At 54.7% G+C, this 139075-nt stretch overlaps 5 protein-coding genes across 11 annotated transcripts in view; 3 read left to right on the forward strand and 2 right to left on the reverse strand.

The window, feature by feature from the left end:
* The window catches only part of SLC45A3 (solute carrier family 45 member 3), a 20840-nt gene extending 18272 nt beyond the window's left edge, over positions 1 to 2568 (forward strand). For all 3 annotated transcript variants that reach the window (XM_079760576.1, XM_079760577.1, XM_079760578.1), the window contains exon 5: positions 844 to 2568. In XM_079760576.1, coding sequence (XP_079616702.1) covers positions 844 to 1281 — 438 coding nt within the window. In that variant the 3' untranslated portion in view covers positions 1282 to 2568. The remainder of the gene's footprint in view (positions 1 to 843) is intronic.
* A 10050-nt stretch (positions 2569 to 12618) lies between these two features.
* On the forward strand, positions 12619 to 13035 carry LOC307093792 (small ribosomal subunit protein eS24-like; the record flags this gene model as incomplete). The annotated part of the gene is made up of 1 exon (XM_079762072.1): positions 12619 to 13035. One exon carries the CDS (start codon positions 12619 to 12621, stop codon positions 13033 to 13035), a length of 417 nt encoding a protein of 138 aa, XP_079618198.1.
* Positions 13036 to 18269: 5234 nt separating this feature from the next.
* ELK4 (ETS transcription factor ELK4) lies at positions 18270 to 42940 on the forward strand. The gene is made up of 5 exons (XM_079762194.1): positions 18270 to 18404; positions 27982 to 28197; positions 31639 to 32478; positions 33175 to 33291; positions 35146 to 42940. Exons 2-5 carry the CDS (start codon positions 27991 to 27993, stop codon positions 35242 to 35244), a joined length of 1263 nt encoding a protein of 420 aa, XP_079618320.1. The 5' UTR covers positions 18270 to 18404; positions 27982 to 27990; the 3' UTR covers positions 35245 to 42940.
* Positions 42941 to 43096: 156 nt separating this feature from the next.
* On the reverse strand, positions 43097 to 73706 carry MFSD4A (major facilitator superfamily domain containing 4A). Of its 2 annotated transcripts, XM_079762193.1 has the most exons (10): positions 73458 to 73706; positions 63968 to 64166; positions 63141 to 63401; positions 59869 to 60037; positions 59332 to 59447; positions 58207 to 58380; positions 53376 to 53523; positions 49788 to 49858; positions 48512 to 48632; positions 43097 to 47375 (listed from the first exon to the last, which is right to left on the reverse strand). In XM_079762193.1, exons 1-10 carry the CDS (start codon positions 73685 to 73687, stop codon positions 47320 to 47322), a joined length of 1545 nt encoding a protein of 514 aa, XP_079618319.1. In that variant the 5' UTR covers positions 73688 to 73706; the 3' UTR covers positions 43097 to 47319. The 2 variants fall into 2 exon arrangements, with proteins under 2 accessions (XP_079618319.1, XP_079618318.1); XM_079762192.1 differs by having other exon boundaries at positions 43097 to 48632.
* Positions 73707 to 97724: 24018 nt separating this feature from the next.
* Positions 97725 to 119933, reverse strand: CDK18 (cyclin dependent kinase 18). 4 transcript variants are annotated; one of them, XM_079761311.1, is made up of 16 exons: positions 119786 to 119933; positions 105253 to 105402; positions 104954 to 105093; positions 104243 to 104368; positions 103437 to 103493; positions 102518 to 102632; positions 102279 to 102373; positions 101967 to 102029; positions 101217 to 101340; positions 100992 to 101112; positions 100216 to 100313; positions 99880 to 99985; positions 99720 to 99762; positions 98923 to 99013; positions 98511 to 98588; positions 97725 to 97860 (listed from the first exon to the last, which is right to left on the reverse strand). In XM_079761311.1, exons 2-16 carry the CDS (start codon positions 105374 to 105376, stop codon positions 97826 to 97828), a joined length of 1416 nt encoding a protein of 471 aa, XP_079617437.1. In that variant the 5' UTR covers positions 105377 to 105402; positions 119786 to 119933; the 3' UTR covers positions 97725 to 97825. The 4 variants fall into 4 exon arrangements, with proteins under 4 accessions (XP_079617437.1, XP_079617438.1, XP_079617436.1 ...); XM_079761312.1 differs by having other exon boundaries at positions 104954 to 105030; positions 105253 to 105479; XM_079761310.1 differs by having other exon boundaries at positions 105253 to 105479.
* Positions 119934 to 139075: the final 19142 nt, after the last annotated feature.

Consider the following 139075-nt stretch of genomic DNA (forward strand, 5'->3'; position numbering starts at 1 on the left):
TCTCCTCCGCTGGCCCCGCTGAGCTACAGTCCTGGGCGCAGACGGGCAAGAAGCTGGGGTGTCCCCAGGGAGGAGATGCAGGTGTGTCCTCAGAGCTTCCAGACTTGGGGAGACGTGTGTCTATGCCCTTGTAGGACATGAGTGGGTTGCAGAAAAGCAGCAAACTGAAGGCTGGTGAGCCGAATCGGTAGCTGCCGGGGTGGAAGGGATGGAGGGAGGGGCCAGGGTTCTGGTTGGGGGAACCTGGTTCCTGAGACCCCTGTCCGCACACCGATAACCTTCATCAGCCTCCACGCCTCTGCTGCCCTGGCTGCGGGCTTGGGGCTGATGCCCCGAGGCCAGGCTTGGGCACGTGCACTGGTGCCAGAGAACATCCAGGGGCCGGTCCTCCCCATGGACCGAGGAGCAATTCTATCTCCAGGGGCCTCTCTAGGCTCCAGCCTCACTGGTCTTTCCTGGGGTAGCAGGCAGGGAGGGGAGGGCTTGGGAGGCCCATTCCAGCCGTCGCTGATGGCACACCTGGGCCTGTGCATCGCCTGCACCTGTCTTTGCCCACTTCCGTGAGTGGTGGGCTCCCCGGGGGGCAGGGGTGAGCTCTGCTATGGATCTCAGACCTAATGCAGCCAACTAGACTTCTAGCTTCAGATTTGTCCTGTCCCTGCCCCCTGCCCGTCTCCCACTCCTGAAGAGGGTTCTGACTCGACCCAGACCAAGCTCAGGTTTCTGACCCGCTGCCTGGTTTTCACTAAGGCCCGTGGACTGGTTTGTTCTCATCGCTGGGGGACTCCCACGCCTGGATACACACCTGTCCTCGTCCCCTTGTCCTTCCTTCTGTTCCCCCAGGTATTTCTTCCCAAGTACCGAGGAGATGCTGGAGGGGGTGCCACCGAAGACAGCCTGATGACCAGCTTCCCGCCCGGCCCCAAGGCCACGGCCCCCTTCCCCAACGGACACGTGGGTGCTGGAGGCAGCGGCCTGCTCCCCTCCGCGCCCGCGCTCTGCGGGGCCTCCGCCTGCGACGTCTCCATGCGTGTGGTGGTGGGCGAGCCGCCTGAGGCCAGGGCCGTCCCAGGCAGGGGCATCTGCCTGGACCTCGCCATCCTGGACAGTGCCTTCCTGTTGTCCCAGGTGGCCCCGTCCCTGTTCATGGGCTCCATCGTCCAGCTCAGCCAGTCGGTCACTGCCTATATGGTGTCGGCCGCAGGCCTGGGTCTGGTTGCCATTTACTTTGCTACGCGGGTAGTATTTGACAAGAGTGACTTAGCCAAATACTCGGTGTAGAGCACTTCCCACCCACTGTGCGGGGGGCCTGCCTCCCTGGGTCCCAGCTCCCCCCTCTTCCAGGCTCCATAGGGCTGTGGGGCTGGCCTCCCGGTTCCTATTGCTGCCCAAGTGGTGTGGCTCTCTGCTGCCACCCCATGGCGGTAAGGTGCGTAGCTGCACAGATAGGGCACTGTGGCTTCCCCATCTCTCCAATCGTTAGGGCTGTGGCTGAGTCCACATGGGCCTAAGTCTGGACTTGCAGGGAGAGAAGGTCAGGGCATTTGACTAGCACCGTGCACTGGAATTCAGGACTCTCGCGGGATTACCCAGGCTCAGGGGTAACAGCTAGCGCCCTGATCAAGACATACCAAGAGAAGGTACTTGGGGAGCTGAGTAAACTCAGCCACCAGGTCTCCTCTCTCCAAGCCCCCCTATCCTGTAGGTTCCCCCAATGTTGCTCTAGTGTGAAACTCTCCCCCCCAGGATTTGAAAGTATGAAAGTTACTTGGGGGGGCAGGTGTCTGAGGGGAGTGGGGACAATGCCTTTCCACAGATTCCCCCAGCCCTGTTTCATCAGGGCGTGGCTTGTGGGCCCCTGTGTCTCCATCATAGGGACACAGGCCTTTAAACACTTAACTTATTTATTTAGATAGAGGGGAACCGATTCCCAGCTCTGTGTTGTCGGTGTCTGGGAGGTGACATCCTGAACGACGGTCCCCTGAGATGGCTGGCTATTGGGCTAAGCATGGCCAGAATCCCCTTTTTCCTGGAGTGATTGGTCTGGCCCCAAAACTTTCTCACCCAGGAGCTTGGGAGCTCTGCTCGCCCCAGCTGATCCCAACTCCTCTCACCCAAGGCTGGTCAAGGCGGAGGAGGGCTGGGCTTCAGGTCTGAGCAGCCTCCCTGGACTGCCCTCCTCTCTTGGCCCAGCGTGCCCCGCCCGACTCCCCTCTGCTTCCTCTAGGACTGGGCTGATGAAGGAGCTGCCCACCCCCGACCTTTCTCCACTGGCTTCACAGCCGCTCTTTGGGGCTGTTTCGGGACCAGAAGCACTCAGGGTGGCTCCTCGAACCTTTATCCGTCTCGGCCCCCAGGGCATATCTGTGCTTGGGGACACTCGCACAGAATCTCAGGAGCACCCCCTGCCTAGGCTAAGGAGGGCATATCTCTGGGGGGTTTTAAGTGCCGTTTGCAATAACGTCATGTCTTATTTATTTAGCGGAGTAAATATTTTATACTGTATGTGAGCAATCAGAATATAATGTTTATGGTGATGAAATTAAAGGTTTCTTATATGTTTAATTGGCCTGTATTTATCTGCTCTGCTGGGAAGGACCAGATTTCTCTGATCCCTTTTCATTGGAGTTGGGTTTTTGTGGAGGGGGGTTGAGGGGGCGGGCAGCTTCAGTTCTCAGCGTCACCAGCAGGTGGAGCCATAGACCAATACTCCGGTCCTTTGGTGCTTGGGTGTGGCTGTGCTACCCCCTGGATTGAGGGGTTCCTTTGGGAATGTGGGGGAGATGAAGGGTTGGGAGAGTAGGGGGTGAAGGGGAGTGGGGGCATTTTCCTTCTCCAAGGGCTCATCGTATGTCCAAGGAGATGGAGCAAGCACCCATTATCAACTACAGCAGTACGACCTCGCCTGATGTGCAGGTGAGGGTTTTGACCTCCCTGTGCCTTGGTCCTGCCCTTTCTCATCTCCTTCATCCTTCCTGCCAGGCTCAGGTCAAGTTCAGAGGCTTCTCTGCCTTGTCACCTCCCTCAACTTGACGGGTCTTCCTGTCCTTTTAAGTAGTTACTAGCAAAAACTAGTTTTATTCATTTTTTAAAATGTTCTATATTTTATTTAACTTTTTATTATGGAAATTTCAAACATACATGAGTAATGAACCTGGTATAATGAGTCCAAGTTCAACAATTATTAATGTTCTGACATTTTTGTTTCATATCCTGCACCCTAACTCCTGCCTTTTTTTTTGGTGTGTGTGTGAGAGAGATATATATATATTAACAAAGAGCTTTTTATTTTATTTTTATTTTTCAAAATATTTTGCCTATCAAGTTAGCAATGACTTATTTATTTATTTATTTATATAAATAAATAAATATATATATATTGATTTTAGACAGGAAGGGAGAGGGAGAGAGAGATAGAAACATCAATGATGAGAGGGAATCATTGATTGGCTGCCTCCTGCACGCCCTCTACTGGAGATCAAGCCCACAACCCAGGCATGTGCCCTTGACCGGAATCAAACCTGTGATTCTTCAGTCTGCAGGCTGACACTCTATCCACTGAGCCAAACTGGCTAGGGCTATTTTTATTTTTTTCTTATTGGAGAGAGAAAGGGAGAGAGAGAAACATCAATGTGAGCAAGAAATATCAATCAATTGCATCCTGTACACACCGTGACCGGGGATCAAACCAGCAACCTTTTGGTGCACGGGACAACACCCAACCAACTGAGCCACACTGCCAGAATCTATTTTTAAAAGATAAGGACTTATTTAAAAAACCACATAGCTACATTACTAGTATAAAAAAAATTCCTTATTGTAATCAAATATCCAGTCAGTGTTCACATTTTCATCTCAAATTATTTTGTGAAGATTTTGTTCAAATTAGAACAAAATAAGTTCCACATATTGCAATTGATTGGTATGTCTTTTAAATTCTTATAATCTATAGGCATCTCCTCAATTTTCATTTATTTTTTTACTTTAAATATATTTTTATTGATTTCAGAGAAGAAGGGTGATGGAGAGAGAGAAACATCAATGATGAGAATCATTGATCGGCTGCCTCCTGCACGCCCCACACTGGGGATTGAGCCCGCAAACCCAAGCATGTGCCTTGAGTGGGAATCGAACCATGACCTCCTGGTTCATAGGTCAACACTCAACCACTGAGCCACGCACGGGCTGGGCGAATGTGTTTATTCTTTCTCCCTCGGACGGGTCCTCATCCCCCCGGTGCCAGCTGCTTCAGAGTACACAAAGGAGATTGCAAATCCTGAGGGAAGAAGAGGCTCGGGCTCAGAGGGCTTTTCTGGCAGGTTTTCAATATTTGGGACCAGATAAACCAGCTCACAGGCAATTGGAGCCTTCTGTTGGTGGTCCTCAAGTTTTAAAATACGTTTCTCGCAGAAACATCAGCTTGCTAACAAGTACAGCAAGGGAGGCGTGAAGCAGGAAGAAAGAGGACTCCGGACAGGAGGACCCGGTGAGTGGCCAGCCTCCAGGACCTCACGACTAAGTCTGCTGAGTCCTCTCCACGGGGGTCCGGGACAAGTGCAATGTGGCTCACGCCCTTAAGGAACAAGCGTGTCTGAATCAAATGTACGTACATGTGTCGGGCAGGATGTACGTGGGGAATGCAGAACATGAACCCAAGATACTAATAGAGTTTAGGGGGCGGGAAAAATACGATTTTTTTGTGAGGGAGAAAGGGTCAGGCTAACTCACTGCCCTCTCCACCCCCATCATGCTGGATCCTGCCCAGCTCCCGGTGCAGCAGGGGGGTGGGAGGGGGGTTAGGGGGTGGAGCCCAGGGTCCTGGGCTGGAGTCATTCATGGATCTTCCTTTCTGGCCTGGGGTGCCCTCCCTGCAGAGCCAGTGACAGTGGGATGGGGGAGCAGAGAGAGGAGGGGTGGGGAACATGGCCTGGGCAGCCTGGGTCTCGGGTTACTTCTCGTGCTGTTGGGGAAAAACCCTCGGTTTCCAGGGTCAGATTTGGTGGCAGCAGCCTGGCAGCTCTGTCACTGTTGGCCGGAGGGCTGCTCAGAGCTGGGGCTTCCTGACACCCAACACTGTCACTACATCTCCACACACACGAGGAGGCAGCTTGTCACTTGACCCCAGTCTGCCTCTTGCTAGCATTTGACCTTCGACATGCCATTCTACTGTGGGTACAGTGAGGGGTTAATAGACAGAGTAGACACAGCTCTAGAATTCCATGACTTCATGGTTCGCAGCCGCTCCCCCCCCCCCCCCCCAATAAGCCATTTACAGCCCCCGTTAATGCTCCTTCCTTTCCATCAGATAATATCTGTCTGCCTTCTGCATGCCGGACCTATGTTGGCCCTGGGGCTGTGGCAACACAAGACACCCTCCCTCCCTGCAGCTCAGATGGGCTGAGAGGAGGCCGCTGGGAGCCGCCCCGGGCCGGCTTAGGGATCCAGGTTCTGGGGGAAGCGGCTCCAGGGAGAGCCAGGCGTGGGTCAGCCAGCGAGAAGCAGGCTGTGGCGGGGGGGTCGGGGCGGGGGTGGCGGCCCTGACACAGAGGGCACCCCACTGGCTGGCCTTTCTCCGTGACTTCATTACGGTGACGTGGGGATAGCATGTGGCAGGCAGGCACTCACCCTGTCACCGGTGACAAACAGGCCTGCGAAGATGCCGCCATTGGTCCAGGCGAACTGCCTCCGGCTCTGCTTGTTCTACCGTCACACGCTTCACAGGTGGAGGAGGTGAGGGGCATCTAGGAGGCCTCTGCATTGTCTCCACAGCTTTCCTGTGAATCTAACATCCTACCTAATAAAATGGTAATATGTAAATTACCATCTCTCCGCTACGCCCACGATTGGGCCAGAGAGAGGCGCAGGGGGCGGGACTCGGGGTGGCCGGGGTAGCCGATTGGGCCGGCAGGATGCTGAGCCATGGCTGTGCTGCGGCACAGAAGGGGCCTTTGGGGCAGCGAGCTCACGTCCCACCGCGGACCATCAAAAGCGGGGGAGCTGGGTGCCTGTCTGCTCCGGCACCAGGCCTTTCAGAAGCTTCCACCGTGCTGGAGGCTTCTGAAAGGCCTGGTGCACCAGCAGACAGGCACCCAGCTCCACCGCAATCAAAAGCGAAAGCGTGTAGGGGACCCTACACGTGCATGATTCAATCATGCACTGGGCCTCTAGTCTTATATAATAAAAGCCTAGTATGCAAATTGTCCCCTCGTCCTGGAGTTGTCCGGGAGTTCGACCAGGAGGCAGGGCCGGCCGGGGGAAGGGAGGGAGGCCCTGGCCGGCAGCCGGAAGCCGCTAGGGAGAGAGGCGCAGGGGGCAGGACTCGGGGTGGCCGGGGTAGCCGATTGGGCACTGGGCCTCTAGTTCCAACATAAAAGGGTGACTTCTTAATTTGGAGGACTTTTGATCTGTGCCGTGCTCTTCTGATAAGCACCAACCGATCAATTGTCAACCATTAGCGTTGACTGGGTACCCGAGAGGGAAGGGCACCCGCGGGTATGGAGGTGTGGGCAGTCCTTGCTCTCTGAGCTCTCAGATTTCCCTGGGAAAGAGGCTGTGTCCAGCAAAAAGTTATTTCTAACAGGACGAGGCAGTGTGATGAGCGCCAGCAACACAGGGCAGTGCAGAGGGCGCTGGCGGGAGAAACCACCACTGGGAGCATGTTTTTAAAATGGGGACAAAGACTATCTCCTTCCACAGAACAAGCTCACGGCGTTTATGACTCCATGAGCACTCCCCGAATCCATGAGCACTTCCATCGATCGGACGTACATTTCCCCAGTCTTCATGCATTAGTCATAAAGAAACCCACCCAGGCATATTGATTGTGCATCCTAAACACCCCTGCCATCGATCGCCTCCTTGCTAACTAGCCCTCGCCGCCGCTGTCATGTCATCTCTGTCTGGGACTAATACATTAACCTCATCGATCCCCAGCTCACCTCCACGGCTGGCCGTTAAGTCCCTGCCTGCCCTGCAGCCTGGTCTTCCCAAGGCACCGAGCGGACTCACCTTGGGAGACTCACCTGCATGCGACAACGGCAACCAAGCTCCGTCCAGCTCTGTGTCCCCTGGGCCCGCCACGCTCCTGTTCCCTCAGCCCCCACACCCTGCTTCGGCCACAGTGAGTGTCTTCCCAGGTTCAGCCAAACCTGCCTCTGTTGACCTCAGTGCCTTTGCGCGTGATGAGTTCTCGTCATGACAAGCTCCCTGCCTCTTCTCTGTCTACTGAAGTTGTGTTTATTCTTCGACTCTCAGCTTCAACATCTCCTTCTCTGGCTCCTTGATGTTAATCACGTCCTCCTCCGTCTTCCCGTAACGTGCAGCCACTATGGCACTCAGGCACACGGGGCAAAACTTCATTTGACTTACTCATCTCCTAATCCTCTCCACAAACATGTATTAAGCAACCACCACGTGCCAGGGCTGTGGCAGGGTGGACACAGGAGCAGTCTCTACCCTCTTTCAAGTCCCTGACCGCTGAGGGTGCAGCGATACACAGAAGCAATTACCGAACACGTGGCGGTACTGTGGGGAGGGCCACGGGGCAAGGGGAGTCCCCAGAGGGGCCCTGGCCCAGTCCGGGGTGAGGCCTGCTAGTGGGGAACCAGAGAGGTTTTCCTAGGAGGAGTGAAGCTAAAATGAGACCTGAACCCTCAACAGGAATTCACAGCCCGTTCCCTCACCAAGTTCTGGAGCAAAAGCTTTGTCGTCGTCTTTTTAAAAATATATATTTTATTGATTTTTACAGAGATGAAGGGAGAGGGATAGAGAGTTAGAAACATTGATGAGAGAGAAACATCGATCAGCTGCCTCCTGCACACTCCCCACTGGGGATGTGCCCGCAACCAAGGTACATGCCCTTGACCGGAATCGAACCTGGGACCCTTGAGTCCGCAGGCCGACGCTCTATCCACTGAGCCAAACCAGTTGGGGCGAAAGCTGCATCTTCTTGAGTGCTGTTCCAAATCTAGGTCTGTACCGACGCAGAATAGGTGCTCGATGCATCGGCTTGCTTGACTAAATGAATTCGTGAGCCACCAGAAGGAACGGGCAGATGAAGCCCGCCTTCCTTTTGGACAAATGGACGTCCTCCGCGTAACCGTCCCGCTTCTGGCCCCGCTGGCTGCTGCAGTGCAGCGGGTTTGCCTTGGCAGGTCACGTGGTTTATCGCAGGACTTGTTTTGGACCTTGGCGTTCAGTGTAGTGATACTGTGTGAGCGATGAGTGGTTTCACGTGTGTTGTTTTTTTTTAAATGAGTTTGTGGTTTTTGTTTCAGTGTGCTGCAGAACGGAGTATTACATTTAATTTATTAATGCCTATGGATTTGATGGGTAATATGTTCCTTAGAGCTTTACATTTTTCTCAATGTAAAAAAAGAAAAAGAATTAAAGTTGTGACGTGGGAGTGGAAATGGTGAGGCTGACGGGTAAGAGACAGGGAGAAGAGGCAGAGTCTTTAAGTCCAGGTGTTCAAAGAACGTTCCTATCTGACCTTTCTCTCCTTCTTTTTTTAAGTGTGTGTGTGTGTGTGTGTGTGTGTGTGTGTGTGTTTTAATTGATTTTAGAGAGAGAGAAAGGTAGAGGGAGCGATAAAAACATCGATGAGATGCTTTGGTCACAATGTCTTGTTCACAACCAGGGACAGGCCTTTTGCACGACCATCTCGATTCTCACAGTGTGATGGTTAATTTTATGTCAACTCACTGGGCCCCAGGTGGACAGCTATTTGCTCAAACATTACTCTGGGAGTGTCTTCGGGGTGCTTTTGGATGAGATCAACATTTACATGGGTAGACAGAATAAAGCCAAGGTAGGTGGGCCTCGGTCCATCAGTTGAAGGTCTGAATAGAACAACAACAACAACAAGAAAGCTGGGCCCTAGCTGGTGTGGCTCAGTGGATAGAGCGTGGGCCTGCGGACTGAAAGGTCCCGGGTTTGGTTCCAGTCAAGGGCACATGCCTGGGTTGTGGGCTCAATCCCCAGTGGGGGACGTGCAGGAGGCAGCCAATCAATGATTCTCTCTCACCATTAATGTTTCTATCTCCCTTTTCCTCTCCCTCCCTCTCTGAAATCAATAAAAATATATTAAAAAAAAAAAAAAAAAAGCTGGCCTGCCTCTGGTAAGACAGAATTCCTCCTTCCTGACTGCCTTTGAATCGGACATCACCATCTTCCTGCCTTCTGACTCGAACTGAACCGTCAGCTGGGCCTGGAGCCTGTCGGCCTCCAGCCGGGAGCCACTCCACGGCTTCCAGGCCTCGTCTCCATAAGGGCGTGAGCCAATTCCTTATAATGAACCGTTCTATCTAGAGAAACCCATAGGAAACTACCTGTTGACAGATGACTAATTAGGCATGACGAATACAATGAGGTGTTATCCACACCACATCAATCATCAGCTCGCAGACCGGCGCTGGAGCTCAAACATCCCCTCAGTTTGCAGGCGATGGAACGCGGCCCAGGAAGGAAGGCTCTCTCCACGGCACATTCCACCAGCCCGGGGAAATGGTGTCCTGACGCGGATTCGTGAGAGCGTGCGGAGGACTTGATAAAATGCCTTTTGGAAGAGCAGGTTTAGGTGGGGGAAGGGAGGGGGACAGGGTGAAGAGACAGACACGGTTCCTCCCCCCTCGCAGGTCCTTGCTCACCGAGAACGTCAGAGATGTGCAGAAGCAAACTCCACACAGTTTGGTTCTTTTTAAAAAATGTTTTTATTCATTTCAGAGACAGGAAGGGAGATGGAGAAACATGGGTGAGAGAGAGAGAGAGAGCCATCGACCGGCTGCCTCCTGCACGCCCCCCTCCTGGGGATCGAGCCTGCAACCCAGGCACATGCCCAGACCCTGAATCGAACCGGTGACCTCTGTGGATGGGACAACGCGCAACCAACCGAGCCACACTGGCCGGGCCATCGTTTGGTTCTTGAAGGAGGAAGGTGGCGTTCAGAACTATGGGAGGTGGTACAGGAGGGGCAGGGCGGCCCGCAGGCCTCACCCCTGTGGTCTGTGTGGCACTGGGAAGCTGAGACGGTACACATCTGGGCGGGGGCCGGGGGTAAATGTCTGGAGCTGGCCCAGTCCCTAATTTCAGTGAGCTCCCAGAACATTTCGGGAAATACGGACGGTCAGCTACTGCTTGCATGTTTTTGAACGGGACATTTTTAGTGCACGCCGTCTGCCTTCCTGGTTCCAGTGGGAAGCGTTGTGGGTTGTGTGGGCGGCAGAGTGGAGCAGGGAGGAACCCGTAGCCTATTTCCAAACCTTATGGAACTTTTTTTTTTTTTTGGCTTTTTGCTTGTTTGAAGCTTTTGATGGAATTTTCTCCTCAGGTCAATAGCTTGGAAAGGAAAGCCAGGCTCTGCCCCATGTGGTATCAGCATTGTCCGTCCGATTTAGAGCCAGGGCAATGGGCCACATGGTGAAGACACTTGAAATCCCGTCCTAGGGGGAAGGGGTGGAGGAAATGGAGATGTGTTTGGCTTGGCATCCTCAGGAGCCTGGAGAACAGTCCCCAGCTATTTAAAGGGCTCTTCTGTGGAGGAAGGAATGGGTTGTTCTGTGTTTTCCCGAGAGCAGGGGGCCGGAGAGAGGCACGGAAATCCAGATAGTGATGGAGTCAAAGGGTAAATCGAGGTAGGGAGCTCTCCTGGGACGCGGGCTGGACAAGTGCTTGGTGCAGGCAGGGTCATGGAGGAGATTCGAGCGCTAAGAGATGGCGGGTGTATATTAAGCACCTTCTAACGCCGAGATTCTCTGAGATAAGGCTGTAGACATGGTCAGTGGCCACAAGCACAGATGTGTGAAGAGTGAAGTATGACCCATCCCTCAACCAGAGGTGCTGGTCTGTGGCGTACAAGCACTCTGTTTGGCTAGAGATACCAGGGTCCCCATCCCAAAGACACAAACGGCTCTGATACAAAAGAGAATGTTATCTAGGCTATAAAGAGGCTCAACGCTTTTCTTCTTTTTCTGTTAGATACGCCTTGTTTGGTTAGGACAGTGGTCAGCACACCGCGAGCCACATGCGTCTCTTTGGCCCCTTGAGTGTGGCTCTTCCACAAAATACCACGGCCTGGGCGAGTCTATTTTGAAGAAGTGGCGTTAGAAGAAGTTTAAGTTTAAAAAAAATTGGGCTCTCAAAAGAAATTTCCATTGTTGTCCTGTTGACATTTGGCTCTGTTGACTAATGAGTTTGCCGACCACGGGGTTAGGACAACGTGGCAGAGCTTGCTAGCACCTAGGAGACTGTTTTAAGACAGCTAAGGAGAACCCGTCAGCAGAAGGGAGATGGGCAGCAGAGACAGAAAGAGACTCGGTGAGGACGGTGCCGGAGTGATTGGCCCCACGTTGTTGTGGGGCAGTGGCGGGGGGGGGGCAGGGATGGGGACGGGGTGGAGGGAGGGCTCTCTTGCCTGTAGCCCTGTTGTGTAGCTGGCCCATCTCATTGTCACATGCTATGGACTGAATGTTGGTGTCCCCCCCAAATTCGTATGTTGAAATCCTAATGCTCGAAGACACTGGTATTAAGCGGTGGGAGGTGCTTGGGCCATGAGGGTGAGTGAGATCGGTGCTCTTAGAAGAGACCCCTGCACCTGGGAGGCCCCAGGGAGAAGGCTCGGCGGTGGCCCGGGAAGCAGAAGGTGACGGCACTGGCTCCACCCGCAGGTACCGAGCAGCTCCCGGGGCAGGGGCTGTGCTGGGCGCTGGGCTGCACAGGCCAACAGGCCTCTAGGGGGCCCCGTCCCAAGGGCTGGGGAGACAAATAAGACACTCCGGGCCAATGTGGGGGTGCCACAAACAGGCTGGTACTGTACACAACGGAAGACACTGGAGCTCACACTCCCAGTGTAGGGCTGGGGGGACTCCCTCCGGCAAATGCCATCTGAGCTGAGACCTCACGTGGGAGATGGCCTGGCGGGGCAGAGCAGGGGAGAAGGCATTCGAGCAAACTGCACCCTACACCCCCTCCCCAACTTCCTCTAAATCCCAGAGGCCCTGGAGTGTGTGATGCTCTCTGGGGAGAACATGATGTTCCTCCCGCCTGCTCCCCGCACCTAGTTTTCACCCTTATTTAACTGCACCCCTTCCTGCACCCGAGTGGTCTTCACCCCTCACCTACTAGAAACGTCTGAAGCGGGGAGGCTGGTCCCAGTCATCTCCGCACCCCCTACAGCATCTTGTGCAGCCCCCAGACCATGGTGACGCATAAAAACACTGTGCAAAATGAAATCCTCTCAGGCCCACGGACCAGTATCACGGCTAATACATTTTCAAGGGGCCACTGGCAGGGTGAAGGCCTGGAGGTAAAAAGGGAAAGGAGCCCTAACCGGTTTGGCTCAGTGGATAGAGCGTTGGCCTGGGGACTGAAGGGTTCCAGGTTCGATTCCGGTCAAGGGCATGTACCTTGGTTGTGGGCACATCCCCAGTAGGAGGTGTGCAAGAGGCAGCTGATGGATGTTTCTCTCTCATCGATGTTTCTAACACTCTATCCCTCTCCCTTCCTCTCTGTAAAAAATCAATAAAATATATTAAAAAAAAAAAGGGAAAGGAAAGGTAGACACGGAAGAAAAATAAGGCTGATTTTTTCCCCTCCCTGGCTGCTTGAAGATAAACCTTCATCATGAATGACACGGTAACCATCCAGACCAGGAAGTTCATGACCAACAGACCGCTTCAGCGGAAGCAAATGGTCATTGATGTCCTTCACCCTGGGAAGGCAACAGTACCCAAGACAGAAACTCGGGGAAAACTGGCCAGAATGTATAAGACCACACCTGATGCCCTCTTTGTGTTTGGATTCAGAACCCACTTTGTTGGTGGCACGACCACTGGCTTTGGCATGACTGATGATTCCTTGGATTACGCAGAGAAAAATGAACCCAAACACAGACTTGCAAGACATGGCCTGTATGAGAAGAAGAAGACCTCAAGAACACAGAGAAAGGAACGCAAGAACAGAAGGAAGAAAGTCAGGGGGACTGTAAAGGTCAATGTTGGTGCAAAAAGTGAGCTGGAGATTGAACAACAGAAGGAGTAAAGATTCTTCGGTGACTTAATCTGTGATGGTTGTGCAGATTTTTCATGAGAGGATTAATAAACTATAAACTTAAAAAAAAAAGAAAGAAAAATAAGGCTGAGAGAGGGGGCTGGGATGAGGGGGCTGGGGTGGGGGGGGCTGAGAGAGGGGGCTGGGATGAGGGGCTGGGGTGGGGGGGCTGAGAGAGGGGGCTGGGATGAGGGGCCTGGGGTGGGGGGGCTGCGAGAGGGGGCTGGGATGAGGGGCTGGGGTGGGGGGGCTGCGAGAGGGGGCTGGGATGAGGGGCTGGGATGAGGGGGCTGGGGTGGGGGGGCTGCGAGAGGGGGCTGGGATGAGGGGCGAGGAGGAGGCAAAGGAAGGTAAAAGGCGCGCACAGTGGCGGGAGTACAGTGCCAAACAGAACTTCACCAGCGTGCTCCGTGCCCAGGAAGCCTTGGCTGGGGTTCCCTGTCCCTCATGGGAGAACCCCATGCCTCTCACCGGGATCTGATTTCCACTGCATTTTCTGAGCAGCGGGGAGAAGCTGCGAGAAAGAAGGGAGAGAAAAAAAGCCCCACAGACCCAACAATTCCCCCGTTTACAAGGTGAGCCTAGACAGACGGCCAGTGTCCATCCCGGGAGCCTGCGGGAGGGAAGCTGGTGGCTGTCACACTTCGGAATTGTCTGCACAACCCCCAAGCCAAGTTCCCGAGCGAGCGCACCTCCTTCTGTTTTGCAGCTGGATAAATACAGGGAGGGAGAGAGGAGCTGGCGTTACACGTCTGAATTAGCACCAAGTCTCGCAGCCTCCACCCCTCAGGAAATGTCCCCACGGCCGCGGAGGAGGTAATCTCCTCCCTCTCCACGCCCTCCTCGACCCGCAGGACCTGGTGAGAGCTGGGTTCTCCCTCCACTCGTCAGCCCGCCTTTGCCCGCCCCGTCCTCGCTGGATCCTCAGCTGGATTCTTTGTCTAAGTCAACGGGAGCAAGAGATGATGTGCGAGAACTCTAACACTGCTGGAAGGCGTGGACAGTGAGGATGGTCTCTGAGGGTTACTGGCCTGAGACGGAAAATTCCTAGAAAAAAAGAACAAAACCTTCCGGAGTGTCCTCTCTAGTAAACAGTATAGGACAGTGGTCGGCAAACCGCGGCTCACGAGCCACATGCGGCTCTTTGGCCCCTTGAGTTTTTAGCAAAGGCCAGCTTAGGAGTACCCTAATTAAGTTAATAACAATGTACCTACCTATACAGTTTAAGTTTTAAAAATGTGGCTCTCAAAAGAAATTTCAATCGTTGTACTGTTGATATTTGGCTCTGTTGACTAATGAGTTTGCCGACCACTGGTATAGTATATAGTAAACAGAATAGTATTATACATTCCTTTCCCTTCTTACCTCCAGGCCTTCACCCTGCCAGTGGCCCCTTGAAAAAATCTAGCTGGGATACTGGTCCGTGGGCCTGAGAGGATTTCATTTCACACAGTATTTTTAGGCATCACCATGGTCTGGGGGCTGCACAAGATGCTGTAGGGGATGCAGAGATGACTGAGACCAGCCTCTCCTCTTTAGACGTTTCTAGTAGGTGAGGGGGTAAAAAATCACTAGGGCACAGGAAGGGGTGCAGTTGAATAAGGGTGAAAACCAGGTGCTGGGAGCGGGGAGTGGTGGGGGGCGGGGAGGAACATCATGTTTTCCCCAGAGAACATGAATTAGTTGCAATCGAAAAAGAAACATTTTCCAGCTGGTCATCATAAGGTGTACAAGAGAGGGAACGAAACTTCCGGCTTAAAATGCCGAGCAGTAGGTATCCTACGAGGAGTTGGTCAAACTACCCAGAGTCTCGTACAGTTTCCGCAGGAGGTGGGCGTCATGAGCTGTTACCGGGTACGTCTTTTCCAAAGCCCAGTTAGGAATCAAGTGACCAGCGCCCTCCTTTCTCTAGTACATACTCCATCTCGATTTCAGAAGCCCAGAAAAAGTACATCCGTGAAAGACCAATAAAAATATTAGTGGAGGAGGGAAGAAGTAGACTGGGTATAGATTCCAAAGATGAAAACGAGATGAAGTGATTCCTGAGGTATGTTTGGGATAGGTCATTAACTGTATTAGTTGCTATGCCCAGGCACGTAACGGCAATAAATAACTCATGTCTTGTCATGTCCTCTCCGGGGAAACAATGTGCTGTGGAATTACAGCCAGGGCTGAAAGATTGCCACAAGCTTTCCTCATAACCTAGAGGCCATAAGTACTTTGTTCAAGGGCCTGCTCAGGCGTCTTTCTCTGGACCTTGAATACCTTCTGATTATTAACTCTTATTATTGGGCATTAAACGTCTTTGCCCAGATAAGAGCCTTAGTGAAGATATTTCTTTTTAAAAAAAATATATTTTATTGATTTTTTTACAGAGAGGAAGGGAGAGGGATAGAGAGTTAGAACCATTGATGAGAGAGAAACATCGATCAGCTGCCTCCTACTGGGGATGTGCCCTCAACCAAGGTACATGCCCTTGACTGGAATCGAACCTGGGACCTTTCAGTCCGCAGGCCGACGCTCTATCCACTGAGCCAAACTGGTTAGGGCTGGTGAAAATATTTCTAAACATCACTTCCTTGGTCATCTTTGGTGAATTTCAGGGCCTCAATCGGTAGTGGTGTTAGCAAATGCTGCCAAATTCAATATACAGCGAGCCTGCATTTTATTTTTTTAAAAATTCTTAAGGTTTATTTATTTATTTTTAAAATCCTCACCCGAGGATATTTTTCCATCAATTTTTAGGGAGAGTGGAAGAGAGAGGGAAAGACAGAGAGAAATACCGGTGTGAGAGAAACACATCAATTGATTGCCTCCTGCATGAGGCCTGACCAGGGGCCTGGGCCAGGGAGGAGCCTGCAACCGAGGTACGTGCCCTTGACAAGAATGGAACCCCGGACCCTTTGGTCTGCAGGCCGAAGTTCGTCCACTGAGCCAAACCAGCTAGGCCTGCATTTTATTTTTAAAGGTAGATTTTCCTATGTCTAAGATTCCGTTCCCACATATACAATAATTACCGGGTCATTTAACAAGCGCTCAAAGCAAATTTGATTTGAGATAGTCCTCAATAGCTAAGGCTAAGATTGGAATCTATGTATCTGGAGGGAAAATGTCCCAACAAGATAACAAAAAAGCACAACTGTTTTGGTTGACCAATATAACCACGATGGAGTTTGCAAAAACAGGACCATCTGCTGTGTGAGGAGCCACGGAAAGAGATTCTGTATTTATAGAATCCTGAGTGGGAAAACCAGGCACATGAATAAACTTTTTTCTCCCGAGTCCACTCATCTGAAATCTATTTTTCTTCTAGTTTCTGTCAACATATACTGTTGTTGTTGTTTTAAGTCAATTTAATAGCAGACAGACTTGCTATGAAGAAGAACTCCCAAAGCAGGATCTTTTCCTAAAATACATTGCAATTGACAATACTGTCGGCTCAGTCTCAGGGGGTTATGATGCAACTTTGGACCCCGAGGCTGACTCAGGTGTTCATTGCTCACCAGGGCAGAGCAGGGTAGAAGAACTCCGCCACCATCAACTGTTCTTAGTATGGGCCTTTAAAAAGGAACCTTTCTATAAACAAATGTCTCCAGTGGATGTACCATAGCCGACCTGAGAAATTCTTATTTTTCCTCTTGGTTTTTTAAATGGAAGCTATTGCAAGGAAAATTTTTATATTAAGCGCCAAGAGTGGTAGGCTGTTTCATATAGTCCATGTTCCTTTAAAAACGCATTATTTCTTACATCCTTTGGTAAAATTAGAGAATCTGACATCTTTTGGTAGCGTTGCTTTTACAGGAATACCTCTGTGTATTAGAATTACTCTGTATCATGGTGGAGAAGGTTGGAAATCAAAGGGAGAGGTGGTTTCTCTTTCAAAAGCCTATAAAGGAATGATAGGGTCATGTTTCACTCAGTGAATTCAATGAATTTTACCCTGAATCCAACTGTGGGGTGGGGGAGGAATAAGGGACATCATTATTTACCCGGTGCCTACGATGTGCCACGTAATGCCCTCAGCACATTAATATAGCCTTTATCTCTTTTAGTGTTCTCAGCAATGCTCATCATCACCTGCACTGTACCTGAGGGACTGAGGTTCAGAGAGGTTAAGCAACTCACTGCAGGTCACACAGCTCCTAAGTGGGTAGGCACAAGCAGCTCAGACACTGGCCTGTCTTTGGTTTCCTGTTGAGTAGAACAGGCAATCTATTTCGGGGAGGTTTTGTTCAGCAGTTCAGCTAACTGACTGCGCATCCCTTGTGCTGCTAAATTATTTAAGGAGCCTCTTGTACCACGTGTGACCTGGTTCCTTAAGAATTATAGCTAATGAGAACCTTATGGGCTAGAGACTCTGCAGGGTGATGTATGCACCTGATCTCCTTTCATTATTACAAGTGTAAGAGGTGGCGTCTTCTCCATGTTATAGACGACGAGCTGTCTTGGGAGGTTAAGAAAGTTGCTAAGATCACCGAGTTAGTGGGGGGGTAGAGCCAGGACTGGACTCAGGTCTGACCCCAAGGCCAGAACGAGCTGCCCCACGACACCCGAGCTCCATGTGCCAGTCCCCAGGCTAGAGAGCCTCGGTGCGGATTTAACGTTTATCAAGTGTCTGCGGTGTCCCGGGATCGGGCACGTGGACGAGAAAGCTGCGGTGGCCCCAACTTCTCCGTCCTCGCCGCGGGGGAGAAGGCTGCACCGGGCAGCACCCGGCCCGGCAGCGAGAGACGAGGTCCCGGGGCGGCGCCGGGCGCGCCACCCTTTCCACGGGCGGGAGAAACACGGGCGGGCGGCCCGGGGTCCCGGCGGCGGCGTAGGTGCGGAGGGACCGGTCTGCGCCTCGCACACCGCCGGGCGGAGAGGGGGGGGGGGGCAGCGGTGCCCTAAGAGCACACGTCGGCCCGCAACCCGGCCCCGCGCACCGGGCAGGGGCGGGCGCGGCTCGGACCCCCCGGGGAGCGGCTCCCGCGGCCACGCCCCCAGAAGTGACGCGGCGGCTACGGCGTCCGGGAGGGGCCCCCAGCCGCTGGGGGGTTCAAGACGGGCGGCGGCCGGGGCGACTGGCAGAGCGGCGGCCAGGAGCGCGGAGCGCGCGCCCGCGTTTAGCGGCCCGACGACCGCGTGCGGGGGCGGCAGGGCGGGGCGCAGAGCCGCGGCGGGGCGGGGGCGGCGGGAGATGCGGGCGGCTGCGGGCACCCGGCGGGCTGGGCTCGGCCGCCGCCGCCTTCTCCGGCTCCGCCGCGGGGGTCGCCGTGGCTGCCGCGCCGTCCCCGAGGTCCCGGCGTGAGGAGGCGGCGGGCGGAGAGCAGCGTCCTGTTGGAGACGGAGACCCAGAGGGAGCCCCGCGCGCGTCCTCGGTGAGCGGCGCGCCCCGTCGGGGTCTCGCAGACGCCGCCCTGGGAGCATGGAGTGGGGTCGGGGGGCGGCGGGCTCCCCTGGGACGCTCCCCTGGGACCCTCCCCGGCGCTGCCCCTCGGGGTCCCGCCCTGTCCCGCGGCGCGCACAGGTGGACCCGCGGCGCCCGTCCGCTCCCGTCGCCCCGGATTCGGTCCAGCGGGTCCCGCGGGCGCGGGCGGCGGTGGCTTGTTTGTTTGTTTTGCTGGGGGAGGGGGCGCAGAGCGGGGCCGTCCGACTGTAGTGACAGGAAGTTGGAAACTGAAAGTACAGTAACTCGGCGCTCCCCGGGCCCGTGCGGCTGGCGCTTCCTCCGAACTTTGATCTTCCCCGCGGCGCACGGGCACCCGCTTCCTCCTCTCCGCGAGCTCGCATTCATCCGGTGTCGAGTTTCTTGTCTTTTTCCTGCTTCTCGCGCCTGCGAATCTCCTCCCCCTTCACTTTCCGCTTCACGTGGAGCTGGGCCGGGAGCTTCTTAGTGCCTAGGAAGATCCTTTGGAGTCATCTTTTAGGGGCGGAATATTAACCGGCTCTGCTAGGAAAGAAGAGGTTTTGTTTGGGGGAAGATGCGCGCACAGTTGGCGATTTCCCGGCTTACTGCTATTTGAAGTTTAGGGCGTTTAAATCAAGACTTTGAGCTGTATTCATCAGAACGGTTCAGCCCATCTCTCAGGTGGTTGGGTCAGATCTTCCCTCCACACTGCTTGCAAAACATGGTGCTTCAGCATTTAAGACGGTCAGAGGTGTTTTCGCAACCCCTCCTTCCAGCTCTCTCCTCTTTGATTTTATTTAAGCACTAAAGTTACATAAACATTCCTAGGGAACTATTGTCTTCCAGTTGTATTGTGTTTTATTTTTAAATATATTTTATTGATTTTTTACAGAGAGGAAGGGAGAGGGATAGAGAGTCAGAAACATCGATCAGCTGCCTCCTGCACACCCCCCACTGGGGATGTGCCCGCAGCCAAGGTACTTGCCCTTGACTGGAATCGAACCTGGGACCCTTCAGTCCGCAGGCGGACACTCTATCCACTGAGCCAAACCGGTTAGGGCGCAGTATACTTTTAATAATATTCTCTTAGTTTAGGCTACTGTACAGTTAGACAGCTGGTTACTTTTTGGCAACGACGATGTTTTGATTCAAGACAAGTCTTGATACATTTTATAGTCCGGTGTTTCATTTAAGCAGCCCGCTGAATTTGGAGACATTTCTTTTTCTGGGTCTCAGCTACTGTTTCTGAAAAAAAAGTTGGGCTGTGGGTCACCACAGCAACTGGACTTTGTGTATTACAAACATATTTAGGGTGGAAAAGTTTTCATTTAATAGAGACTTCCTTTCCCTAATAGGTTATTTCAACGTGTTCCCTCTTTCATTTTAGCTCAGGGATTTGTCTACTGTCTTGGAAGTGTTAAGGTAGAATCAATTGTTTTCACCATTTAGCCCCTCAAAAATCAGATTCCTTAATTTGGATCAGGTGTTTCCCTCCCTCATATTTCTAAAAAAAAAAAAAAAACACAACCAAAAAACTTTTAAAACTGTAATTGTAGGAAACTTGAGATTTTCGTGAGAAGAAAAATAAAGGGTTCTTTTTATTAATTTTTTGACTGATAGGTGGCAAGAATAAAAGTATACTTTTTGACTCTTCATTTCACCTTTGTGATTTTAAAATTGTCTTCTGAAATCTTTTTCCTTTAGTTCTCTTTTATGACTGAGGGAATCATTGGATTTCATATTAATAGCACACCTTTAGGAACTAAAATGAAGAGATCCAACTTAACCTTATACCCAGCGGTCCCCCAACTTTTCACACAAGGAATAACCTGGTATCAACATTGAATGAATAAAATGTGTCTTTAAAGTGCCCTCTGAAGATGTCCATTGTATGTCTTTGGTTTGTTTTTTTTTGTGTTTTTTTTTTTTTTTTGCAAAAGTAAATTCTCTTCCAGTACCTCAGTCCAAAACCACAATGCCATTTCTTTTATTCTCAACAGCCTTCTACCCCAGGGACTGTTGAGGGTAGCACCAGCATTTTCCACAGCAGTTAGGTTCTGCCTTAAAACATCAAACAGCTCAGCACGCTCGCTCCCCTAGTAACCAGCCCTGTGAAAGTACAGGCACCTTGGAAACACCTGCACTTTGGGAAGCTCCCCTTTGCTCAGATGGCACCTGCGTGCTCACTGGTGCTGTTGATGCTATTCTGTCTTTGCATGTACAGCTTGGCTGTTATAAATCTGTGGGGCTCCGGCATGATCTACATGAGAGGTATCAAGACTCTAGGATTTGGTTTTGGGACTTTTCCCAAAAACATGGAATTATAGGCACCAAATTTGTAGTAGTCTTTACTTTCTTCCCTTTCCCTCTTCCCTTCTCCCTCCCCCCATCTTTCCATCACCATGATTATTGAATTTGCACATTCACACCCCTCCTATAAGCATTCTTTTAAAAATATATATATTTTTTATTTTTTATTAATTTCAGAGAGGAAGAGAGAAGGGAGAGAGAGATAGTAACATCAATGATGAGAGAGAATCATTGATGGCCGCCTCCGCACGCCCTGTACTGGGGCTCGAGACCACAACCCAGGCAACATGCCCTGACTGGAATCGAACCTGGGACCCTTCAGTCCGCAGGCCGACGCTCTGTCCACTGAACCAAACCAGCCAGAGCTATAAGCATTCTTGATAATGAAGATGATATCTGGAATTGTAGAGACTTTTCTTTGGCTTAGCTAAAACTTACTAGGGCAGTGGTTGGCAAACCGCGGCTCGCGAGCCACATGCGGCTCTTTGGTCCCTTGAGTGTGGCTCTTCCACAAAATACCACGGCCTGGGCGAGTCTATTTTGAAGAAGTGGCGTTAGAAGAAGTTTAAGTTTAAAATAATTTGGCTCTCAAAAGCAATTTCAATCGTACTGTTGATATTTGGCTCTGTTGACTAATGAGTTTGCCGACCACTGGTCTAGGGAGTAGTTTTAACAGGTTTAGAGTAACAAGCAATTGTTTAAATGGGAAACACATGTAAGTTAAAAAGTAACTTGCCATGAACGGGCATCAGAAGAAGGCCTCTCTGGTAAACTTGGAGAAATAACAGGGAACCCCCCCCTCCCCTGCCCCCCAGTGCTTGATGGTTAGACTATAAGCCACTATTTGAACGCAGCTTAAGTGAGGTTTGGGGAAACTATGGTTTCTAGTGGGTTTGGTTATTTAGCATTAAAGTAGCACTTCGTAGTTGTGGGTTATTTAGTATCTAATATGTAATAGTTCTTTACAACCGACTGGCCAGGTGTGAATGCTTCTGTCCATGAAGGGGAGTAGTTTCCCTAATGAACAGCAGGTGACCTGTGGTGAAAGGGAGTTGGATTCGTGGCCTCAGCTTCTCCGTGAACTCGGGAACTGTGGGAGGCATCTCCCCCTTTCTGTTCTTTGCTATTTCCCCACCTCTGCTTTTGGATGACGGTACCTCTGTATAACCGGCTTTCAACGTGATAACTCTGAGGGTAGTTGGGGGACATTTTGAATGTCTCAGAAAAGTTATAGAAACCCAAATGTTTTCCACTTAAGGTCCTTATCTCTGCCCTTTTTGGAAGCATGCATGGGTGACTCCTAAGGATCCTGGCCTCTGTGAGTTATACCTTACTAGAGGCCGGGTGCACAAAATTTGTGCACTTGTGGGGGGAGGCCCTCAGCCCAGATTGAGAGAGGGCGCAGGCCAGGCCTAGGGACCCCACCAGTGCACGATCGGGGCTGGAGAGGGACACGGGAGGTTGGCCAGCCAGGGAGGGACAGTGGGAGGGCTCCAGCCCGCCTCCCTCAGTCCCAATCAGCTGGACCCCAGCAGCAAGCTAACCTACTAGTCAGAGTGTCTGCCCCCTGGTGGTCAGTGCACGTCATAGCGACTGGATGACCAGTTGACTGTCTGCCCCCTGTTGGTCAGTACACATCATAGCGAGCAGTTGAGTGTCCTTAGCATATCATTAGCATATTACGCTTTGATTGGTTGAATGGACGACCGGACACTTAGCATATTAGGCTTTTATTATATAGGGTTGGATTGAGCTTCTCAGGCCTACCTTTTGTAATGGTTATAGTATTAGTTTGTTTTTAACATCTGTTGAGATATAATTCACATACCATAAAATTCACCTACCTAGAATGTAAAATTAAATGCTTTTAGTTTATTCACAGAGTTGTGTAACCACCACCACAATCGAAGTTTAGAAAATTTAAATCACTCCATCAGTAGCCACTCTCCACTCTTCTTCCCAACCATCTTCCATCCCTCAGCAACTGGTCTACTTTCTGTGTCTAATAGATTTGCCTATTCTGGACATTTTATATAAATGGGATTACACAATACCTGTCCTTTTGTGTCTGGCTTCTTTCATTTAGCACAATGTTTTCAAGGTTTATCCACGTTGTAGCATGTATCAGTACTTCATTCTGTTTTCTGGCTGGATAATATTCTGCTGTATGATTGTATTACATTTTATTTATACAATTATCAGTTGATGGACATCTGGGTTGTTTCTACTTTTTGGATATTAGGAGTAATGCTGTTGTGAACATTCCTGTACAAGTGTCCGTGTAGACATACATTTCCATTTTTCTTGGGTCTGGAGCAAAGGGTGGAATTGCTGGGTCATGAGGTAGCTCTGTATTTAGCATTTTTAAGAAACCATCAAAACTGTCTTTCCCGTGGCTACACCATTTTACATTCCCACCTGCAATGTATGAGGGTTTCACTTGCTCCACATCCTTGCTAACACTTGTTATTGTCTGTCTTTTTAATTACAGCTGTCCTACTAAGTGTGAAGTGGTATCTAAGGTGGTTTTCATTTTCATTCCCCTAATAGGTAATGATGTTGAGCATCTTTTCATGTGCATATTGGTCATTTGGATATCTTTGGGGAAATGTCTTTTCAAATCCTTTGCCTATTTTTCTGTTTTTTTCTTTAATTGTAAGAGTTCTTTATAATTTTTTTTATATAGGTCTCTATGATTTGAAAATATTTTCCCCATTCTACAGATTGTCTTCTTGATGATATTGTTTGCAGCACAGAAGTTCCATTTTTATTATTATTACTTTAAATAATAATTTATTGTTGAAAGTATTACCTATGTCTCCTTTTTTCTCCCATTGATCCCCTCCAGCCCGCCCCAGGCCCTCACTGCCCCATAGATGCATGGCCTCCTCTGTGTCCATGGGCCATGCATATATGCATACAAGGTCCTTGGTTGATTACCTCCCACCCAACCCACCTCCCCTGCCTTCCCACTGAGATTCCGCCCTCTGATCCATGCTTCCATGTCCCTGCATCCACTCTGTTCATCAGTTTATTTTGTTACTTAGATTTCACATATGAGTGCGATCATGTGATACTTATCTTTCTCTAACTGACTTATTTCATTTAGCATGCTACTCTCCAGGTCCCTCCATGCTGTCTCAAAGGGTAAGAGAGTCTTCTTTTTACTGTGCAGCACAGAAGTTTTGAGTTTTTTGTAGTGTTTTAATGGCTTGACTTAATTGTTTTCAAATCCTATCCCGATTCATTGAGATCTCATTTCTAGATTTAAAGAAGGAAGTTTTTGTTTTTGTGTTGGTATTGTTCAGTTACAGGCTTCTTAGATGTGCTTATATGTATTTGGCCAGAGTTTTTGCCCTAAAGCAGGGGTCCTCAAACTTTTTAAACAGGGGGCCAGTTCACTGTCCCTCAGACCGTTGGAGGGCCGGACTATAGTTTAAAAAAAACTATGAACAAATTCCTATGCACACTGCACATATCTTATTTTGAAGTAAAAAAACAAAACGGCAAAAACACCCGCATGTGGCCCGCGGGCCGTAGTTTGAGGACGCCTGCCCTAAAGAATTCTTCCTGTTAAACAAGGTGTTTTGAAGTTTTATGAAAAAAATAACTTTGTGCAAGCAGTTCCTTGCTGCTCCATTGCCTAACCCAGTGGTTTTCGAGGGGATGGCTTTGCACCCCGGGAGAACATCTGGCAGTGTCTGCGGGCATCTTTGATTGTCACAGTTGGGCAGGAGGTGCTACAAGGCACCTGGTGGGTAGAGGACAGGGATGTTGTTAATGCACAGAACAGCTTCCAGGAACAAAGGATTATCTGGCCCAGAATGTCAGTAGCTGGGAAACTCTTGCCTAACTAGGGAGGTCCTAAAATTTGGGATATTGAAGGATTTTTCAGCTCATGTCTTGATAATCAAATAAAGGTTACTAATCAAATTAAAGGTGGATTGCCCCGGCCAGTGTGGCTGGGTTGGTTGGGCGTGGTACAGTGCAAGGAAAGGTTGCTGTTTGATTCCCGGTTAGGACACGTGCCTGGGGTTGTGGGTTCGATCCCCAGTAGGGGGCGCACAGAGGCAGCCAATTGATGTTTCTCTCTCCCATGGATGTGTTTGTCTCTCCCTCTCCCTTCCTCTCTCTCTAGAAATTAACAAACGATTCATAAATAAATAAATAAATAAATAAATAAATAAATGGCGGATCTATGTGGAGGAAATCCCTGTGGGCAGTTAGATGGTGACAGAATTTGCAGGTTAAATCAGGGAACATTTTGCCCAATTTTCAGTGCTGCCAATTTATATGTAAATTATAGTTATCATAATGGAAACCATTTGAAGGGGAAATACCAGTGGAACAGAAGTAGATTATTCTATACCCCCGGGCCACACTGAGACACACACATACACATCCTGGCAAATAAATCAACTGGGCTGATTAAGATAGATGCCGAAATGGTGGTCTCCTCAGAGAATACGACAATGAGCTTGTACGATAAATTTAATAACAGTGATACTCTAGTGATTGGCAGGCATCAGGCTGCTCCTGTAATTTATGGAACTGGCTTTGTCTCCCAAGCAAGACCTCCCTTAAGCAGTGTGGCATGATTGAGCGTGTAGACTCTGGATTCCACTGCCTAGGTTTAAGTCTCAGCTCCATCATTTGCTTGTGTGATCTTAGACAAATTATTTAGCTCTTTTATGAATCGGGTTTTTTTTCTGTCTTTATTATTAAAGTATTACCTGTGTGTCCTTATCCTCCTGTGTGTCCTTATCCTCCCATTGCCTCCCCACTCCCCCACTCATGCCCTCACTCCCCTGGTGTCTGTGTCCATTGGTTAGGCTTATATGCATGCATGTAAGTCCTTTGGTTGACCTCTCCCCCTTACCCCACCTTCCCCTACCTTCCCTCTGAGGTTTGATGATTCTCTGTCTCTGGATCGGTTTTTGTTCATCAGTTTATATTGTTCATTATATTCCACAAATGAGTGAGATCATGTGATATTTATCTTTTTCTGACTGACTTCTTTCTTTCTTTTTTTTTTTTAATACATATTGATTTTTCTTTTTTACAGAGAGGAAGGGAGAGGGGATAGGCAGTTAGAAACATCGGTGAGAGAGAAATATCAATCAGTTGCCTCCTGCACACTCCCTACTGGGTATGTGCCCGCAACCAAGGTACATGCCCTTGACCAGAATCGAATCTGGGACCCTTGAGTCCGCAGGCAGATGCTCTATCCACTGAGCCAAACCGGTTAGAGCTCTCTCACTGCTTTTAATATTCTCTCTTTGTCTTTTGCTCTTGGCATTTTAATTATGATGTGTCTTGGTGTGGTCCTCTTTGGATTCCTTTTGTTTGGGACTCTCTGTGCTTCCTGGACTTGTAAGTCTATTTCTTTCACCAGATGGGGGAAGTTTTCTGTCATTATTTCTTCAAATAGGTTTTCAATATCTTGCTCTCTCTCTTCTTCTGGCACCCCCATAATTCAGATGTTGGTACGCTTGAAGTTGTCCCAGAGGCTCCTTACACTATCTTCATATTTTTGGATTCTTTTTTTCTTTTTTCTTTTCCGGTTGGGTGTTTTTTGCTTCTTATATTTCAAATCTTTGACTTGATTCTTGCGATCCTCTAGTCTGCTGCTGGATCTCTGTATATTATTTTTTATTTCAGTCAGTGTATGCTTAATTTCTAGTTGGTCTTTTTTCATATCCTCAAGGGTCTCACTAAATTTATTGGCCTTTTCTAGAAAATTCTTGAAAAACCTTTTAACTGTGGTTTTGAACTCTATATCCAGTCATTTGCTTTCCTCCATTTCTTTCATTTGTGACCTGTTTATTTGTTTCCACATTTTGGCTGCTTCCCTGAGTTGATGTAGTGGCTTTGTGTGCTAGGTGTCCTATATGGCCCAGTGGCTCAGCCTCCCCAGTTACCTGAGGTGGACACTCTTGGTGCACCCCTCTGTGGGCTGTGTGCACCGTCTTGTTGTATTTAAGCCTTGATTGTTGTTGGTATCATTGGGAGGAATTGACCTCCAGGCCAATTGGCTGTGAGGATCAGCTGTGTCTACGATGGGAGAACTGTGCTGGAGACACCCTTATGAGGCAAAACTTGCTTCAGTGGGGCTTTGGTGCCCCCTGAGTGTGTCCTTATGGATCTGAGGAGTTGTAATCTGGATGGTCCTACTCTGACCTCTGGGTACACTGGCTCTTGGATCTCCAAGGAGGTGCTAATTTAGCCTCTGCCTGAGGCCACCCAGCAAGAGCTATGGAGAGATCTGCAGATTCCTCTTCTTTGTTTGGGTTTCGGAGGTGCCCAGATGCGGCCCAGCTGTGAAGCAGTGCAAGCTGCTGCAGGGCCTTGGGCCTTCTTTTGGATGTTCTGGGTCTCTCTGACTCAGCTGCAGTTTGTTAGGTAAGTTTAGAATTCAAAGGACCAGGCCATTCATAGGCAAAAGCCTCTGCGCACAGTTTGGATGGGGCAGAGTCTCAGGGCGTAGCAAACAGCAATGGCTTCCCGTCAGCCCTGCCCGGGTCTCAGTGTCCCTTGGTAATCGCTGCAAGAACCTCTGAGAGAAAGCCTCCCTCGAGTTCTGCCTGCTGCCAGACAGTCCAGTTTCTCCCTGAATGGGTCCCCAGAGTCTCGCCCAGAACTGGAGTTCAGAGCAGTCGGGAGCTTTTGTCTCCCTCCTGCTTAAAAAAGACAGCCGTGTACTCAGTTGCCAGCCCTCTCCGCGTGTGAGCCTCCGTACCTCTGCCTTTACTTCCACAGCTCCTCTGAGTCTCAGTGTGCTTTTCTCTTCCCTTCCCACTCAGCCAGCCTTCCTGTGGTTCTGGATGATGTCCGTTTTGTCTTTTAGTTGTAGTTTTGAAGTTGTTGGGCAAGGCAGCAAATTCAGGTGTTTACCTATGCCGCCATCTTGGTTTCACCTCTGGGTTCTCTATTCATATAGACATTGGTCTATATGTCTGTTCTTGTGCCAGGACCAGGCAGTTTGGAGAACAGTGGCTTTGTAATACAGCTTGATATCTGGTATTGAGATTCCCTCCTACTTTGTTCTTCTTTCTCAGGATTGCTGCAGCTCTTTATGAATCAGCTTTTCCATAAATAAAATAAGGCTGCAATCATGTCTGCTGTGGGGATGAACAGAAGTCATATATTTGGAGCACTTAAAACCGTGCCTGATAGACGGTGATCTGGGAGCGTCAGCTGTTAATGTTGTTGTGTCTCTCCCTGTGTATCTCTTTCAGCTCATTGCTATGGACAGTGCTATCACCCTATGGCAGTTCCTCCTTCAGCTCCTGCAGGAGCCTCAGAACAAGCACATGATCTGCTGGACCTCTGACAATGGGGAGTTCAAGCTTTTGCAGGCGGAAGAGGTGGCTCGGCTCTGGGGGATTCGCAAGAACAAGCCTAATATGAACTACGACAAGCTCAGCCGAGCCCTCAGATACTATTATGTAAAGGTAATACACGTCCACCCGAGAACAAGAAGCGTTGCTTCTCTTCTGTTCAGGTTATAGGTACTAAGATGTTGGTTGATTTAATTTTTAAAAATCTATATATATAAAAGCCTAAGCGACGGTTACGACGGGACGACCAGAATGACCGGTTGCTATGACGCACACTGACCACCAGGGGGCAGACACTCAACACAGGAGCTGCCCCCAGCCCACAGGCCCCGATCACTAATGGGGCCTGCCGGCCAACCTCCAGGTCCAGCCCCCCCCCCCCCACCCCCCCGTCGGCAGGCCCTGATTGCCTGATGGGGGCTGGGCCCCCGGGCTGGGACAGGGGAACCTGGGGTGGGTGGCGGCAGATGCAGCCTCTTTCCCAGGGGCCAAGGGCCAGCTCCCTCCTCAGGGCTGGCAGCCAACCTCCCAGGCCCCTTTCCCCCCTCCACCCCTCCCCCCAGCCAGCAAGTCCCAATTGGCCCACTGCCCACCCGCCATGGTGGTGGTTGCATCCTCCCCTCGGCTGGCAGGTCCTGATCGCCCAATTGGGGCCGGGCTCCTGGGCTGGGACAGGGAACCAAGGGTGGGTGGTGGCAGATGTGGGTGGCAAAGGAAGGATGAGGGGGGGAGACAGGGAACCATGTGGTGGCGGAGCGTGGGTGGCAAGGGAAGGAGGAGGCGGGGAGGTGGGGGACCTGATCAGCCCGGATCATCAGCCAGGCCTGGGGACCCCACCTGGGCATGAATTTCGTGCATCAGGCCTCTAGTTGAGATATAATTGAAATATGTTAGTTTCAGGTATACAACATAATGATTTGATACTTGTTTCCATTGCGAAATGATCACTGTCCTGGTTTATTTTAATCTAATTTATTTTATAACTTGAGCAGTTTGGAATTAGGATGGAGGCTGGAAATGTTCCAGTTGTCTTTCTGCAAACTGTTATTCAGTACCCCACCCTCATTGCACCTATCTTATTCCAAACAGTTGTCTGGAAAAGTAAGGATAGGGTTGAAATAAGGAAAAGGAAATCTAAGATTCTTGAGGATAAATATTATTTTGTATATCATGATTTACTTTAAAAATTGCCATAGATACTTGTTTCTTAGATTTACTTAGTTTTTACTTTTTTAATTTAATCCAGAGAACACAATTAATGCATGCCTGTTTACCCATAGAATTGATTTCCTAGTTAAAATTTTATTAAATTTCTCATTTTGAATACACTTTGGGCCCTGAGGTAAAATAAATGACTCAAATGGATAGAACTGGAATGAGTAGCTGAGATCTTTATTTCTTTCACCTTTAAGTGGTTGGTCTTATCAGCTTTGCTGTCTGAGACATGAGTAAAAACAACTACTGGAATTTTTGAAGGAAGTAGGAACCTTAGTGGAAGTGATGTTTTCAATTCCTTTTTGCTTACTCAGCATGTGTATGGCTTGTACCTTTGGACTTATTTTAGATTGTGTGTAGGTCAGCGATTTTTGACAATACAGATAATTGGTTGAGAGTGTTAAGCAATTAAAGTCAGCTGTTATGTAATGTATTCAGTTCAGTTGTTAATACGACACGTAAATGTCCTTAACTTACGCTCCACAACAGTAGGCACTGTGTTGAGCATGACTAGATAACTTAGATGATATCAGATGAATTTGAGGCTTGAAGTAAACTGCTTGTCACACAGAGGACACCATTAGGTCCGTTTTTTCACGCGCTACGCGAGATGAGATCATAAGAAAGTATAAGAATGCTTTTTTTTTTAAATAAATCTTTATTGTTCAGATTATTACAATTGTTTCTCCTTTTTTTCCCCCCATCACCCGGTTACCTCCCCCCCTCCCGTTGTCCTTATCCATAGGTGTATGATTTTTGTCCAGTCTCTTCCCATACCCCCCACACAGACACCCCTTTCCCCCTGAGAATTATTAATCCACTCCCATTCTATGCCTCTGATTCTATTATGTTCACCAGTTTATTCTGTTCCTCAGATTTTTAATTCACTTGATTTTTAGAATCACTTGTTGATAGATATGTATTTGTTGTTCATAATTTTTATCTTTACTTTTTTCTTCTTTTTCCTCCTTTTAAAGAATACCTTTCAGCAGCCTCTCTAATAAACTGGTAATATGCAAATTAACCATCACTCCGCTACATAAGCCACGCCCACCAGCCAAGCCACGCCCACCAGCCAATCAGGGCGAGTATGCAAATTAACCCCAATCCAAGATGGCTACAGCCACAGTGAGCAAGGTTTCCCAGGTAACAGAGCAAGCCAAGCTTTCCATAGCCGTTGCAGGCCTAAGCCTCCACTCAAGCTACAAAGTTTCAATTATAGAAGGTAAACAAATTCAAACAAATGGCGGCAGAATGGAGCTTGAGAGAGCAGGCCAGGGTTGCCGGCGGCAACAGGGGAAGCAAAGCTTTCCGCACACCCTGGCCAGGCTCACCCGCTTAAGTGTACAAAGTTTCAATTGTAGAAGGTGAATTAACTGCCACAGAGATGGCTGCCGCCCCGGAGGGAGCAGCAGGCTTGGCTCCACTCCAAGCTACAAAGTTTCAATTGTAGAAGGAAAATAAATTCCAGATACCAGGGCCTCCCCTTGGGTTGCCAAGGGGTGTGGCCGGCCTGCAAACCACCACAGGCCCCTCGCTCAGGCCGCTCCATGCCCCAAGGGAACCCCACCCTGATCTGGGACACCCTTCAGGGCAAACCAGCTGGCCCCCACCCGTGCACCAGGCCTCTATCCTATCTAAGAAAAGAGTAATATGCAGATTGATCATCACTGCAACACACAATATAGCTGCCCCCATGTGGTTAAAGATCCTGCCCCCATGTGGACACAAGATGGCCACCACAAGATGGCCAGCAGGAGAGGGCAGTTGGGAGGCACCCGGCCTGCAAGGGAGGGCAGTTGAGAGGGACCAGGCTTGCAAGGGAGGGCAGTTAAAGGTGATCAACCCTGCAGGAGAGGGCAGTTAGGGGTGACCAGGCCGGCAGAGGAGGGAAGTTGGGGGCAAACAGGCTGGCATGGGAGCAGTTAAGCATCAACCAGGCTGGCAGCGGAGTGGTTAGGGGGTGATCAGGCTGGCAGGCAGAAGCGGTTAGGGGCAATCAGGAAGGCAGGCAGGCAAGCAGTTGGGAGCCAGCAGTCCTGGATTGTGAGAGGGCCTAAACGGGCAGTCGGACATCCCTCCAGGAGTCCCAGATTGGAGAGGGTACAGGCTGGGCTGAGGGACAATCCCCCGCCGTGCACGAATTTCGTGCACCGGGCTTCTAGTTTCATATAATACTGGTTTGGTGGTGATGAACTCCTTTAGCTTTTTCTTATCTGTGAAGCTCTTTATCTGCCCTTCAATTCTGAATGATAACTTTGCTGGGTAGAGTAGTCTTGGTTGTAGGTTCTTGCTATTCATCACTTTGAATATAAGAATGCTTCTTGTATTTATCTACAGAATATCATAAAGAAAGTGAATGGTCAGAAGTTCGTGTACAAGTTCGTGTCTTACCCGGAGATTCTGAGCATGGACCCGATGAAGGTGGGCAGGATTGAGGGAGACGGTGAGGCCTCGAGCGCCGGGGAGGTCGGCGGCGGTTCCAGAGAGGTGGAGAGCGGAGGGAAGGAGAGGCCCCCGCAGGCCGGCGCCAGGGCCTCGAGCCGCAATGACTACATACACTCCGGCTTGTATTCTTCGTTTACCCTCAACTCTTTGAACGCCTCCAAGAGGAAACTCCTCAAGTCTATAAAGATTGAGAACCCAGCTGAGAGATTGGCAGAGAAGAAATCCCAGAAGCCAGCACCGTCCGTCATTAAATTCGTAACGACACCTTCCAAAAAGCCCCCAGTGGAACCCGTCGCCGCCACCATTTCCACGGGCGCCAGCGTTTCCCCGTCTTCGGAAGAAACTCTCCAAGCGCTGGAGACGCTGGCCTCCCCCAAACTGCCTTCCCTGGAAGCCGCGGCCTCTGCCTGCACACCCGTCCCGTCCCCTTCCTTCCCGGAGCCTCCGCGAACACCCTCCCCACCACTCAGCTCCCACCCGGACATCGACACAGACATCGACTCGGTGGCCTCGCAGCCCCTGGGCCTGCCAGAGAACTCGGCGCTGGAGCCGAAGGACCAGGACCCGGCCTCGCCGGGGAAGGACCGAGCAAACAACTCGTCCAGATCCAAGAAGCCCAAGGGGTTGGAGCTGGCTCCCATCCTCCTGATCACGGGCAGCGACCCCAGCCCCCTGGGCATCCTGAGCCCCTCCCTCCCCACAGCTTCCCTCACGCCAGCACTCTTCTCACAGGTAGCTCTTCCTTTCTCTTCAGTGCCCCCGTGGTTTGCGTTCACTCACCTTCCCGAACAAAGCCAGATTTGTAACCTCAGGTTTTCATTCTGCTCTTTCGGTTTTTAAATGACCCCATGAGAGTAACGCGATCCCTTACCTCAGTTAGGATCGCCAACACAGAAGGTTTGGAGCGCCGTGTTAAATAATTCATTGTTCCACAAGGAAAGAAATACTTTGGTTTTCCACTTCCTTCTATAGAAAATAAGTATTCTCTTTTTTTTTTTTTTTCTTGCTCGTATAAAAATCTTATTAAAAACAAACAGGGATAATCTCAACTTGCTTAAGTATAACATTTCAATGGATGGCTCGCTCACAGACCTCATTATTAAGGAAAAATTACATTTGTGACTCAGTTACCCGTTATTTTTCCATACCTGAATTCAGATTGGTTTTTCTGTTTGAGAAAGACCCTACAAAAAACAGGTTAGAAAATATTTTGACCTTTATCTTTCTTTTTTTTTTTTTTTCCACCTTTATCTTTCTTAAGTTGTAAAAAATAATCTTTGAGTATTTCCTCGTGATAAAATGTCAGACGCGGAGAGATTTATAGCGAAGAGGGCAGTATTTGGGTTCAGGGCTGTTGTTGTATCACCACCAGGATAAAGCATAACCCCGACGCGCCACTCAGTGAATGCTGTGCTTTGTGTGTTGCAGACGCCCATCTTACTGACTCCCAGCCCCTTGCTCTCCAGCATCCACTTCTGGAGCACCCTCAGCCCTGTCGCTCCCCTCAGCCCAGCCAGACTGCAAGGTGCTAACACGCTTTTCCAGGTAAATGGCGTACAGCCCGTCTCTCGTGAGGGGGCATGGTAAACGAAGAAAGAGGCAGGAGCACAGTATCCCCCTCTTCGGTTTAAGCATTATATAAAACTCCTATTTAATAAGTATTCTTTAGTTTTGGTTTTGAATTTCTAAGTGTTAATTTCCTAGCCAGCAAACAGTTCAGATAAATATTCACAGCAAAGTTTCCTTTTCATTGTTGACCATTTACATACATTGGAGTTAGACCAAGAACTGTTCATCACTGTAGTAGATTTTGAGACCACCCAGTTTTTTTTTTTTTTATCATTTTAAACTGTAGAAATCCCTTTTTATTAGGAAAAATATGTATACACATGTATATTTATACAAACACACACACACATATGTGTATATATGTGGAGGGTATTTTGGACATACGTTTCCCCTTTTAACTGAGGATTTTTAAAAAAAAGAGAAAACTCTTGAGATAGTTAGTATATTAAATACTCCCATTTCCCCCTCTGAATATACATTTATTAACATTTTAAATATATTTTTTAAAATGACTATTGTATTATCTCTTAAGCAAGATCTTAGGCAAAGTCTCATAGCTTTTAATTGTTATTTTGCCCAGAACATCTAGACTTTATAACTGGTAGGCTTTCTTATGGTTGATTCATTTACTATTCAGGGGTGACTCCCTGGAGGATTTTCTTATGTTTTTGTGATTTAACTCTTCATTACTTCTTTTGAAAATGAAATGTTAAAGAAGAAAATAAATTAAAAACACTCCTACTTCTGCATTTTTTGACAAAAAGTTCTAAATTATTGAGTAGAAAAAGTTGAGACTTTTCCTTGTTTCATTTTTCTTTGCCTCTCGAAAACGGGTGATTGCGTTATAGAGGGATCTGAGACCTTAAGCAAAGTCCTGCTCAGGTAGCTTCGGCCTAGAATCTCCTTCTAGAATTGGCTTCCGAATATATGATGGGGAACCCTTTTCTGCAATGAGCACCCTGTAACTATTTGCACCAGTTATAAATAGAATTAACAGGTGGGTGTCTCTTTCTGGACCTCTTTTTGACAGTCTGCGATTTGCTTTGTAATTGAGTATACTCTGTAGGGTTATTTACCGACCTTTCTAAAACTTTCAACTGAAGTTAAATGCAATCCTGTGCACCTTAGGATATGAGGAAAGGTGTAGGTTTGTGCTTTGCATTCCATCAGGGCAAGCTGGAGAGTTAATATTTAACATTCTTTTCTTTTTCTTTTTAATTTTTATTGATTTCAGAGAGGAAGGGAGAGGGAGAGAGAGAAGCATCAAGGATGAGAGCGGATCATTGATCAGCTGCCTCCTGCATGCCTCACACCGGGGATCGAGCCTGCAACCCGGGCCTGTACCCTGACCCGAACCGAATCGCGACCTCTTGGTTCATAGGTTGACGCTCAACCACTGAGCCATGCCAGCTGAGCAACATTCTTTTCTTTAAAATTTTGTTATGACATCATATTCTTTCATGATAAACAATTACTGCCTTTGTCCTATGAGCCACTGCTGATGGCTGTCATGTTCTGGCTCAGGGAACAGAAGGGACAGAAAATGAACGTTCGGCCCTAACCGGTTTGGCTCAGTGGATAGAGCGTCAGCCTGTGGACTGAAGGGTCCCAGGTTCGATTCCGGTCAAGGGCATGTACCTTGGTTGCGGGCACATCCCCAGTGGGGGGTGTGCAGGAGGCAGCTGATCGATGTTTCTCTCTCATCGATGTTTCTAACTCTCTATCCCTCTCCCTTCCTCTCTGTAAAAAAATCAAATATATTTTTTAAAAAAAGAAAATGAACGTTCGGTTGAGTCAAAGGATGATAATGTATTTTCTTTTCTTTCTCAGTTTCCTTCTGTTCTGAACAGTCATGGGCCGTTCACTCTGTCTGGCCTGGATGGACCTTCCACCCCTGGCCCCTTTTCCCCAGATCTACAGAAGACATAATGGTGCACTTGCAGAAAGAGAGAACCAAGGCATAAAGAAACAGAGGGACACTCCGCATGATTGCCTTAGAAGTGAGCGGCGGACAGTTGCGCAGTGCTGGTAATAGACTCTCGTGATTTTTGCTATTCCCGTCAAAATGCCTTTTTAGGATTCCCTTCCAAGAAGACTCAAGTTGGACTGTGTTTAACAATGCCTTAATTGGAGTCTGAACTCCACCTCCCTCTTTTTCTTTCTTTTGTTTTTCTAACAAATACTTGAGCTTTGTGTTAAGGAAATGTTTGGTGGGGTTTAGCAGCTAGCTGTTTTGCCAGAGCAGTTAAGAACAAAGTTATTCCTTCTGCCTTATTGGGACCCTTTGGTCAGGAAAAAAAAAATTATGCTTTGAGCATATTATTTAAAGAAATACGAGTTAAATGAAATTGGCCATATCTCTAAGACTAAGTGTGCTTTGTTGGGTAACGAGAAGTGAGCTGTGCATAAGCAGGAGAGGAAAGAGACATTTCTGTTCACACGGAGGAAGACTGGGGCTGGTTCTGGATTGCTGTGGAGTCTGACCTATGAGAAGCAACTCTGCAAAAGCGCATCCTACTTACGTTTGTGCAGGAGGGTCTCTCAGCCACACGGGTGTGATCTTGTCTGGGCCTGTCTACAGAGCATGGGGCTAGTCCGTTTCAGCGGAGGGAGACTTTTAAACCTGGGGTTTAAAACTGTTTGCAGCAGCCAGTGAGAATAGGGGGCCCCGTCTCCAGCACAGAAAAGTTGGCTGCTCGCGGGGTGCTCCCGTTCCACATCCGTGGGCGACAGCACGGTAGAGGACCGCTTTTAGGAGAAGCAGCCCGGGTTTTGAGACTTAGAGGCATCTCTGAGTGAAAGACCCAGGTGAATAACTTGAAACAGCATCTGTGGCCTTTCCCAGTTCGCGGATACATCCCTGCATGAAGGACGCTTTCTCGTTTCTGTTCCTTGCACCTCATTTTCTACCGTATGTTGCTCTTCTTTTAAATGTGAGGTTGAGAGAGGCCGTGACAGTTTTGAAGATGTAATTAGATGAAAAACCTCCAAATCCGTAGTGAGGTAAAGGTGTGCTGATGTCTTTGAATAGTTCTTTTTAAATTAGGGAGGAGCAGAATTCCTTTGGGAATTCTCATGCATAGGAATTAGATGGTTCCTATGAGTAGGGGAAAATTTGGGCCTTTGTCTCTACAGTACCAAGTTTATAAAATACTCCTTTGTGGTAATCAGTGCCAGCTTTGTTGATCCCCCAAACTGAATTGATACCAACGTCTCAGTGGAATCTTTTGAAAATCTTGGCCTTAAAGTCCAAGATTAGATAGTATATGTGGCCCCCCCTCCGCGCCCCCCCCCCGCACCGCTCTGTCCCATTAAACTAGTCTTTTACCCCTAGAAATAGTTCCTATAATTCAATCGCATGAACTAAATGGAATGAGGGAATAAAGAACTGAGGGCTCAAAAGGACCCTGATACAAACCAGCACCTTCCAGGTGTACAGTCTGTAAGTGTGTTTACACCCAGGGAGGAGGAGTGCTCGTGAAAGACGGCTGTGCTCGGCAGTGGTAGCGGAGGGACGGTATTCAGCGAGCTACCTTTGCATTCGGAGCGTGGGAGACCCATTCCTGCTTCCTCGGGGGCTCAGCCGGAAGGCCCGTTCCTGAGACGTGCAATAGCCGTGTTGAGAGGTCGTGGTGTTCAGTAGTGATGGGGACAGAGTTCCCGGACATCCCCCCCACCTTGCATCGTTTAGTCCGCATGCCTGTTTGAAAGTGGACTTCTCAGCAGCACTTTGGAATAGTTTTATTAGGTTGATTAACATTTTGTACATTAAATAAGTAAATTTTTTAAAAATATATATTTTATTGATTTTCTTACAGAGAGGAAGGGAAAGGGATAGAGAGCTAGAAACATCGAAGAGAGAGAAACATCGATCAGCTGCATCCTGCACCCTCCCCACTGGGGATGTGCCCGCAACCAAAGTACATGCCCTTGACCGGAATTGAACCTGGGACCCTTGAGTCCGCAGGCCGACGCTCTATCCACTGAGCCAAACCGGTTAGGGCAATAAGTAAATATTGATGGGTTGACTGAATTAGATATTTAAAATTGTGAAAGCACAAAAAATATCCTTTGGAATTAAAGGAGAAAAGCCATTGGTTTGTTTCCCCAGATGCTCTCTTTAATAATTAACTGTTTCAGCACAGCGGTGCCTGGGAAGCGAGGACACCATTGCAACTGAGTCAGAGCAACTTCCTAGGAACGAGTGTTGGTGAACCCTCGGTCCATAAACCTATCCTGGAGGCCCCTGAGTGGTGTGGGCCTCTCAGAGGCTGATGGTGACCTGCTTTCTCTGTGAGATCAATTAACCTGGGGAAGCTTGTGTGTGTGTGTGTGTCCTTTTTTAAATGAAAGTTTACAACCTTAGCTCAAGTGTCTGAGACTGTTCTATTTGTAAACTACCTCCTCCCTGGAGAAGTCACAGCTTCCTATTTTTTTGAACATCCATGGAGTGACATACCACTGCGGACCAGTACACTGGAGAGACTTCCATTTTGGTAGCTGTCGCTGGTGTCCATCACGAGTCACTTTGCCAGGATGACTGTTGGTGGGCAAAGGCAGCCCAAGTTAAGATCGGGGAGCAGGCTGCACGAGTCTTGGAGCCATCTGCCGCGATTATCCTAGCTCTCCGTCTGCTCTGGTCCATATCTACTCAGTTGTTTGCTGGAAACTGTTTAACTGCCAGGCTCTCTGAAGGGGAAAAGAAGCCCTTATATGTAGCATTTGCTGATTCCCATGTGCGAGGTCTCCCCACAGGGCTGATTTTAGCTACCGCATTGGAGCTGGGAAGGGATGCGCCCCTCAGCCAGCAGCCCGCTGCCTTCATTCCGCCCTGGGGTGGTGGATTTTCACATAGCTTCTAAAACATTCTTTTTTTCTTTTTTTTTTCATATGCTGATTTTTAAAAATACGAAATTAAAACCACATGTCTGACTTCAGTAATCTTCTTTTTCATGGTCTGTCACAGTGCTTTTGTGATGTTAGATTCCTCATGGCGTATTTTGTGTGTTCAAACAAAGGTGGAAACTGCCATTGATTTTTTTTAAATTTATACATAATGAGAATCCAGAAACCCTCAAAAGGTCAACCTTCAGCTTCTTAGAGTTAAAATATAGGTTTAATTTTTCTTATTTTTATGGTTAAAAAATAAGTTTAATTCTTTTTCTTCAAATTTTGATGGGAAAAGTAAGCTCATGAGCCTATACTTTATAGTAAAAGGGTCTGGATTTAAATATACATATATATTTAATTGATTTCGGAGAGGGAAGGAGAGGGAGAGAGAGATAGAAACATCAATGATGAGAGAGAATGATTGATCAGCTGCCTCCTGCACGCCTCCCACTGGGGATCGAGCCTGCAACCCAGGCATGTGCCCTTGACTGGAATTGAACCCAGGACCCTTCACTCTGCAGGCTGACACTCTGTCCACCGAGCCAAACCAGCTAGGGCTGGATTTTTTTTTAAACTGGAAGAATTTCTTAAAGATTTATGTACTATGTTAGAGATTTAAAAGAGGCAGGACTATTTATCTGATACAGTTTCTAGCTTCTCCATATTATGTGTCACTTCAGCTTTCTGTTGCTACTATTACTTCAGTTCCCTTCACATCTGGCAGTGTATGACATCATCAAGTGACATTGTTTCATCCTGACCTCAGAATGTGTGTTATGATTCTAAAGTTCTAAAGGCAGTTTTGTGTGTTTCTAGTGAATTTAAGCACATTAGAGACACTCATTGGCATTTCAGAAAATCAGTCTCCAGCCTTTTTGACCATACACCTTGATCAGTAAAAGTTTTTTTCACACAAATTCCCTCTTGCAAATTCATACCTGTTAAGTTATATACCGCTATACTAAAGTAATATGTACATAAGACATACACAAAAACAGAAATAGGATGGCATAAAAAGTAAGTCTTGAGGCCCTGGCAGGGTGGCTCAGATGGTTGGAACTTCGTCCCGCACACCAAAAGATGGCAGGCTCGATTCCCAGTCAGGGCCCATACTTAGGTTGTGGGTTCGATCTCTGGTCGGGGCGAGTGCAGAGGCAACCAATTTGATGTTTCTCTCACATCCACGTTTCTCTTTCTCTCCCCCTCCCTCCCTCTAAAGAAAAAAAAAAAAAGTAAGTCTTGAGTAGAAGTTCTATTTCTTCCTGCACTGGTGGCTTGTCTGGCCACATGCACTCTAAGGACCACTGACTCAGGATATGCTTCTCAGTCTAATATTGAAAACAAAAAACAAAAACAAAAACCAACCGTGGATGGTTTTGTTGGATGTAGAGAAATCCTTTACATATTTGATCTGATTTTCATGTAAAATCTCTCATAGTGATTTGGAATTTTTCAGGAGAGCTTGTCATCAACTTTCTGAAATTTCATATTCTTTTTCATAAGTTACCAAGTAACCCATTACCAAATGTTTTCCAGAGCTTCATGCATATTGTTTTGGACAGATACCTCTTTTTCCTTCAGAGTAGGTGTAACTCTATCATGTACTTTTATTTTACTAATCTGCTTACAAACTTCTCTGGCCAAATTAGTATTATATTTTACCAACAAATTCAGAATTATTTTGAGTTGCTTTATGTTACAATACATAGTACCCTCCATTTTATTGCTGCATTAGTAAGTTTTTCTTCTCTTTTTCTTTGTAACATTTCAGCATCTGAAGAAATACCTTTCTTTTTTCTTTTTTTTTAAAATACCTTTCTTGATGGGCCTGTTCTCTTTGTCACCTCATTTATTTTACTTACCCGTGCCGGAAAGCTAGGACTGTGCCGAGGAGGCACCATTCTTAGGTGTGTCAACAGGTGTAGAGACAAATGCAGGTCTCGGAGCAGAAACCTGGGGCTCTGAAGGATTACCAAACCAATAGGAAAGTTAAAAGACGCATGATATATGCAGTCTGTTATCTGAGGGTGTGACAGAATATATCGTTTCTAAAAAGGAATCAAGAAGTTAATTAATCCATCGTAGTGAAGTGGAGGTAAACCACAGTTGTGTTTCTTTAGCAGGTACTCTGACCAGAGGATGGGTTCTATGGAAAGTATTTTGTTAAGTTACCTTCTCGATTTGGGGTCAGCAAGTAAACGTGTTATTATTGTTTTTAAATCTGCAGGCATAGCCTGCAACAAGGTGCTCTGTCATTCCTCTGAGGTCAGAATTCTGCTTTCCGAAGCCAATGTTTTCATCTTAGGATCTGGAAATCTTGTGGATGGTAGTGTATTAAGCAAAGAAGGCGGTTTGATTTCATTTCTCATACTTGGTGGAACCTCTTATATATAAAAATCAAGTTTTGACCTGTAAACAGAGCAGATCTGAAAGGTGAGTTGTTGATGTAGTATAAATATTCCATTGGAAGCTGCCAGGTTCTTCCAGCTATTTTTCGGGGGGGGGGGGGGGGGGGAGGGAAATTGCCGCAGACTGACAGCCTGTCAGAATATAGCAGTTTCTCGGTGCTGCCATTCACGCTCAGCCATTGTGAAAGCTGGGATCCAGAGTGGTCTGTGGACAGGGAAATGATGGCTTTAAGCTTTCTTTAGAAACCAGAAAATTCAAGTTGTCGTTAACATAATATAAAATGAAACCTTTAACAAGAAAATTCATGAGGGATACAATCAAACATAGTAAATTGCTTGAACTTTAGTCTTTTGAGTATAATACACATCAGGAAGTTTTATGAGGTTTAAAATTTTATTTTTAAATATTTAATTAGGAGACTAGAGCATTTCTTCCCAAGTGTCCTGATTTATTGGCTGAGTACATGTATGTGTATGTGTATATATTGACTCTGTGTGTGTGTGTGTGAATCTGTTTTTCAGAGGAACCATTTATTATTCATCCTCTAGGATGGCTCCTGGGCTATTTTATACTAAAACTTAAAAGAAATTGGCGCACTTTGCAATTGCCACTTTTTAAAAATCAATGCCTTGCACATTTCAGTTTTTTAAAATGCGTAGACTCATAAGCCTTAAAGACTAACTGCTTGCCAATATTTTAGAACTACAGCGCCGTATGTGACATATGTTAAAGTCATCTTAATCTGTTCTCTTCTGTATTATTGAGCAAATAAGTATGTCCTTTCTTAAAATTTCTACATTTACTTTTGCTTTTGTGTAAAACCCTTATTACATTGGGTTCTAAGTTTCTCAGAGTAGAGGTTTATACTGTAATATTTCTGAAGTACTGATTTGCCCATGGATTGATATAATAGTGGAGGAATTCTGACATTGTAGCTTCATTTAACCTCTTAAACCAGGGGTCCTCAAACTTTTTAAACGGGGCCAGTTCACTGTCCCTCAGACTGTTGGAGGGCCGGACTATAGTTTTAAAAAAACTATGAACAAATTCCTATGCACACTGCACATATCTTATTTTGAAGTAAAAAAACAAAACGGCAAAAACACCCGCATGTGGCCCGCGGGCCGTAGTTTGAGGACGCCTGTCTTAAACTGTACGTAGTAAGTATTAGAAACCTCAGAGTATCTTGGGCTGAATGTTCTCAACTTTGCCTTGTTTTCCATTTCATAAGGGCCCATGCTGGTTCTTGTCCCTCCTGAGGATTATGAGCGGTGCTAGGACAGGCCTGGGGTCTTCTGGACGGGGGTGGGGTGCCCTGTGGCTGCGCCAGAGTTCTAGCCAATGCGATCATTAAAGTATGCCTGGAGTTCAGGGGTGGGAATGCCAAATATTGGTATTAATTCACGTGGCACTTTTTTGGGGCACCATTATTAGCACTGTTTTGTTTTTAATAACTGGAAGCACTTAATGATTATTTTGTTTAATTCCAACTTATGGATGTTAAGAGTCAGGGAATTAAAGCTTATTTCTCATTTATGTTTTCTGGAACTTAAGACTGTTTGGAGAAGGGGTAAATGGATTGCCGTCCTTCTAGGCTCTGTAGGTGTGCTCTTTTGCCTAGGATGTTTTAAATAACTTACAAGCTTTTAATATTCTGCTTGGTAGAAATGTATGACTTTTGATGATTTGCAATTGGTAGATTATACTCAACTTTGTAAACTCTTCAGTTTTAAGTTTCTTTTCTGTTTAATCATGGTTGTTTACTGTCTGTTATTTAGGGGGTGCAGTTCCTTTTAAGACATTTCATTTTTTGTTTTGTTTTTGAGGACTGTAGTACCAGTGGCCTTCGTATGTACATTATATTCATTGCTTATGTGGTAAAGTAGCATATTTGATGAACTTCCCTGCTCCGTATCAGTGAAATTAAGATGCAGATAGAAAGCAATACAATTACTGTTTTATTACTTAAGGCCTATTTATCCCGTTTGGCCATTCAGTTGTCTCTAATTATAGTCATATCTGTTTTTTCACTTTTGCCTTGTGGCAGTTTCGTTTATCTTTGTGGGTAGGGAAGGTTATATATGAAACTCAATCCAGTCATTTTGCTACTGGTTAGCTTTGGTTTGAGGCAATAAAATTTTACTAAAATTAGTTTTTTTAAATTATGCCCTTTAAGTCACCAAATAATCAAGTTGGCTAAAAATAAAGTGTTTAACTTTGTATTTTGAAGAACAAACAATTTTTAAATGAGTTCTACTGGATCTTCAGTGTTGACATCACTTGAAAATTAAAAATGGTGTTAAATAATAAACTTTTAACTTCCATTCACCCAATCGGTAATTCAGAAGAAAAGTCTGCTGTGGCATTAACACAGAAGAGATGTGTTTTTTTCTGTCAGTGTAGTAAGAACTTGGCAGGGTGCTCTCCTTAAACCTAGATCAGCTCAACGGAGAAGACCGTTACTTCATTTTTTATTTACCCTCTTGTTTATTTTCTTGAAATCTGCCCCTCATAATACCCAGCATCCACCACTCTTGTATAAGTAGAATACTTATCTATGAAGTGCAAGTGTCATTAGTAACTTGTCTTAATTTCAGTGTAATTTATATGAGGGAGACGTTCAAAGTATTAAATATTTTTCCTTTAAAAAAAAAAAGGCAATTAAAACGATGGTAACTGCTAACACTTAACTAAAATCGTTCGTTTTGATGTAACTGAGAGAAACTGCCCTCCCCTCCAGCTAAGCAGTCTGACCCAGCTAACCTGTTGGGAAACAAAGGATGTTGTTTTAAGTCTTTTATTTACGACATAGAAACATGACCCCACGTTTAGGTGGGTGAGGGTGAGGGTGTGCCAGCACTTTGAGGGCTTTGAATCCACTGCTTTTCAAAGAAAAAAGGTGTGGTTGACACCCAGTGGGTCTTCCATTGCTCTGAATAACTTTTTCTATCACTTCAAGTGTTATGCAAAAATTTTGTTAAATTCTGTAATGATAAGCATTTTATTAGAAAGATGGCATTAAAAAAACTATTTTATATAAGGACTGACAGGAATTTGCTTTGTATAATGGCTAGCTGGCTTTAAGCACTGTTATCAAATTTACTAAAGTCCAAAATTATATAGACATGTTAAGAGATACATGTGCGACTAGATATGGACAATTGTATTTTTTTAAGTAAATGTTTTTAACAAAATGGCTTTCTGAATTATTCATCTCCCTCCTCTCACATCTGTGTCCTAGACACCATCTCCTATGTTGTTTATTGCAATGGTAACCTTGCCTGTGTCCACCATTTTATTCTTGCCCCTCACCTGCTCACAACTCTTCTAATAACTCACGTAACTTAAAAAAAAAAAAAATCTAGACTCCTCACACGGCTTGTATGATCTGGCCCCTCGCTCCCACTCCCACTGGTTTCCTGCCCTCTTCTCCCTCGCGCACGGGAGCACACTGGCCTCTCGCCAGTCCTCAGGACAAGCAGTGCAGCCCAAGGCCCTTGCACTGTGTCCCCCGCCTGGTCCAGTCTCTCCCGGGCACTGGGATGGCTTGCTCCTGTCTCTCCTGCAGGTTTCTGCACAAGCGGTACCTCCTTAGAAAGGCCTTCTTCCAGGCCATCTCGTGACATTCCCTCTCCCACCCCTTTCCCTGCTTTCCTTTTCTTTCTTTTTTTTTTTAATATATTTTATTGATTTTTTACAGAGAGGAAGAGAGAGGGATAGAGAGTTAGAAACATCGATGAGAAACATCGATCAGCTGCCTCTTGCACACCCCCTACTGGGGATGTGCCCGCAACCAAGGTACATGCCCTTGACCGGAATCGAACCTGGGACCCTTGAGTCCGCAGGCCGACGCTCTATCCACTGAGCCAAACCAGTTTGGGCTGCTTTCCTTTTCTTTGTGGCCCTCAGGTATCCCGCTTCCTGTGGCCTGTTATCTCTGTTTACCGTCTGTGTGTCTTCAGCTGCAGACTTATCTCTGGGCGGCAGGGCCTTCCATCTCATTTTCTGCTCTGTCTTTGCACCTAGATCAGTGCCGTGAGCACAGTAGGTGCTCAGCAAATCCCTTTGAATGAGTAAGTGCATTCTCTCCAGCACCTGTCACGGTACCTCCCGTTAGCGAGCCTGGCGCACTGATGCTGGGTTCGGTCCCCGCGTCCAGTAGCAGAGGGAACTCCGGCAACAGAAAGTCCACAGCAGCCTGGAATCGCTGAACTCTTAAAAGAAGATCGGAGAACTGAGTGTGCAGCCTGCTGTCAGCACCCACCCGCCTCTCCTTACTCTGATCCGAAGAGGGAATCGTGGTTCTCAGTCCTGTCTGGTAAGATTTTGTTTCTTCTAAAATATTAGCCATGTGAACTCACACTAGGTTAAAGACCCGTCTTTGGGGGAACCTTTGGTCATTTGTTTCTGGGGTTATATAAAAGGATCAATTGCCCTTGATAATAGATAACACGCTTATTCAATTTAAAATGTTTTATTTTAGAAAAGGCAGTCTTAAATTTGTTTCAGTCTTGTTTTCTCTAGTCACACATTAATCTTGGTCATCGTAGATATAGCCACGGATTCTTCTTTCTAACTCTGTATAAAAAGGATGTTTTCTTGAAAAAAAAAACCACAAGAAAAATACAACTGTTTTCTTTTTGTCCCAGTTAGGCACTCCCTACCGTTAGGTTACACATTTAAGTTTGGCTGGCATGGAATACTTTTAAGTATTTACAGACAGTTAAAACTATACCCCGAGACCACCAGCTTTCAAAAGAATTTGGATCTGTTTGACTTATAAACATATAACAAACATATGAACAATTTCTAAGCTGCTTATGAGGAGGTTTTATAAGCAGTTTGTCAGGCATATGAATAATTCCACAAATTCACCAAATTTTTTCAGAATTCCTTTGAGGTAGGGCAATTCCTTCTAGAAACGTCACTTTACAGATGATAAAAGCGAAGCGGGAAGAGCCTCGGTGACGTCCCTGCCCAGGGCCACAGCGAGACGTGGAGGCCGATGTGATCGCCCCTCCGTGCTGCTGGCTGCGGACAGCAACGCCTCCAGGCCCGGGACGCACCTCTTCACGTCGGGCATGCGAACCGCATTCCTGGGACAGGTTACTGCGAACCATGATCCACTTCCTTTTTATAGGTGTACATGTGTATACAGACAGAGAAAGAGCAGGTGCACTAAATACAGTCACCGTGACAGCCACGTCATGACTTACAGCGCAGGGCTCACCCCTTTCCAGGTCGCCGAGTGGACTTGCTCTGGACGGGCAGGTGTGGTTACTCTTTGACAGGCAGGCACGGCTTTCAGGGGACTGCGAGCTTGAATTGCTCAGAAGTCCCGTTTTTTTATCCAAGAACTTGACATAGGTATACAGGCATACCTCATTTAATTGTGATTTGCTTTATTGTGTTTCACAGATGTTACCTTTTTTTTTTTTACACATTGAAGGCGAGAGCCTCTACCAGCAAAAAGATTGCAACTCACTTGATTGTGACACTCGCTTTATTGCGATGGTCTGGAACTGGACCCACCATATTCCTGAGGTATGCCTGTAAAGAGCTGTTTTCTCTATAGAAGTAAAGTTTAACTTAGATATTTTTGAGAAATTCTTAGAGCCGTTTCTACACCTTTTATAAGCTCTAGCCAGTGTCAGTAAAGAAAAACAGAACATCCATCTCATTCTCTCAGGCAACTTCTGGACCAATTCGCATTGATTTCTAGCAGTGGTGTGCTGGCAGGTGTTTAACACCTGGATCTCCAGGCTCCGGAGAAAAGCCATGCTTTGTAGCTTTTGCCAATTTCTGTGGTGTAAATACTCCCGCTCTGGCTGACCTCAAGTCAGCAACACCTTATCACTGAAAGTGATAGTGTTTCTACAATACAGATATGACAGTCATCAATTCCTCCAAGAGCACAGATAAAGAAAAATCAGGAAGTGATGAGTTTTGAGTAGGCATTACCTTTGTTTTTAATGTAATTGTAAGTTTCTATAATTTAAATTTTAATAATGGCTGCATTTAACAAACAGCTCTCAAAATGAAATTTTAACAATCAGCCTTTATTTTTATTTATTTTTTATAAACTGGTAGGAGCTAGCCCAGCATACCACTGAATTAGTGTCCCGAAGAAAGCAAGATTCAACGTTTTCTTTTGCTGTTTTAGATCACGGATGAGCTGCTGATAACCAGCAGCGGGAATTTGAGGGACTTTGGACTCTGAATAAGGAAAAAGCACACAAATCCTATGAGCATGCCACGGAATAACTTGGGGTTTGTTCTGATTAACTTAAAATAGATTTACATAGAACAGTGATCATCAAGCTTTGTAATTTCAACCTATATTTTCAAAATCATCTAAGAGTGACCTTCAAACCTGGGGTGTGGTCCGTGCAGGAGGCGGCCAGTGGAGTGGAGTGATGATCCTCCTCCTCCTCCTCCCCAGGCGGGCAGACAGCTCTGAGCAAGTCTCCCCAGGGCGGAGGAAAGTCACCTGAATAGCCGGGTAAAATCCTAATGATTTGCCCAGGGAGGACCCAGATACCAGAACTCGATTTAATTTCTTCTATGCCAGTATTTAGTGGAGAAGACCTGACCCGAGGCGCCGGGGGATCCATCGCCTCCGCTTTCACCCAGCTTTCTTCCACGCTTTGGTCTCTGCTGGTGCTCAAGAGGCCGGAGGTCTTCGCCCGCCTCCTCCCCACACTTCTATCTCTGGTAGCACTCGGCGCTTTCCATCCCACGTAGTCTGTCCTGGGGAGGAACTACAACAACAACAATAAAAACCAGGCAGCACGTTTCCGCGGCTCTGATGGGGCTGCAGCCAGCGCTGCAGAGAGAGCTGCCCCGGCCTTTGCTTCTCTGCCGCTCGTGGCTCCTTAGCGAGCTGGGTGGAAAGTTAGACCTGCTGGTTCTGGCAACTGTAGGTGGAGGCAGTTTGTTGAGACTGGTGTCTGGGGCTTAGGGACTATGTCTTCCTTTTTGCCTCCCTTGATTAGGGACTTGGTGAAGTGTTCCTCATTGGACACTCAGCAAACACTGCTTGAACGTGGGGCCTAACAGAGGGCTGAGTGCTGGACCGGACGGCCGCCGGCACCGGGCACCTCACAGCACGACTGTCATTAGAGCTGACTGGGGGACCCCATCGCTCTTCTGGGCGTTACACTGATGGCTTACAGCGGGCATGTGCCCACCTGCTGAGAGAGGATGGTGGCTGCCCGCCCCTCCAGACTGTGCTTTTCATGGGGAGGACGAGGGCTCTGCCAGGCACCTTCTCTTAGGACCTGGCCACGTGCACGGCTGAAGCAGTTGCGGGGACGTGGAGAGCTCGGGCGGGAAGGCGGGGCGGGGGGCGGGGGCTCCAGCAACGAAACTAGCTTTGGGACTCGCCCAGCCCGGGCTCTGCGGCCGTGAGACTGTTAGGTGTGCCTGTCCTGAAGGAGCTTTTCTTTGCCACTTGGCCCGAGCACTTCTTTTTGACAAAAAGATTTGGACTCGAGTCAAAATCCGAAACTGCAGAGAGAGGGCCAATTGGGCTGCTGGGCTGAGTTCCAGCCAAGGAGGCAGGCTGTGCCTCTCGGGGCCCCGTGCGGGCCGGGCGAGTCCTGGCCCGCGGTCCTGCGGCCCGTGGGATGCAGGAAGCCAAGGTCACATCCATGCCCCTCTCCTAGCAGAGAAACCATGAGCCAGCCCCTCCTCGTCGCTCCTGCCCTGAGCGCGCAGCGCAGACAATCGCCTAGCAAAGCAGGAAGAGGGGAGAGGAAGCTGTGGAAAAATAAACATTTCCTTGCATTTTTCTTGGAACAGAACAGCCCTGGTGGCGTGCTGAGGGCCAGAGCATCTCCCACGTCCTCCCCTGCTCCGTCTTCCTCCCCTTGTGTAGCAACAGCTTCTTCCCTACCTGATGAGAGTCCAGGGTGCATCCTGTGGAAAAACAGGAGCAAGATGTAGAAGGTGAAAGCCAAGCAGGCAAAGATCACGCCGCAGACCAGGAAGCTGTAGCTGCCCCGAGCCTGGAACACCTGCCAAAGGGGAAAGCACAGAGACGCGGGCCGTCAGAGCCTCACACGAAGATGTATGGGCGGAAGCGGCCTTCGCCGGCCCTTGGCAGGTTTTCTAGCCACGCCGAGGACGGTCCCCCCGACAGACAGGAACGTGGGCAGCGGGAACGTGTTGGCCTCGTTTCAAGGTCATGTTTCTGGAGGAGACGGAACTCCTGCTCTACAGCAGGGGTCGGGCCCGGGGACCCCGGCAGTCCCTTTCAGCTCTATGCCTGGAAACTTCTGAAAAACGTCCCTATCTTCCTTACACCAGTCACTGGGTGTTCCTCTCCCCACAAGGCCTGACCAGAACTTTGCAGAGGACACACACACACACACACACACACACACGTCAAAGCAGCATATGGAACGCCCATGGACCCACCACCAACTTCAGCAGTTAGCACCAGTTTCCCCCGTAGCCTCCACAAGATCACACGGAAGCCCATCCGAGTCCCCTCGTTTGCACACACGGGGCCCTGTGCGATGCAGCTCCTCCCCGCCCAGCAGGCCAGGGCAGCGGGCAGGGGAGCAGTGAGGAGGGGACTCTGGAGACAGAAAGACCTGAGTTGGGAGTCGTCCCGACAGTCACTAGAAGTGGGATGACCGAGGCGAGCTGCTTAGTTGACCTGGGCTACAGTATGCTCCACTGCAGAAAGGGGGGTGACAGTGTCTACACTCTAGTCTTCAGTAAACAGCAGGCTCATTTCCCCTGGTGAACACATGCACGGTGGGTGTGGGGCAAGAACTGGAGAGCTGGCCCAGGTCCAGGGTAGGCGCAGGGTCTGGGCAGGCAAGCTGGGCCCTTTGCAGGTGGCCAGAGGCTCCGAGAGGCAGGCTGAGGGAGCGGCCGGTTGAGAAGCGACGGACAAAGAACTCTGCAGCCCGATCCCTCCCAGGCCCGGGAGCTAAACGTTCCCACGGGCCCCCTGGCCCCGCTCCCAGACATGACTTGTGTTTGCGTTGGACTCTCGCATCCCTTCCCAGCTCCAGGTTCCCCGTTTGGAGGCTCAGCTTCCAGGGCTGGCTCAGCAGCGGGGACAGGTAACCCCGAGTGGGCCCTGCTTGCCTTCCCCCCTGCTTGAAGGAGCGCACCCCAAGTGCTCCTCCTCCCCCAACCCAGAGCTTTCCACTTACCCAGCCAACCAGCATCTGGAGGGACATCTCGCCCAGTCCTGCCCCCGTCACCAGCACGGTGGTCGCACAGCCTACGAAAAGAGAAGGCTCGGTTTAGCGGGAACAAGTCAGGAGACAGAAGGTGGCCGGCGTGGTCCGGGTGGTTCTGGGAGGGGCCGGAGAGCAGCACGGCTGCCAGGGAGGACCTGCCATTCCGAAGGTTTCTCCGACTTCAGCTCCTACCTGGGCTTTGGGAAGGCCCGGGTCCTGCTGTCATTACGGCCCTTCCCTGTCCTGAGACCTTCAACTGTTCATCGTTGCCTCCTTGGTACATTCCAAGTCGCTTAGCCTGGCATCCGGGGCCCTTCCCAATCGGCCCGCTATCCACCTTTCCAGAAAGACCTCCGGACCCCAGGCCCCTCCACTCTGGGCAGAACGGTGTCCTGCTGCCCTGGCCAGCGCACCGCTCGCCAGCCTGGCACCAACTTTCAGAGCCCACACTTCAGAGTCAGCCTGGTCCCACGCCCCGCCGGGTCCCCTGGAGCTCTGTGACCGGAGGCAAGTTCTCTCCCTTTTCTGGGCCTCGGTTTCCGTCCGGGAAATGGGTGCCGCAGGGTTGCTGTGTGGGTCACTCCGGTGCGAGGTGTGGAGTGCTCAGCACAGTCCCGGACACGGCAAGCCCCCGGAGCCAGGCCAGCGCTCTGCGGAAACCCTCCAGCCTGCCTCAGGATCAAGTCCGAGTGCCGGGACGGGGTTTCCAGGGCCCTTTATAACCTGTGCCTGTGGAGAGCCAGGCTCCTCTCACACCCCTGCTGGCAGGCTGCTCTCCGGCAGGGAGAAACCATCAGCTTCGCACCTGCCTGCTCACTCACCCGCTGGTCCCACACGTGCATTCCCCCTCCTCCTCGTCCAGCAAACTCCTGCTCAGCTTCCAGTCCTGCCTGGATTTCCTTCTGTTCTCTCCTCATCCCATCCCTCACCCTGGGTTAGCTGCTGCTCCTCTGTGCTCCCTCAGCCCCCTCATCCCTCTCATGTCCCTCCCACCCCTCCTGGATCTCCATCCTTCTTCACCAGCATCTCTCCCTCCCTCCCAGCCTCGCCCACCGGGGTCAAGCCCCCCGAGAGGACGTGCCGTGGCTGTTAGTGCAGTGGATGCATCACTGCTTCATCGCACTGTGGCCGGCGGACGGGAGACGGTGTTTTTTGAATAACGCAGATTGTTTCCTCTGTCTCTGCATTTTCTCTCACACTGGCCCCCGCCCCGCCCCGCCCCGCCCTTCCCTGGAATGCCTTTCCTTTTTCCTTCTGCCTTTCCAAATTCCGGGCCAGCTCACGTCCCATCTCTCCCATGAGGCCACATGGAGATTTACCACTGGCCACTCCCTTCTCTGAATCCCAGTGGCACCCACTGTCTGTTCCACCCATTCGTTCGAAAACCTCCCAGGACCTTCTGTGCATCAAGTACTGTGATGAGCACTGATGAATAACTAGAGTTAACATATATGTTGGGCCCCTGTGAGCCAGTTAAGCTGCTAAGTCAAGAGCTTCACGTTCCCTCTAATGCACAAAACAATCCTCACAGGGAAGTGTTGGCATCCCCACTTTTCAAATGAGAAGACTGAGGCTCAGAGGGGAAAGAAATCGAGTCACACCAGGCCACAAAGCCAGAGAGAGGAAGGCCGGATGGACGGATACTCAGGTCTGCTGACGACCTCACAGCCCTCACCCGGCCCTTGTGCCTGGCTGGTGCCCCGGGGAGTGTGTTGTCAAGGAGAAGATGCAGATAACGAGGTACAAAAGCCTCGTTATCTGCAGGCAGGTGCGAAGCTGATGGTTTCTCCCTGCCGGAGAGCAGCCTGCCAGCAGGGGGTGTGAGAGGAGTCTGGCTCTCCACAGGCACAGGGGATCAAACGTGAGACAGAGGAGGGGGTACCTTTCAGTGGGGATCAGGGAAGCTTCTGGGAGGGACGGAGTCGAAGGCTTTCCATGCAGAGGGTTCATGTGCCGACTAGTAGCCGGCCGGAATGCAGGCTCCGAGGGGAGCAGGGTGGGAGAAGACGGGAAAGGAGGAGAGATCCACGGGAAGATACAAAGGCCAGGGCCAGCTGCGTGGAGGCAGCTCCGGGGCGGCTGCGTGAGGGGCCCTCGCCCTGGCTCCACGTTAGAATCACCCAGCAGCTCCCGACCAATGGCATCAGACTTGGTGAGAGGAAGCCCAGGTGCTGGGCTTTGTAACAAGTGCCCCAGGTGATTCTAATGGGGAACCGGCACAGAGAACCTCTGATGGGGGCCAAGGTGAAGGCCAGGAGACCTGCCGAGGCAGCGATGGAGGTGATCAGACACGGGGAGAGCTGGGTGCTGTTAGAGATTCCTAGCAGGTAGGTGATGAAGGCCCGAACCAAGGCAGGGTGGGGAGCGATGAAGAGAAGATGGGTCTGAGGGATCATCTGCAGGCAGAACCAACCACTGGAACTCAGTTATTACTGTTAAACTCTAATGCTTGCTGATCACCTAAAACCCTGTGGGATGTGGTGTGTGACATACATCAACATTATTTCCCGACTTCATTTACTCGCTAGAGGTTTGGGGATTATCCTTAGATTTCAAGGATAATTTCATTGACATGGGATGGAGCTGGGTGTACTAGTAGCTCTAATTGCTCTGACCCCCCCCTCCACCGCCCCAATACACCAATTTCCCCCTTCCTCCTCGAAAGAAACCACCCATCTTTAATGCTGCTTTTCCGACACTCGAGGCCTAGAGTCTAGAGCAGTGGTCGGCAAACTGCGGCTTGCGAGCCACATGCGGCTCTTTGGCCCCTTAAGTGTGGCTCTTCCACAAAATACCACGGCCTGGGCGAGTCTGTTTTGAAGAAGTGGCATTAGAAGAAGTTTAAAAAATTTGACTCTCAAAAGAAATTTCAATTGTTGTCCTGTTGATATGTGGCTCTGTTGACTAATGAGTTTGCCGACCACGGGCCTAGGGCATCTCCAGGCACTTGTAAAGCAGCGGTCACCAACCTTTCGGGCCTCACGGGCCACCAGTGGCCCGCGGACCACGGGTTGGCGACTGCTGTTCTAAAGGTAATGTTAACTGTTCAAAACACAACTATTTTCCATGAACTCGTTTTACGAAAGGTTTTCGCTACCTGCATTTGAGAGGCCACAGCATTCGAGGTTTCTACATCAGAGAAGCTGCATCACAGCAGCGGCGGGTGCTGCTCCCATCCTGTGTGGAGCAGCAGCCACAGGAACAAGCGAGGGGGCGCGATTACTATGAGGTGTCAGACCCCTCTCCCAGGCTGTGGCTTCTGTGCTATGGAATGTCCACACATGTTACAACGCCAGCTGGGGGTCAGTAGAGATCGCTACGGGGGAAAAGGAAGTGGGCAAGAGAAGCATACTGCTTCTCTGAGGCCTGAAATCACACACTGAGGAATCGTGTTGAAGAGGGGAGTCCCCTGGATCAGAACAGCACCCCTGCAGAACCTGTTCCCACCAGTCAGGAGCATCACAGAAGATGGGGGGGAGGGGGGAAGCCCGGGAAGTGGCGCCAGGCCCGAGGAAGCGGCCCACCCCTGCGCTCAGCCCTGCGCGCGTGCACACTCACCTTTGTACTGCAGAATGTCCTCCGTGTAGGCCAGCATGCTGGGGAAGGTGCTGCTGAGGAACAGGCCCAGGCAGGCTGTGCCCACGAACAGGAAGACGACGTTGTAGGAGAAAGCGAGCAGCACCAGGTGTGTCACCACCGCGCCGACCTGTCACGGCGGTGACGGAGGTGATGAGAAACTGGGAAACGCCGGGTGTCCATCAGAGAGGACAACCTGGAGGGGTCGGTCTCCTGACCTGGACAGTGAGGCCTTAGCAGCAGCGCTGTGGCCAGTGTGCCCCCCTGTGGAAGACGTGGGGACTGCACCTGCCGTAGTCCCCGCTGCCAACGGAGCCCAGAGAATGTGAGGCCGGGAGAAGGTGAGCCCACCCAGCCATCGCCAACAAATGGCCTACCCTCACGCCCAAGAAGTGCTTGGTGAGGGGCCCTGACTGTCCCCAGGGCCCTGTGTGTAAGCACAGGGAACTCCATCCAAGGCATGAGCTCTGTGCCTGTTGGCTAGAGGCAGGGGTCCCCCACGCCTCACCAAGAGGAACTGCTGCTTCCTTAAAGGCCCCAAGTTCGCAGAGGAAGCCCAAGTAGCAGGAGAGGTGGTGGTGGCTGCGGGGTCCCCAGCGCCCAGGAATCCCGGCAGGACTCCCAGAGAGGGTCAGCGGCCGTGGCAGGCCAGTGTGGCTCCCCCAGATTCCGCTCAGACTCCACGGGCAGGTGGCAGCCCCTGTGAGGCGCTAGGGGACCAGCAATCTTCCTAGTTCAGTCAGGGGACTGCCCCATGGGAATGTTTTAGGTAAAACAACCCTTTAAAATTTCTTTTAAAAATGTGTTTGCTGCCCTGGCTGGTTTGGCTCAGTGGATAGAGCATCGGCCTGTGGACCGAAGGGTCCCAGGTTCCATTCTGGTCAAGGGCACATGCCCGAGTTGTGGGCTCGATCCCTAGTGGGGGCCATGCAGGAGGCAGCCGATCAATGATTCTCATCATTGATGTTTCTCTCTCCCCTTCTCCCTTCCTCTCTGAAATCAATAAACATATATTTAACCCTTTGCACTCGCTTGCTTTTTTCTCGATTCCTGCTACCGATGCTAACCGTGTTGAGTCACACTCGACATCCGAGCGCAAAAGGTTAAAAAATAAAAATGTGTTTGTCAATATTGACTAATTTCTATACAAAGTGCATCTGGGCTCAGCTGGTGTGGCTCAGTGGTTGAGCATCAGCCCGGGCACCAGGAGGTCACCAGCTGGGTTCCCGGTCAGGGCACGTGCCCAGATGGCAGGCTCAAGCATGCAGGAGTCAGCTGATGCAGCCGATAGATGTTTCTATCTCTCCATCCCTCACCCTTCCTCTCTCTCTCTGAAGTCAATAAAAGCATTTTTTAAAAAAAGCATGTGGGAAGAAACCCAGGCAGCAGCGATTTGGAGCCAGAAGACCAGGTGTTAAGTGCCCTCCGTCTGGGCCTTGGAGTGGCCGATCGCCGATTCCTAGCCTCCTGCTCTGCATGGGGCCACAAAAGCCTCACCGAGGAGCAGTGGGACCCAAAGCTGCCAAGGGGGCTCTTCAAGGGCAAAGCTTAGACAAGCCTCAGCCCGAGTCTGTGTGAGCTTTTCTTAAAGTCTCAGGAGATACGGGTCTTCTACAAGCCCCACAGCGTTGAGGTAAAATTCTCCTGGGTGAGTGCATCTGTTTCTAGAAAAAGTAAGATCCTATATAACAAAAGCCTAACGTGGTAAGTGTCTGGTCATCTGTTCAACCAATCAAAGCGCAATACACTAATGATATGCTAAGGCCACTCAACTGCTCGTTATGACGTGCACTGACCACCAGGGGGCAGATGCTCCGACCAGTAGGTTAGCTTGCTGCTGGGGTCTGGCCAATTGAGACTGAGCGAGACAGGCCAGCCACACCCTGGAGACCTCCCACCGTCCCTCCCCAGCTGGCCAACCTCCTGCACCCCTCCCCAGCCTTGATCGTGCACCAGTGGGGTCCTTAGGCCTGGCCTGCGCCCTCTCGCAATCCGGGATCCCTCGGGGGATGTCGGAGAGCCGGTTTTGGCCTGATCCTGCTCAAGAGCTGCCCCTTGGTGGTCAGTGCGTTCCCACAGGGGGAGCGCCGGTGAGTGCGGCGGCAGTGGCGGGAGCCTCTCCCACCTCCTCAGCAGCGCTAAGGATGTCTGACTGACAGCCATCCATCCCCTGGAGGGCTCCTGGACTGCGAGAGGGCGCAGGCTGGGCTGAGGGACACCTCCCCCGCCTGAGTGCACAAATTTCGTGCACTGGGCCTCTAGTATAGTTATAGAGAGCTAGACGGTATGGGAGAAGTCACAGCTACCCCAGGCCCGTCTGCTTTACAGATGAGTGTGAGGGGGGAAGGACTGTCACACTCCCAGGTGGACCCTGAGGGATCTGCTCCAATTGGAAAGCAAAGGCAGTGGCCGCAGCTGTGAGCCCCTCCCGGTCCTCTCCTTCCCTGGTCCCCGTCCCAGGTCCCCGTCCCAGGTCCTCTGAGAGGCCAGGCTCCTAGGGAAGCTCGGCGTCCTTACTGAGAGAGGCTCGCTGTCCAGAGAGGGATGCGCCACCAACACGTCCTCTCCCCACGTGAAACACGCAAGCCACGGGCCTATCTGTGCTTCCAAATGGAATGATTTTCTCGGCGTAGAACATGGTCCTGCAGAGCCATCTGCTCTTTCTTCCTTCTCGGCCCAGTTTCTAAACACGAGAGGCTGCTGTGGCGCTTCTTTGTCTGCATTTCCCACCGTCCAGCTCCGCGGTTTCAAAGGCCTCTGTGCCTGGACTCACACCCGCCCCTCCAGCCCGACCTGTGCCCAGAACCCGAGATCTGCCGAGAAAACTGTCCCTGTGACATGTCGCTGGATGACTAACAACGTGGCCCAAGTGGGACTTTTCCTTTCCTCCCCAAGCCTGCTCTCCCTCACATCAGCTAGCTGCTCCTGCCCTCCGGGCTCACACCTGCCGAAGGTGGTCAGTCCCGATCCCTCCGTTCCTCACCTACGTTCACGCCCACAGCAAGTCCTGTCACCTCCCCCTCAAAAACCGCTCCACAAACTTTGGATCTCCCCAAATCCACCCTGACGCGCTCGCCCAGCGCCGCCTCTCACGCCTGGACTGAGTGGCATCTCAGGTCGCCCGTAGGACCAGCCTCTGCTCAGGAAGTCTGGGTTGTGCCCCAGAATCCGATTCTCCTTTTTAAAAACCTTCACTCCGCCCTAACCGGTTTGGCTCAGTGGATAGAGCGTCGGCCTGCGGACTCAAGGGTCCCAGGTTCGATTCCAGTCAAGGGCATGTACCTTGGTTGCGGGCACATCCCCAGTAGGCGGTGTGCAGGAGGCAGCTGATCGATGTTTCTAACTCTCTATCCCTCTCCCTTCCTCTCTGTAAAAAAATCAATAAAATATATATTTTAAAAATAAAAACCTTCACTCCGCGTGAGTTTTCATCGTCGTGCCTAGGATGCTTCAGACATTCTTCCTTCTCTGAGACCCAGGTGCCCGCCCTCTCCTCTCTCAAAGCAGCTGGCCTCGTGGCCGACAGGGCTGGTCACCAGCAGGGCCTGCACCTCACTGGTCTCCACCTCTTCTCCTGCCGGGCACCATGTCCCCGCGGCTCCCTGAACTCCCCACTGCCTTCCCCGCTGCTCTTCATCCCCTCCCCCCTCTCCCAGGGCCCTCTTCACTCAGTTCCTCTCTGACAATGGTGTCTTCACAGGCCCCCCAACCCTTCAGGCTCTGCCTACCAACAGGCTCACACCACCCTGACTCCTGCCGAACAGAACTCCCTTCCGCTCAGAAATATGTGCAATGCTCTCACCTCCACCTCCAACTCCCTCCCACCCTCAGTCTCCCGAGCTTGGCTTCTACCTGCCCACCCAACCGCCATCTACCTTGAACAGAAATTTCTTTCTGGAAGGTCATAAACCCGTACAAGGCAAATCCAAAACCTTTCTTGGGACTCATCGTGTTCGGTCTGTGTAGCCCCAACAGTATTTCCCAACCCCCCCTCTGCTAGAAACCCAACCCAAGGAAGGACTTTCTGACAACAGAGGGGCTACGTGGGAAGGGAGCGAGTTCCCATTCCCTGGAGGTTTAAACAGACCGTGTGTCTCTCCTCGTACAGGGGTGTTATGGAGGTCAGTCCAGCCCTTCCAGGAGGTTGGGTAGAGACCTTTCTGGAATCTGGAATCCGGACCCTCGGTCATAGGTGGTGACAGAGATACATTTCAGGGTGAAAGCTAAGACCCATCACTCAGGCCCCCACCATGCCTCCTGGGTAGACCAGTTCCTGGAAGGCGGCCCACATGCCAGCCTGGCTACTTGAGAATCGCCTGGGAGAGTTTCAAAATGCAAATGCCAGGTTCCAGGGCGGGTGATTCTGAAGGCCAGGGGTTCCCTGGCTTCCACTGGTCACAAGGCTCTGCCAGCTGGGCACCAAGGAGGGCACAGGACCAACGCCAGAACCTGCTTCCCTTGCAGCTAGGTTGTGAGCTGGGACCTACCCACACACAACAGGAATCACCTCCTTCCTTGTCCGAGTACAAATGGGGGGAGGGCAGAGGGAGGAAGGGACCATAGATGGGGCTACGTGGGAAGGGAATGAGTGCCCAGTCCCTGGAGGTTTAAACAGACTGTGTGCCCCCTCTAAGGGCGCTGGGGTAGGCTCCACTTCCTGGGTCTCCATCCTTCTTCCCCAGCATCTCCCTCCCTCTACCCTGACATCCCACCCCACTGGCAGAGCTCAGGCCTGAGCGGAGGCCTGGGGCCGTGGTAGGGCCAGGAGTGAATGGTTCTCTGAGGCTCCAAGAAGCGAGAGGAGGCCACTTACCACATTGATGAAAACCATGGAGGCCGGCTTCACGCGGGAGGAGACGGGGATGGAGACGAGCTGACCCAGGGTGATGAAGCCCCAGAACAGGCTGGGGAGGTAGCCAGCCATCTTGTGTCCCACAGACAGCGGCTTCTCCACGGCATAGCTGTACACGAAGGTGGAATAGGCGCCCTGTGGAGACAGGTCCGCTGAGCACGCCCGCAGCGCGGCCAGACCAGACCCCTGGGGGAGGACCCTCCTGCTCCGAGACGCTCGGCAAAGGGCGGGCTTGGGGCCAAGGTCACACAGTGCACACGGGCCGGAGCTGAGCACAGACCCCGGGCGCCACGGCTCCCGGACGGCACCTGCGCTGGCCTCGGGGTCCAGGGAGGGGCGGAGGCTCCGTGGCCCCTCGCCAGATCCGGGCCCACTACGTGTCTTATTTGTCCTGATTCCACAGAAAGCTTTTCATTGAAGGACGTCTGCTAACGGGTGTGTGTACAAGCATCTCATTTTACAGATGAGAGGGGGGAGCAGCTACTTGCCCGCGGTCACACTGCGAGGTGGAAGTCACCAGCAGTGGCCGCCAGGACTTTCTCCCTGGAGAGCCCCTCACGTGGCCATCAGCGAATCAGCCACTCACACCGTCCTAATTAACCCTTAGAGGTTTCTAGAAAAAGGCATTAAACAGTGTGACAGAGGTCACCAGCGGACTGGACCGCCGGGCCCCGATCCGTCTGCGGCTGGTTTGTGCGACATGGCGAAGGAGCCCAGGTGCGGAATGTGTTCCAGGGAGCAGAGTGCCCCTGAGTTCACTTGGCATGACCTCTGCTTGGCAGAACAGGGCTCTGCCCCTTTAAAAAAAAATCGGGGTAGCCTGCACGTAGTAACAAACCCATAGGCCCCTCTCTCCAGAGTTAACGAACATGTAAACCACTGGCTGGGACAGAAGACCGTGGTACCAAGGGGCTGTGAGCGATTCTGGAAACAGTCACCCCAGAACTTTTATTTAAAGTTTTGGATCGACTGAACCACGGGTGAGGTCTCTAGGAAACCTCGATGCCTCTCTCCTGCTCTTGCCATCCCCAGATCGGAGTCTCGGGTGGAGGGTCCCAGGAAGGCGCCCCCCGAGGGGAGGCTCACCGTCATCCCATCGGTCATGAACAGGACCAGGGCAGCTGTGACGTGGATGGCGAAGAAGGAGTAAGGGGCCCCTTTGAAGTTCCTCCTCTGGCAGCAGCTGAACAGGTCCTCGTGCGCTGGATGAGACAGAAGAGCAGGGCTGAGCCTCGCTCCCGCCCCGTCCCCCTGCGTGCCCAGGGGAAGTGGCTGGCAGCATGGAGGACCATTCACTGCCTCCTACCTTCTCTAGCTTCAACCAACCATCTGTTAGAATCAGCCCCTGTCCACCTCACAGTCCTGGTGGAAGCAAGGCTCAGAGAGGTCAAGTAACTTGCCCCAGGTCACACAGCACGGTTAGGCAGAATGGAGGCTGCAGCCGGAAGCCTGCCTTCCTGGTTCCCTTGGCCAGGCTGCTCCACCTCCTGCCTCGTGAGACCACTGGTGCCAAGGTCCTTTTCCAACCTTTATCGCCTGTGACCTACGTCACCCTCTGGGGGAGGGGTTCCCGGAGAAGCCTCGGTGCGGGGCGGTGACATGAAGGTTCGTGAGAGCCCCCACCTGGGTGTGACTGAACCTTTGGGGGCAGCGAGGAGGCGGCTTCCTTCTCGGGAGGCTGTGTCTCCAGGGCGAGCTCATCTGCAGACAGGAGCAGCGGCCTCCTCTGCGGGCAGCAGGTCAGCAGCCGCTCTTTGGACAGCAGATACAGCACAGCCATGGGCACCGGGAGCTGGGGGTGGGCAGAGGGTCAGGAGAGCCCTGTTCCCGCCAGGCTCCCCCCTTCCCACGCCTGGCCCACTGCGTTCGCTGCACGGTCGTGGGGCGCGGGTCTGCGCGGTCCTGGGAGAAGACAGCTCTTTTCCAAGGGCGCCCACCTGAGAGGCGGCCCAGCTAATGCAGCCTCCACCCCGCGCAGGCTTGGTGGAATTGCTGCCCAGCCTGAACTGCCTCTGTTTCCCTGAAAAGACAGGCACGTGCCACCTGCAAAGCTTAGACGTGCACCGGGCCTCTGCTGGCCAGGAGAGGTGCCAGAGGTCAACTCATTTCCAAAGAAGTTCTGCTTTGGTTCACCTCGGCTCTATAAACCGTGCTGGGGGATTATTATCCCCGTTTTCCAGATGGGACCAAGGAGGCTCAAGGTTATCACTTAGTCAGAACCTGTTAGGACTGGAAGAGACCTGAGAGGTAAGCCAGAGACCCAGCGAGCATTAGCGCGGGTCACACAGCTGACTTCGGGCAGAGCGGGGCTGGCCCCCGGGCACCCTCGGGAGTTGTCTGGGTGATGTTCTACCCTGGGAGGCAGGGGCTGTCCTCAGGGGCTTGGTGTCTAAATGGGAAACAGAGACTCGGACTCCTTTTGATTTAAAAATGCCTGCCACAAGCAACACGCCCAAGCCCAGTGTTAGGGTGGCTGCTGAGGCGTTATGAACTCCCAGAGCAGGGAGAAGGGTCTCCCGTCTGAGGTGCCCGGAGAAGCCTCTGCCACCTCCCTCGGGTGCCCTGCATGTGTCTAACCACCTGCTGACAGGAGCGCCTCATCCAGTCCGGCCTCTGCCCTCGCTGCCGCATCCCACCCAGCTCCTCCTCTTAGGAAAGAGGAGGCTCGGGAGCTCTGGAGGTTTCCCCGAGGCCGCGGGCCCCTCTGGCTGACGGAGGGTGGAGGGGGGAGTGTGCCCGGGCTGCGGAGAGGGAGCCTCCCCCAGCCTGCAGCCAGGCTGGCTCGCTCCAGCATTTTCCAAGCCGCCTGCACACCAGCCTGTGCTGGCACCTCCCTGCGGGCACCTTGGGAGCCTCCCTCCACCCTCCAAAGTAAGTCCAAGGTCAGACTCTGCCTGGAGAGTGAGAGCCACAGAGTGGGCCCGAATGGAGGGAGACAGTTCCCGCCCTCCGGAGGCCGGGTCTGGGGTGACGAAGCTCTCCCTCCGGTCTGATGGGGCAGTGTTCGGCAAACCGAGGCTCGAGAGCCACATGCGGCTCTTTGGCCCCTTGAGTGTGGCTCGGCGTTAGAACCACTTCTTCAAAATAGACTCGCCCTGGCCGAAAACCGACTTCTGCGCATGGGCCACGAAGTTTCAGTCGCACTGTACGTGCGCGCCCGCACGTGGTATTTTGTGGAAGAGCCACACTCCAGGGGCCAAAGAGCCGCATGTGGCTCACGAGCCGCGGTTTGCCGACCACTGTGATGGGGAAACAGGAACCCACGCGAGGCCGCTGGTGCAGAAGGCCCAATGCCCGAGTGAGGGCCAAGGCACACGGCTGCGAAGGGGCCAGTCACTCAGGCGGGGCTTCCAGGGAGGTGGGTGGTGGGGAGACGTCACACCTGGCATTGCCACAGGAACACACTTCATTTTCAGAAGAAGCCACCTTGAAAGTCAGAGAGTGCCAGGTGGGAAGTGTGTGTGTGTGTGTGCGCGTGTGTGTGCATGTGTATGTGTGTGTGTGCATGCATGTGTGTGCGCACATGCGCATGTGTATATGTGTGCGTGCGTGTGTGTGTGTGTGCATGCACGCCCACCCACCATCGCCCACATGCTCGCTTGCACGGCCTCGTTCTCTTCTGTGTGGGCGGTTTACCTTCAGACACAAAGCGATGGAACAAGTACGGAAACCCCGCAGCAAACAAAGCGCCTCCAGCCTGCTCCTTGGGGGGCAGGAGGAAGCCTCGGGCTTTTGTGCACCTCCAGCCTCCTGGCCCCAGAGTCCCAGCTGGCATGGTACTGACACTGCTCCTTCCCTGTGCAGGGTCTCCTTGGACTTCGCGGCCCAACGCGGCGTTGTTCCCAAGCAATGATGGGCAGGCAGGCGAGGGAAGGAGCGGAGGGAGAGGGGAAGATTCTGTTCCGGGAACAGGAAGTTACAAAGGAGAGGGAAGGCCACTGAGCAGTGACTGCAGGCAGGAGTTTGTGCTAGGAGTCGGGCTTCCAGCCTGGCCTGGCCTCTTGCTGGCCCCCATCAGGGCGCTGAGCCGTGACGGTGTGACACCGAGGCTCAGAGGGACTGACCGGTGGTCTCAAGAGCCCCTTTCAGTGCCACGTGCACCGCAGCACCCCGAGTCCCAGCAGCAGCCGGGCAGCTGCCGGTCTTGCCGGAACCCAGCCGGCCCGCCTCTGGGCGTGACAAGTCGGCTTAGTGCAGGAGAAGCTCTAAGGCAGAGTGACAAGCCACGCGGTGACTCCATCCCAGTCAGCAGGCCAGTGGCCACCGAAACACTCCCCACTCCCAGCCCCTGCTGGGCTCAAGCCGGGAGGCCAGGGCTGCTCCTGAGTTCCCCCCAAACAGGACCAGAGGCTGGGGTGGGGGGAATCTCCCCCCTCTCCTTCTGCCCCAGCCCAGGCTACCCTGGGAGGACCGGGCATGGGTTACAGAGCAGCAGCGGAGGTTGCCAGCCAGAGACCCGAGTCTGTGCTGATAGGGTGTGAGCTGGGGCCTCAGTGTCTGACCCAGTCCAGTGAGGTAGTCAGTTTCCATTCAGGAGCCCGGAGAAGAGCCCGGCCTGGCCCACAGCCTCCGGCCCAGGGTCACCTTTACCTGACGACTTGCAAGTGGGCCCTGACTTCCCTGGGCCAACCCTTGCCCTGCTCTGTCTCCCCGGCGAACTGCAGTCACAGGGCGCCGCCCCGAAGGACTGGGAGGTGAGCTTTCGCAGCCCTCCTTGTGCTCAGATAAATCCTGGGGGTCAGCTCTCCCACCTGCTTGCTTTCTCGAGGGCACTCTCAGCCCCAACCCGTTTCTCAGAATCAGAAAAATCCTCAGCAGGAGCTGGGATGGACTGGTGCTCGCGACTGTGACTGCCTGCTAGTCCCCGCCCCACCCGCCCACCCAGGGGCACTCACGTTGATCAGGGCCATGATCCAGAAGGCGTAGGACACGCGGGTTCCTGCTCCGTCTGGCGGGGACGGCCCGGGGAGCGTCTGGTTGGCCCACGGCCGGGCCTCCGCGTGGTGCTGGCCCAGGACCCTGGAGGCGTGGAAGAGGTGGCTGCCGGCCGTGACGTTGACCGTGCTGTTGGCCGGCAAGCAGCTATTCTCCGACAGGAAGGGGTCGGCGATGAGGGGGCTCAGCAGAGCCCCAAAGCCCACAAAGAAATGGAGAACCTGGGGAAGGAGAGGTAGAATGGGGGGTGATGGCTCAGGCGTCATACCCCACCCGCGTCTGTGTCCCCTCGGGGAGCCCCTGCCTGGCCCAGGTGGGAGCGAGGGCGTGAGAGGCAGGAGAGGGAGTGAGCTCCCCAGCCACCCGCGTGTCCTGGGATGATGACGACAGTGGCTACTCTCCCTCCTTTCCCAAATCTTCACCCCCCAGTGGGGGGGCTGTTCCCCTGTTAGCATCCACCAAAGGGGAGAGGGCTGGAGTCCTGGGTAACAGGAGGACGAGGAAACAAGAAGAAATGCAGAGGGTGGAAGGAGACAGGAGGAACACAGCCCCCCGTCACGTCACTTCCCAGGGACAGCAAACTCTCCGGTGGGTGCTCAGACTCCCGGGAGCACCCTGCAGGCAGGGCCGTTTCTACGTCCAGAGACGCCGGCCCCGCTGGTCACACTGAACTGCGCCCCTGGTGCCGTTTCTGCATCACCACCCTGAGGCCTGGGCAGAGGCGCTGGGAGAGACGGACAGAGGGCCAGGCCCCTCCCGCCCCCAGCGCGTGCCCACGTGGGCTCACCTGGAGGAAGATGGCCGAGTCCTTCTGGTAGATCCTCACCAGCTGCATGTTGGCCACGGTGTCAATGCAGCCCATGGCCAGGCCCGCCAGCGCCATGACGGAGGCCAGCACCTTCACGTCGCGGCAGAAGGGGATGACGGCGAACACCAGGGAGATGGTCAGAGAGGCGGTGAAGAGCGCCCACAGCGACTGCGCCAGGCTGCGGTCAGGGAGGGGCGCGGTCAGTGGAGGGGCCCGGAGCCCGCGGGGCAGGCCCCCTATGCCGGGTGGAAGGGAAAGGATGCTGGGAAGAGGCTCTGGGCTGCCGGCAAGATGTTGAACGAGCCCAAGTCTCAGGGAGCAGCCCCCCTCAGGGGCCATGTTGTGAGGACTCCGGAGAGTATGTGCGGGGACACACGGGCCTTAACAAAGTGTAACTGCTATTATTTTATTACAACAAGTCTACATTGTTTACCTGTAAATGCTTAGAGGGGAGTCTGGTTTGAGTATTTCAAGGGAACTGGGCCACATGCATGAAGCACCGTTCCCTGAACCCAAGGCCCCGCAGCGAGGTGTCGGGGCGATTTGGTGACCCCTCGATGGGCAGAGCTGTTGGGCCCTGTATCTGGCAAGTATCCAGATGGGGGGCTCTGTGGGCACCCCCACTGAGAGGCATCCCCCGGAGGAGCCCACCGCAGGTGGGCGGAGGGCCTGTCCCCCACGAGGGAATGAATGGACGAGAGAGGGGATGAATGGGGCGCCTGAGGCTCTGTCCAGGTCTTTTCCGTACACCCTGCCTGACAACCACTCTCGGAGGAAGGAAGGAAGCCTCGTATTTCTGGGACCAGCCTGCAAGGCTGATGTGGGGAGGAAGGAGGCTGGGCAGCAAGGGGTTCTGGGAGGGAGAAGCTGTGGAGAAACCTTCTCGACTTATGAGGAGTTGGGGAGGCCCTGCCAGCCTCTGGCTGCTGAGCGTGGGAAGGTGCAGGGCACGTGGCGAGATGCGTCTGAATCGGCAGCTCCCCCAGGCCCTGCCGCTGCCTTCCCCGGAGGTTCCGGCCTCTGCGCCCTTGGCTCAGCTCTCATCTTGCCCATCTTTGATTAAATCCTTTATCAGAGGGCTCTGCTGACCGCAGCAGTCCGTTATTTTCTCTTTCTTGTTTCCAGGCTGATCTGCCAGGCAGTTTACTGACCATGACCCCTGCCTGTTCCCACTCCGCACGGTGTGAGGGGCGTGGGAAAGCTCGCTCACCCTAGCCACTGGGAGGAAAACAGGGACGCCCTGTCCCTGCCCCGGGCCCGCCAGCCCTGCTCTGTGGCCCCCAGCGCTGGCAGCCTGGGCTGCTCCCTGAGTCACCTGCCTCTGATGCCAACACGGGTGATGCTCACGCCTCCATGGGGCACTGAAAACGCAGGACTCTCATAACAGCTCTCCCTCCCCTTCTTTCCCCGACACAGATGGCTAAGGAGCCCAGATGCTGCACCCTCCTGGCTGGCCCGACTTCAGGGACCCCAAGAGGGCCCCTCTCTCCTTCAAATGTCCCCTGCGCTGACCCAGGACACAGCGGTGACATCCCCACCACTCACTCACCCCCCGGGGAAGGCACAGATGCCCGGGTACAGGTGCTCTCCTGAAGAGCTGGCACATGGCCACCTGCCCCGGAGCCCTGAGCGAGCGCTCCGTCATCCGGCCTGGGGCAGGTCGAGGGACCGGCCGGGCTCAGTCACCGCGACGGGAAGGAGCTGGGGCACGGGAGAAAGTTCACACGACAACGACTAACACGTTAGTGTCCAAGACACCTGCACATGACCATGCTGTGAGGCAGACTTTGCCATTGCTGACCCAAAGTAAACTGAGGCTGAGAAAGGCCGAGAAAGTAGCTGACAGAGCCTGGACTCAACCCCAGGTCTTCCATGCCATGCTCCACATCCATGGAGGAGGGCACGCGTGCATGTGTGTGCCTGCATGTGCCTGCATGTGTGTGCATGCGTGCATGTGTGTGTGTGCCTGCGTGTGTGTGTGTGGCTGGAAGGCTGGTGTTGGACCACAGTCCCCGCCAGGTGGAGGGGTGGCCAGCAGGGAGCATGAGGGAGCTGTGCTGAGGCTGGTCTCAGGAAGCAATGTGCACAGCTACGGTCGCTGGAACATGAGCCCCAGGTCCCTCTGCGGGTGTTATGGGAGCTCCAGACGCACTGCTGGCCTCGTCGCCCCCCTCCTCGCAGGCACCTGCTGCCGCCTGTGCATTGTGGGACCCCGTGCCTGGCACTGTGCTCGGCCCTGAGAAGGTGCTGAATGCGGCTGGGGAAATGGGACGAGTGCTTGAGGAAGGCCTGTCTCATCCCAGCGCACAGGACGGCGCGGGGAAAGCATGGGGGACTAGGGGGCTGATGTGGGACTAGGGGGGCGGCAGAGGCGGTGGCAGAGACATGCCAGGAAGGTGCTGAGTAGGGAAAGGGGCTGGGGGAGGGCTGGTGGCCGGTGGGCTGCCCTGTCCAGGCCTCTCCTCTCTCCCAGCTGGACCCTCTCACCCTGTCATTCTTGAGAAGGACACTCGTGCCCAGGCCCAGTGACAAGTAGGAGGGAGGCATAGAGGCCGGCAGAAAGGAGAGGAGGGGGAGCCTGCCCGGGAAGTGCCCTCCCTGCCTCGCCTGGCCCTGCTGGGCAGCGGTGGGAGCTTGCACCCACCGGCTGAGGCCCAGGCGGGCTGACCCAGCTGGGCCTGGGCTCCTGGGCATGAGGGGATGGAGACTGTTCCCAGTGAATGGGGGCAGCTGCGTGTGGATCCCAGGCTGCCGTCCTCCCCGCTGGTCCTCCCAGCTGGTCCGCAGGGCCATTCCTGGGCATTCCCAAACCAGCCGGAACCAATTTCTTTAGAACAGAGAGGGACCCCTGGGGCTCATGTTCTGGCGGCCAGAGCTGTGCACCGCGTGCTTCCCGAGACCAGGCTCTGCATAATCTCCCCTGTGCTCCCTGCTGGCCACCCCCTCCCACAATCCCCCCGTGCTCCCTGCTGGCCACCGCCTCCCACAATCTCCCCCGTGCTCCCTGCTGGCCACCGCCTCCCACAATCTCCCCCGTGCTCCCTGCTGGCCACCCCCTCCCACAATCTCCCCCGTGCTCCCTATGGCCACCCCCTCCCACAATCTCCCCCGTGCTCCCTGCTGGCCACCGCCTCCCACAATCTCCCCCACCCCGTGCTCCCTGCTGGCCACCCCCTCCCACAATCTCCCCCGTGCTCCCTGCTGACCACCCCCTCCCACAATCTCCCCCACCCCGTGCTCCCTATGGCCACCCCCTCCCACAATCCCCCCGTGCTCCCTACTGGCCACCCCCTCCCACAATCTCCCCCCGTGCTCCCTGCTGACCACCGCCTCCCACAATCTCCCCCGTGCTCCCTATGGCCTCCCCCTCCCACAATCTCCCCCACCCCGTGCTCCCTGCTGGCCACCCCCTCCCACAATCTCCCCCACCCCGTGCTCCCTATGGCCACCCCCTCCCACAGTCTCCCCCCCCGCCCGTGCTCCCTGCTGGCCACCCCCTCCCACAATCTCCCCCGTGCTCCCTATGGCCACCCCCTCCCACAATCTCCCCCACCCCGTGCTCCCTGCTGGCCACCCCCTCCCACAATCTCCCCCGTGCTCCCTATGGCCACCCCCTCCCACAATCTCCCCCACCCCGTGCTCCCTGCTGGCCACCCCCTCCCACAATCTCCCCCACCCCGTGCTCCCTGCTGACCACCGCCTCCCACAATCTCCCCCGTGCTCCCTATGGCCACCCCCTCCCACAATCTCCCCCCATGCTCCCTGCTGGCCACCCCCTCCCACAATCTCCCCCGTGCTCCCTGCTGGCCACCGCCTCCCACAATCTCCCCCCGTGCTCCCTGGTGGCCACCGCCTCCCACAATCTCCCCCGTGCTCCCTGCTGGCCACCCCCTCCCACAATCTCCCCCGTGCTCCCTACTAGCCACCCCCTCCAGCCACGAAAAAGGAGTCTCAGACACACCCTAGAGCCAGAATGAAATATACGAACTGGCTTGGCCACTTAATGGTTTGGTCAACGGCCCCTTCCAGGACTATGGATAATGGAAAATTATAACAAAAATGTCAAAACAGCGTTGGCAGTGCGGGTGCGGTGGGTACACTAGTGATTGGAAGCCTGGCCTGGCCCACCTTTGCCACTTCGCAGGGGGTGGCCTGGGGCGGGCCACGTACACGTAGCTTCTGCGCCTCAGCCTCCTCCTCTCACGTGGGGATAGCAGGCTCCGCCTCACGAAGCTGCTGGGCAGTCAGTGCTGTCCCAGCCCGTCCTCCTTTGCTCACTCATCGGGCTCTTCCCCGGGCCCCTGCAGCCCCCGCCCCATGCTCCCCCTCCCTGCGGACTCCCCCGGAGAGCACTGCCAGGCCCAGAGAAGCACGCCCGACAGGAGGGGCACAGGCTGGTGCTGTTCCCGCGGCAGCACCCTCTGGGGTGACTCTGAGGCTGGTCCAGGGACAGCTAGAGTGACAAGGGCCTAGCAGGCCTCCCCTCATATTACAGATCAGGAACCGGGCCCGGACACGGAAGGAGGGCAGGGTAACGCTGAGCCAGGATCCAGTTTCTTGACTCGCAATCCTGGCAGAGGCCAGCGTGGAGTCGTTGATCTGCCCTCCCCTGGTCCTGGGTTCAGGGGGTAAATCAGGCCGGTTATGGGAAGAGCCCCAGGCCCAGGAACAGCGTGGGCAGTGCCGGGAGCGTTCCTTAGGAAGCTGGGAAATGTCCAAGTTACTCATTACCAGCTCCACAGGGAAGGTTAGAGAGAACAGGGAGGGAGGGCAAGGAGCCAGGTCCGCCCCGTGCCTGGTGGTGGCTCTCCTAGAGGTGCCAGCCCCGCCAGTGTGACCTTGAGCATAAGCTGACCCTGTCAGCCAGGTGCTCTGCCTTACCCAGAGGGCACACGTGATCCATCACCTTGACCTGGCTTCGTGTGGTCAAGGGGCTGCTTGGCTTCAAAACAAGGAGGACTCAAGCAGTGAGGTGTCCGCAGCCTGGCCTGCCTTCCACTCCCCAGGGTTGGGGGAAATGACTGCCCCTGGTCGCCACAGACTGAGCGACCCCAGGTTCGCCAGGTGAACAAGCTGCTGGCGAAAGAGGTGCAGGCTTTCTCGATGGGAAACCAACCACGGGCCCAGACCAGAGGAAGGAACTGGCTTGTGTATTGTGTCCCCGCAGGAGCCAGCATCGTGGGGAAGCAGGTCTGAGAGGGGCCTGGGGAGTCTTGCACAGAAGACTGGGTCTCGTGCAAGGGGCAGGAGGGAGGTGGAGCTGGGTCATGGGCAGGGCAGGACTTGCAGGAATTGGAGGAAGGAAGGAAGGAAGGAAGGAAGGAAGGAAGGAAGGAAGGAAGGAAGGAAGGAAGGAAGGAAGGGAGGGAGGGAGGGAGGGAGGGAGGGAAGGAAGAAAGGAGGGAGGGAGGGAGATAGTGAATGGGGCAAAGAGGGGAAGAACTCAATAGACTTCAGTTAGGAGGGTGTATCCAGGGGAGAGGCCAAGGTGAGGCTGGGAGGAGACGGGGAAGCTCGGAAAGCCACTCACCTACCCTGATGCCTTTCAGATAATGGGGTCTCCTAAACTGCCCAGGGTGGTTAGACAGGTCCCCGGGAAACCAGGCAAGACACTCTCAACTTTTGTCTGAATACCCCCTCCTCCTTCCTGTCTGGCAAAGCACATACCTGCACACCCTGCCCACCACGTGGCTGTGTGTTTTACTTGAGCTATTTCCTGCTCTCCGATGGAAGGTCTAGTCCTGATTCTTCTGGCCCTAATTTGCACCCTTCTCCCTCTTGGCCTGCATGTGGTGGCCTCCTTCAACATCTCTCTCTGCTAGAAGAGAGCTAGAGCTAGAGCTAGAGCTAGAGATAGAGATAAGAGCTAGAGAGAGAACAAACAGCGTGCACACTGGTTCCTCCCCTGCACCCATTCTAACACCCAGGGCTTTCCCCACCCAGTCCCTCCAATGCATGTCTCTACAGAGGCATCCCGAAACTATTCAGCCCTGGCCCTGGGTCTGGGGCCAGCAGCAGGCAGAACTGAGCAGGAATCCTAGAGAAAGAAGCTGCGGGGACTCTCCTCTCCAAGGCTCTGCACTCTCCCCACTCCTCTGCAACAGCTGGCCCTCTGCACGGCTCAGCCAATCCCCCCCTGACAAGCAGGAGCCTGTGCAGAAGCCAGTAATCACTTAAGCTGAAAAGCACTTGCGGGGTATTAGCACTTTAACTGAGAGGTGGGGAGGCCCCGAGGAATCGAGCTTTAGAGGCTGGTTTCAGGGCTGGTGGAGGTTGTGTTTGTTGGGGAGTCATGATGAGCTCCCCAGCTCTGGCCAGGTGGTGACTGCCATTTACAGCCGGGCCAGCCTGTGGTATCCCTCCATTTCCACTGCTTTGCTCTGAACCAAAGGAGAGGGTTCTTCCCAGCATTTTGTCCTGGGGATGGAAGGACTAAGGTCCAGAATTTACACCTGAAACACTGCCAGCACCTGCTCCCCCTCGCCCCCTCCCTCCCTCCCCTCCCATCCGCCCTGCCCTACCCCCACCCCTCTGCCCCCTGCAGGAAGCCCCAGAGGCCCACAGTTTCCTTCCCAGGAGTGTCAGCTCAGGGAGCGTCAGCCGTGCCTGGGCCCAGGAGTACAGGGGATAGATACCTTGTACCCCGCAGAGTTGAAAAGGACCTACTCATAGAGCAAGAGGCGTTTCACGGTATCTGGTTCTAGAGACAAATGCCTGGGTTCACACCCAGACCAGGCCTCTGCACAGCTGTGGGACCTGGGGCACGTCTCTTAACCTCTCTGTGCCCCAGCTCCCTTCTGCAAAACACGGAGATAGCAGTAGAACGCTTCAGGGTTGCTGTGAAGACTAAGTGAGTTGACACAAGTGGGGTGCTAAGGGCAGTGCCTGGCACTGGGTAAGTGCTCAGTAAAGTTAGTTATTATTGTTGCCATGATCGGTTTTCTTTTCTGGGAGTACGTTTCCTGCTGCAAGACCCTAAGACCCTTTCCACTGCCTGTTCAGAGCCCCCTGCTGAGTAAGGAGCCTGAGGGAGGTGCAGAGCCAGCGAGGAAGAGACGGCCCACCTGGACGTGTATCTGCGCCCCCCCCCGCCCCCCCATCTTTCACAAAGTCCGGCACAACAGCCTGCCATTTAGAACGATACTCATTCCCCTTTTGGTTCAGTGCACGAAAAGGTTGCAGGTAAGGGAGCGTGTGCAAATCAAAATACTTAGGAAACAAGAACAAAGCCAGAAAAACACCTTGACCGACCTCTAATTAAACTCCAGGCCGATCGCCTCACACCTGTCAGAATGGCCACCATCAATAAATCAACAAGCACGTGTTGGCAAGGATGTGGAGACAAGGGAGCCCTCGTGCACAATCGGTGGGATTGCAAATTGGCGCCGCCACGGTGAAAAACAGTATGGACGTTCCTCAAAAAAAAATTAAAAACAGAACTTCCATAGGACCAGCAATTCCACTCCCGGAAGAAATCTAAAACGCTAATTGGAAAAGAGAGACGCACCCCTACATGGACTGCAGCCGTATTTACGATAGCCGAAATATGGAAACAACCCAAGTGCCCATCCGTAGACAAGTGGGTAAAAACGTGGCGGTACATAAATACAGAGGAACATTACTCGACCACCAACGACGAATGAAGTCTGGCCTTTTGTGACAACATGGATGGACCGAGAGGCTATGTTGCTAAGTGAAATAAGTCAGACAGAAAAAAAAAGACAAATACCAGGTGATTTCACTTACTAGTCTATGTGAAATCTAAAAAAAAACCCACACGCAAACAAAACAGAAATAAACTCACAGATACAGAGAACAAACTGATGGTTGCCACATGGGAAGGAGGCTGAGGAGGATGGGTGAAAAGGGTGAAAGGATTATGAAGTACAAATTTCCAGTTATAAAAATAGGCACAGGCTGTAAAATACAGCATAGGGAATATAGTCAAGAATATTTTAATGCCTGTGTATGGTGCCAGATGGGTACGAGACGTAGCAGGGTGATCAGTTGACAAGGTATATAAATGCCTAACCACTATGTTGTACACCTCACACTAATATAATATTGTATGTCAAATGCAATTTTAGGAGTAAATTAAAAAACACCACTAGGCAGAATCAGAATGGATCTTAACGCTTTTAAAGATTTTCTGACTCTCATATACACCATATCCTGCACAAAACCCACAGAAACGTTAGTATTCACAAGGAGAGGTGCTTATTCAGAGGAGAATTCTTCCGTTTACGAGAGAATTTCGTAGTGGGGATAATTGCTCCCCAACTGATCATGTTTTGCCATTTGAGTGGCTTAAAGTGGGGCCCATCTATATGACACCTGTGCCCCTCTCCATCAGCTCTGGAAGTGAGGCGGACAGGAAAACCTGCCCTCATGGATACCTCTAGGAATGAGCCCAAAGGGGTAGCCCTTGGCCCCGTGTGGCCCCCCAGAGCTGTCTCTGGGAGAGCCCTACTGAGGTTCTGCTCCCAGGCTGTGGGCCTGCTCCAGGCCCTGCAACCCCGGAAACCGCCCGGCCGCGCGGGGACTAGAAAAATCTCCCAGCAGCTTCTGGCTTGCCAGTCATCTACGCCCCCCCCCCCCCCCCTGCCCCGTTTTGGCTCTGCTCTCCCAGCTGCACTGGGAGGGCGATCCTGCTACCTTCCCACAGGGCTCCCTGGAGGCGCCCCATCCAAATCAAGCAGGAGACTGAAGCTCTGCAATGAAATCCAAAAGGAAGTCTCTGGGGCCATGCCAGGCACTCCAGGGCCAGTCCTGGGCAGAGGCCAGGGCGGAGTAACTGGGGTGAGGGAGTGGAGGGGAGCTGGCACAGGGACAGGGCCACCTTCCCCGCTATAGGTAAGACCCCTGCCCCTGCCCTACAGGCCCTGGAGGGAGGTCTCCCAGGTGAACGGGCTCTGCCTCCAGGTGCCCTCTTCCTCCAGGGCTGGCCGCTGGCCCCTGGCCCCTCAGGAGCAGGAACACACGGGACCCTCGAGCCCGTGCCACCTGGGACCAGCGACAGCCTGTGGCAGCTGATCTGAACTGATGGTGAGCTCGGAGCTCGCCCGGGGCTCGGTCAAGCCTCAGCCGGCTCTGGCACCTCGCAGGCCGGGAGGGGACACTCCCATTCTCCTTCCACCTGACTTCCAATCCCCCAGGTGCAGAGGCTGAGGACAGACCTCAGACCCGCGCAGGAGGGGCCCTCCCTACAAACTCCATCACCCCTCTCCCCGCGGGGTGTGGGTGGGGGAAGCGGCTGAGAGCTGGGTTGACCCCCTCCAGGGGTGAGTGGCGGCCAATAAACAATCCAGTCTCGGGGGAGAGTTTCCCGGGAGAGCTGGCGTGTGGTGGAGGCCTGGGGGACACGCAGCGGGCGGAGGGGGAGAGTGGTCGCAGCGCCGGCCGGTGGGCAGGGCCGGGGTGCGCAGGGCCGGGGTGGGCCGGGCAGGGCAGGGTCGCGGGCCGCACTCACGTCCTCTTGAAGACGCCCCCGAGGACGCTGCCCAGCAGCAGGCAGAGCTGCTGCGAGAAGAAGACCCAGGAGATCTGGGCGAGCGAGCTGTGCGTCTGGCAGCGCAGGTCCAGCAGCGTGGGCCCCAGGAAGGCGATGCACAGGCCGAAGCTGAAGAAGACGCTCCAGTAGGTGAGCGTGGGCTGCAGGTGGCGGCGGAGCAGCCCCGACAAGCGGCCGTCGCAGCCCATGGCCCCGGCCGGCGGCGGCTGCCCGGAGCGCGGTGCCGAGTGCCGCCCGCGGAGGGCCCGCTGGCCCGCAGGCCGGCGCCGGGGGAGGGGCCGGGAGGGGCGCCCGGGAGGGCCCCGCCCCTGGGCCGGGGGTGGGGGCGGGTCTGCGGCCGCGGGCTCCGTGTCCGGTGCAGCCTCGCGATCCTTCCCGCACCCACAGTTCTCCCGCCCCCGCGTCGGAAGGCCAACCAGGAGCCGCTCTCCACGCCGCCCTCCTCCCACCGGCTCCCGGTCCCGCCAGCCTTCCTACGCAGCCCCCAGGTCGGAGGGGCCCCGAGTGCCCATTTTAGAGCCGGGCACACTGAGGCCCGAGGGGTCGTGTGCGTGCGGAGAGGCTGGGAGAGCGCCTTCCCCAGACACCAGCCTGGGCTTTGGCCGTAGAGGAGCCCCCAGCCTCCCTCCTAAACTAGAGGCTTCAGAGTCTGCCAGCGCCTCCCATCCTCTGAACAGGAGGCACAATCTCCTACATCTATTTTTCCATGGTTTTCAATAGAACCCTTAGGACAGAAAGCCCTAGAAGCTACCCATCTTGGCCCTAAGCTCAGCGGAAGGGCCTGTAGCCCATCCTCACCTGCAGCGCGTCCCTTGCTCCTTGGACAGGTGCGGTGGGGGGTGGGGGGGGGGAAGATGTGGATGCTGGTCCAGACGTCCTCCTTCCTATTTGGGGGAGCAGAGGGGACAGAAAGGGGAGGGTGGTGACCTGGGGAATCCCAGGAGAAACCTGGAAATAACGCTCTAGGAGAGAAGAGTTCTGGGGGAAATTCCTGTTTTGCTGGGAAAACCCGGAAGGAGTCGGGATGGGAGGATGTTAGCCTGCAGGTGGGGAGTCCTTGGAGGGCCTGCCTCCCCCACAGGTGGCCCCTCACCCCAGGTGGTCACAGGGCTGGTGGTGCTGGCGTGGTCCTGCCCCTGAGCCCGGACTCTGGCCCTGCATTGTTCCCAGGAGGCAGAGCAGTAAGGCCCTGCACTGCCACCCCTGCCCTGGTGTCCTGGGGGTGGTGGGAGCCATTATTCATGCCCACTCACCCCGGGGGGGGGGGGGGCCAGGGCTAAAAGGACTGAGGAGGTTGTGGTGCCCTGTGACAACCTGGCATGAAATAGGGACAACCTACTTCTCTTGCAGGTGCTGGCCCCATGTCCCAGTGCCCCCAGCATCTGCTCCACCCTCCCCCCACCCCCCCAATACCGTGAGCACCAGGGAGGGGAGCCCTGAGGTTTCTGGCTCAGGTGGCTTGTAGGTGATGATACTTATTCAGCCCTGATAATGGTGGGCCTCACAGTACTTGTGCTTAAAAACGTCTCCTCTTGCCCTAGCTGGTTTGGCTGGGTGGATAGAGCGCCGGCCTGTGGACTGGAGGGTCCCAGGTTCGATTCCAGTGAAGGGCATGTACCTGGGTTGTGGACACATACCCATTGGGGAGTGTGCAGGAGGCAGCTGATCAATGTTTCTCTCTCTTTGATATTTCTAACTCTCTATCCCTCTTCCTTCCTCTCTGTAAAAAAATCAATAAAATATATTTTTAAAAAGAAATAAAAACGTCTCCTCTGGAAAAACGAACAATTCATAACCACAGTGTTTGATTGAGTCTTCTGAGCTACTGTCGCAGAATTCCGGAATCAGCAGCTCCCGAGTTGGAGGGAGCCATCTCCAGTAAAGTCCCGCCCCCTCCCCCCTTCCCCCCACCTCCACTCTTCTCCCCCTCCCCCCATCATCACCGATAAAGGTTTGTCAGCCCTGTTCCAGACGGGTACCTTGTATTAATGGGAACCTTACTTATTTCCTGGGGGTCGGCACTGTGGTAGGAAGGGTTTCATGCTTAACTTGAAAGGCGCCTCCCTGTGGCTCCCCACTGCCACCTACAGGACGTCTAGGGGCTCTTGCCCTGTTAGTCCTCACAAATAATGACCCGGCCCCAGCACTGGGCTTCTGCAGCCCAAACTCCTGAAATCCTTTCACAGTGTCCTGCGGCTGTCCACTGGCTCAGCTCCTCCGGCCACGGCGGCAGCGACCTGTTAACGGAGGGGCAGCCGGCGGTGTCTGGGCCACTAGACACATCCTGTGACTTGATCTGGGTGGTGGTTTCACCCAGGTAAGCATATTGCATTGTCCGCTGGGCTGTATGCTTAGGATTGGTGCCCTTTCCTGTATGTGAATTATATTTCAATAAAATGGTAAGCAGACTATGATGGGTGCAATACCCAGCCCCACTGCAATCAAAGGCCTCCCTTTTTCCTTTGCTTTCTTCTTTTTTTCTTTTGTGGGGGGCCCTTGAGTTGAGACAAGCCACAAGGAAGCCAGTACAGCAATGAGATACATTCTATACTAGGGGTGCTTTGAGTTCCTGGAGAAGGTCCCATGTTGCCTGGGAAGGCTTCATGGAGGAGGTGATTACTGAACTGGATCTGAAGGATAAGTACGTAAAAAATCTTACTTCTTCCCTTTCATTCTCTTTCCCTGTGTCACTATTTTCCAGCATCATCACATTGTCCACCTCCTCCAGGAACTTTTCCCAGAAAAATTCTACCCAAACCCCAAATTCCAAGGAGCTCCAGACTTACTTCTTGCCCCCCTACTGTCTTCACAGTGTCAGCTATCATACAGGGTGGGGCAGAAGCAGGCGTACAGTGGTTCATATGGAAAATAATACAATCTATCTATATATAAAAGGCTAAGCAACCGGTCGACCAGCCAGTAGCTATGATGCGCACTGATCACCAGGGGGCAGACGCTCAATGCAGGAGCTGCCGAGCAACAGTAACTTTGCAGAGTGCCCTCTCACACTCTGGGACCCCTCAGGGAATGTCTGTCTGCCAGTTCGGCCCGATCCCCACAGGCCATGCCGAGGGACCCCACCTGCTGAGGGACCCCTCTCACTACACAGATGCCCTTCCAGCCCGGCACCACCCCAGGTGTGGCTGGCTGGGGAGGGACCGTGGGAGGTTGGCTCCAGGGCGTGTCCAGCACATCTTGCCCAGTCCCACCCCATCCTCCACCTTCTAATTAATTTGCTTTTAATGTGCACGAATCCGTGCACTGGGCCTCTAGTGATTAATAAATAATAATACAAGAATAAACTGTGTTTTGCGTGCTCACAAGTGTAAACCTACTTTGCCTCACCCAGTATTCCACCGTTAGCTGCCTCTTCCTGCCACCCTGCCTCCCCCAAGGCCAGTTACACTGTGAGTATTTAAGAGCTGGGACTGTATTTACCTTTGTTTCTAACACTTCCTGCCCCTGCCCAGGTGTCTCACAAAATACCTGCACATAGAGTGCTGGATAAACAGCTGGGGAAGTGACTTATTTGCACGGCACCTTTGCAATTATTCTGGATGCTTTATTGACATACTAGTGACCCGGTGCATGAAATTCGTGCACATTAAAAGGGGATTAATTAGAGGAAATAATTTAATATTGCCATTTGCCCTTTCTCTATAATAGAAGTGTCAGAGATGAAAGAAAAATAGTAAAATGTATATGAAAACCTTCCTCCTGTCAGAGTCTGGGGCTCATCATGGGACCCAGAGTCAAGTCCTTGCCCACCCACATGCAAAATCGTGTGAGACCCAGACCTGGGTGGCCCCCCCGATTGGGCTAGATCCAGACCTGGCCAGTCCCACCCTTGTCAGGCCCTGCCAGGCAGGGGGCATAGCCTCAGGTCCCCTGGCCCGGTGCCAGGATGGGGACGTGGCCTGAGGTCCCCCAGCCCAGACTGGGGTGGGGGGCATGCCTTGAGGTCCTTCGTCAAGCCCTGCCAGGTGGGGGACACAACCTGAGATCCCCTGTCAAGCCTCGCTGGGTGGGGGGCATGGCCTGAGGTCCACCATCAAGCCCTGCCAGGCGGGGTGGGCGGGGGGGTGTGCAGCCTCACGTCCCCTGTCAAGCCCCACTGAGTGGGGGAGTGGCCTGAGTTCCCCCAACCCAGCACTGGGGGTGCATCTTGAGGTCCCCAGTCAAGCCCTGCTGGGTGAGGGGTGGGGCCTGAGGTCCCCTATCAAGCCCCATGGAGGCAGGGGAGGGCGTAGCCTCAGGTCCCTGCTGATTGCTCGTTAAGGCTCCTTATGGGAACTTGGCCTCAGCTGTGGGTGCAGCCCTCTTTGTGACGGAGTGATGGTCAATTAGCATATTCCCTCTTTATTAGATAGGATCTTATTTGCCAATGAAAGCAAGTTCCCCAAGGGCAAAGGCTGCCTATTTCCCTTGCGTTTTGCATCCAAATCTCTAGCCCATTAGCTGGGCACCTGTGGTTACTATTCAATTAGGAAGACATAACCTTGGCCCTGGCCCGCGTTGCTCAGTGGTTAGAGCATCAGCCTGCGCAACCAAAGGGATGCAGGTTCCATTCCTGGTCAAGGGCACATGTACCTTGGTCGCAGGTTTGATCCCCAGCCTCGGTCGGGGTGCATACAGGAGGCGACTAATCGATGTGTCCCTCTCAGGTGGATGTTTCTCCCCCGCCTTCCCCCGGCCCCCTCCCCCTGGCCAATCCTTCACCCCCTTCTACTCTCTCTAAAAAATCAATGGAAAAATTATCCTCAAGTGAGGATAAAAATTTGTCTAAAATCACAACCTTGCATGGTCCCTTCGTCAAACTCTGACTTCCCTCCTTGTAAATTGGAAGGGACGGATCCCTGCCCCTCAGGCTCTGGAGAGCAGTTTGAGGCCCCAGCTACGGAAAGACGAATGGGTCGGCGGAAAGGAGCTGTAGGAGTGAAGGGTCCTCAACACTTGCCAACCGAAACCGATTCCTTTGCCTCAAAGGTCACCTCCTCCGGGAAGCTTTCTTCCACCTTCCCAGGGTCCCTCCGCGCGGGGCTGCCAGCCTGAACCAATGCTGGTGTTGCTTCGGAACCGCCCCTCCAAGGCCCGGGCCAGGGCCAGGGTGTGGGAGGTGACTCCAGGGGGAGAGATGTTTGCACTACAGAGAGGCGCTGTCACTTACACCTGGAAGTTGCTAAGCAATAAAGCAGCAGCACGTCTCGGGCCATTGACAGGTGATCTACATCCTGGAAATACTCAAGGAGAAAGCAAACAAGATAATATAAGACAGAGCGAAATAAGAGCCGATTCCCTCACCACGATCCTTTTACACGCAACACAGCTGCCCAAATTCCTTCGTGGGGAAACCCCTCACGTACATGTTATTTTCTCACTGATGCTGTTAGAATTGAAAACCTTAAATATAAAAAAGAACGTGGGCTCCTCTAACTGACCAGGGGCCTGCCCTCGGTCCCCAGGACCCTCGAGTCGCTGCTTGCCAGACTCTCAGGAGGCCAGGCAGGAGCAGTAGAGTGAAGTCTCTAGTTCAAGGTCACCAAGCACATTCTGCAGTTCCCCTGGCCATTCTGGGGCACGAGGCCGCCCCTCCTCCACCTCCAGATTTTGGTCTTCTCGGCCCCCACGTCACTGCCTTGCTGCCCAGGGTGTGGAGAGTGGATTGGCATGCTCTCTCTAAGGCTGGCACAGGGCAGCTGGCAGACAGCTTGGTGCCACGGACTGCACCCGGATGAAACAGCCACCCTACCCCATGTGAATGCAAACAGTAGAGCTGGGTGTGTGCACAAAGGGCCTCCTTTTCAAATATCCGGATGAACCAAGTTTTCAGCTCGCCTGGAGAGTGAGGGGGTGGTCACTGCAGGTGGCAAGGAAGAGAGGAGAGGCAGGGGCAGGCGAGACGCACCAAAGCATCTTAGAGTTAGCTCGGTGGCCACACATATCCCGAGGGAATGTTGCATAATGCCTGGCATTTAGTTGGTGCTGAATAAGTGTTAGTGCTTGAAAGTGCTAGCTGAAGCCAGTCTAACTTTGAGAGTCGGAAAAACTCTCTGAAATGATTTACTACCATCTCCCACTGAGAAACAGAATTCCTTTTACCGTACAGGTAGCCGCTCAGCCTCACCTTCATCACTGGAGTCAGAGAGACCTGTGAGGCCTGTGAAATACTGAGGCTCAGCTCCCTCCCTCTCTAAAATGGGAAGAATAGTTGAGAAAATGTAGACAGAGTGTGTAACACAGGGGCTGACACACCAGCTTCTCCATAAAGAATTCTTCTCTTTCCCCTCCTCCTCCTCCCCCTTCCTCAGCCTTCTCCCCCTTTCTCCTGCTCTCCTCCTTCTCCCCCTTTCTCCTCCTTTCCCCGCTCCTCTTTTCCTCTTCCCCCCTTCCTCCTCCTTCTCCTCCCCCCTCCTTCACAGCAACACAAACTGCTTCGCTGGGCTGGTGTGTACCGTAGGACAGTGGCAAGCAGAGTGTGGCTGGACCAGCGGCATCAACTTTTCCCTGGAACTTGTTAGAAATGCAGATTCTCGGTCTGCCCCGGACCGGCTGAGTCACACACTCTGAGGGTGCGGCTCGGGTTCTGTTCTAATAAACCCTCTAGGGGCCTCAGTGCAGCTGGGGGTTGAGAATCACTCTCTAGAGCCACAAAGGGAAACGTCTAGTTCCCATTCTACAGACAGACAGCCGTTCGCTATCTGAAAACATTCTTCGTGTTCCTCCTCCGTTTTATTCCCACCAGCATCCTCTCCACCTCTTTCAGCCACTCCTCATTTACCGTGGATTCCAGACCCTTTGCTGTCTTTTTCTCACCATCAGGTCATGCTTTCATCGTCAGTGACCCTCTTAAAAAGGGGGCTCCACCTGGCCGGTTTGGCTCAGGTGTTGGCCCGTGGACTGAAGGGTCTCAGGTTCAGTTCCCGTCAAGGGCACATACCTCAGTTGCAGGCTCAATCCCTGGCCCCAGTCGGACCGCATGAAGTAGGCAACCAATCCATGTGTCTGTCTCACATCCATGTCGCTCGCTCTCTCTCTCTCTCTCTCTCTCTCTCTCTGACTCTCCCCCTCCCTTCCACTGTCTAGAATCAATGGGAAAATATCCTCAGGTGAGGATTAACAAAAATAAAGGGTGACTCCTAGCACTATAGCAGGATTCCCAGCAGTCTAAGCAGCTCGCAGTGCACGTGTGCACTTGAATATATGTAAGGTTAGCCCAGTGGTCGGCAAACCGCGGCTCGCGAGCCACATGCGGCTCTTTGGCCCCTTAAGTGTTCTAACGCCACTTCTTCAAAATAGACTCACCCAGGCCGAAAACCGACTTCTGCGCATGGGCCACGAAGTTTCAATCTCACTGTACGTGCGCGCCCGCACGTGGTATTTTGTGGAAAAGCCACACTCAAGGGGCCAAAGAGCTGCATGTGGCTCGCGAGCCGCGGTTTGCCGACCACGGGGTTAGCCTAAGTAAAAAGAAACATCAATGATGAGAGAGAGAATCATTGATTGGCTGCCTTCTGCACATCCCACACTGGGGGTCAAGCCCAAAATCTGGGCATGTGCCCTGACTGGGAATCAAACCATCACCTCCTAGTTCATAGGTCAAAGCTCAACCACTGAGCCATGCTAGTGGGGCTTCTATCTACCTTTAAAATTGTGTGTCTCTCCCTGGCCAGTGTAGTTCAGTTGGTTGGAATGTCGTCCTGTGTGGACTGAAGGGTGTGGGTTCAATCCCCAGTTAGGGTGCATGTGGGAGGCAGCCAACTGATGTTTCTCTCTCACCTTTAAAAAATAAAAACATAAAAATTTTTAAATTGGGTTGTCTCTCTTTTAAACTTTTATTTAGGAGTTCTTGATATATTCTGGATGAGTCCTTTTTCAGTTCATTTATTGTGCATACCTTCTCATTGTCTGTACCTACATTATCTTTAATCTTCACAATGACCCTGTGAGATAAGCACCATTTTGCTCCATTTTACGGATAAGGAAAGTGAGGCTCAGGAAGGCACACAGTCACATAGCTAGGGAGTATTGAAGCTGAATTTTGAGCCAAAATTCCTGACTCCAAAGTCCAGATCCTTCCCTCAGGGATCAAGAGGGAATCATTTTAGTCGCCTTTCCCTGATCCCAAGTGTCATTTACTAGTAACTTTGGTTTGTCCTCCTCTTCCCTGCCAGCCCTCTTGGGGGGTCCCCCATCCAGCCACAAGGCAGAGGGCCCTTGCTCCAGCGGTTCCAGAGTAAGGATGGCACCTCAGGTTGTAATGCACTGTGACTGGGAGTCATCCAAGCCACCGAGGCAAGTACTGAGTGCACTGAGCCATTCTCCACCTTCTGTTTCCTGGTCAACCTTTCCTTTGGGGCTCCGTGAGCTATCCATTCTGCTGGGAGCGCCCCCCCCCGCCCCCCGCAGGGCTGCCCAGGAGCCCGCCTTGTGTGCCGGCTACCTCCTCACGTACTACCCTTCCTGGGGTCCCCAGCTGGGGTGTCTGTGACACAGATCAACGTCAGCTCCTTGAGGATGGAGGTCGGGCCACTCATTAATCCTTTATCTCAGGGGCCCGCGCAGCACCTGCCTAGCACACAGCAGGCATAGAAAATAGTGCCTACCCAAACGTGTGTTTAGTTACTCTGACCTTGAACGTAGGAAAACCTCTGAAGCAAGAAATAATATTCTTAGAGCATTTCACGAGGAATGTACAATTTATCCGTCTCACCAGTGGTTCTCAGACTTGGCTATATATTCGCATCATCTTGAGGTTCAGAAGAGACTCTCTGGCTGATGGAATCCTGCCTGGATATTTTGCAAAAGCTCCCCAGGGCTCTCTAATGTGCAGCTAAGGTTGGGAACCACTGCTGCGGAGAGCCTCCCTTTTACCATCGGAGACTTACCAGTGCTTACCTGTCCTGCGCTGTGTAGGCCCCTCATGAACGTGCCTTTACTGACTTACATGTGGGCTTCATGCCTCGCTTGCGTGGGCCTAGGTCACAGTGATGGGCAACCTTTTGAGCTTGGTGTGTCAAACTTCGCCAAAAAACTGAGCATAACTCGGGTAGTGTGTCACTTTGAGGAAAAAACTAACTCCAAGACTCTAGTCGCAAATGTTTCATCCTCAGGAGCAGCAAATGTTTCATCCTTGGCCGCGTGTCATCAGAAATGGCTACGCGTGTCAGTGCTGACACGCATGTCATAGGTTCGCCATCACTGGCTAGGATGTGTTACAGTGGAGATATTGGGGCCACGGGGACAGCTTTTGATTGGGCATCAGCATTAGGAAAAGCTGTGATTCTCCTGAGCAACCAGTTCATGTTGACCCTAAGGATGCTGGGAATCCCGTGCTAACACTGTTTCCCAAGCTCATAGTGGCTGCTGGAAAGCGCACGGCCGAAGTCACGGTCCACCTTCATCGCCTGGGTAGAGCTGTATGGTCTGTGTGTTGTGTACAGACTTGGTCTTTATTTTCTGTCCTTTTTTCCACACCCTCTTTTCTTTGTTCCCCCTACAATCATGCTACTTAATTGAGATATAATTCGTGTATCATGAAATTCACCCTTAGAGGACAGTTCAGTGGTTTTTAGCAGAGTTACTGGGTTTTGTGACCATCACACTGCCTGATTCCAAACATTTTCTTCCCCCCAAGAAGAAACTCTGTACCCAATTGGCGGTCACTCCCCATTGCCCCCTCCCTTCGGCCTTTGGTAACCAACAGTCCACTTCCTGTATCTGTGGACATTTCATATACATGGGAGCATGTAGTATGTGGTCATACATGTTGTAGCAGGTATCAGTACTTCCTTCCCTTTTATGGCTGAATAATATCCCATTGTATCGATGAACCACCTTTCGTTTATCCCTTCATCAGTGGGTGGGCTTTGGGGTTTCCACTTCTTGGCTAGCATGAGTAACGCTGCTATGAAACACGCGTGCACAAGTTTCTATGTGAACATGTTTCCACTCCCTTGGGTACTGTACCTAAATGGGCGGATTTCTTGGGTCATATAGGAACTCAATTTACCTTTTGATCATCTTTTCTTATTAAAACTTCTTTTCATTTTACTGTATTGCATGTATCCCTGTAAGCCTCTGAAAATCCTCCTTTTTGGAATGAGGCGAAGTATAAATAAATAAATGGATAAGCCACAAAGCACTCCCAAGCCATCTGTTTTAATAATCTGCACTAGAATTTTGCCAGGATTCTATATTGAGCTGCTTGGCCTATAGTTTCCAGAAATACCTTCTGTCTCTTTGTGAAAATCAGGACGTGTTCTCATCTCCCGTGTCCTCCTCATTTATCCAGGTTGTTTTTCAGTCCTACCTGCAAGGCAGTTCGTGACTCCGGTGTCTAGCTCACCTGGATCCGGCCCCCGGCACTCATGGGCAGTCACATAAGCTCTCACCATCCACCTTCCCCTCTATGGGGTGATGTCCTCAAGATTTTCTATCCAAGTAACTCGTGCACGTGGCTAAAAATAAAATACAACAGAAGCTCCTCCAGCGAATTGTCCTGCCTCCCCCCTCCCTCCTCCAGTCCTGCTCCCCGGAGGCAGAGCCCTCGGAACGCCTTCAGCATCTCATTCTGGGAGGGACTTCCATCTCTCTAAACAACATGCTTATGTTGCTGTTTCTGGATTTCTCCATTTTAAACATCCTTCATTGATCTATAACTATGACAGATGAGGATTGAATTCACACATATCACCCAAACAACCCTCCCCACCCTACTCCCAACATGGTTAAATAGCTGTTTTCATTTAATTTCCTCTAAATAAAATAAATCTGATGACTACTCTGTTGCTTTAAGTAACGTATGTGTATCTTTATTTCTCATCCCACGAGCCATTGGCAATATCCACCGAAATTATAACTGCATCTGCCCTTTGCACCTCCAGGAGGTTACCCTGCTCATAGAGTTGTACTTGTGCACAATGACGCATGCCCAAACTTATTTATTACAGCACTTTTATAAAAGCAAAAAAGTGTAGACAATCCAACTATTAGTAGAGACTTGCTAAATAATTGACAAGACATCCATATAATGAAATATTATGCAGCCATAAAAGTGAGAAAACTCTTTATCTATTGATAGGAAATAGCTCCTAAGATCTATTAAGTAAAAACTAAAGGATGCCGAGCACGTGGCTAACACGTGCGTAGCATCTGTGCAAAGGGGGAGAAAATAATGTGTTCATCTTCTTGGCTATTCATTAAATTCCCAGAATATTACAGCAATATCAAGGAGGCAAACCAGGTGGTGGGAGGTATTTCCACTATATGCACTCCTGAGCCTTTCGAATTATGGAGTGCATGAATGTGTTGTCTATTAAAAATAAGTAAATAAGCCCTGACCGGTTTGGCTCAGTGGATAGAGCGTCGGCCTGCGGACTCAAGGGTCCCAGGTTTGATTCTGGTCAAGGGCATGTACCTTGGTTGCGGGCACATCCCCAGTAGGAGGTGTGCAGGAGGCAGCTGATCAATGTTTCTCTCTCATTGATGTTTCTAACTCTCTATCTCTCCCGCTTCCTCTCTGTAAAAAAAATCAATAAAATATATTTTTAAAAATAATAAAATTTCAAACTCTCCCTTTGTAGCATCTCAGTGTTGTTTTTTAAGAAAGTACATATATTGTGCTAAGTTATTATTCAGAGTTGGGCAAAAGTAGGTTCACAGTTGTAATACAAATAAGTAATACAATAATTAATAAATAATGACACAAGAATAAACTGTTTCATGTACTACTCACAACTGCAAAGCTACTTTTGTCCAGCCCTGTGAAATAACTTGTATGTTACTCTGTAGACTCTCTGAATTCATATGCTCTAATATAACATAACCTTTTAATATTGGAGATGCATTTTGCTATGCCAATGTGCCTATATATTCCATATTGCATTTATCCTACATATATACTCTTTTTAAAGGCCTCTTTATAAAAAAGGTTCTGAAAGGGAAACAGCAAAATGTTAGCAGTGGTTATTTCTGGGTAGTTGGCATATGAGTGGTTTTAAGTCTCTTTTTTATCCTTTCTCTGTTTCTCCCCCGAGTGGTTAGGATAAGGACATGCTGCTTCTGATAATCAGGAAGAAAGCATATATGTTACCTCCTCTCGCCGTCCCCAGGGGAAAGCTCAGTCCCGTCCGTGTGCCTGTCAAGGACCCTGTCTGCATGTCCATCCTCTCCCATCATCCCCCGCGGCCCCCCACGGGAGGGCCTGTGACCCCTGAACAGGCCTCCTGCTGGCTGCTCTCCAATGACCTGCAGAAATGTGACCCGGCCTTCACTGCCCGGCTCAAATGTCCCTCCCAGATAGAATCGGTGGCTCCCTCATTTGGTCCAGGTGACACCTGTCTCCTCTGGACGGGATGCCTCACATGTGTGGCCCTTGTCTCAGGAGTCACTGAGTTCTCAGGGGTGGCCCAGGCCCTGACTCAGGATGAAGGCTGGGAATGTGTGGCCCAGCGGCCTCCTGCTGCTTCCCCCGCCCGCCCCCCCCCCCACCGCCCCACCACGAGTCAGAGGTGCTAACCGAGCTGCTGCTGGCGGCAGGCCTCACTTCACTCGGTGTCCCCTTTCTGTTTGCTCGAGCGCCTGGGGTGTGATCTTGGTGTTCTGCCTGCCCTGGCTGCAGGCCTGCTTCCCTCCTGGCAGGCCTCTACCTGGCGGCATCTTCAGGCGGCTGCATCTTCCAAACCAGGACCTGTCTGGACCAACCCCAGCGGTCCAGCTTGAGCGGAAAGGGCTCTCCCAGGATGGCTGGTCTGCTGGAGGGAGAAGAGGGGGAGAAGGGGTCCTTCCCTCATGTCTGTGGGAGCAAGTGGGGCTGGGAGATGAGGTGCATTTTCCCCAGAGACTTTCACAGCCCCCTGCCCCCCAACTCCCCTTCCAGAGGAGAGGGATAGCTTTCTAATATCCAGAGGGAAAGTAGCCGGAAGGGGAGGAGATGGGGCAGGAGGAGGGACTAAAGCAGACTCCACCACCCACCTCCCTCCCCAGGAGGTCTGAGTCTGTGCCTTCCGGCAGATTCCTGCAGAAGGCAGAGCTCCCCCAGAACCCCACTCCTTCCCAGTTTCTCAGGGCAGAGACCTAGGGGCTCACAGCTACCCACCCTCCTCTCACCAAGCCCTACCCCCAGCTCACGTGGAAGCCATAGAGGCAAAGGCAGAGAGGAGCAGATGTCACATTCCTTTCCTGTCCATCTGGGCCCTGGCTTAGGAGGTACTCACAGTCCCCCCTGCCCCCCCCCAATCCGGCCCTGAGGCATTCATCCTTATCCTTATCCTCAAGGAGATTTACCCAGAGGATAAACCCCGGCCGGAAGTTGGACACGGAGCTCCATGGACAGCACCTGCCGGCGAGGGCAGCCAGAGCTCACCTTGGATGTGGGGGGGCACACGGCCCTGGATGGACCCCGGCAGACCTATGAAGTCTAGACTATAAAAACATCTCCCCAAGCCAAAACCGGTTTGGCTCAGTGGATAGAGCGTCGGCCTGCGGACTGAAGGGTCCCAGGTTCGATTCCGGTCAAGAGCATGTACCTTGGTTGCAGGCACATCCCCAGTGTGGGGTGTGCAGGAGGCAGCTGGTTGATGTTTCTCTCTCATTCATGTTTCTAGCTCTCTATCCCTCTCCCTTTCTCTCTGTAAAAAATCAATAAAATATATATTTTTTTAAAATCTCCCCAAGTTCAAAGTCCTTCCACCAAGAAGCAGCATGGCTGTTTCCCGAGCATCTAATATGTGCCAGGCAGTTTCCGCGTGCTTTCCCCGTGCTAAGGACGGGGACTCGGGTAAAGCACCTTTGTTTTACACAGAGTCCGCATTCTGAGCCTGCACCCCAGGCAATGCCGATCGCATGTGAACGCCTGAGAAACCCTGCTGGGCAACATGGGCTTTGGAGTGCCACAGGCCTGGGTTCCGATCCCAGATCTGCCTCGAAATGGGCTGTGTGCATCTGTAAGAAATGAGGCACCATGCCTGCTGGTGTTGCTGTGAGGATTAAGGGAAATCAGGAGCAAACCGGTGTGCGTGGCACCCAGGAAGCCCTCTGTGGGCACACCCGGCACGTGGGACCGAGAGGGAGGCACAGTTCATGCCTTCGCCGGGAGGGCACTGGGACACATTACTCACCCGCGGCAAACAATGGGCTGCTTTAAAATAACTCTGACCTTGCGTTCCTCCGGGGAGAGCGCAAGGAAGCTTTTCAAGACCAGGTCCCGTCCCATCCTCAGGGGCGAGCCATCTCAAGTTGGGGTTAGATGTTGTAAACAAAACACCATTCGATTTGGGCTCCATGCCCCCAGCCCAAACCCTGCATCCACCAGCCTTTTCCCGCTCCTGCTCCCACTTCCCCTCCATGTTACATTCCCAGACCCTCATGCTGAAGGGCCAGGCCCCCATGGCGAGCGCAGGTCTGCCAAGGTCCCTGGTAGCTGCTGCAGCAGCGGGGAGCCTCCAAGTGCTTCCTGTCCTGGGCTCCCCCAGTCGGGCTGGTGGGGAATGCCAGAGCTGTCGAAAAGCTTCAGCCATTCATAACGGGTCAGTTCCCTCCGGAAATGTTCCCAGCCCCGCCGAGAGCCTGCCAGGCCGCCTGGTGACGCCCAGCTCCCAGCCCACACCACGGGCAGGGCAGAACAATGCCGAGCAGAAAAAACATCCCACCCGTCCACGGGCTCACATCCTCCTGGGACCCCACCCGAGGCTCCCAGAGCTGGGGAGGGGGTGGGGTGGGGGAAGCAGCTGTGGGCCAGGGGAAGGGGAGGAGTGGGAGCGCGACCAACTTCCCCAGCTTGGCTGCACTCTGAACCAGCTGGGCGAGTCCGATTAGAAGTCAGATCTGCTTATTCTGGCTCCCCTGCCAGCCCCGGCCTCTGCTCCACAGCCTGTCCCCAGAGCGAAGTCAAACCTGGGCTGGCAAACAGCAGTTCAGAGGGCAGTGCGGCGGGTAGGCGGTGTGGTGGGACGCCTGGCGTTGCCACTTAACTGACCAGGGCAAGGTGTTCAGTCTCCTGGGGCCTCCGCTCCCGTGTCCATGGACAGGGCCCGCTCCATCTCACAGGTTGTCTACAGAGCAAAATAGGCTACTGGGCTCCAAAGTGTCTTACTAATGACAAAGGAATTACTTGATCACCAACTGGTGTTGCTACTAACAAAGCAATCGGGGGGGGGGGGCGGGGGGGGTAGCCCACCTGGGGGAGATCACACTCTAGAGGCGCTCTTCAACCCAGGCAGTTCACAGCCTAAGAGACCTAGTAGTTACTGCAAAGCTCGAGTGTAGACTACAGACGGTTAGAATTTCTAGATCGTAGGGCTTGAGTGTAGGGCTGTGGGGACCTGGGCGGAGGGGTTGGGGGGAGAGGTCTGACCTAGAACTCAGATTTCCTTACTAAACCCTCTGTTTTTACTTAGGGCGTGTATATCTGGGTGGCCTTTTGGACGATGGAGGTTATGAGGGTCTAAGACCTCTACGAACCCCGTGCATCGGCACTGATGGAGGCCCACTTGGTGCCAACAGAACCAGCCCATAAAGTGTGCATGCAGTTGACCAAGGAAGGCTTCTTGGAGGAGGAGAGTTTGAGGCCTGCTTGAAAGAAGAGAAAGAAATGGCTCCTACAAAACACTAAAGTGGGAGCAGATAGGGTGATGTCAAACTGGGAGCAGGGGGGACACTCAACGGTCATCTGCTGCCCCCTTCATTGCAGGGACAGCAGCACGGAGTCCCAGCAAGGGGACAGCACCTGCCCAAGGCCAGGGAGCCTGACTGAGCTGGAGCTGCAGAGGGGAGTCCAGGAGGAGGGAACGTGGACGGTGGAGGTGCAACGGCTTGAGGGAGGAGGCGCCTTCAGGGGGAGGCGGGGCCTGGGTCTGGCGGAAGCGTGCAGAGTGTGCAGCGGGTGGCCAGACCCTGAGCGGGAGAGAGAGGCGGTCAGGGCTGGGCACAAGGCCATGGGCACCTTGCTAGCGGGGATCGCCCCTTAGGGATGAGTGGGACAGTCAGTGAGGGGTCTTGAAATCCTTTGCAGCTTGGGGGCCACATTCTTCTGAGTATTCTTGGGGGAGATATGGGCTGGGGAGGTGTAGTTTGGAAACGCCTAGAAACAAGACCATGTGACTGTAAATGGGCACTCACAGCTAGAGAGGCTGGAGCGTGCCCGGCCGGCGTGGCTCAGTGGTTGAGCATTGACTTATGATCTAGGACAGTGATGGCGAACCTATGACACGCGTGTCAGCACTGACATGCGTAGCCATTTCTGATGACACGTGGCCGCTGAGGCGGCCGCATGCCGAGGATGAAACATTTGCTGCTCCTGAGGATGAAACATTTGCGAAATAATGTTTTTTCCTCAAAGTGACACACTACCCGAGTTATGCTCAGTTTTTTGGCGAAGTTTGACACACCAAGCTCAAAAGGTTGCCCATCACTGATCTAGGAGGTCACGGTTTGATTCCCAGTCAGGGCACATGCCTGGGTTACATGCCTGGGTTGCGGGCTCGATCCCCAGTGTGAGGCATGCAGGAGGCAGCCGATTGATGATTCTCTCTCATCATTGATGTTTCTCTCTCTCTCTCCCTCTCCCTTCCTCTCTGAAATAAATAAAAATATATGTTAAAAATAAAATGAAGAGACAGGGGAAGAGAAGGGAGGGATTGGGGAAGGTTCCTAAGGTATCAGATGTCTCATTTTGATGCTGATTCGTTTCATTCAGAACTTAGAACTGAGCCAAGAGGGTGGAGGTCCAAGTCACTCTCTGAGGCTGGTGAGACTGGTCCTGCAGAGGCTGAGGAAGGGCACGGGAGGCGGGAGGTGGGCGGAGGGGAGCCAGCCCTGGGTTCAGCTGCTCACACCCTCTGGGATTATTGCTGAGCATCTGGGAAATGCGGGTACCAGGGCCCACTTTGAAGCCATTACTGTTATTACTTCTGCAGTTGACTTCTCTGTCCCTGAGCGGACTGTGAGTTCCTTGAGCAGAGAGCACTGTTGACTTACTTCTGAGTCTTTAGTATTTCACAGAGTGGCAAGGAGATTTTTTTTAATGTTTGTTAAATGACATTTCCCCCCTAAATTTAGATAATGTTTGTTAGGGTCACAGCACTTTGTCTAACACACATATCTGTTAGGATAAGGGGCTTCAGAATTCGTGGCAGTGTGGGAGGATGAGTGGTCCCACAGAGACAAGGTTGCTTTTTAAAATATATTGTTATGGTTTTCAGAGAGGAAAGGAGAGGGAGAGAGAGATGGAAACATCAGTGATGAGAGAGAATCATCGATGGGCTGCCTCCTACATGCCCCCTACTGGGGATCCACCCGCAACCCAGGCATGTGCCCTGACCTGGGATTGAACCATGACCTCCTGGTTCATAGGTCGACAGTCAGCCACTGAGCCACACCGGCCGGGCAGAATGGGGTTGCATTCACTCCTGTGCCCCCTACAAGTCTTTCCCCTCTAGTGAGCGATGCCTGCTTCCACCTGGGAACGGGTGACCTAACAGCCAACATCTATGTGGTGCTTTCTATGTGGCCAGTAGATTCTGGAAGCTTCCCACGTGTTAACTCAATCTCCATGCTAACTCTATGACCACTTCCACTTACAGAGGGGAAACTGAGGCATGTGTCCCATAACTAGGAGGTGGTGGAGCCAGGATTCAAGCCGAGGCAGCCTGGCACTAGAGCAGTGCTCTTGACCCCGCACGGCACTGCCTCCATTGCTTGCAGATCCCAGTCCCCGCCCTCCTGTGGCACCAGGACGCGGGGCAGCCAGTTCCATTGCCAGGCGCAGTGCTTTCCTGGAGGTGGAGGCCACCGGTGGCTGAGGGTAACCCAAGGCCGGAAACAGAACTGGGCCCGAAGCTTTGGGCCCATCCCCTCTTCCCCGAGGTAGCCCTCCCACCCTCATCAGCTCCAGCTCTAGGAATCCCAGGTGAGTTTACTCCTAACGCCAGAGTCAGTCCCAGGTCTTAAAAGGCCAGGGTAGCCTGGCCTCCAAGTGAGCAGCCAGAGTGGGAAGATGAAGGTGTTTGCCAGCCCACATTCTGGAATCAGAGAGAAGGTGTTTGCCAGCCCAGAGGCCACATTCCTCTCGGCTTCTCTGAGGAGCACTTCCCTCCCACTAATAGTGTCAGACCAGGTGCAGATCTGGCCGATCTCAAACGGGCCCCTTTTTTCCAAAGCCTGGGAAGGCCTCCCAGTGGCATGCATGCCCCTGGAGTTCCCATCCAGGGCTCTCCCGGCCTCTGCTTGAATGCTCCTAGGGACAGAGTGCTCACCATCCCAGAAGACAGCGGATCCACTTGGAGTGACCCCCGTGGCCCCATGCTTTTCATCGCAGATTCTCTCCCCGTGTTCACTTCCCCAGCTACACTTAAACCTCTCTGGAGACAAAGCTCTGACCTGAGGTCATCTTCTTCTACTTTTTTTTTTTTAAGATATTTTTATTAATTTCAGAGAGGAAGGAAGAGGGAGAGAGAGATAGAAACATCGATGGTGAGAGAGAATCATTGATTGGCTGCCTCCTGCACGCTCCCCACTGGAAGGTCGAGCCCACAACCCGGACCCTTTCGTCCGCAAGTTGACGCTCTATCCATTAAGCCAAACCGGCGAGGGCCCTGTGGTCATATTCTTAACGTCTTACCAGATCTTTTCGTTAGAATATGCTTAATACATTCTTGCTAACTGAGATCTGATGGAGGGTGAAGAAAGCAAGAAAAGAAAAAGCATGACCCCATTTAATGCCAGGACTGGGACCCGCAGCACAGCTGGGATTTCTGCTGGTGGGGAAGCGGGTGGGCACGTGCAGGGAGAAGTTAATGCTGCCACTTACTGAGCGCTGAGACAGGACCCTCACAGCCTTGTGAAAAGGGTGTTAACATCTTGGTTTTAAAGAGGAGGAAACCGAGACACAGAGAGGGTGAGTCACATGCCCGAGGTGGCACAGCTGGCAAGAGCTGGGATTCGAATCCACGTCCGAGTGTTTTGGGGCCTGAATGCGCAAGACTCCTCCCAGGAGCCCAGGACCAGCCGGTCCCTCCTCCTGGGAAGGCATGGATGGCACAGAACGTTTGTGTTTGTGTCTGAAATTTTTTTCAAAATAATCGGTAAATTTTAAAAGAATGGCTAGTGGGCAATTCCCTTTCCCCCAAGTCACCGAGACCTCATGAGAGGAAGCAAAGACCACATCCTCACGGACCCCGAGACTCTGGGCTCCCGCAGGGAGGGTCTAAGGCAGAGCCACGTATGCCCCGTGCGGGAAGCCTCCAGTGAAGGATGAGTGAATGAGGAAGGGAGGGCTCACGGAGTCAGGGGAGAGGAACGGGCTAGAAGCTTCGAGCAGGGAGAGTGCTGGCCGCATCCAGGAAGGCAGGGCCACAGGTCTGCCACTCTCCCGCCGAACCCCAGGCCACACAGCCGCTGCCACTGCGCCCCAGGCCTTGAGTTGACACCCCAGACATGGGCCGGGATCAGGAGAGAGGAATGATGCTTGGCCCCAAGAGAACTCTTGGGGCGTGAGGCCTGGGGACCGTGAGGAGAGGCTGCGATCTCATCCGTAGGGAAGAGGCCAGGGGAGAGGCTTGGTCTCCGGTTTTGGGGTTGCTCAGGGCCACTCCGAAGAGGAAGGGAGGGAGGGGCAGGAAAAGGGGGGTAACGGTGGGAAAGAGGGAGAGAGAGGTAGAAAAAGAGATGGAGGGTGGGAGGGATGGAAGAAAGGTGGATGAGCATGGAAGGCAGGGGAGGGGGGCATCGGCTGTTCCATCAGCGCTGCCCTCCCCTCCATCCTGTGTGAGGAGAGCTGGCATACCTTCAGAGGCTGGCACTGACCCTCAGAAAGGACGCCGGGCACCGCATGGAGCAGAAAGCAGGGCCTCCAGTGCCCAATGTTGCCCTCTGAGTTAGTGGATGGTGGGATGGCCCAGAGGGTCCAGAGGAGGGGACTGGGTGATGCCAGGGAGCACGGTGTGGGGTGGGGGCACCGTGACCAACCCTCTGGTGCCTACTGGCTGCTGTCAGCCCTGCTGGTAGGAGGGTGAGGGTGCTGCTCCGTCCCCAGGAATCCAGCCAACAAGTGAGGTGACCTCCGGTGTCGGCCGCCCACACCTCCCCGCGGCAGGTGGAATGCAGGGAGCAGGGCGCTGCTCAGGCCCACGGACCTGGGGTTGAGTCCTAACAGCCCCCCCTCCCTCTGCGTGGCCAGGCACGGTCCCTCACCCAGAGCCTCAGCCCTCACCGCGATGGGTCTCAGCACAGCCCTGAGCAGATGCCTCCCTCCTTCCTCCGCTCCTGGCCAAAGCCTCCCCCAGTGCCTGTAGGGCTGCGGGGTGTCCTTCCCCCTCCCCGCCCCCCAGCACCGTCCTCGTGGGGGCTGACATCTGTCAGCCTCTCCACGCCATTCAAGACAGAGTCAGTGGCTTCCCTTCTCAGGAAGAAGTCTGGAGCCCCCGCTGCCTGACGACCCCACCAGCGTGGTTCTCACCCCGGCCTGCCATCAGGGTCAGCGGGAGCTGCAAACCCACGGCTGCCTGCGCTGCTGCCAGGAACTCTGAGCGAATGGGGCTGAGCTGGAGCCGGCTGTCGGTGCTTCCTGGCCCCCCACCCCACAGTGCTTCCTGGCAGGGCTCCTGGGCCCCCACCCCACAGTGGACCTGCAGAACCACTGTCCGCAGGAGGCGGAGCCAGCCGCCGCCACTCTGCCCGCCTCTGTGCTCCGGCCTCACGGCCTCCTTGCTTGTCCTCACACACACGCTCCCTTCCGGGCCTTCGCTGGAACTCGCTGTCCTGGGGGCCACACGGCTCCCCCTCGGACCCCGTGCCGTCACATCTCCCCTGGCCCTGCTCCATTTGGCTTCGTCCCGTGTGACCCCTCGAAGGGCCATGCCTGCATGCGGGTGGTGCCTTTCTAAGCTCTAGGAGAGCGACACCGTGGTCTTATTCCTGCCCCATCCTCGGGGCCCAGCACAGTGCCTGGCACACAGTGGGTGCTTGATGAGAACCTGCGCCGAGAAAGGCCATTTCCACAGCCGGGCTGAGCTTCTGGAAGGCGAGGGTGGAGTCATGCACAGGGCCCGGCTGTGACCAATTCCTGGTGCTGAGCATTTGCTCTGGAGACGGAGGGGCTCCTGGGTGCTGTGGGTGCCAAGACTGGGAGCAGGGGACGGGGCAAAGATGGGTCCAAGGGGCTGAGCTGCTTCGAGAAGGAAGGAAGGAGGTCTGACAAGCGATCGCAGGGCCCAGACCAGACCAGACGGTAGGAACAGGGTGACTGGGAGCCCACGGGAAGGGCAGGGTGGGCAGGGGAGCCAGCCCCAGGTCCCATCTTCGAGGGAGCTGATGTGGGGCAGGGTCTGGCATGTGACCTGGCGTCACCACCCGCCTTGCAAATAGAACCTTCCACCAGGCCCTGCAGGGCTCCCAGCTGTGGGCACAGGAAAGGAACAGCCAGTTGGAGCCCTGGGCATTCCTGACCCATCCCAGGAGCAGATGGCGGGAGGCCGGAGGGGGAAATGGCTGCCTGAAGGTGCTCTGGCCCAGGCCCCAGCGGAATGGGGCAGGCTCCTGCTTGTAAGAGCCATCGGGAGGCAGGAGAGGGTGGCGGGGTGCCCAGGAAAGAGGGTGCCAGGCCACAGGCCCTGTGCTGTGGCCGTCTGGTCACCGGGGAACCCGGGGCAGCCCTAGCAATCCTGCCACTTGGTCCCCCCAGCTTCCTTCTCAGAAGCCATCGTTTCTCCATTGGAAGCCTTTGGACACCAACAACTACAGAGTGTGAGCCTGTCCAGCGGAACCCCCAGGCTTTCTAGGGCCGAAGCTCAGAGTCCCAGGAGCCTTCACAAAAGGCCTGAAGTTGTGGCACCAGGACCAGCTGCCCCTCCCCCCAGGAAGACTCTCAGAGGAGCAGGAGCCTCTGACCCGGTGGGGCCACTGCCCGCCTCAGTGGTGGTCTTGCCAGGTGCTCCAGCGAAGCAGCGTCTGCCCGGGGCCCTTCCTGTTCCCCTAGTTCCTGGGGCTCCGCACTGTCTACACCTCCCCCTTCTCCACTCCCACCCGTCCTTGAAGACCAAGGGCTGGGGTGGCCGGCAGACCGGGGATTCAGACTTGCTATGTGACCCCAGACAAGCCTTTTAACCCTGCAAAGTGGGGATAAACGGAGATCAAGAGACGCCTCCACGCAGTCATCCTGCAGTTTGATGACTGGCTGTCTACAAAGGGGTGAGGAGGTCTAGGCTGCTGACCTGGAGAATCAAGCCCTGGTCCACTCCTTCCTTCCGGGGCCTCGGGAGACATCACCCCACCTCCCCAACAGCTTCCTCCTCTGGAAAGCATCCCACACACTGGAAGGTTCTTGCCCGAGCTGAGCCCCCTGGACAGGGGAGGTCGGGGGCATGGCTGAGGGGCCTCACATTCTCCCAGTGGCCCTGGGAAGAACAAGCCTAACCTAGGAACTGGAAAACAGAGCAGGATGCCGAGAGCTTTGGACGATGTGTGTGAAAGAGGGTGTAGACAGACGCCAGGCCAGAGGCGACTGGGCAGCAGAGGGAGCCAAGGTGGTGGCAGTCACGGCTGGGCCAGAATCACTGAGGCTTGTAGCCTCGTTTTTGCTTCCCTGGCCTTGGCCATTCCCCACGTCAACCCTCTCGAATCGTCCTCCCTCCCAAGAAGTCAGGGAGCCATCTGGTTGGGGGAGCACAGGGTTGGCTACGGCACCCGGAACTGCAGAGCCCTCCCCGGGCCTGCCTCTGGGCTCCCTGGCTGACCCCCCTCCTCAGGCACCGGCCTGGGCCCAGGCTGGACGCAGGCCTCCCCCGTGCCCACAGGCACCAGCCTGGCCCTAAACACAGCCGCGTTGGGGATACAGCAGGGAGGGCAGGGCACCCTCCGACAGCCCCGGGGGATTCAGAGAGACACACAAACCAAATGCTCTCTCCACTTTATACACACACACACAGACACACACACACACACACACACCCGCACTCCCGAGGCCCAGGAGGCCTCCGTCTTTGGCATCCATCTGTCAAACTCAGCTTTTCTGCGAGACCGCGGCTCCTTTCTGTACATGAATTAAATATGGCGTCTGTCTCTGTGCTGAGTGAGTCCCAGGACGTTCACAGTTCACAGTACCGTGGGGGAGGAGTGGGGGGCCCTGCAGGAGGCGAAGACCCTCCAGGGCGGCCCCTCAGGCGGAGGCGGGGCAGGGCAGGGGCTGGTAGAGCAAGGTCGGGCCTGGCCTCCCCTTGGCCTTGGTATTCAAGGCTCAGCCACGCATGAAGGTGCCCTTGGGGACACAGCGGGCACGCTCCGGAGGGGAGTGGGGAGGGCCTTCTCCAGGGGCTCAGGCCCCTCAGACTGCCACCCCCTGTGCTGCCCACCCCACCTGCCTCTACCTCAGACTGGCCTTCTCGTGACCACCCTTCGGGGTGGCTGGTGCCAGGATCGGGCGGAGCAAGGACAGGGCCACGGGGGCTGGGAAGGAGGGCACGGGGAGGCCGTGCCAGTCCCAAGGAGCCAAGGCCAGCCTGGCACCAGTGCTGGGGTGACCCTGCCTATCTGGGCGCTGTCCCAGGACCCTGGGCCCGGGCTGGCTTATCAGCACTCGGGTGTGATCAGCAGGAGCTGCTCTCGGGAAAGGCTGGGCAGGTCGGAGCTCGGGTCAGGGCCCCAAGGGCAGTGCGTGCTCCCCGCCAACCAACTTAAGGCAATCAACCCCTTCAGACCAGGGAGACGGCGGGCGGAGGCGCAGGAGTGCTGCGGGCGGGGCCAGGCCTCCGGACGCAGCGGGCAGCCAGCAGCATTCGGGGCCTCTGGCGAGGAGGGGGAATGGGAACAGGTGGGGCGATGGAGTGGGGTTAGGCCTACTATTTCCCCTGTTGCTCTGGGGGCACCTGCCCCTCAGGGGCTTTGGCTCACAAGGGTCCCCGAAAAGGTGCCACGTCGCTTCCTGCTCTCAGAGGGGGAGAAGGTGAACGAGGGGCCCATAAGGGGATCTACAAACGGGTGAGACAGGCCGGCACTGGGGGAGGCGTGTCCAGGGCACATGCTCAGCCCGGCAGCTGGATCCTCCTGTCCCTGTGGGTCCCACGCGGGTGCCCGAGGGCTTTGGGACGGAAAAGCCTCCGAGGTCCTTCCTGCCTCTCACCTCCTCCCAGGGCAGGTGATGGAGGGGTTGGTGTCTGGGCCGCGGCCATGGGGGAGACGTGGGGAGCAGGTCAGGACCCAGCTGTGGCCAGCAGGGCTGCAGAGGTCTTCCGGGCCGGCCTCACCCTCAATCCTCCGTCCTCCGGGGCCGCATGAGCCACCCTGCCTGCAGCTGCTCAGTGCGCCCTCTCCCTCTGGCCGCATGGGGTGTGCGCAGCTCAGAAGATGCTCTGTCGCCGGCTCTTCCCTCGTCCTGGAGAGCAGAGGGGAAGAGGGGGCTGCAGTGAGGCAGCGGGGCGGAGGGCAGGGCGTGCTCCAGAACTGGGGGTAGAGCGAGCAAGGGCACGCACTTGGGAGCCAGTCAGTCCTGGGTTCAAACCCTGTCTCTGCAACTTAGGAGCTGCATGCAGTTGAGACTTAACCTCTTCACAGCCTCAGTTTCACGGACTGGGGAGCATGACTAGTACCGACTTCAGGTGTTTTCAGGATTAAATGGGAAAATGCATGGAAAGTGCCTGTCACTTCCAAGGCCGTCAGCTGTTTCTGAGCCCAAGTACGGCTCTCCAGGGTGCAGGCTAGCTGGAGAGCTCAGAGCGTGCAGACAATGCCCAGAGAGCGTGTGCCTTCAGGGCTGGGAGAGGCAGCCAGTTCTGTCTGGGTGGGGGTCGGGGTGGGGGAGGGAGACACGAGAGGAGGAAGCCTGGGCTGGAGATAGGGAAACCAGTCCTTCCCTGCTCCCCACAGGCCCCCGGAAGGGAGGCCAACGTCCAGGAGGCCATGCTGATTTCCCATCACAAGAGGGGCTGCTGGGCCCCATCTCTGACCCCGAGAGGGAGGAGCAGCTAGTTCTGTCTCCTCTACTAAGTGGAGGGGGAGGGGGGGTAAGGGGGCGTAAGGCCCTACCTGGCTGCTGGAAGGCCAGGCCCCGGCACCCTGGGTCCTTCTGGAGCTGGATCTCCTTCAGGGAGAAGATGGAGGCAGCTGGCGTGGAGGACAGGGAGAGAGCTGGGAGGAGCCGGCCCTGCGCTGGGAGCCTGCGCCCCACACCCAGAGTGCATGGAGCTGGGAGCGCCCCCTGGCTGGGGAACCCCTTCAGTTAGGACGGTGCCTCTCGGGCAGTCTCAGGCCCACAGTCTGATCCTTGGCTCACAAATGAGAACCTGAGGAGGGGAAGCCCTGGGCCCAAGGCTGTGCAGCTGGACCGAGGGCCTCTGGCCTTTTCGTTACAGCTCTTCGGCCCACACCTGCTGCCCCCTTTCCTGGTTCCGGGGTGCCCCTACACCCCCTTCCCCCCCATCCCCCCTCCGCCACTCACTGTCTTGGAGCTGGTGCACGCGCTCCCCCAGAGACCGGAAGTAGGGGTGGTTCAGGGCTGCCTCGGCGGATATGCGGCTCTTCGATTCGTACTGAAAGCACAGGGGCCGGTTGGGTCCTGGCTGGCGGGCTGCAGGAACCCCTTTGGGACGCGGTCCCCCTCAGCTAAGCTAGATGCCCACGTGGGAGGGGCCCGAGTCTAAACCGAGAGGCCCTGGGGTCCACTGGCAGCCCCCAGCTCCAGCCCAACCCAAGGCCGTCTCCGCTCAGGTCCCACCAGCAGAAAAACTAGAAACGGGACTTCGGGAGCGTGACCTCCTCTCGGGATAGAAATGCAGCCGCTAAAGCAACCGCGATCACCGCATTAATAGTAACAGCAGCAACGTGTCACTCCAACAAGTACCCTCTCCTGCGTGCTTCCTTCAGGACAGGCCCCGTATTAGGTGCGTTCGATCCATCATCTCGATTTGGCCTCAGGGCCAGCTTACACAACACGGAGGATCGATCCACTTTGCGTGGAGGTCACTGAAGCACTGGGACGTTCCACCGCTTGCCCAGCTACACAGCCACGCAGGGAGTTTGAACTGGCTTTTAGCTCTGAGTGCGCCCACTCCAAGTCAGCGGGGAAATGGTGCTTCTCTTGGGCCCGGGGGTGGGGGTGGACAGTGGCGGGGAAGAGGCAGTCCTGACGTATGAGCAGGTGAGCACAGAGGTGGGTGCAGGGCCGGGGTGGGGTCGTGGGCTGCAGCTGCCTTTGGCTGCCCTGCCCGTTCCTGGCCCAGCGGCGGGCACACTCACCAAGAGAAGGCTGGTCAGGAGTTGGATGCCTTCCGAGTCCAACCTGCAGGAGGAAGGAGCTGGCACAGGCCTGGCCTGCGGGGTGGGGGGGGGGGGAGGTGCACCTCCAGGAGGGACAGCCAGGACCACAAGCAGGAGAGGAGGTGGGGAGGCAGGCTACCTGGGAACGTGGCTGATGAGCGGCTGGGGGAGGTACCGGGGGAAGTTGTAGGCACGGAACTCAGACTGGCCCATCACTCCGGGCCACGTCTCTTCTGTAGGGGTCCCTAGGGAGACAAAAAAAGGGGTGGGGGGGCGTGGTGAGGGGCCAGGGCCAGGGGCGACCTGGAGGGGTGCAATGTAAGGGAGGAGACAGAAAATGGCCAAGTGCACTGGGTCCTCGCCCTGCGGTGAGCAGGCGCAGCGGCTCTTCCCAGGCCCTTTGTGCGCTTGGGCTGCGCCGGACAGAGTTCTGTCGCCCCCTGGTGGTCCCATTGGGGGAGCGCAGGAGACTGACCGAGGAGTCGAAAGATGAGGTGCAGCTCCTCCTTCACCGTGGAGCCGGGGAAGAGGGGCCGCCCCGTGGCCATCTCGTAGTGAATGCAGCCCACGCCCCTGCGGGGAGCAACGGGCAGGGGCGCGTCAGGGACGGCTGCTCCCCCACGATGCCCTACCCCGGGGGGCTCAGGTACGTCCTGGCGCTGGGGTGCGTGGCCCAGCCCAGCCCCGACTACAGCCTCTATGGGGGTGTCTCCGGGCTCCAGGACGCTCTGCCCGCTCCCCTTTCACTCTGTAGGGGTTGTGTCTGCACGGCCAGCACCCCGACAGCTCCTTAAGCTGTGTTGTCTCAAACCCTGGCCACACCCTGTTCCCCAGCGGAGGAGATAAGTCACACATCCGCTCCCCTGCCCACCCCCAGGGCACAGGGCACAGTGGCCAATCATCGGAAGCCCGCGTTTTCGTTTTGGCTCTTGAATTCATACGATAACAAATAAGATCCATGTCAGTGTTTAAAATAACATATTCTTTCCAAAACGTTCAGTAGAACGGATGCTTGGGCAAATCATCATTTTCACTGTGGGGCCTCCGGTACCCTCCGGTGAGCCGGGGGACCCCGGGGAAATATTTCAGAAGCACAGCTCAGAGGGGTCTACACAGAGACAGGGAACCCCAATGGGGTTCAGACTTCACCCTTGAGCATCCCGTTCGCCAGGATGCCACGTGGGGCAGCCAAAGGGAGTCTGGAGGTGTGGAAGGTCCCCCCCCACCCCGGGTCCCGTGACCCTCACTCACCACATGTCAATGGGGGTGGAGTACTCTGTGGACCCCAGCAGCACGTCGGGGGGCCTGTACCACAGGGTCACCACCTCATTGGAGTAGGTCTTCGTGGGCACGGACTTGGCCCGGGCCAGTCCTGGGGACAGACGTGTCACTGAGCCTCAGCCTCTCCTCCCCTAGGGCGCCCGCATCCTGAGGAGGCTGTCGGACTCCAGGCGGCCCCCGGGCTTCCGTCCTCACCAAAGTCCGCCAGCTTCAGCTCCCCCCGCTCGTTGATGAGCAGGTTCTGGGGTTTCAGGTCCCGGTGCAGGATCTTGCGGCGGTGGCAGTAGGCGAGGCCCCGGAGCAGCTGGAACATGAAGATCTGGGGCGGGAGGAAAGAGAACGGGGGCGGGGGAGGCAGTGAAATGGGGGAACGTGTCCCATGGCTGGGCCTCGGATGGGGCCAGGGACTGGGCAGGGTGAGGTACCCGGGGAGCCAGCTGGTTCTCCTGCCCACAATGCATCACTCCTGGGCTCCATCCACCCCAGGGAACCCCATCCAGAGGGAAGAACAACAGGTACACGGGGGAGGCAGGAGGACGGGGGAGGGCCAGGAAGCCCCGCATGTGGGGGTGTGTGCGCGTGATTCTCTGACAGACCCCAGAGGAGGTCCTGCATTCCTCTGATCTGCCCAGAAGCCTCCGGTCATCCTGCCGGGTGACGCATGCTCCCATCTGACAGGTGGGAACACTCATGCTGGGGGAGGGGGGGTGTATATCAACAGCTAGATGGCGGCAGAGGGTGAGTGTCTGTGGTGGGCTGAGGCGCTCAGCGCAGTGCCTGGTCCTCTCTGAAGGGCGCTGCCCTTCCCTCCGTCCTCATGGGCAGCTCTGAGCAGCCTCAGCAGCCAGGGCCCTTGGAGGTGAGGAGTTCCCACGCTGGGCTTGAGAACAGGTGGGTGCCGAGATGGACGGGCCCGAGGGCGGGGTCCCTGCCAGAGGCGCTCACCTTGACGTTGTGCATGCTCATGAGGTTTCCACAGTGGTCCAGATACTGCTTCAGGTCACTGTCCTGGAACACAGAGCCGCTCAGCCCCGCCCTGTCCTGACGCCGGCTGGAAACCGCCCCCACCCTCCCACCCCCCGCCTCCGCGTAGGCCGAAGCCCAGGAGTGGGACAGGTCCCTGCTCCAAGCTGCCCCTAGGCCTGGAACATCTGAGAACCTGATTCTAGAACAAGACCTGGGACATCCCCTCTCTCCCCTCTCCCCCACCACCACCACCCCACCCCCCGCCACCAGGGGAAGAAGCTCCCAGCTCACCAGGTACTCAAACACCAGGGTGAGGGACCGCTCCGTATGAATGAGGTCATGCAGGGTGACAATATTGGCGTGCTTCAGGTTCTTCAGCAGAGACACTGGGGAGACAGGCCACCTGGGTCCCAGCACCCCACCTGCCCCTCAGACCCCCTCTTCCTGCAATGGCCCCACTCCTGCAATGACCCTCACCCCCAGACCCCTCCCAGGAGCCCTCGGGAGTTCAGGACCCGGGGGTGCTGTACCCTCTCGGATGGCCGTGCAGGGCGCCCCCTCCTCGTGCTCCAGCCGGATCTCCTTCAAGGCCACGAGGTTCTCCGTCAGCTTGCTGCGCCCTTTGAAGACCGTGGCGTAGGTGCCCTGGGAAGAAGAACCCCGCGGCCCCAGCAACACTCGGGTGCTGCTCTCCTCTGCCCAGTGCCCCCCCTCTTGTGACTCCAGTGGGAGTGCCCTGCCCCCTGCTCCCTTCTCCTCCCTGTGAAGCATCCCGAACTCCTCCCGCTCAGAGTACACTGTCCTCCCCCAGCCCCCAGCAGGCCAGGGCCCCCCCATCATAACGCCCGCTTGTCCTTCCTGCGGCTGCTGTTTGCATAGGTCTCTCTGGGTTTCTGCAGGGAAAGGGCCGTCTCCCTCCTCTCTGCAACCCTTTGCCCACCCGCAGCCTCGAACATCAAGCCTGTGACCACAGAAACAGCTAACAGCACTTAGCTACACGCCAGGCACCTGCGTGCTGTCCACAGGCGTACCACAGTAACCGCTTCCACCCTCAACCGCCCGGTGCGGGAGACCAGTTAGGGTCCCCATTTGACAGAGGAAGAACCCGAGGCTCAGAGGGGGCGCAGAGCAGGCCCAAGGCCACAGAGCTAGTACCTGGTCAAGTTGGGATTCGAACTCAGACGAGAAATACTTGCATGAAAAAAAATACGCTGGATCCTGCCCAGAATCCATGGGCCACTCCATCCTCACACCCTCCTCCAGCACCTGGACACCCCCCCCCCCCCCCGCCCTCAGCACCTGCCAAAGGCTAAGCCCAGCTGCCCAGCCAGGATCGTGTGCCCCTGTGGGCAGGGGCAGCGAGGGGCAGGTCAGGGAGGGCGGGGGAAGACCCTGTCACTCCTAACCACCCTGCTGGCTGCCCTGAGAAGACCAGACCCAGCCTCTTACCTCCCCCAGTTTGTCCAGTTTCACATATGTTTCCAGTTTCCCAAAGCCGATATCTGACTGAGAGGAAGAGACGTAGGGTCCTGTGAGCTTGAAGGCCCCAGCAGCCCCGAGACCACACCTCCCCCGCTCCACCTCCCCAGGAGGAAAGGTAATGAGACTCCCATGGAGAAGAGAGAACAACTGAGGCCACAAACCCTCCCTCTTCTCCTCTCCCCTCTACCCGTGGGCTAAAGGAGGAAGGCCTTGGGAGTGGGGGTTCCCTCCTCCCGGCAGCAGAGGGTGTGGGTCCCCGGGCTGCAGACCTGGGGCTGCCTCAGCACACCGGCCCCGTCTATCTCTGTCTGTTCGGACTACTAGCTCCAGGAACGCGGTCTTTTCCTCCCCTGCACCTCGAATGCCCAGTTCAGAACCCTCCACCCCAGTAGGCTCTCATCAGCACCCTTCCTCTAGCTCAGTGATACCCAACCCTTCACAATACAGACCCAGAGTCTGATTCTGTGGGTACCTAGAGTGGGAACCAGAGTCGGTGTTTAGGAAGATGCTCCCAAGGAAATATGATAGCAGCCAGGACTGGAGAGCATGTACCAGCTGGTCTATTGATTTCACGCTATGGGACCCACCTATAGAGTGAATGCTGACCAAGGATGTAGGTCTATATCTGCTAAGGCCAGCAGGTGGCGCCAGAGGCCCGGGACCGTTCCCCAGAAACTGCTGCGGCCTCAGCCCCAATAGGCCAAACCACGTGGGTGTCCATGTCTGGGAGAGGGTGTCCCACCCTGGTTATCGCGGACGCTCTGGGGACTCACCAGGGATGCTCGGCGGGACATGCGGCTGAGCGGTTTGGGCAGCTCCGGGCTCTCCAGCTGCAGCTTCTGCAGGAATTCCTGGGGCAGGCGGATGTCCACGGGCAGAGAGAGCCTCTTACTGATGTCCTGCAGGGGCCGGGATGAGACGTGGGCAGTGTTTGCTCCAGGGCAGCTGGTGCTGGGAGAGCCCTGCCTCGCACCCTGGGCCCGGCGTTCCCTGTAGAGCCACTCGGCGGGGCCAAGCCCCAGGCTGCGACCCAGGCTCCCAGCTGCCTCAACGCTGTGCCCAGAGACCTCCATGATCACCCAGCCTGACGGCTACGTGACCTCTGGAGGCCCCGTCCCCTCTCTGGCCAGTGTCCCCACCTGTGCACTGAGGCTCGTGCGGACACTATGGTTCTGGACGCACATGTTTCATACACTCGGGTCCCCGGGTCATAAGAACAATAGTCCAGTTGTCGGCCCTTGCTATGCACCAGGAATGTTCCAAGTGCTTGGCATACGTTAGCTCATCTAATCTTCGTGGTGACCGTTTTAACACAAGGTGACTGCAGTACACAGAGGTTGAGAAACTTGCTCAAGGTCACAGAGCGAATCAATGGCAGGGCTGGAATCTGAACCCGTGAAGTCTGGCTCCCAGGCCACCTCCCTCCTGGGCACACATGAGCGGATGCGTCCTGCCAGGCCCACGGGACGGCCCAGAGCCCTCACCTCCATGGAGAAGCGGCGCTGGCTCGGCCGCCGGTACTGCATGCCCGGGGACGGCGGCCTGGGCTCCTCCCCGCCGTCTGTGGGGGAGAAGGTGCTGGGCTCTGGCTGGGCGTCTCTGCCAAGAGGACCAAGCTGCAGATCTGAGAGGGAGAGGCATCAGCTCCCCTCCCTGCCCCTCTGCCCCGGAGGGAAGTCCCCGTCCTCCCTCTGTCCTCCCCCAAGGCCAGCAGTGACGGTGTGGGTGTGGGGTATGGTCCGCGTGGTCGAGGGCAACGAGGGCTTTGGGGGAGTGGCCTCACCCTCAGGGTCCCGGTTGTGGAGCTGGTTGAACTGCTCTGCGAACTCCGTCAGGGACTCCTCGATGGTCTCGGTGCGGGGCACGGACAGCGAGAAGCGGCGCTTGAAGTTCTTCATCTTATTCATGATCAGCCCGGAGCAGCCAGCAGGTCCTGAGGCAGCCGTGAGGAGAGCCAGCCGTGAGAACCGGGAGTGGCGGGTCTCGGTCTTTCCGCCACGCTCGGTGGCCCTGCACGGGGAGCCGGGGCTGAGTCTGCACAAGTTCCAGCTCCCAGCCCTCTCCCTCCCTGTGAACCCACGCAGGGCTCCCTGCTCCTGGGAAACGCGCACAATGAGGACCCATCAGAACCCGGGGGCACTGCTCTTCATAGCAGCCTGACATGCCAAGAGGGTGCTGGAGGCCTCCCCGGGGCCAGAGGTAACCTTTTAGCTGTGGAGATCTAGAGAGTTCTGGAAGGAAGGCTGAGGGGCAGGGAGGGCACCAGCACCCGATGGCCCTCGGGCCAGCAGCTCTTCACCAACTTGTGTGTGAGCTTGGACGCGTCAGCAGCCGGTAAGCCTCACTGACGGATGCCTACAAGCTAAGTATCCGCCTGGCTTACACCCTCCAGACAGAGTCTGGTCCAAACCCCATTCGTCCTCATACCAACACCTGGAGGTTCCTGGCTGGCTTGTCCTGGGCCCCCAGGAGACGGAAGAGAGGGGAAAGTGAGGGAGGAGGTGTGTGCACCTGAGCGGGCCCAGCCCCATCTCTGCAGCTGAAATGTGGGAGGTCAGGAGCAGCTGAAGGTCTCAGGGGAGACACAGAGAGGTCCCCCGAGGAGCCCCAAGCGGGAAGGGTGTCCACTGCAGAGAACAGTGGGGAGGGGGCGGGCCGCTCTGCTGGCTCTTGGGGGGCCCTTCCCCAGCCAGAGGGGCTCTCCCGGCAGCTCCCCAGCCCTCTTGCCTCAGAGTGAGGAGACTTGTGCACTGCTTCCTCCCGCAGACCCTTCCTTCTGCGCCCTGCCCTGAAAACCAGAGCGGGACTGTCCCTCCTCCCCCCCCCCCCCCCCCCCCGCCACGGTTTCATAAGCTCCCACTGTGGCCGCCCCCTCATCCTGCGCTGCCACACTCCTTCGGCTGCAGTGGGGCCGGGGCCAAGGAGTCTCGCAAGGGCCCCCACCCACATCTGCCAGGAAAGCACGGGGGCCGGTCCTGTGATGGGAAGGGCCACCCTACACCTCCCCCGCCCCCCCCCCCCCCCCCAGCTTTAGCCGGGCACCAGACACAGCCCAGCCCCAGAGGATGCTCTCAGCCCTGTCACTGGCTACTACCCAGTTGCCAAGGCAACCAGGCCCCTCCCGAACCCTCCTGGTTTAAGGGATTATGGGTCAGTAACATGTTTGCTTTGCCTAATGATCACATCCTTCTGTCCTCAGCCAGAAAGAACCCTGCAAAGGGTCCCTTCCCTGGGCCCGAATGTTCCTGGCCGCCCCCAAATGCACTTAAGGTTGGGCCCCCCCAGCTCCCCGGAGCCCCGACACTGGGCTCGGCCAAGCTTCCTCCCTCGGGCTTGTGCCTCTCGGAACCCAGGCCTTGGGTCTGCACTGCCAGCTAAGCCTCCCTCGGTCAGTGGGCCCTGAAGTCTCGCTCAGTTCAGCTCAACAAACGAGGACTGAGTCCCTACTGTGTGCCAGGCATTGTGCTAGAGGGGCATATGGGCCTAGTGACAGGGGGGCCTCGACATACCCTGCCTGTGACTCACACTGCCCAGCAGGACGGGAGTATGGCGACGGCTCCATTGTAAGGGTCAGTGGTTTACAAGGCTGGCAGGACACGAGCATCACCAGGAAGGTTTGTAAAAAGTTCAGATTCCTGCCGGGCCGGCGTGGCTCATTGGATAGAGCGTCGACCTATGAACCATGGAGGTCACGGTTCGATTCCTGGTGAGGGCACATGCTCGGGTTGCAGGCATGCGGGAGGCAGCTGATCAACGATTCTCTCTCATCATTAATGTTTCTATTCCTCTCTCCCTCTCCCTTCCTCTTGGAACGCAATAAAAATATATGGTTTTTTTAAAATTCAGATTCCTGGGTCTCACCCTCAGATTCTGGAACTGAGGCTCTGAGGATGGCACCGGGAAAATGCATCTTAAAAAGCCTCCCCGCGGATCTGACACGAGCCACGGTGGAAGCACCTGAGGCCCAGGGAAGGGCGAGTGACGTGCCCGGGTCCCGCCTGCCCGCCTGCCTGCCTGGCCGCGATGGGGACTCCTCGGAGCTGGGGAGGAGCCGAGGGTGGGGAGCACGTGGAGTGGAGCAGGAGGACCCCCGAGAAGGGGAGGGAATGTCTGCCAGGCACAAACTGATGCCCCAGACTCAATCATGGTTACGGGGGGGGGGGGGGTCGGGGGAGCCAGGCACTGGGCTCCCTGAGGTTTGAGCTCTGCCAAGAGGGCCAGCCACGCCCCCTTCTGAAAACAGGGGACCCCCGTAAAGCCGTGTGTGCTCAGGAATCCGCCACCATGACCCTCATGTCCTTGCTCTCGCTGTGTAGGAGGGGCAGGGGGCTCATTAAAAGCCTCTGGGAGAGAGGCCCCCCAACTTCTACACGATAAAGGCGGCCCAGGCCTGAATGGTACCTACTCTCCCCATGTTCCCTCAGAAGCAAGGAGCCACCCGCTTGGGTTGGGGGGTGGGTGTGGGGGGAAGTGGGACGGGGAGCCAAGGGGGGTGGGACTGGGACAGCTGACTCAAGCAGGAATGTGGGGCCAAGCAAGGCAGAGGGATGGGGACCAGCTGTCCTCCAGCGGCCTGAGGACAGACCGAGGGGAAGTGGCTGTCACCGTGGCGGGAGCGATGGAGGTCAGATGGAGGGATGGACTTCCGGATGGTGACAGGGGAGCAGGTGGCAGGGTGGTGACCACGGCAGAGAGTGGCCGCCTCTCTCTGCTGGGGACAATCGGGGCATTGAACCCAGCAGGGTCTTGGGTGTGACAGGGCAGACTGGGCAGTGAATGGCCTGTTGTTTCCCAGCTCAGGACACAAGATGCCTCTATGGCTTTTCCCTGGGGAGAGTCAGCTCCTCCGATTTGGGGGTCGCGGGGGAAGGGAGACAGGAAAATGGCCTGTCACCTTGTGGCGTCTGCCCCCACCCCCATATGGGGACAGAAGGGCTCAGTGTGACCCAGCCCGAGGCCAGCCCAGGGCTGGGCACAGTGTGGCCTTTGTCCCCAGGCCAGGGAGCCATCTGGGGCTGTCCCCGTGCAACTGGTGCCAGGGGAAGAGGGAGATGGGCGTCCAGGGGTGCTGGTCGGGGTGGGGGATGGTGAAGGGGCACAGCCCTCTCCAGAGCGGGGAGCTGCGGGGCTGGGCAGGCAGAGCGCCCTGCAGGCCTTCCTTCCTGTGCCCCATGCCCAGGTGAGTCTGAAAAGTCCCCAGCCTACCTCCCGCCGCTTCCTCCTGGGCACACACCAGCCAGCCCGGAACGGCCTGCTGGTGCAGGAGGAGGGGATGGCACAGGAGGAAGGAGGAGTCGGGCCAGGAGGAAACGGGCACTTGCCCGGAGGCCACTGCGCACCCAGGAGCAAGGGCTGGAGTCCCGGGACCTTGGCACCAGGCACTGTCCGGACCCCTCGCTGGCCACTGGGACGCGCAGGCTCACAGAGGGGAACGGACTTGCTCAGAACCTCCCGGTGTCGCCACGTTGGGAGGAGAAAGGAGCAACGTGGTCTCCCACCAGGAATGCTCCCCACCGCCCCTCCCTGTGCCCCAGGCTGTGTGCGCCCTTTCCTCCTCCGGGTCCCCCCCACCCCCACCCGGAACGAAAAGCCCGCCCAGGCTTCAATCCGGGTGCTGCCACCAGCAGGCTGCAGGATGGCGATCGCGTTATAGAATTCTTCGCTTTGGCTCCGGGCAATCGTGTGAAGATTATGTATTGAACAACTACTTCATGCCAGAAACGGTTGTTGACCCCAGGAATCTCGTGAACAAAACAGACATTCATTCCCACCTTCATTACGTTCTAATCAAGGCCGGGAGGGTGGGCGCGGACAGTAACATAAATAAAGTACATGGCAGGTTAGGCGGTGACGAGTGCAATGGAGGAAATACAGCACGGAGGTGTGAGAGGCGGGGGCGGGGTCGTTTGAAGAGGGCGGTTAGGAAGGCCTCCCCGAGAAGGTGGCGTCTTCTTGGGAAAATTCCAAGTAGGCCAGGGAAGGAGGCTGGTCATGTGGAATCTGGGGAAGCAGGTGAGCGAGGGAACAGCAGGAGCAAAGGTCCTGAGGCAGAAGTGGGGGCCTGGGGGGTGGTGGTGGCTGTGGCTAGAGAGGAGGCCTGGGGAGAGCACCGAGCAGAGCAGATCATGTTGGGGCCCCTCAGGACTTGGGAGGGTTCAAGCGGATGAGAGATGTGATCCCACTTAGATCTGATTTTATTTTTTACAATGATATATTGTTTTTTAAAGTATATCTATATGTTTTTATTGATTTTAGAGAAGAAGGGAGAGGGAGAAAGAGATAGAAACATCCATGATGAGAATCATCGATTGGCTACCTCCTGCACGCCCCCCACCGGGGATCGAGCCCACAACCTGGGCATGAGCCCTGACCAGGAATCGAACCATGACCTCCTGGTTCATAGGTCGATGCTCAACCATTGAAGCCCACCAGCCGAGTCACTGAGATTTTAAACAGCTCCCTCTGGCTGTGGTGTTGAGAACAGACTGTGGGCAGGAGGCTATCAGAGGTCCAGAGAGAGATGGTGGAGTCTGGGTCAGTGTGGGAGCAGCGGGGTGGGGAGGGGAGGTGGGGTTCTGGAGGCATCTGCAAGGTGGAGCCAAAGAGACTCGCAGAAGGGCTGCACCTGGGCTGTGAGACAGGGGCCAAGCAGGACTCCGAGGCTTCGGGCCAGAGCCACCGGAAGGATGGGCATGAGGAATGCTGGGAGCAGGGGTTGCATGGCTCAGGGAGGAGTGGGATTTGGGCAAGTGTCTCATGTCCAGAGGACATCTGCATGGAGATGCTGTGTGAGCTGACACGACATGGCCCCAGCCCCAGGGAGACGCCCAGAAAAGGTCAGCTCTCCTCCACTTTCCCGCTCAGACGTGAAGATGTGCCAGAAAAGGGGCCCCATCGAAAGCTCCTCAGACACCCCTCACAGACGCCCTCACAGCCCAGAGGTGCTCTGGGGAGGGTGGGGGTCAGCTTCCCTTCTTAACCTCCGGGGAGCAGGCTGGAGACCCCCCAGCAAACCCCTATGAGGAGCCCCTTCGCCTTCCTCCCGAATAAAGCCCCACTCCCAGCCTGCACCCCCAACTCCTTCACGATCTGGGCCCCCTTCCTCTCTAGCTTTGCTCTCCCCCTCCCCTCCCTGCCACCCTCGCTCTGCTCCAGGCCACACCCCGGCATGCAGTTCAGGTCTCCGGTCTTTAGAAGCTTGGCTGAGCCTCCAGGACCCTCCATCAAAGCGCAGGACCCACGGGGCCGCTCTGACCCCCGCCTCCAGCTGCGGACACACAGCAGGCACGGCTGTCTGTTTCCCAGCCCAGGGAGGGCGCACTCTGTTCCGGGTGCAGGTCGGACACTTCCCTAGTTCCGTTCTGTTTGTTTTGTTTTGTTTTGGATCTCAGTCTCTGTGGGCCCCGGGGCAGAGGCTAAAGGATAGAACTTCCAACTGCCCACCTTCTGAAGCCCAGAGGGTCTGACCCTTAGTCCCAAGGCTGACCACCTCCTGCGGATACCCTCTGCGGCCCGCTCCCCGCCCCCACCTCGGTCACTCAGCCACGTGGGGCCTCCGGGCAGGTTTCAAAAGAACCAGAGGCCACAGCTGACCGAGCGCGCAGACGTCAGGAGCTGAGCCTTCAGACGCTCCCTCCTCCGGTGAGAACGGTGCCTGCAGGGAGCCGCAGATGGCATCTCTTCCTTCACCCTGTCACCCACCCTGCCCTGCCCGGCACAGCTTGAGGTTTTAGTTTCCTCGCCTGGGAGGAACCTCAGGGGAAGCCAGTCGTCCCGTGGCCGCCTGAAGCCGGGGGACAAGGGCAGAAACCGAAGCCCTGAGCCCTCAGCACTGACCTCGCCCCGCCCAGCTCCGACCTGCAGGAGAGGCGGCCAGCCTGGGCCCTCCGGGCGGCAAGAATCTAGGAAGACTGCGCGGCCTGCATCACCCTGCCAATGCACAGATGCTCAGGGCTCGGAGAGGATCCCCACAGCCTCTGCTTGGAATGCAGGAAGCAGGGGGAGGGGAAACAGGCCTTCCGAGAGCAAGGTGCGCTAGCCTCCAAGGAGGGACGCAAGCGCCTGGGGCTCAGCCCCTGCAGCCCCTACCTGACGGCACGCCCCGCAGTGAGCACCCCATGCCGCCCAGGCCTGCTCTCCAAAAGGCTGCAGTTTGGAGTCCTGGGAGAAATCCCAGCTCTCCCATTTCCTAGCACTGCCACCTGGGCAGACACCTGAGCCTCAGTTTCCTTGTCTGCTAAATGGGGACAATACCTAACCTCCCCTCTGCCTGCTATTGCTACCAGCCTGCGAGGCTTCCCTTTCTCAGCGGCTTTCTGATGCTGTGACTCCCCTTCAATATGACACTGCCCTCGGGGAGAAGCCCCAACTCCAGGGCCCAGCAGGGCAGGCCTCTGGTGCTGTAGTCCCTGCCTCCCCGTCTCAGCTCTCACCCCTCCGGGGAATGTGCTCGGCGTTCGCTCGCAGAGGAAACCGCGCTTGCGCCCCGCAGCTCCTGCACGAGCCGCTCCCTTGGCCTGGGACGCCCTTCCTCATTTGCCCTTGGTGACACCACCTCCACCTCAACTCCAGTGTCCTTCCCCCGAGAAGCCGCACAGGACACCGCCTCCTTCCTCCAGGAGAAACGAGATAGACTGGGATGCCCTTCAGGCCAAGAGCAGTCAACTTCCTTCCCCCGGCGGCGCCTGGCACGGCATCAGGGACCGGGACCTCCCAGGGGCTCAGGCCGTAGCCACTGTACATAAAGGCTTGTTTAAGCCTCTTCCCTCTACAGATGTAGAACATCAGCCCCACTGAGGACAGGCCTGTGTCACTGAATCGCCAGGACACTCGGTCTGTCTGTGTACAACACATGCTGGCTCCCGTCCTGGCACCTTTGGCCACCAGGGACCTGTGTCCAGGTTTCTCTCCCTGTCGGGCCAGCCGCACTCTTGGTAGGTAGGATCTGGGGTGGACCTGGCCCTGTCCTCTTTCTGGACACACTAGAGCAGTGGTCGGCAAACTGTGGCTCGCGAGCCACATGCAGCTCGCGAGCCGCGGTTTGCCACTCTGTTGACTGAGTTTGCCGACCACTGCCTTAGGGAAAAACACTTAAAAAACATTTTAATAATGTACTAATGTCTTTAACCTGAAGTCAAAACTTCTGGGTAAGGGTAATTAATGCCTTATGCAGTGGTCGGCAAACTCATTAGTCAACAGAGCGGCAAACTGTGGCTCCCAGCTGCATGTGGCTCGGGAACCGCAGTTTGCCGACCACTGCACTAGAGCAAGCCAAGCAGCCCTCGGCTCCCCGGGACGTGGTTCTGCCTGGCTCCTCCTGGCTCTCAGCGAGAAGCGGGACACTGGATGGTGGGCCAGGGCCTCGATGGGCCAGGGACTAGGGAAAAGCCAGCAAAGTGCTCATGTCATCAGGGCTCCATCCAGGAGCAACCTGCCCCTACACACCTGCTACGCTGCCCCTGTTTTCTCCAGCCTGAAACCCCACTGGCCCCAGCCAGGCCAGCCCCTCCTCCGTGCCCCACAGCATTTGGACACCCCCAAGCAGAGCCCCGGGCAACCTGTCCTGTTCACTTGTCTGTTTCCCTCTTTTACCTGTGAGCTTGTTAAGGGCAAGGACTGGGTCCGACTCATCATTACACCCCATGCCTGACCCAGGGCCTGGCGCCGAGCCGACCCTCCCCTCACCGGTGAGATGAAAGCTGGGAATTCCTGGTTCCAGGAGCTGTTTGGAGGCAAGATGACTGACAGGAGAACGTCAGTTCCCGGCTGGACTCAAAGCCTCAGCCATAACCTAACCCTCCTCCGACCAGCTCTTGGCCTCGATGGCAGTGGGGAGCTGGTGGGCTGGGGGGCAGAGGAGACAGCTTCCTGCCTGGCAGCCACTTCCTAAGTGAGGCCTGCAGAGGTCTCCTGGCTGGCAGGTGCCACCCCACAGTGAGGGGTGGGCCAGGGCTGGGAAAAGTCCTCATGAGAGATTCCAACCAAACGTTCATCAAGCCGAGGCCTCCGGGGCCCATGGGGAGGGAGGTGGCAGGGGCCTTCCTCATAGGCTCCCATCCCTCAGGGGCAGATTTCCAGAGACTCGTGGGTCAGGCACACAACCCAAGCTCAGGCTTTGACCTTGACCCCTACAGGTGACCCCTCTGACTCCCCCACTTCTGGCCCCTCTTTGTGGCCCCGCAGCAACCCTGTTGACACTCACCCTCTTTGGCTCCCTAAGGCTCAAGAAATGGAGGCACAGAGACCATCTTGCGGTATTTTCTTTCTGACCTTTTTTGGAGACCCGGCTGCCGCTGGCCTGCAATCTCTGGGGAGGCTTTGGATTTGCAAGTGGTAAGAGGGGACCAGGCGCCCCTCTGTCAGCGGTGGTCCTGGCCATGCAGAGCCTCCCAGGCCAGAGGCTGAAGCAAGACCTCCATCCCCACATCTTCCTGCTTCCAGGCAAGGCCCGCCTCGCCTTCTAGGCAGAGGAGACCCTTGTCCACTCCGTTCAAGATCCTCAGAGGAGGTCCCTCACCTACCGCCCATGCTTTCAAAAGCCCCGAGTCCAGAGACTTCTCTAAGGCCGTCCTTCCATCCCAAAGGGGGGCGCTCACATTGGTTTCCTCTCCGGCGGCTTAAGCACAGACCAGTAGGAGGGGGAAAAAGAGCACCAAGTCCAACCACTCTCTGGCCTTCCCTCATCCCGACATGAGAACCTGTCACGGGACCCTGGCGAACAGCTCTCTGGGTTCTCGCCATGCCCAACTTTAGCAACAGAACGGCAGGGGCCTTCCAGGGCTGCTGTCCCCGGGGACCCCTCAGTCTCAGGAGCAGGGAAGGGCTTCCCAGCATTTCTAGACCATGTTCCTATTTATACTCCACTCTCAGCCCCCACCCCACCCCCAGGCTGGCCCACACTACCCCATGCCCGCATTCCAACAGAACCCGGGTCAACGTTCTCCAAGCCGCCTCCTCACACTCTCCTTGGTCTCCCAACCACCAGGCTGGGCCCAGGCGACAGCTTCCGCCCGGACTCCCCTACCCCCCACCCACTCCTCCCTGTCTCGAAGGCACCTCTGGGCAGCCGCTGCACATGGCTGTTCACCTGCCCGCTAATTGCCCCATCCGTGGCACCTGCCACCGGGAGCGGAGCGGAGCGCAGGCTTCTTGAAGGGAGGGGCTAGTCTCTCTGTCACTTTCTAATTTCACAAGTAGCCACTGGGCTCCAGGCATTGTCCTGGGCTCTACACCTCCTCTTCCCTTCCCTTGGCCTCCCGCTTCTCCTCCTACTTCTCCTCCTGCTTCATTCTCCCTCCGTATCTGTGTCTGGCCGACTCACTTCCTCTCCCCGTCCCTGTGTCGGCACTCCCCAGAGTTCCTTCTTGGGCCTTTGTTCCCCCCTCTGTGCACACTCTTCCTGGTGACCTCATGTTTTCCAGTGGTGGAAACCACCACCCATGTGCTCATGACTGTGGCCCACTGCGCCCCTGACTCTCACCCAGGCAGGGCGACTGCCTGCCAGGCACCTCTGTCTGGACGGCCCCCAGGGGTCAGAGATACGAGAAGAACCCCAGTGGGTTTAGGACAACGAGAGGCAGCAAATAGTTTGAGATGTGTTTTTAAGTTAAAAAAAGGCAGATGTGTACATCTTGTAAAAGCTCTATGTGTGCTAGATATACATGTGTCATCCATGTACACATGTACATACGAACACTGTCTATAAATCCAGAAAGATGTTAAAATGCTGGCCGTAGTTATCCCTGGGGGGCAGAATTGTGGGTGATTTTAAGCCTTCTTTTTGCTGATTTGCATCATCTAATATTTCCCATAATGAGCATTCACTGCTCAGGTTGAAAGAAGTAACACTTCTTTTTAAGTGAAAAGAAAGTATTTTTAGATCGAGATTCCAGAACTGTTGAGTGCGAGGCTTGGGAGGACTGTAATTATCTGGAGCGGGGTCAGCAAGCGTCTTCTGGCAAAGGCCAGACGGTCTGTGCTTCAGGCTCCGGGGGCCGTTCCGTCCCTGCAGCAACCACACACTCCTACCCAGGGGGCAAGTGCGCACAGACGGATGGAAATCCAGTCAGCTGTACTCGTGGGCACTAACATTTGAATTTGATACAATTTTCAAGTGTCACAAAATATTCGTGTTTTCTGTGGAATTTTCCCCAGCCACATAAAACTGTAAAAAACATTCTTAGCTCATGGGCCCTACTAAAACAGGCTGGCTTTGGCCAAGAGCCACGGTTTGCCAAGCCTTGCCCCGGAGCATCCAGTGCCTGTATGGCATTAGAATCTAGCACCCACCAGGTAAAGCAAGAAGCTAGGAGACTGTGGCCCTGGTCAGTGTGGCTAGATGGTTAGAGCATCGGCCCATGAACCGAAGGGTTGCGGGTTCGATTCCCAGTCGAGGGCATGTACCTGGGTTGCAGGTTTGATCCCCAGTCCCAGTCAGGGTGCATACAAGAGGCAACCAATCGATGTTTCTCTCTCTCTCTCCCCCTTCCTCCCCCGTTTCCACCCTCTCTAAAAAAAAAAAAAATCGATGGAAAAAATATCCTCAGGTGAGGATTAACAACAACTAAATAGCTCGGAGTTTGTGGACATTATCTCATTGGAATCCGCACAACCACAAGAAGTAACACTATTTATTACTCTCCCCATTTGCCAAATGAGGAAACAAACATGGGTGAGCAAGTTCCTTCGCCTAGGCAACCACCTACGGAATGGCAGAGGCAGGATTTGAATTGACCCCTGACCCCAAAGCCCATACATGGCCTCCACCCTGGCGGGTTGACAGGAGGGAGACCCTCAACAGGTAGAAAGTGAACGACTGCACCAGCCATTACAGAGTCACTTGTCCATCCCAACCCCTAAGGGAAGATGTGAATGGTGGGGGTGGGGCAGAAGCACAGGGAGGGACCATCATGCGGAGTTCCAGGACAGGGGCCTCATCACTCACTGTCCCCTCCGAAGTCCTGGCCAGCTGTCCTCTCAGGGGCCACTCCTGTGATCAGAGAGCGCCAAGACCCTTTTCGGTTCGAAGCCAAACCGCACACTCGCCGCCCGCTCCCTCCTCCTCTGCAGATGGAACCACCACGGAGGTGTCAGGAGCAGATGGGCGCTCCTTCAAACAGGAGGGCTGGCTGAGATGGGCCGCCGCTCGCCGCTCTCCTCTTCCCGATTTGCGGCTGTGCCCCCGGGCAGCGCCTGCCGGCCCAGCCCCGGGTGTGTCAGATCCTGGGTGTGAGACCCTCTCCCTGCCCGACGTGAGCCCAGCCCGGGAGTGGGCTCTGCGTGTGTGTGTCCACAGCCGTGGGGACCGGAACAAGACAAGACTACCCTTGGTCTGCTCCCACCCCCTCCAGATGGGGAAGTGCCCACTCAGCAGCTAATGCCAGGAGGACAAAGGTGAAGGGTCCGGGGTGGGGAGAGAAGGGGTTATGGCGGGACACAGGGCTAGGGAAGAGAAATGTGACTCGTTCCCAAAGGGATCGCGAAGTTAATCAGGTGAGTCTGGACCCAGGCCAGCCACTCCCTCATGGACAACAGAGCAGAACAGGCACTGCAATTAATTAAGTGCTGGGGGAGGGGGGTCGTCTTACCCCAGGGAAGGAGGCCTGCCCCCGAGGCCTCAGAGGAGGAGGCTGAAGGTTTCCAGCTCCCAGTGCCATCCTGGACGCTAGAGGGAAGAGTCCCCACAGCACAGATTCCTGGTTTCCTCTCGCAGGTTTCCATCCAACCTGCACCCCACCCCCCTCATTCTCTTACGCAGAGCCTTCCTCCCCAACCTGGAAGAGCAGGAAAGAGACTAAGAGCCTGGCCTGACGGGATTAGGAAAGCCTGCCCGGGTCTCTCCCTACCCCAGAGCAGGCGCAGCGCCATGACTAGGAAATCCCTTTCCAAATAACCAACAGCAGCACGTACAGCTACTGGTTACGGAGCAGCTGCTGCGTGCCAGCAACTGTGCTCCTCCACTTCACTCACACAACAACCCGCCCGATCAGGATCCCCATTTCCCAGCCGAGGCAGCCGAGGCTGCGGGAAGAAGCTCAGGAGTTTGCCGGGGAGAGAGGAGTCACACAGCTGGTGTGTGCTGGAGCTGGACTCCATCCAGCCCCTCCCTTTAGGCTTCAAACGAGAAAAGGAGAGAAGGAATCAGGGGAGAGAGAGATGGAGATGCTGGACAAAAGTCCAAATGGGGTGTCCCAGGGAAAGGAGAGGCAAGGTTGGGGTAGGAGCTGGGAGGACCCAAGCCAAGCTCCGCCCAGCAGCATGGAGCCTGTGTGCCTGGGCACAGAAGGCACAGGTGGGCAGAGGACAGAGTCTGGCTTAGAGACAACAAACGCAGCTATGAAGGCAGCTCCATGAGGCCTGGGGACAGGGACGCGGCGGGGGGGGGGGGGGCACGCTTCCAAGGCTGGCAGCCGAGCCCATGAGACCCCAGACCAGGAACCTTCTCGTTCCTCAGATCTGGTGCCCTCTCTCCTGCGCCCCATGGAGAGGCTGGCTCTGCCTGGCACAGGACACACGGGAGTCTCTTACTGGAGCACCATGCCCATCCTTCCTTCTCCTGGGGCTGAGCTGGAGCCAGAGACGTCCAGGAGGGCTGGGGTCTCCTTTGATGGGGCAGAGGCTGAGCAGGGAGCTGGGCGTCCCACGGAAGTGGGCTGGATCCCACCTCTGCGACTTTGGGAAAGTTGGTTTCTCAGAGCAGCTGTGTCCTCCCCTGTAATATGGGGGTGATGACACCCACTCCTAAAGCTGTGTGACACAGTTTGGCACCGAGTAGACAGACACTCTGTAAATGGTAGCCACTCGGGCAACTCACTGAAGCTACTCTAGCTCTGGAAACCCAGTAAGTGTGGGGGGTATGAAGGCGGGGAGACTCCCAGGAACCTAATGGGCAGCGCGGTTGTAGGGGTGGGAGGAGGTCAACCTCCCTGGCTCATCAGCTACACAGGAGGCGGCCGGGGCAGGGCAATCCTAGACAGTAGCTTTGCAGCGGCAGGGTGACCCCCTCCAGCCGGCCTGCAGGATGCAGACCCGAACCCAGGAGCCAATGTTGCCTCACTTTCCCCCAACCCTAACCACTGTGGCCTCAGCCTCCTGCCAAGGCCAGGCTCCAGGCAGGGGGCCTGAGAGGACGAGGCAACCCTGTTGGCCAGACTCCCCGGGCGTCTTCGAGGATTTGGCTCCCTCGGGCCAGTGTCCAGGACTGTGCTGCGTGGCCAGCCCCAGTGGAAAAGGCCACGCGAACATGCCGAACCTCACAGGACGCTGACACAGGAGGGCCACGCCAGTGGTGTTAGTGAGTCACCCAGGGCCCAGGCCACAGTTGGGCAACGGCCGAGGGCCGGGCTGGGGGTGGGGATGGGGTTCTCAGAACTGACCTCCACTCCTCGCTTCCCCAGCTCCCACCCCTGCGTCAGGAAGGGGTTCAGAGAGAACTAGAAAGAGGCCAAGGGGTGCCTAGCGGGACGGTGACCCCAGAGCACAGAAAACCAGCCACTGTCTCAGCAGTCACTCCCACCCCAGGCCTGCGTGCGCGTCCTCCACACCGCCTTTCCCACGCCTGATCCTGTCCCCCGCACAGCACCACCCTCCAGCCCCATCGCCTTCGCCCAGCCGGCCGCCCACCCTTTCCCATGGCCGTTAACCCTTCGCCAGGGGCTGCCACGCGGGGGGCCGCTGCCCCTCTGGGCTCGTGGGTGGGAAGAGAGAGGAGGCGGCAGTCCCCAGAGGCTGCACTAACCCCCTCCCGCCACCGCCAGCGCTGGAACCCGCAGAGCCTCCCGCGTCCTTCCACCTTCACCCCAGGGCTCCGCCTCGCCCCCAGCTGGGCTCTAGAAAGTTCCCAGGGAGCCCCGAAAGCCCTTGGGGCAGCGATCTGGCCCCACACTCGCCGGTTCCCTCCTCGCCGGAGACTCCTGACCCTTGCCCTCCCCAGAAGGAAGGGCACTTGGAAAGCGCCAGGTTCGCCGCCGAGTGGAAAACTTTGCTTGCCAGGGTTCCGACCAAGCTCGGGGGCCCAAGGGAGTCCCGAGGCAGACTCGGGGGAGGGGGTGGGGGGATGGGGGGGGAGAGAATGCAAACTCGCCCTCCCTCCTGAGCACCTGGGACCTGAGACTGGCCTCTGCGGGGCATCGCCCACCACCCCCAGCACGCCTCGCGATCCCCCATCTCCCAGGCCGCTCCCCCAGTCTCCCCCACCCCCTCGCCCCCAGCAAAGGCTGCGGCGCCTTTAAGAGCTGCCCAGCTCACCTTTGCTCCGTTTCGCCGGCGCCACGGTGCCCCCCACGCCCCTCCTTCCCGGCCCCGCCGGCGGGACTCACCGCGCGTCCTGGGGCCCCGGGGATGGGCGCTGCGCCCCGCGCCCGGTCGGGGTCCCTGCCCCGGCTCGGAGGTGCTGGCCCTGCTCCCGAAAGGTGAGCGGCTCCCCGAGAGGCTGCAACCTGAGCTGGATGGGAGGGTGAAGGGGAGGGGAAGGGAGGAGTGAGGAAGGTGGGGAAGAGGAGGGGGAGGAGGAGGAGGAGGAGGAGGAAGGGAAAGCCCGGCCCCGCTGGAGTTTTTCACGTGTACAAGTTGACTCCGCCCCGTCCCTCCCGGGGCTGCACAGCAGCTGCCAATCTCCGCGGCTCCCTCTGCCCGGGTGCCCACCCCTTTCGCCCACTCTGGGCACCCTGTCCGAGCACCTCTTCCGGTCTGGGTCCCAGGCCTGGGCTCTGCCGGCCCTCCTCTGGGGCTGGCCGGGAGAGCCTTGACTCAGGGGTGAGACCCTCTGGACTGGAGCACCCCAGGACCGGGCCAGGGCCCTGGGTGATTTGCTGAAGGGCCTGCCTTTAAAGGCAGCTCTCCCACCTTCTGAGCCTGACCCTGCGCCCAGCACCTGGTCGGGAGCGGAGGGGCACAGACAGGTCGAGTAGGTCAGTCTGGCCTTTAGAGTTCTTGACAACAGCCGCCCTGGGGCCCTTCCTCTGCCCTGTCCGGTGGGACTTGTCACTTCCCTTTAGGTACAAAGCTCCCACCTGGTCGGCCCCAATTCCCTAGGGCCTGAAGGAGCCCCACCAATAGCCATCACCCCCACTTCCTACCCTGAAGCTATTTCAGTTTGTCCTTCCAGAATTAAACCCTGCGGGTCCACTGAGAAGCGTCCAAGAATACTTACGGACTAGCTAGGGCTGGTCCAGCTTTAACTTACAGAAGGGGAAACTGAGGCCCAGAAAGGAGGTGAACTGGCCCAAAGCCCCACGAGCAGTTCGTGACAAGCCACGATTAGGACCCCGGCCCATGGCCACTCTCCCCGCACATCCGACTTCAGGGATCAAAGGAAGACTGAGATGGGGTGACAGGCCAAGTGGTCCCCTTGGGCCCCCCCCAGCCCTGCTTCCTCTTGAGGGCTGTGAGGAGAGGGGGGTGGCACCTCAGATCTGATGGGCACCAAATCAAGGTCTGTGTCCTCTGCCCTGCCAGTGGGCATGGCCTCTTTGGTTTGGGGGTCTTGGCGGGGGGACGGGGGAGGTCTCTTGGGAAGAACCCTTTCCTAGGATTGATCTGAAGTGACCGCCGCCCTTTAGGTCCTAGGCTTTGAGCCGGGGCCTCTCCCTGGGGAGAAGGAGTGTTGTTGAGATTAGAACAATTTCCTGTCCAGAAGACAGGGCCCTCGGTCTCACCCTCCGGCCAGCCATCTGCCCTCCAGCAACAGCGGGCAGCGCCAGGCCTCTCTGGACTCCAGGGGGTGGCGTGGCAGAGGACGGCAGCAGCTGGGCTCCGCAGGAGGGTGTCCGGCAGGCAGTCCACAGGGGCAACCGCAAAGGGGCTCCCCACTCTTTGCCACCTCTGTTTGCTCTGCCAGGGCAGGTAGGTTTCCTTGGCACACACACTTTACAAAAATAAAACTGCGGAGCCTTAGCTGGTTTGGCTCAGTGACTAGCAGGGGTCCTCAAACTTTTTAAACAGGGGGCCTGTTCACTGTCCCTCAGACCGTTGGAGGGCCAGACTATAGTTTAAAAAAAAACTATAAACAAATTCCTATGCACACTGCACATATCTTATTTTGAAGTAAAAAACAAAACGGCAAAAACTCCCGCATGTGGCCCGCGGGCCGTAGTTTGAGGACGCCTGGACTAGAGCGTCGGCCCGCGGACTGAAGGGTCTCAGGTTCGATTCTGGTCCAGGGCACATACCTGGGTTGCAGGCTGGAGCCCAGGCCCTGGTCGGGGCCCGTGTGGGAGGCAACCAATCAATGTGTCTCTCTCTCACATCGATGTTTCGTTCTCTTTCTCTCCCCCTCCTTTCCACTCTCTCTAAAAATCAATGGAAAAAATATCCTCGGGTGAGGATTAACAAAATAATAAATACAATTCATTTCTTTAAAAAACTGCTGAGTGTTGAAGGGGTGTGAAGAAGGGTGGATCTGGAACCTCCAGGCTTTGGGGAGAGGAAGCAACCTACCTGGTTCTATAATCCATGTCTGTGGTAAGAAGACTGGGGGACAAGGAGGCCAGGCAGAGGCAGGGAAGGGCAGAGAGAGGGGCTATGGAAAAGCAGCTGTGTCTTAGAGGATTAGAGGGAAGGGGGCAAACGAGAGAACCAGAAGGATGGATGAGGCCAACAAGTTTCCACAAAACCTTTCTGCACATCTCTTACTGCCCAATAATAGACAGGTGTCTGGGTACAGAAGGTGAGTGAAAGGGAGTCCCTACTCTCAGGGAGCTCACAGTCTAATTTGGCAGCTAAGGAAACAGTTAGGAGGCTGCAGGACTGAGGTTGGAGCTGCGTCTGCCTGGAGGGGTCATTCGCTGCTGGAGTTGAGGCCTATGGGATGAGAGGACCCTGGAGAGGGGGAAGGGTTTTTTGTTTGTTAGTTTTTCCAGGAGGTCTCACACCGCCTGCGAAGTGCATGGGCAAGAGAACACGCCTCCGCCCCCTACCCCCCCACACATCCCCCCCCCCACACTCACACACACACACACAGTTCTGTGAGGCAAGAGCTTAGAATCAGTAGGGCTAGAGGTGACGCCATAAAGGGAGGCCGATGCTGGTTTCTGAAGACCCTTCTACTCCATCCTGGCGAAGAGCCAGGACCCTCCCTGAGAACACGCAGCAACGTGGAGCAGAGGAAAGAGATTATCACCAGTCTGGGATTGAGGACAAGCTCTCTGGCAGCCACGTGAAGGATTGATGGTGAGGGCAAACCTGGAGATGAGAACCCCAATTTGGAGGTGAATCCTGGTGAACAATCAATTCCAGGCTTCGACGAGAGCAGAGGCCGGAGGAGGAGAGGAGGGAATCTACATTAGAGATAGTTAGGAGACCGGGTCACAGAACTTGGTGCCTGTTTGAGTCTAGAAGACAAGGGAGCGAAGAGTGTCAAGGTTGGAACCATGGGTATGCTAGGCCAGGCTGGGAGCCCCTTAGCGATGCCCTGATTCCCAGAGCCACCTTGCGTTGGCTGTGTGGCCTTGGGCAGGTAAGTGACTTAACCGTTCTGAGCCTAGTTTTGCCATTTGTAAAACAAAGTTACTAAAATTGATCTTGTACATTAAAAATAATGTACACCAAAGCACAAGGCTTGGGTCATCATAGAAACTCAATTTAAAAAAAAATAGATGCAATTACCGTTGTTTGCCCATTCAACAAACATTCACTGAGCACCTGCTACGTGCCGGACCCCGGAGACATAGGGATGATTTTAAGTCGCATTCCCTATTCTCAAGCAGGTCACCAACCCGAGGGAGAGGGACATGCAGAGGAGCAGTCACATTGCAAGGCACTATGGGCTGGGGCAAAGGAAGAATCCAGAGAAAACCAGGGACCATTTCACAGAGGAAAGGTGACAGCTTCAACAACGTGGGGCCAACCACCTGCTCAGAGACGGTGGCATCCTCCCCCACCCCTGGCATGGGATGGTGTTTCAGAATCTCTGAAATCTTCCATTTTCAAGGTATTATCTCGCTCCTTGGGGTCGGGGTAAGGGGATGGGCAGCCGATGGGTGTCTAGAAGGAGCCCATCGAATGGCAGGTGAGATGTTGGCAGCCCCAGATGGGCAGGTAAGGGAGACTCTGGGCAGGTGGGCAGAGCCTACTAGCTGGATGGGGAGCCTCTGTGTGCGCACTGTTTGAGCCATCCTCATTTTTCTGTGCCCTGTCTGTGCCCTCCTAAAAATTCCCTCTGGACCCTTTGGTGTCCTCGCCCTCCTCCCATGCCGTTTCCCCCCATACTTCTGTCAACAAGCTCACTCAGTAGATGCAGCTCCACCTGGGTCTCCCACTCACGAGGGACTCCCGTCCTGCTGCCCCACCGAGCAAGACCTTGCGCTTTAAAACCGCTTAAAGCCACGTAGACGGTGTGACCTCGATCGGTTCCTCACATCTCCGGGTTCCCATCTGTCACACCGAGGTGGTGACAGTCCTGCTCTCACGAGGGCGTTGCGAGGTTTCAATGGGATGTACACTTGCACCCAGCCCATGCTTGTTTCCCTTCTCTGCAGCCCAATGACTGCCTCCGCAGCTAGGACAGGCGTCCCTGGCGCCTGAGGGCTGAGGGGGGAGCTGGGAACAGCTCTCGCTCACAGATCGTGTGGGCAGTGTATGGGAATAGCTTCTGAAAAAACAAATTCAAGCCTGCCCCACTTTCCCCTGGGAGGCACAGCATCCAGACAGGGAGAGCTCAGCAAACAGATATCTCTTTTCTGCACATCGCCACGGCTCTTCTTTCTGGCCCTCCCACACCCATGCAATGCAGGCACACCCTGCGGGGTACAGGAGTCATTTCATTGCTCTGGGCCTCAGTTTTCCTCCTCTGCACAATGGGAATGCTGGGTGGGAATGCCTTCCTCTCAGGAGGGTTCAATGAGAGTGTGAATGTGAAAGTAAGCTGTAAAGATCTGCATGTGCATGAGATCATTAGTGCTGGGCCAGAGGGACACAGGTAAAGATAAGAGAAATGGGAAACGAAGTAAGAACAAAGTGAAATTCTCCTCAGGGGCAGCCCAGCCGGCCCGCGTGGCTCAGTGGTTGAGCGTCGACCTATGAACCAGGAGGTCAGGGTGCATGCCCAGGTTGTGGGCACGATCCCCAGAGTGGGGCATGCAGGAGGCAGCCAATCAAGGGTTCTCTCTCATCATTGATGTTTCTATCTCTCTCTCCCTCTCCCTTCCTCTCTGAAATCAATAAAAATACGTATTTTTTAAAAAGTTATCTTGAAAACAAACAAGCAAAACTCTCCCCGGGGCAGATAGGCCCTTGGCAGGGAGGAGGGAGAATGGCAGCAGAGACCTGAGCCCGTGGACGGGCCCTGTGGCCTGGCTCCCTAGGATGTGGTCAGTAGGGACAACAGGACTTGGCTGAACTCAGCCAGTTCTTATTCCTCCTCTGAATAAAACCAGGCCATTGCTTTCCAGTGATGGATCACTGCCCCAAGCAGTGCTGCATGTACAGGCATGTGTGTATATGCACACGAGCGTGCACACCCCCCCCCACACACACACACACACACCCCACACACACCAGGCATGGCCACTTCAGACTTCAGAGGGAGCAACAGCTGCATCCACAGAAGGTTCTGGGACAGGGTGGGGGACACATAAACAGAGTCAGCCAATCACAGCCCTGTTGACCCTAGCAACCATCAAGCCAATTAGAACCCCACCTCTGCATCCAGCAGTGCCTCCCAAACATACCACACACACAATCCGTCTGGTCCCTGCATTGCCACAGCAAGGAAACCACCGCACAGAGTGGAGGAAAGGGAAAGTGGCCCCTAGCAACAAGGCTTGGCCAGTCACTGAGAGGGCCCCCATGCAGGCTGGGGGAGGGGAGACAGAGATGGTCAAACTGGACTTCCCACGTTCATTCTCTAGCTTGGGCCTCTGTGTGCTCACCTAGAGATGGGCTCAGAGACTGCTACTTGTATTATAGTGAGTGCTCAGAGTATGCCATTGCTTTTCAACTAATAAGTAAGGAAAGGAACTATAGATTTTTCTTCAAAAAGCCTTAAGAGCCCTAACTGGTTTGGCTCAGTGGATAGAGCATTGGTTTTCAGACTCGAGGGTCCCAGGTTCAATTCCGGTCTAGGGCACATGCCTTGGTTTCAGACACATACCCAGTGGGGAGTGTGCAGGAGGCAGCTGATCGATGTTTCTCTCTCATCGATGTTTCTAACTCTCCATCCCTCTCCCTTCCTCTCTGTAAAAAAAATCAATAAAATTTATTTTTTTTAAAAAAAGCCTTAAGAATTTTGTAACTTCTGGGTAAAAGAGTTGCTGATCCCCAAAAAGATCTAAAGTCCAGCTCCTGCGTTCATTACACAGGGCTTACAGTTGTAGGTTTACAGCTGATCATATGGAAAATAATGCAATCATTAATCAATAAGAATGCAGAATAAACTCGGTGTTCCGTGTACTCACAGCCATAAGCCTACTTGTGCCCACCCCATAGAGCGGGCCTCAGTTCAATCTGAAAACGTTTATCTGGTCTCTAGCATGTGCCGGGCTCATGATTTCAGCTGTGGCCAGGGAGAACATGGTGGAAATGTCTAGAAAGCCTGTTGGAGAGGCCCGCAGGCTGGGATCACGGACTGCCTCAGGAAGACTTTACACAGGTCCAAGGAAGAGGGCTGAAGCTTCAACCCTGCGGGGCCCCCCTACACTAGCTTCTAGCGTTTATAGCTCATCGTCCTCCCCGCAGTCACGTCTCCCCAGAGAGGCCCTAATGAAAACGGAGAAGCTGCCAGTGGCCTCCGCTGCCAGCTGCTTCTGAGGCTCTCCCACAGCGGTCCTCTGGGGCCCCAGGACCTCCTTCAGAATCTGCAGAAAACTGGGACTCACTCACCATGTCGAAATATATGCGTATTTCCCCTTCATCTGGGGGCCTCTGGACCTCTGGAAGCTCGTTCATGGACTCACTCGTGAGACAGGGCACAGGAGGTCTTGTTAGCCTGGTCTCTGCCTCCCTCGTCAGCCACATCAAACTGATGGCCTTGCCTCGTGCACGCGATTGAATGCCACTGCTTCAAGCCTTTGCACATGTTCTCACCAACTGAAGAGGCTTCCTTCCTCATCTGGTCTCTAGAAAACTCCTATTCATTCTTCAAAGCCCAGCTCAGGAGTTACCACCTCTTTTACGGGAAGCCGTCCATTGTCTTCACTAGCAGAGAGGTGCAGACAAGGAACCTGGAAGGCTGGTGACCCTTGAGCTCTGGCAAAGGTCAGGGCTGTACACCTACTGTTTAGTGGAGACAATGGTAGCTGAAGCAACTTTTCCACCAGACAGTCATGTAAATCCTTACTGATAAGATAGTCTGCCTGTTACTGGAAATTGCCTGCCTAAGGGCTCTAGGTGTATTCCAAATTGAATAAAAGGATGGCAAGGCCTGAGCCCAAGCGGAGTCCTTTCTTTGAGCTGGGCTCCCGCCTGGTCCCCCAATATTTCCAAATTATTATTTCTTGTCTCGTCTCTTTCATTTGCGTGTGGCCCCTCTTCCAGAGCCCAAATCCTGAACCACGCGGGACGTGGGTATTCACACTCTTTGTCCAGTTCTCAATGCTTGATCACTCTGCAGTCTGAAGCATTTCTGTTCCATCTACATGCTTCTCTCATCCTGTCTCCCAGCAAATGGGGGCTGTCTGTCTTCTTCCCTGGGCTGAGTTTCCTGAGGCCAGAGACCACACCTTTAGCCCTGTAGCCCCCCCACGCCCCCACCCCCCCACCCCCGTACCCAGCACATAATAGGTCTGCAGAACCAAATTGGCAGAATTGAATCAGCAGAGGAAAGAGAGCTGACAAAGAAGAGGCCAATGAGCAACTGGAAGACAGGACAGGAGAAGAGAGGGTGTCAAGAAGGTAAGAGGCTCTAGGAGCCTAGAGGTCAAGATGAAAGGCATCCTTGAATTCCTCAACTAGGAAGCCATCGACAGAGTGGCCAACTGTCCTGGTTTTCCTGGGACTAGAATAGAAAGTTCTAGAATTGAAAGTCCTAGGCAAACAGAGATGGTCTGTCACCTGAGATTGCTGACCTTGACGAGGGCAGTTCTGGAGGTGGGGATCCGATTGGGCAGAAGTCTGATTGTGGGGAGCAGAGGGGTGAATGGAAGGTGGGGAAGAGCAGTGGGTGTGCTGGGGGCTGCTGGGCCAGTAGGCTGTGCTGGGAAGAGGCAGAGCAGGCAGGAGCCTGAGCATCGTGCCAGCCTCCCAGCCCATCTCTCCAGCCCCCACCGCCCTGGAGAGAGAGCAAACAAAGCTGGCGTCAGGAACACCAGCTGCACCTTGGAGGCTTATTCCTGACGGGCAGGCTCCAAGCCGGCCACCTCCGTCAGCCGCCTGGTCCTCCCACCACCCCAGTCCTGCAGCACCCGCGGCCTTCCGTCGTCTGGGTGCTTTGTCCAGTGAGCATAGTGGGTCCTGCTTGGACGGCGGTGGCTCTTCTCTCCTTTTGAGCTGTTACTTAAGCGTCTGAGTTTGCCCATCTTGTCTCACTAGACGCTGAACTTCTTAAGGCAGGGATCATGCCCTCCCTCCCTGGCTCCCTCTTTCCCTCACTTTCCTGTTTCTCCCTTCAGCAAACACCAATTTACCCAGTGGGCACGATGGTTGGCCCAGTCCCTGTCCTCAGGTCTCTCATAGTTTGGGTCCCAAACACAGGGGAATGGGGCGGGGGGCGCACAGGGGGGATATACCTCTGAGCAGGGGGAGGGCTTCAGTGAGTCTGTGAAAACCCAGAACTTTATATGCCAATGTTGACTGTGTGTGTGTGTGTGTGTGTGTGTGTGTGTGTGTGTATAAGAGAGAGAGCCAGAGCATGTTTCTGAAGAGAGGGTCTCTACGAATGACCATGTCCAGGTGGAGTCCGTCTTCTGGATTCAAGTTCTATCTGTGACAAAGGCAAATTATTCCCTACTGTGCACCTCGACTTCCTAATCTATAAAACGGGGGTAACACCCTGCCTTTCCCACCGGTCCTGGTGAGGGTTAAATGCACAACATCAGCCCAGTTCTTGGAACCTAATCAGAGGCCAATTCGTGTCCTTCTTTCTGAAAGAGGTAGAGATAGGTGAGCTTGGTGAGACGCTCGCTCGAAGGGTTCCATGATCCAGAGAAGATGAGGACCCAGTGGCCCAGGGCTGGGGACTGGCCTGAGCTGACGTGGTAGCTGCAGTGGCAGGTGCGAGGGGGAGACAGCCTGAGGGGCACTCAGGGCACCTTGAGCTTCCTCTCTGCATCTCCCAAGCACCAAGTGTGGATCAGGACCTGCTCTAAACAAGGGGCTCAGGAGGAAGAGTGCTGGGGGGACCCCACTGCCACTGAGGAGCTTGACCAGGTCGGAACCGCGTGTTAGGAGAGACCAGAGCTCCGCTTCCTAGCTGGACGGACTGTGGAGGAGGAAAAGGAAGAGGAGGAGGAGGAAGGGGAAGGGGAGGGGGGAGAAGGTGGCTTTTGCTCCTGATCTCATTAAGAAGCACTGGCCTCCGCAGCCAGGAGGGGCCCTCCATGAGCGCCTGCCTCTGTCAGCTGGCTCTGCACTGTCTCATTAGCGAGGGGCCCAGAGACACCGCACTCTGCTGGGAGCTGCCTCATTGCCAAGTGCCTGCTCCATAATTAAACACCAAATCCTGTCTCTTCAAGGCGCATGCCCGCCCCTCTCTGAAGGACAGAGACAAGGTGGGGAGGGGAGAGCGAGGAGGAGGCCTTGCTGCAGGTCCTGCTGGGGTGGGGTGAGGGGAGGGGAACGAGAGGGGTGAGTTGGGAGTGGGGAACCCCAGGGCCCTCCCATGACCTTGGGAGGAGATTTGGGAAGTGAAAGGGCCTGGGATAAGAGGAAGGACCTGCCTTCCCACCTGGGCGCCTGGACCGGCTGAGAGCAAACAAGGCCGTGGGCTGCCCCGGAGACCTGAGCTGGACCTCAGGGTGAGGCCCAGGAAGAGGCAGGGTATGAAGTCCTTGCTCAGGTCGCCTGAGAACATCTACCCCCCCTTCCCGCCCTACTCCCCACCCCCACACACACTGCATTGGTTTGCAACTAGATGGGAGCTGACAGGAATGGATACTGGGGCAGGGCTGGGGGGGGGGGGGGCACAAGACAGCCCCCAGAGGCCGGATGGTAGTCACACTGAAGGAAAGGTGGGCTAGCTGCAGGTGGAGATGTAAGGAGATGTGAGGAGGAGAATTCATTGGACAAGTCTCTCGGGAGAGGGGAGCCCCCCTCATGGTCAAGCCTGTTCTGGTGACAAGAGGGTGGGGGCTGGCTGAACAGCAGAGCATTTGCTTTTGCTTTTGCTTTGCTGAGTGGGGAACACAAACCGATAGGGAAGGCAAGAGGGGCCGAGGCCAGCACCAGCAGGTTCTCCCCTCCACCCCCAACCCCCCCCCCCCCCCCAAGCCCTCGGCCCCTCTTCTAGATCCACTTGGAACAAATGTACTGAAAAGATGTCCTGCTGGAGTTGCCACGTGATTGGCCTGCCCTGGATGCACGTCTCCAGCCAGCCATGACCACAGCCGCAGGATGGAGAGGCTGCTCGTGGGCTCCCGCATCCTCCCTCGTGCTGCTGCCTGGTCCAGAGCGAGGAGGGAGCAGAGGAGAGGAGAAGAGAGGAGAGGAGAGGAGAGGAGAGGAGAGGAGAGGAGAGGAGAGGAGAGGAGAGGAGAGGAGAGGAGAGGAGAGGAGAGATGCAGCTGCCGGGGCCTGGGAGGCGCACAGAGGGGTCGGGAGGGGTACAAGAACACTCCTGCCGAGGCACCGGTCATCCCGCAGTTCCCTGACACCCACCCTCACCCCTCGCCTGAGCGGCTTGGGCCTGATGATGAAATGCTCTGAGCCGGCTCCAGTGGCTGGAGGCTGATGGGGAAGGACAGAGCCACAGAGAAAACCACTGGGCACAGACAAGAAGGGAGTTCACAGGGCGGGGGGGGGGGGGGGGCAGAGGCAGGGAGACCCCAAGGCAGAGCCTCTATAACCAGGGCACGGAGAGACGAGGTGGACGCTGTTTGGCATCCATTTGCGAGGCATTTCGTTTAAACTGAGCAGCTGGGTTGATGGCCAGCGCCCACCTAGACCCCGGGAACTAACTGCAGACAGGCCCAGAAGCCCCTCTGGCCCCTGCCCCTCTCCCCTGGGCGGTCCTGGCTCTGACTGGCTCCCGGCCAACCCTGCTCCCGCTCCGGTTTCCCGCAGCCCGGGGAGGGAGGGAGGGAGGGAGGGAGGGAGGGAGAGGTAGGACAGCCTGGCAGTGGTGGCCCACGGTGCTGGCCTCCGAGGTTAGCACAGCCCCAGACAGAGACACGCCTGCCCAGAGGAGCGCCCCTCGCCCTCTCTGAGCCTCATGCTCTCACGGCCTTTGGCCAGGCTTGGGGACGTGTGTCCATTGCGGAGGGAAGGCGGCGTCCCTCTCCCACCTCAGCCGGCAGGATGCAAGCTTCCGGGCCCAGGTCTATGGCCTTGGCCACCTTGAACCCAGCTCTGGGGACCATGGCTCCCTGGAGTCACAGGTAATTTCCCTGGGGCCCCTCCCAGACCAGCTTCCCCTTTTCCTGCTGCCTGGGAGGGGCTGGGGCCCCAGAGCAGCCAGGTGTGGCCTGATGGATGGAAGTGGGGCCTGGCAGGTGGGAGGGGGCAGGAACCAGAGGACTCTGGACAGACCCAGGGATGGGGGCACATCTGGAGGCGCGAGGAAGGAGCAGGAGCTATATTCACCATCCCAGAACCGCGGGGGGCGGGGGAGAGGGTCCCAGGGCCTCCCAGGTGCATACACTGTGAGATGGGGCAGGTGCCAGACCCGCTCAGCTCAGGCACACCTGAATGGTCAGCTGGGCCCAGGGCTCCCACACACGAATGAACAGATATGGCCAGGCAGCATACATCGGAATGAGTCAGGTCCTACCAGGGGAGCTGCACCGTGTGTCCAGGCGGTGGTGGTCAGTCTGTACAGGTAGCACCAGGAACCATTCCTGAATACACCGGGCTGCCCCACATTCACACCATCTCGCCAAACGCCCCGGCAAGAATAAGCCATTCCAGGGGACCCGCCCCTCCGGTGACAGCTCGGCCTCCCGGGTGGTATCTGGCAGTGCCTGGTGCACCTGGGGAAGGAGGGGAGCAGCCGGGACGCCGGGTGCCCTGTTTGCCCAGGGAGCCTGCCAGGGTCCCCCTGGGGCATCAGTGCGGTGCAGCCTTTCTTTCCTTGGACCTCAGCCTTTTATGAGCCCACAGCTTCGCTCTTAGTTAAACAGCTGGTGCCTGAACCTGATCCAATATTTACTCCCGGAGAGAGGGCCAAGGGGCAGGCGTCGCCCGGCAGCCGAAGCCGCAGTTGGCTGAGTTCTGGGGAGGGGGAGCGAGGGGAAGGGGGGACTTGCTCTTTTTTCTCAGGTACAGAGGGTCTCTCAGGCCTTACGTATCCCTCCACCAGACCATCCACCTCCGCTTTGCACCTTCTGCCTCCACTTCCTGGCCTGGGCCGCGGGGACTGGAAGGGACTTTGTCCCGAGGGACCTGCCCCTGTGAGGGGTGAAAGTCGAGCAGAGGAACTCCAGCCAGGAGTGGGCAGAACCCACAGGCCTCCCTCGAGAAGAGAAGGCACCAGGCTCTGCCCCGGCCTCCCCGTGGGAGGCTCCCAGGGGCAGGAGGCCTTCCCGGAGGAAGGGGCCAGCCGCTTTCCCCGCAGAGAAGAGGAAAGTGAGACCCCCTGGGAGTGAGAGCAGGCGGGCATGGGCATCAGGGCTGGCAGCGCCACCTCAGAAAGGAGCCAGGCGCGCCAAGACTGTAAGAACCCAGAAACCTGGTCATTTCCCACCTTCGGCGTTTTAATTCTCCCCGAGGGGATTAACAGTGGACCTTGAAACCCATGTGAAAGAGCCCTGCAAGCCGCCTGGGAGAGGCTGCTGGGGAGCGTCCTAACCAGCCTGGAGGAGAGCTCAGGGGGAGAACTCCAGAGCAGAGCGGGGGGGGGGGGGGGGGGGGAGTGGGGGAGAGTGGGGGGGGGGTGAGGATTGGAGCCAATGTTTTTCTGATGGGAATGACTCTCCTGGGTGCCTGCTATGTGTCAGGCACTCTATGTAATCCTCAGGGTAACACAAAGTAGATACCGTTATCCTATTTTTCAGGTGAGCAAACTGAGGCTTAATGAGGTCAAGAGACTTTCCTAGTCACTTGGTGAGAAGCAGAGCTGAACACAAGTCCAGGTCTGGCTGAGTCCAGAGCTCGTGTGTTTTCTGCGGCACCTGGATGCTCCAGTGACCCCAGGCCCCGCCCCACGCCCTCGGCCCCCAGCCCTCGGGGCGGGTCACACTGGGGAGGAGTCCCTGCTACAACCTCAGCATGTCCGCGCTCAGATGCCTGTTTCCTGGCAGCCCCGAGCCGAAGGACAGAGGCCGCACCAATCCAGAGAGCACAGCACTGGCCTCTGAGGCGTCTGGACTCAGGTCGCACTCGCTAGGACCTGTGACCTTAGGCAAGCCGTTTACCTGCTCCAGGTTTCCTCATCCATGGAGAGACTCAATCACCCTACTTCATAGCGCTGCTCAGGAGTTAGATGAGGTAACGTACACAACCTGTCTAGCGCATAGTAGGTGCTTAAGGAAGGATAGTTCTCGTGGGGCTGGCCTCATGAGCATCTGGTTGTGCAATCTCACTGGGCCCTGTGCTCAGAAGGGCCCACACTTGGCTTCCTGCTTCCCTGCCGCCTTCTTGAAACCCGGAACACTTTTTGAACAAGGAGTCCTGTGCTTTCACGTTGCATTGAGTCACAAACGATCTCGCCAACCCTGCCTATCGGTTTCGGTTCAGTTCCCTGACCAGAACGGATTAACTGTGCCCCACACTCTGGAACAAGCCATCATCTCATCATTTCTCGACTTTCTCTGCCCAGGACATGTCCTCTGCCCCGCGCCCCTGCTCCTCGCGGCAGCTGACAGAGACCAGGAGCGCCAGGCAGAACCACGGCTCTCTTTGGCTTGCAGCACCTGCGCAGGGTCAGGAGAAGGTCATGCTTGTGCTCCTTCTGAAGAGAGGCCCTTTTGGGGGAGAACTACCAGCCCCGGCTCCTGGCAATCGAGGGAGGTCTCCCTGATGCCACCAGCCCCGTTAAACATTCACCACCCCGCTCCCGCCTCTCCCCTCTCTCCCTCTATCGGGCCCGGAAGTGTTGAGAACCCCCCTGCCCACCCACCAGGGGGAGGGCTGCAGGCTGGAGCAGTGACAGGCTCTGAGCAACAAAGTCAGGAAATGATGGCAGGGCAGGCGCTCCGGATGCTGCATGTCCCAGGACTGGAACCGAGGTGACTGGACGCCACCCCTCCCTCCCGTGCAGCCTGCTCCCAGGCATCTGACCTCCACAGCTGTTTTTAGACTCTAGTTCCCAGGAGCCCAGTTGGCAGCCTGGGCTCACCTACTGAACCCTGAGAAGCATCCTACAGGGAAGATGGAAACTGATAGGCTAGGAGCCTTTCCCAAGGACGCCGGAGTGCGGTGGGGCAGGATGTCGGAGATTGATAGAGGAGTCACCAGCCCATCCAAAGACCAGGCAGTACCAGAACCAGAGGGACCATTGAGGTCAGAGAGGGAAATAAGTCACTCAGCGTCACACAGCCAGGACCTTGGAACCTGAGTCACCTAATGCCCAGACCACGTTCAGGATCAGAGACAAAGAGGGGTAGCAGGGGGAGTAGTATGTGCCCTCTGACCCCAGTGTTGGCATTGCCTCTGAAATCTGAGGCTCCTGCCAGGACCTCCCTGCCCCCCACCCCCCATTGGCTGAGCTAACATGGCAGCCACCTTTCTGAGTCCCCAGGCTGAGATCTTGGGGCCTCTTCACGCGAAGGAGTGACCTGGAGGGTTTCCCATTCAGTGTGGGATCTTAAAGATAACAGCATTAATTGCTAATATTTATTAAGTACTCTCTACCTGCCAAGCACCAGTCTAAGAGCTTTTCGTGTATCAATTACTCTAATACACAAACCCATGGAGATAGACACTCTCATTCTATAAAGGAACTGGAACACAGAGAGGTTAAGTAACTTGCTCAAGGTCACACAGCTAGTAAACAGTAGAGCTGGGATTGGAACCTAGGCAGCCTGGGAGTAGGTAACCTGTGCTCCTCCACTTTTCCCCAAATGAGTGCTACTCTATGGGCTCCTAGTCCAGTGCTCTTGGAAATATAACACCTGCTTCATCACCATCCAGGAAGCTTTTGGTTGGAAAAAGTTCTACATGTACACCCATATATGCTCTGGTTCAGCTCCCCTTTCCTCCCACACGTAGTGCCAAGCAGGAGGTTAAAGTTTGGGGGGCCTACCTTTCTCTCCTGAGCCCCTCTTTCCTGCCCCTCAGAACACCCCTTAATGGCCTATGCTGCCACCTCCTGGCCACAGAGGGTTAAGACTGGCTCTGCAGGTGTTTTTCAGGATTCTTCCTTTTTACTCTCCATTCCCAGTGACGTCATCCTTTCCCAGGGCTATGTGACCATCTTTATGCTGTTGATTCCAATATACATATTTTGTTATTCCAGGTTTTTTTCCCCCCAGATTTACTTAGATGTAATTGACATAACCTTGTGTAAGTTTAAGGTGCATAGTGTGATGATTTGAAATATGTATATATTGTGGAAGGACCACAATAAGTTTAGTTAGCACATTCATTACCTCACATAGTTAGGATTTTGGGGGTGGTGGTGAGAAGTCTCTGCCCAAATCTTTATCTCTTCTGAGACCAGGTCTGTGCATCCCGGGGCATCCTCTGAGACCAGGTCTGTGTACCCCAAGGCATCTTCTGAGACCAGGTCTGTGCATCGCGATGCAAACGGCTCTCACAGCCCAGCACCATAACTCGCACAGTTGAGAGCTGAAACCAGAGCCCAGGTGCCCTGGCCCCTAGCTCAGTCCTCCTGTCACAGCACCGCTGCTTCTTCAACAACACAGCGTAAATCACGGACCAAACGAACACCCAGAGAAGGACAGGACAAGTCACGTGACTGGTGCCGGAATCAGGATTTAGACCCGTCAGAGTGGTGGCAGCCCCGGCGTGCTTTCCGGGCAGTGTGCCACGTCCCTCCTGGGGTTTGGAGAAGGGAAAAGACACAGATGAGGGAGTGTAAGGCCAGCGGGTGGGCTGGTGCGCTGTGCAGGGGAGCTGGACAGAGGCTTTGTGGCTGAGGAGTGGTGGAAAGAGGGTGCGTGCCGGGACTCCCTGCACCAGTCTAGGGACACTGCATGCGTGCGTGTCCATGGGAGAGAGGGTGGAGAGAACCGAGGACTGGAGGGCAGGGCTGAGGGTTCTGGCCTCCTTGAGAGGATTGCATTGAAGGGATTGCAAGAAGAACCAGAACAAGGGAACAGACGGGGGAGGGAAAGCCGGACACTAAAGACAAACTCCTGCATCCCAGAGGAAGGGTTGGGGCATGACCGCCCACTGCCCGCCTCTTTTTGGGCTGCCCACAAGCTCAGAACGGTTTGTACATTGTCAAATGGTTGAAAATTTCAAAAGGAGAAGAATATTTGATGACATCTGAAAATTATCTGAAGTGAAAATCTCACAGTCAATAAATAAAGTTTTATTGGAACACAGTGTGCTTGTTCACTTATGTCTTATCCCTGATGGATTCCTGCCACAGTGGCAACAGAGGCCATACAGCCCACAAAGCTTCAAGTATTTACTATCTGGCCCTTTGCAGCAAAGTGTGGGGACCCTACCTCCGAGGAAAATGGCCCTGGGCCACAGGGACGCCCTCTTGTCGGAGGGGAGGCAGCTATGGGGGGGTCCGAAGGAGCAGAAGGAGGCCGTGGGCGATCCGGAGCCAGCTGCCCTGGCTTTCCCGTGACAAACGCCTCCAAGAACGAACCCACGTGTTCCCAGCCCTGAACTCGTTCCCCTAAAGGGGCCTGGACCCCTGCACACACCACTGGCCTGGGAGTCCCAGCTCCACCACCGTGAACTGCGTGAGCTTGTGCAAGTCCATACTCTCCGACCCTGGGGATCTCCATCTATAAGATGCGGATGCTGCCCTAACTGGTGTGGCTCAGTGGATAGAGCGTTGGCCTGTGGACTGAAGGGTCCCAGGTTCGATTCCGGTCAAGGGCATGTACCTTGCTTGTGGGCACATCCCCAGTAGGAGGTGTGCAGGAGGCAGCTGATGGATGTTTCTCTCTCATCGATGTTTCTAACTCTATCCTTCTCCCTTCCTCTCTGTAAAAAATCAATAAAATATATATATTTTTAAAAAGATGAGGAGGCTGGCACAGACCTGGAAGGACTGTTGAGAAGTCTATAGGAGGACAAAGTTCATAGATGCCAGGGGGCCTTCTGAAATCCAGACCTTGTTGCTGGTGTGGAAGTGGGTGCACCTCCTAACCGCGCCCACTAGAGGGCAGGAAGGCCCCGCTGGCAGCCACCAGGGTGTCGGAGTTGGAGGGAAGAGGTGCCACCCTGCTGTTGACAACGCTGGCCTTTGATCAGCTCTGTTCTCCCCGAGGCCTGCTGGCGGCCAGGCGGGTGCAGAGCTTCTCGCTGGGGGAGGGCCAGGCTTCCTTCTGGCCCTTGGTGCCCGCAGAGGCCGGCCCCATAGAGCCCGGTCACTCCGCACACCCTCCTTCTCCTCTATTCGCACCCCCCTCACCTCCAGCCATCCTCCAATGGCCCTAGGATGCAGAGCAGGCGGGTAATGCCCCTCCTCCGGGTGAGGGAACCGAAGCCCAGAGCGGTTGAGTGGCTGCCCTAGGTCCCACACTGGTTAGCCTCGTGATTGGGATTGGAGCTCGAATCCTATCTTCTGATGCCAGGTATGGCTCTCTCCTGTCCAGCAGCCGTCTTTAACTGTCCTTCAGGACCCGTCTCCCTGGGGCTCCACTTCTGCTGTTCTTCCAGCAGCCCTGTCCTTGTCCTCTGGGCTGTGAATCAAGAAACCAGCCCTCATCCCCATGGAACTCAGACTGTTCCAAGTGCTTCCTCGCATGTGAGCTCATTTCTACCAAGAACAGGCTCCCCAGGATACATGAGGGCAACGACTGTTCTGTCCATGGGCCACGTATATCAACTGATTTCAGAGAGGAAGGGAGAGGGAGAGAGAGAAACATCAATGATGACGGAGAATCATGGATCAGCTGCCTCCTGCACACCACCCCCTGGGGACCAAGCCCGCAACCTGGGCATGTACCCTGACCAAGAATTGAACCGTGACCTCCTGGTTCATAGGTCAATGCTCACCCACTGAGCATGCTGGCTGGCTGTCCACCGGCTTTTGATGCAGTTGTGAGCGCAAGGGCGGACGGGCACTTACACACACAGATGTGACAGGGACGAAGAGGTTGCCAGGCGGAAGTGGTCAGGGAAGGCGGCCGAGATGGCCTTGGGAAGCCGCAGGGAGGAGAGGGAAGAGGCAGGGATGCTCACGGTTCTTCAGGGTCTGTCTCTAAGAGCAGATGGCGGTCTGTGACAGATAGCAGAGCAGAGGGCAACAGGGAGCCCATGAAGTCAGAGTAGGCCCCTTCAGAAGGAGCCTCGAATGCCAGGCTCGGAGAGGAGGGCTCGGTCATGTGGGCAATGGGGAGACATCGAGGCTTTTGAGGGTGGGTGGGACAGGAAACAAGGGAGTTTCAGCAAGTCCTCAGAGAGGTGGATATGAAAGCGATGAGTGTGGCTAGCAGGCGAATATAGTCAATAATGTCAAGATAACGGGGTATGAGGCCGGGTGGGTGGCCGGGGCTGTGGGGACCACTCAGCAGAGTGCATGGTTTTCGGGCCACTTTGCTGGACATCTGAAACTGGTGACAATGGTATTGAATGTAAACGTGGTTAAAATTTTTTAAACGTATATATAAAAATGGCATATTTGCAACATACACACATGGAAGGGAACTGGGAAACAGGCACACTGGGGAGCAAGCAGAGGAGGACGTTTCTGTGGTCCAGGCCTAAGGTGGCCGTAGACACGAGGAGAGGGTGTGGGTCTGGACGAACAGCAGGATGTCGGGCCTGATGTGACGTGGACAGTGGGACCAGCTGAGGGGCCCAGCGGTGTGTCTGAGTGGGAGGGGTAATGCCAGAGGAAAGAGGACTATCCTCACATGAGGATGAGTTTGAGGACACCAAGTAGGAACGCTCCAGGAATGCCGCAGGATACAGGGTGGGGTGTTGGAAGGGACTCAGGGCTTGAGACATAGAAAAGGAGGGACTCAGCCACAAGGAAGCCGTGAGAGGGAGTGAGGGTGCCAGGGGAGCAGTGCGGGGACAGGCGCAGGTGGGGCAGGGACAGGGACTAGAAAGGGCGGGGCGGCCCTGGGGGAGGGTGTGCAGAGGAGCCTCCTCAGGAGTCAATCCCCTTTCCCACCCAGCAGCCCCCGGGTGGAGCACGTGGCAGCCCCAGCAACCATGATGGGTTCAAGGGGGACATTGGTCTTGAGTCAGGCCAATGAGAGTGGACCATTCCCACCCATACTGGGGAAAAGGAGAACCCTGCCACATTTTGGTGATTGAGCAAGGAGACGTTTTCCAAATGGAGGGAGGGGTGACCAGTATCAAATGCTGAGAGTTCAGGTCAGAGATGTTTTATTGACCAAGAACTGTGTGGCCGAAGAGGACACCGTGGGTCAGAGAGGTCCCTGTGGTCAGACAGCCCCACCCCAGGACTCAGGGTTCACAGT

This window comes from Cnephaeus nilssonii (assembly GCF_951640355.1).
Source record: "Cnephaeus nilssonii genome assembly, chromosome: 21".
In the NCBI taxonomy this organism is placed as follows: domain Eukaryota; kingdom Metazoa; phylum Chordata; class Mammalia; order Chiroptera; family Vespertilionidae; genus Cnephaeus; species Cnephaeus nilssonii.

Excerpts from the sequence above, each read along its gene's own strand:
- ELK4 (XM_079762194.1), top strand. The coding sequence starts at position 27,991 with ATGGACAGTGCTATCACCCTATGGCAGTTCCTCCTTCAGCTCCTGCAG. Across the intron at positions 28,198-31,638 it reads TCAGATACTATTATGTAAAG|AATATCATAAAGAAAGTGAA; the intron begins GTAATACACGTC and ends ATTTATCTACAG. Across the intron at positions 33,292-35,145 it reads GTGCTAACACGCTTTTCCAG|TTTCCTTCTGTTCTGAACAG; the intron begins GTAAATGGCGTA and ends TTTCTTTCTCAG.
- MFSD4A (XM_079762192.1), bottom strand. The coding sequence starts at position 73,687 with ATGGGCTGCGACGGCCGCTTGTCGGGGCTGCTCCGCCGCCACCTGCAG. Across the intron at positions 60,038-63,140 it reads GGATCATGGCCCTGATCAAC|CTCCCGGTGCCCATGGCTGT; the intron begins GTGAGTGCCCCT and ends GCCCACCCCCAG. Across the intron at positions 48,633-49,787 it reads TCCAGATGCTGGTTGGCTGG|GTGTTCCAGGCTCGGGGCAG; the intron begins GTAAGTGGAAAG and ends CCCCTTTGGCAG.
- CDK18 (XM_079761311.1), bottom strand. The coding sequence starts at position 105,376 with ATGAATAAGATGAAGAACTTCAAGCGCCGCTTCTCGCTGTCCGTGCCC. Across the intron at positions 100,314-100,991 it reads TCCACCCCCATTGACATGTG|GGGCGTGGGCTGCATTCACT; the intron begins GTGAGTGAGGGT and ends TGCTCCCCGCAG. Across the intron at positions 99,763-99,879 it reads CTCATCAGCCACGTTCCCAG|GTTGGACTCGGAAGGCATCC; the intron begins GTAGCCTGCCTC and ends TTCCTCCTGCAG.